General features: G+C 43.7%; 3 protein-coding genes across 5 annotated transcripts; all 3 read right to left on the bottom strand.

Moving 5' to 3' along the window:
- Window positions 1–18892: 18892 nt before the first annotated feature.
- Window positions 18893–20454, bottom strand: PTF1A (pancreas associated transcription factor 1a). The gene is made up of 2 exons (XM_075747153.1): window positions 19532–20454; window positions 18893–19421 (listed from the first exon to the last, which is right to left on the bottom strand). Exons 1-2 carry the CDS (start codon window positions 20154–20156, stop codon window positions 19219–19221), a joined length of 828 nt encoding a protein of 275 aa, XP_075603268.1. The 5' UTR covers window positions 20157–20454; the 3' UTR covers window positions 18893–19218.
- Window positions 20455–46404: 25950 nt separating this feature from the next.
- On the bottom strand, window positions 46405–55816 carry MSRB2 (methionine sulfoxide reductase B2). The gene is given in 6 exon segments (XM_075747152.1): window positions 46405–46512; window positions 49262–49385; window positions 53388–53464; window positions 54427–54483; window positions 54485–54534; window positions 55705–55816. Coding segments are annotated over 6 exon segments (528 nt in total).
- Window positions 55817–70475: 14659 nt separating this feature from the next.
- ARMC3 (armadillo repeat containing 3) lies at window positions 70476–133675 on the bottom strand. Of its 3 annotated transcripts, XM_075746356.1 has the most exons (19): window positions 133487–133675; window positions 128363–128406; window positions 124228–124276; window positions 115919–116036; window positions 113822–113947; window positions 111962–112030; window positions 111457–111632; window positions 109951–110145; window positions 108961–109144; window positions 103033–103185; window positions 102803–102908; window positions 88876–89125; window positions 87553–87689; window positions 83964–84132; window positions 82975–83075; window positions 81803–81898; window positions 76415–76612; window positions 73770–73932; window positions 70476–72259 (listed from the first exon to the last, which is right to left on the bottom strand). In XM_075746356.1, exons 3-19 carry the CDS (start codon window positions 124273–124275, stop codon window positions 72050–72052), a joined length of 2499 nt encoding a protein of 832 aa, XP_075602471.1. In that variant the 5' UTR covers window position 124276; window positions 128363–128406; window positions 133487–133675; the 3' UTR covers window positions 70476–72049. The 3 variants fall into 3 exon arrangements, with proteins under 3 accessions (XP_075602471.1, XP_075602470.1, XP_075602472.1); XM_075746355.1 differs by lacking the exon at window positions 111962–112030; XM_075746357.1 differs by lacking the exons at window positions 87553–87689; window positions 88876–89125.
- Window positions 133676–144179: the final 10504 nt, after the last annotated feature.

Here is a 144179-nt window from a genome sequence, read left to right as displayed (position 1 = left end):
CTGGAGCACAATTTCAGTGTCAGTCTCTGTAAAATGTTCCCCATGCAGAAGATCACGAAAAATTAAAGAGAATGGAGATGGTTACATTCAGAAGGACTTGGATCTATTACATTTGGCGACATTCGTGCCATCAGTGACTATTTTATGTGACCAAGAATTCAAGTGAAGGAGTCTTTGGGGAGCAGGGAAAAAGAGTTCCTCATTTCCAAATTTTAAGTTAAAGTATGGTTGTCTCTGAGACACAATTCTGTTATTCAGGACACAGAATCAGAAGGCTTGGAGGCAACCTCTAAGAGAACATTTTGTTTTAACTAGGTAAGTAGGGATGTTTGAGTATTTATGACTCATTGCAAATGAGGTGGTTTCTGTTCTTCATATGCAGATAAAAGTCTGATTGCTTCAGTGGCTGGAAGTTTCACACTAGTTTCCTTTACAAAGACTAACAAATGCATAAGCCTTGCAGATACCTACCAAGCAGGAATTTGTCCAACTAGGCACTAACATTTCTTGGTAATTGTCCATGTTTCTGGGAATTTGAGCCAAATGTTGTATCATCTTTTCTCAAAAGAAAAAAAAAAAAAAAAAAAAAAAAAAAAAAAAACCAGTTCATCTCTGTGAAAGAACTTCTGAACTGTCTTCCTTCCTTCTCTCCTTTCTTCAATCTCAAATGTATACAGCAAACTTCTACTCCTTTGAGACTGATCTGGAAAGTTTCCTGACTGGCCGTTACCTTCTTTCTACCACCATCACTGCAGTAATTTCCACCTGACTTTTTCATGGGTGATGAACAATGGAAAACCAGACATAACAGAGCCTGTGATTCTTTGGTTTTCCAAGTGCAATCTACAACTCCATCCCATATCTAGGTAACAAATGTTATTTAGCAATCTTCACAGTCTTCTTCTTACCAAAGTCTCAGGGGAAGAGGGAAGCTACAGGGCTTCAGACAAAGCATAGCAAAACATAAATGCAATTGTATTTCAATGTGATCAAGAACTCATGGAAAATCTTCTCCATTCCCTTTTAACAAGCCAGAAGCATGTTTCAGTTTACAGAATAGTAATATGGACTTGTTTTAATTCTTCAAACTTGTCACTCTTACTGAATATTGGCTGAAGGAATAAAAAATTTAGATTTTTTTTTTTTTTTTTTTGAGATACTGAAAGGTGGTCAGCTGAATTGTAACTGTTAAAGTAGAAAGAAACCACACTTTCAGTAACAAGGTTATTGGGTTTTGCTGGTGGTTTGAAAGAAGTGTGGCTAGTGTCAGTGGGGCAACATGGAGCACAAAGGAAAATAACGTGATTGAGAATATTCCTATTTCTGAAATACTTCAGCAATTGCTTCCTTAACAAGACCAGCTTGTCTGCTCATCCTGTTCTGATGATGCTCAATGTTTATATTATATGAAGCTATTTATAGCATTCATAGATACTTTGTAAATGCCTGGTCTAAGCTATTTTAGACCTCATAGGTACCAAGGTCCATTTAAGAGTTCAGGTTACTTTTGTAACTTGTTGGCGTAGACAAGGTGACCAACTGGGGTAGAGGATGAATTGATGCCACTGTTCACAGGACCCACCTCTGGCATCAGAGCAGTCTAGAACATAAGATGTTAGTATGCCTTGCTCTGATTTTTTAAAGAAGCAAACTATTTGTCACTAGGTAGTAGGGGGAAATGTTCCTGTAATCTGAATTATTTCACTGGAAAATGCTTCTAAGGTCTGAGAAACTTTGAGTTTCTACATGCCACCCCAGGGACTGGCTCTGGCTTTCTTTGATGCTGTACTGTGGGTTTTATTCAGAACTTCTGAAAGGGGGGGGGGGGGGGGGGGGGAAGGCATTAGCCAAACAAGAATATTCACTGCAGCATCGATTTTACTGAAAGGAAAATGTTCCCTGAACTAGAGAAAATTATTAGAAATAAAGTTCTTGATTAATTTCCTTTAAAGCAATCCTAACCCTGATACTTAAAAATGATTGAAAAATAGCTAGAATAAATTCATCGGTTCAGTTATGCAAAGGAGTATGTTGAACACTGGCACTCAATGGAAGACTCCTCCAAAGTATGGTGATGTTTTGTCTGCTGCATAGAGTTTGATATCTTTCTCATGAATAGTTGATTAGATTGTAGAATGTAATGTGTGCATGCGTAATTGAAGTTAAACTGTAATAATTGTTCTAATTACCAGCGCTATATAATGTCATTCCAGTTGTAGACCGGTACCGCTGGGTGATGGCTGCCCTAGAAGTTCCCCTCAAAGAGGATACGGGATATTCTGAAGGAATCCTTGATATTTTCAATGACTCTTCCACCCTGCGAAGTCTCTTCTTGACAACTGATAAACTCTGTGTTGAATATTCTGTTCTTACCAACCTCTTCCATGCTTCCTTATCCGAGTGAATTATTAGTCTATTTGGCCATATGGATTTTCTGGTTTGTACCCCTATACCCTCTCTTGTCATGGATACTGCTGCTGGTGGAATGAACAAGACACAAAAGGTACTAGGAAAATGAACAATTTTTAAAGAAGGAAGAAACCTCTCTCTCACCTCTTCCTGATTTTGAGTATTGACCTACCTAGCTTTAGTTGCAAGATACACTTGCAAAATGCTTTATCTTTCCTCTCTCATGGGATTATTGCCACAGGCTGGCTGTGAAGATTTTGAACATTCAGCTGTCATAGGATGTACGGGTAGAATGCAAGTGGTGTAAGTAAGTGGCTTCTTTGCAGAATGTCTCATTTCCACCTGTGTTATTGCTGAAGCATTGATACACAATGCTGCACGAGGGATGACAGTCCCAGAGTCCTTATTCAAAATTGACTGCATGAGCTTTCTCTGTGTATACGGAGGTGCACCGCTTGGAGTCACAAACCATATGAATGTATACATAAGCACACAGCAAAAGAAGAAACTAACTGTTTGTCTTCAGATTTATTTCTTTTGTGGGTATATGCAGGTCCTTATGGTCCAACCTGCTGTCCTACCTCACCGTCTGAAGTGAGCCGAGGATGAGGAAAGTGCTTCCCTACATTTCTAGTCTTGAGGTTTTGGGTTTGTATATCTACACTAATGTAGAGGCAGCCTATCTTAATGAACAATAGCAATAAATAAGTGTCATGTTTCACCCAGCAGGCAGCTAAAACAACCACACAGTCGTTCACTCCCTCCCTCCCGCCACAGTGGGATGGGGAAGAGAATCAAAAGGGGGGGGGGGGGGGGGGGGGGAAGGGTAAAACTCATGGGTTGAGATAAAGACAGCTTAATAGGACAGAAAAGGAAAAAAGTCAAATAATAATAATAAAAACATATCATAAATATCATAGAATATACAAAACAAGTGATGCACAACACAATTGCTCACCACTCGAAGCCAATGTGCAGCTAGTTTCTGAGTCGCCTTGCCTCCTGGCCAACCCCCTGTTATATACTGAGAATGACGTCATATGGTATGGAATATCCCTTTGGTCATAGGGGTCAGTTGTCCTGGCTGTGCTCTCCCAGTGTCTTGGGTGCCCCCCGCCTTCTCGTTGGCAGGGCAGTATGAGAAGCTGAAAAGTCCTTGACTGCTTGGCAACAATTAAAACGTCAGTGTGTTATCAACATTACTCTCATCCTAAATCCAAAACACAGCACTGTACCAGCTACCAGGAAGAAAATTAACTCTACCTCAGCCAAAACCAGTAAGTAGCAGTCAGAAAATAGAGATTATTGAAATAAGGGGGGGTTTAAACTATTAAACGCAGTAGATAGTCTGTCCAAAACTGGGCAAAGATTTACTCTTCAAATAATAGAATGAATTTGCTTGATTTGCTTCAAATCATCTGATCAGATGTGCAGAGAGAAAAAATCCATTAAGGTCCAACCTGGAAATAGTATGGTTGAGCTTTCCAAGGAAATATACCTGGAACACTGCTACCCCAGTTCAAGAAAGAAATGTCTATATGATCCAGATCTGACTGATTTTTAAAATATCAGCTTTATGTCAAAGTTAAGAAGGTAGAATTTCTTTTGAAGGTGCTGAAGCCCTTATCACTGGTGAAAACACAAAGAAATGCTTTGTATATGATTTCTATTTAAAATATCCTTGACTGATTTTATTGCAAGCTGTCAACTTAGAAAAAGATTATTGGCATCGGTTCATAAATTTTCACTCAGAGAAATGAATGTGAATTTCTTTTGTGAAATAGTGAAGTGCATCACTTTGATGATACTGGCAAACAGTATGGAAGTGACAACAGTTTCAGCACTCCACGTCAAAGCACCTGTGAAATCATCTCTTGGTTGTATCCACATACCTGCGGATAAATCCAGTGAATTGCATATACCGAAGTAGAGTTGCTTGCGGTAAATCTCAGGTGGGTTCATTTTTTTGGAAGTTTTTCAGCTTGAGAAATTGTTCTTGAAACCAGAAAATGACACAATGCTTTAACACATAGGTTTGGGGTTCTTTTTCTGTGAATAAGCTTTCTGACATTTAATGAAATAAATAACTTCTTAAGCAAAGAGGTGAAAAACAGGGACTTAAGAGTGTATGATATACATATACAAGTTTAATAATTCAGTAGAATGTATAGTACAAGTAATTGTCACTTTATTAGCTTCAATATGGGGCCTTTATTTCCATCCAAATATATTTTAATGTAAAATTTATGATGTCTAATGTTAAACCTTTTTAAAGGTAAAAGAGAAACACATCTTCCAGTTTAACCTCACGCAAAACAAAATATTTTACCAATGCTTAGGAGAAGTATTAAACCTCTTCATCCTAGACAGGTTCCGGCTCAAGCACCTACCTTCACCTTACCTATGTATTTTCTTTTTCAAACAGAAACTTGCCAATTCTTCTTCACCGTTTTCGGAAAGCGGTTGTAAGTGTATGTTGTGAGTACAGCCCATGTAAAGCTCTGCTGTGGAGGAGACTGCTTCAGGTTTGAGGGAAGTCATTGTTTGGTATCGTGCATGAAGAGAAAAAGCACCGTACACCTGAGTGGATGGCGAATGATGATAATACACAGCATAGTCAGGGAGGGTCAATTCAGGAGAATTATACGAGGTGTCAGCTGTAAAGCATCAGGCATAGACAGTTTCATGGACCGTGCTCGTTACCCACCTCCCTCCCCCCCCAAAAGTGAGCTGGCGCATCAGGAAAGATGCTGCTGGGGAAAACTGACCTCGTGTTGATTCCACCTACCTCTGCAGCTGAATTGCTCTTTCTACACGTGTAGCCGACAGTAAGGAAACGATGAGTTAGTGTAAACGTAAGATGTATCTGTGCACGTCATTAAAAGCGTGGTTTAGAGCGATCTGGGCATTTTCTCTGGAAACGATTGCTCCTAACCGGCTAGCGACACCCCTGTGAACCCCAGCCCACGCACGATCTCGGTCCCAGCCCCCAGCCCGCGGCCCTGGCCGCCGTTCGGCACCACGGACACGCTCCGGAGCGGCAGCGCCGGCTCGGCGGGACCCGCCGTGCTGTGGGCCGCGGGCAGGCCGCTGGCCTGGGCAGGGTTTGGGGTTGCGGCTTGGAAGCCATGGCCTGGTCCTTTCCCTCCGCTGGCCGCTGGCCACCTCGGCTAGGCGGCTGCACTGAGAGACGCCATCTCGGTCTCAAAGAGACATCACAGGAGAGGGTTCTGACCTGTGCTGACGTCGTTCTGCCTGAGGGCAGGATAGCATCCTGCAAAGGCTGCCTGAGGTCTTGGCAGTGGGAGATTATTTCGTGACTTTAAGCTATCTTTTCCTTTTAAAAATGCCTGATGAACAGACGTATTTTGCAGGCATGTGACAGGGTTGGCTAAATGCTTTTCCAAGCCTGTACCTCATTTGCTGCTTCTTGGCCGTGCCTGACTCTAAAAGGCGTGTGAGCGAGTGTCCAGTCCCCACGGCCATCAGCGACTGGGCCAGTCACCACCAGCAGCAAGTCCCGGTGCAGACATCAGAGTCCTCTTGCATAGTTCCCCACCGCAGACCTGCTGGTATCCGCAGGAACTTTTTGGAAATCCCTTTGCTTCTTGCCAAATTTCTAAGATGTTCCAAAATACTCCTTGGAGATATTTAAAACGGTGTTTTTCAAATTAACATTCGATTTTTTAAAAGTGGCACCATTCATCCAGCTGAGCACTTTGGCTTGCTCCTATCTAAGTGCCTTCCCCTGGGGACTGGGCTGGAGCTGAAGTTTTTCTCTGTTTTTTAACTTCAGTCCCTCTTTAATGTGTGAGTACAGAGGAATATTGGGAATGTACAACAAAAGAATATGCATATAATAACTTGGAAGCGTTAGAGCAGGAAATACCAAAAAATCTGCACCTAGAAGCATCTCTCAAGAACTGAAGGAACCTGTCCAGGGCCCAGGAACCCTCAGAGTCTTTTAATGAAGTGAAAGAGCTCCACTGGTTCATCCCTTTGTGGATCCCTAATGCATAAAAGTAGCTGTAAAGTCATCCCATCTAGGTCCACCATATGGTACGTAGACTGATAATTAGCACTGTAGTTACGGGTAGAAAACTCAGAACACTTGCAAACTATATGTCACTTAAACCACTCGCTAAATCTCCCATTCAGAAATGGTGATGCGTAGAGATCCACCTTTAGGAATGACGAAAGGAAGTGTGCAACACTGGAAGGTGAAGTTTTGCCACAATATTTACTCTCATCCTTGTTTAAAGATGATAAAACTGAACACCTGAAAACATCTATGCTTTCCATTGTATAGCATCCACTGCTGTTGATTTTTATGTACTCAGGGAGAGTTTTCTCACAGTCTGGTGTTTGCATCTATTGACTTTGTAATCTGTAGACAGACTCTTAATGAGCACAAAAGACAAGAATCTCAGAGATAAAACCTTGGAATAACAGTGAGCCTTTACAGCTTGTCAATAAGAGAAAGCTCAAACATAAATATCTGATTTACAGAAGTAAACCAACTTATTTTGATAGATTACATTGTTTCTGTTTCAAATTACTCTGTCAATCGAGGAAGAAGAGGTGAAGAGGTCATATTTTAAAAAAAAAATGCTTGAAAGGGCTCTTTCAAGGGATTTTTCATAAATTTCAACCCCATACATAATTACTTACTTGTGATGGTGCACAAGCTCTACTTTGCCTGTCAAAGATGCTGATTTTGTTTTACAAATCCCCTCAGATAGGCAGGAACGGGATCAACCGCCCTACAGGCGGACTGAAGTGTAGTGATTTGCCCCACACAGTAGCTCCTGACAGGTCTTCATCACATCTTCATTTCACGTTTGATCTTTTTTTCCCCGTTGGGCGAGGCTTTGTTGTTGTTTCGAGCCGCTTTACTTGAGAGCCTGGAGGATGCAGAAAATGACGTGGGCTTTTTAGGTAGAAGTGAGGTCAAGTTTGAGAGTCGTCTATATGGCAAGTTTTAAAACAGTGATTGCTCAACAAGAGGAGAAGGGTTAGGGCTTGAAATGTCGAGGCAAAAACGCCCTTGGCCACAGCGGTGCTTAACGTCACTCCTGAATATCGGCACGACCCCCCGCGTGAACTGAAGATGAACCCTTTTGATACTGAACCTTTTTGATACTGCAGATGAACCCTTTCGCTTCTCCCCCACCCTCTGTGTGCCGCTGCCCCCGCGGTGGCGTCCAGGGCAGGAGAGGACACCCGTCCCCCGGGTCACTCGTCACACGCGGGCACCCCGCCGGACCTCCCCGCCGCCCCCCCCGCCGCCACCCGGGGCCGGGGTGCCCTCCGTGGGGCTGCGGGAGGGCCCTGGTGAGCCCCTCCGGCCCCCACCCCCCCCACGCGTGCCGTGGCTCTGTCTGCCGGAGCCCCGGCGGGGCGCAGGTAGCGCGGAGGCGGCAGGGCGCCGGGAGGGCACCGAGGATTTCAGGGTGCGACTCCACCCGCGGCGTGGGCAGGGACGGGTGGACACGTCATATTCGACACCTCGTGCTTCAGGCGGGGGCGTCCGTGGGCCCGCGGGCGGTTTTGCCCAGAGAGGAGGCGCCGGAGAGCGGGGCGGGTGTTCACCATCAGCCTCGTCCGCCCCGTCCAGCGCAGACCGGGGAGGGGGGGAGCCGGGAGCTGCTCCGGCGGGGTCGCGCCGGGGCACGGCGGCGATAAGTTTATCAGCGGCGTGTGACACGCGGGGCCGGCGGAGCGGAGCGGAGCGTCCTCGCCGCCCGTGGGACGGCCAAGGCCTGCGAGGAGCGGCTGCTGGGCTGCGGAGCGCGGGCCGTGCCCGCTCCTGCCCGCGGTGTCTCCGCTTTTCCCCGGCAGCCGGCAACACGAATAAATTACAAACCCGCATTTAATGTTAGTGACTCTTTAAATGGAATTTTTCATTCAAACTTTGTCATTAAAATAGAAAGGCCTTTTGGTTGTGACCATACAAGCATAATAAATTGTATATGTTTGCGATACTGAATGAATCTTGCCCATATGCTGCACTGCAAGGCTACATGAATGAAGCATTTACCAAATCAGGCCCACCACATTAAACAGAAAAACAATCTTTATTCATGGTAACTTATCAGTTTCAATTAATCAACCTCAACAATAGAAATTCTGATGTGTTCAAGCAACTTGAAAGCAATAGGTCATCTCCAGGGCAGCCATGTTGTGTCTTTGTGCCTATGGTTTCAAACAAAGCAACATCTCCAATAAATGTACATCCCCACACACAGATGTGTGCCTATATGTGTATAAACATCTAGGCGCGCCGAGGGCCGTGGTATACACGTACGGCTGTACGCAGAAGTGTTTATCTTTTTGTCATACAAAAAGTAATTGTTTTCTAGGGGAGTTTTTTTTTTGGTTTTTTTGAGCTCTGCAAGTTTAAACAAAAGAAAAGAAATTTCCATTGGATGACCATCCTTTCAGTTTCTCTGCTGCTATGTGAATAGCATTGTGCAAACCATTCCAATGGTATTGAAAAGGGGTAACCATTGGTTTGATTTGGTTACACGGTTTCGTAAAGAGCTCCCTCCCACTGCCTTAGGGTCTGTGAAAGGTCCGTGACCTGTTTAGAACTGCCAAGTGAAATGTCATGTCGCCCCTCCCAAATGGGAGTATCTGCATTCATTTGATCAGTATAAAAAATGATTGGGGATGGCGAGATCAGGGCTTTTGAATTGCAATTTATAGCAGTTTACAAAAATGCACATTGTTGGAAAAGAAAACATGGAAGTGTTTCTTTCTAAATTGCATTACCTGTGAAATGTCATTAGTCTTCTTAGGATATCGCATCCTATTTTTTATGATCTCAGAGAGAGACTTAAATGGAGAAGTTGAGTGTTTGCTTGAGATATGAAAGCTACCTATAGCCGCGTACTAAGTTTTGCCGTCAGCTGCTGAAGGAAATGTTTCCCCATTCCTCTCCAGGTTGTGCGTATAGTTCCGCTGTCATCACTTGGCGGTGCCGTGTATTTCACGAGATCTCGTCACTTTAGTGAAATGACACGAGGCTGCTGCTTTCCGGGAGGGTGGTTTGTTCATGTCCAGGGCTCAGCATCCTCCCACCTCCCGCCGAGCGCTTTGACCACTGCCGCCTTGTCCGGGACGGATTCACTGAACGCTTAATTTGTTACTCTTGCAATTGTCCTTCGCCGCCGTGCACCTTAAAAAAAAAAAAAAACCCACCACCCAACAACCCACCGCGAGGGAACAGTTACACTTATTTCAAACCATCCACCCTTGAATTTGTCGTCTCTCGCACGCCATTTACCGTGGGGGGCCGCGTCCTTTACCCGCCCAGCCCCGTCCTCACGGGAGCGGGGTACCCGGGGTGCCCGGGTCCGGGTGAGCCCCGCCGCCCGCGGCTGCGCACCGGGCGGTCCCTCCGTGCCCCTTCCCCGCTCTGTGCCTGCCATTGGCCCCGCACCCCTCGGCACTGCTTTGGGAGTGTCGGCGTTGCCGGTCACCGGTGGCACCGACGGGACGAGGCGGGGGGCAGCGGTGTCCCGTCCCCCTCGTCCACCCTCTGAGAGCGATGCGGGACGGAGAAAAGCGCTGGGGAAGGAAGAGCCGGGGTGGGGCTGTGAGAGGGAAAAGCGAGGGGTGAGAGTCCCCCGGGTCTGCCCGGGACGGCGGGCGCCCTTGGCCGGGCCCGGGCCAGGCGCCGAGGTCGGGGGCCGGGCAGCGATGCTGGCGGCGGGGCCGGCAGACGGGGCGGGCGGCCCGGGGCTGCTCCTCCGCCTCCACCAGGTGCCAGGACGGAGGGCGAAGCCCCCCCCATTCATCACCTCTCCCCCTCACCTGCTGCCAGCAGCGCAAGAGGTGGCGGCTTGCTCTGAAAACAGCACCCCCCCCCCCCCCTCCGGCCTCGGCCCGGGGCCGCGTCTCCCTGGGACTCGCCTCCCGGGCCTAGACCGTGTCTTTAGGAGCCCTGATTTGCTCGCCTAAAGATGAAACCCCAATAAAATATACCCTCGCTGCACTGAGAGCTTCCGGAGCGGCACCGCGGCTACCGCGGGGCCCCTGGGCAGGTCCTCCCAAGCACGGGTGGGCTGCGAGAGCAGCGTGTGTCCCCGTGTCCCTGCTTGGGCTCATTCGGACCCCAGGAGCCAGCAGAGTTGAGGTGTCGCCATGTGAAAGTTGGATGCTATTTCCACAGCTGTGTTCACTGGGTCCCGGCAGAGATGCTCTTTGTAGCTGTCGCCCAAGGCTGAAACGTTTAAACGGAGCAGATAAATTATTAGGAGCAAAAGACTTGAGCGGCTTAATTGGGAAAAGCAGTCCTGGTTCCAACCAATGTCCGTACAATTGCACACTGCAGTCCACCATTATTCGAGCTTCATCTACTATGCACTATATACCACCGTCTCCAAAGGATTGTTGCCCTAGAAACTTGTTTTAAATCTCCAGCTATATATCAACACCTTGTTTTAGCAGTCCTTGGCTGAATTACAGTTACACAGTTTGGCGCTTCTTTCAAATTTCCTCCCATCAGTTTGGCCAAAGAAAGGAATTTTTCTCCTTTAGAAATGAATTGGCTTAATTAGTAAGTAGATTAATGGCAATTGCTGGTGAGTTGGTTTCCAGCAGAGTTTCACCAGAGAGGGTTAATCGGAGTCAGGTCTGGAATCTTTCCCAGAACTGGCTGCCAGCCATTTCCGTCAACCAATCAGCCCCGTAAACAAACGCGCCATCCGCCGAAATGGAGTTTATTTCTTACTGTCATCCCGCCGGAGTCATTTCCCCAAACAGCCGCCACCTCGCAGCGGGTTTGAAATGGATCGCCCTGAACTCGGGGCTGCTGATTTCCAGCTATTTCCCCAAATACTTGGAAGTGTTTCCCCGGCAAGAAAAGTTTTGTCGGGCGCATCGGCATTCAATAAACATGCAACCTGCTTTCAGCAGCCTCCGGCTGAGATTTTTCTCTTCTAAGTCCCTGATAATTCCAGGCAAAAACCGTTAACATGACAGGGCGATCCAAAACCCTTTTCCAAAGTCGCTGACTCAAACATGGGGCAAGCGACAAAAAATATCAGCATAGACTTTGACATCTTTTTTAGCCTTTCCACTTATTTTGTTCTATACCGATAAAACGCATTCATACTTCGACTTGCAGCTGCATTAGTCTTGCAAAAAAAAAAAAAAAAAAAAAAAAAAATCCCTGCTGAGAAATGCATATAATAGGAAAAACAGATCGGCTGGACAGCAGCGTAATTAATGCCAGAAAGGGCTGAGGCCGGTTTCATAGTTTGTCTTTTGAGGATATCAAGACGAGACCTGGTGAAAAATGACGCATGCTTTAACATTTCAGAAAGCTGGCAACTAGCAGCGCTCCCCCCCTCCGCCCCTCCTTTTTTTTTTTAACTTTATGCCTCTGAACAAAGGGGTCGGCAGAACTAGCTAGGTTGTAATGAGTTCTGTGTCCCTAGCACATTAAGTGCATCATGGAAACATATTGTATCGAAATAGTTTGGAGGAGAATACTGGGGATGAAAGAGAAAGGGTGCTTTGATCAGCTCCCTGGGGTCCTGAGTGCGCGCAGACCGACTTGCAAGGACTTATTCAGCTCCAGCGAGACACACTTACAACGCCATTCAAAGAAATTTGCATATCTGTAATTTATCACATTTGTCCCGAACATTTTTGCAAGGTAAATAAAAGTTGGCTGAATAAAAAATATCAATCATCACAGAGCGAGGGAGAGCGGGAGCGGGAGAAGGGCGAAGTGTTTGTTTAACCAGACTCCGTTTGGAAAACTTTTGCTGAACGCGGGGTAAAACCCACCCCGGAGCGTTTTGCAGAGTTTATTTCAAGCCGGCGACCGCGCGTGTGTCGCCGGCCGGAGCTCCGCGCCCCGCCAGGGCCCAGCACGGCCCAGCACGGCCCGGCCCCACGCCTGCCCTGCCAGGCCCGGGGCTCCGGCACTCCGCGCACCCCCCCCCATCCCAACCACCCCCCCCCCCCCCAGCACCGCTCAGCGCCCCGGCCCCTCGGTCCGCGGCCCGGCCCCCGCAGGCCGCCGCAGAAACGTCTGGCAAAGCCCAAGGAGAGAAGGGGAAGGGGGGGGACACGTTAAAATATAACGTCGGGGAGGGCCCCTCGCAGGGCCTTGTTCGGCATCAACCGGCGGCGGCCACACCGCCACCGGCATCTTCAACTTGACCTTGGCGAGGGGTCTGCGCCTTCGCCTCATCTGTCACCCGCGCCCGGTGACAGTGATGCATTTCGCGGCATTGTCGGGTTAGGGCACGGGGAGAGCCGTCGGGGACGGGACGGGACGGGCTGGCGGCGGAGTGGGCGCGGTGTCTCCGGGCGGTGGGGGGGAACAAAAGTCATAACGAGACGCCTGTGCGGCTAATTCTGTCAAAGGCGCGTCCCGGTCCCCCCCGCGGGAAGGTCAGTGTCGTGGGCTGCGCTCAGCCAAGGGGGGCCGCAGGGCTCCGGCAGCCCCGGCCCCGCCGACCGCGCCGCCGCTCCCCACGCCGGCGGGCACGGCCGCTCCTGACACGTCCCGAGGGCTCCGTGCTTTCCCCTTCATCCCAAAACTCCGCCGACCCGGCGGGCAGGCACCAGCGGGGATGTCCGAGCCGCGCCGGGACCGGCAAGGGAGCTCCCAGCGCGCCCTGTCTCGCCTCGGGCCGCTTCAGCAGCGAGGGGCAGCTCCCCGAGGCCTTGCCCAGGCGGGGGCCGGTGCCTTCGGGGCTGCCCGTCCCGCCCTGAGGGCGTCCCCGCCCGCCATCCGCGGAGAAGTCGTCCTTCCCGGGGCCGGGCGGCGGCTCTCGCCCGGGACATCGCTCTCCCCGGGGCCGGAGCGCGGGAGGCTGGGGCGGTGAACGGCCGCCCCGAAGCGGCCCCGGCCCCCAGCGCCCTCCCGGGAAGGGCGGCCGTCGGGGCGCCCGGCGGAGACATTTCTCAGAACGGGAAGCCGCCTCCGCCCGCCCAGCGGATGCGGAGCTCCGTCGCCGAGGGCTGCCCTCCGCCCGGCCCTCTCACCGCGCCCCGCGGCGGCAGAGGACTCGGGGCCCCGGCGGGGCGCGGGGCGATGGCGGCGGTATGCGCCCGCCGGTGCAACCCCCGCCGCGCTGCCTCTCCTCGGGGAGCGGGCAGCCTCCGACCGGCGGGGCAGCGGGCTCTGGCCGCGCCGCTCCAACCGGGCATAGCGGGGCGGCGAGGGTCGGGGGGGACCGGGGCGGCCGTGGCCCGTCCGAGATGGGCAGGGCAGGGCCGGCATAGGGCGGTCGGAGCCTCCCGCCGCCCCGGGGCTGCCCCGCGGGGCGCCCAGAGTGGGGCAGGCGCGGCGGGGCCGGGCTTCCCCTGCCCTCTCCAAGCCGCTCGGCGTTACAGGTTGCGCGGAGCAGGTGCACGGGGAAAGCGGGGGGCCGCGACGTGCCGGGGCGGCGAGCGGAGGCTGGGGGCGCGGGGGGCCGGGGCGGACGGGGGGGCGCGCACTCCCGCGGGCCCCCCCCGCCCCGGGGTCCGGCTCCGCGCCGCCCGGGCAGGCGCCGCGCCCGCGGCCGGAGAGCCGAGCGCCGCCTCCGGAGCCGGCGCCGCCCGCCCCAGGGGCCGCCCGGGGGGGAGCCCTGCTCCTCTCGCCGGGGCCGCCGCCAGACGCGGCCCGGCGGCCGCGGCGCGGCGGCTCCTCGCGGCGCCCCCCCCGGGGCCGCTCCCGGCGCGGCCGCCGCGCAGGGGCGGCCCCGCCGTCGTCCACGAGGGCGCCCGGCAGCCGGGCCCCCTCTTGGAGACCTCCATGCGCAACGCGGGCCGGCGGGCGGGAGAGCCCCGCCGCCGCCGCCCGTTGCCGCCCGCCGGGGCCTCGACGGCGGCGGGGCCGCGGCGGGGGCCGCGGCCGGGAGCCGCCCCCGGCGCGGGGCCGCCCCGCCCGCCTCCTCCCGGCTGCGGCGGCGGCGCGGGGAGCGGCGGGGAGCGGCGGGGCGCACGCGCGCCCGCGCGGGGTTCCGGCCCCGCGGCGGGGCGCGCGGCGGCGCGGGGCGCGGGGGCGGCGCGGGAGCGGAGCTCGCGCGGGTTGCGGGAGCGGCGCGGGGGGGGCGAGCGGCGGCCGGGGGCGGGGGCGGGGCGGGGGGCACGGACACCCCTCTGTGCCCGCCGGGGCGGCCCCCGGGCGCGGCGGCGGCGGCGGCGGCGGCGCGCTCGTCCCCGCCGGGCGGTCTCCGGCGAGGGCAGCGGCGGCCGGGCGCGCCTCGCCTGCAGCCGGAGCCATTCATCCCCCGCCCCTTTGTTCGCCCTGAGAGTAACGCTGTGAATTAAAAGAAATGACAATATTTCGTATCTGCTCGCCCGGCCAGGAGAAGGGCCCTTGAGCCTGGCAAAAATCAGGCGGATCATTCATCGTGCCACCCCGCACCTGTGGGCTTGGCATTGAAAACCCCGCGGACCTCTTCCTATTAAACTTAATTATTCCCCCAAGGCGCACAATGGTTGAAATGGAGCAGGTTGGAGTCTGTTTATTGGTCGTAAATGTTTTTCTGAAGATCTTCTGAATCTCATTGTTAGCTCGTTGTTTGAGGCTGCCCTCTTTCTTTCAGACGAGAGTAGCCTTGGACTTTTCAATTTTCAATCGTAACATCTGCTTAATCGTACGGATCAAAATATGGAGACACAAAACATATGTAATGGTTGATTTGTTAAATCCTGGTAATGAGTTATTAACAAGGGAAAACAATAGGGCAGGATGGTGAGAGCCTTATGGTAACAGAGTCACTTTATGTAACGCCTGACGTTTCCCTTCTTGATAAATGGAACTAAGGTCTGAGCGCCAGGTGATAGCAAGAAAATCAATGTCTTTAGGGGCCGGCACCGAGACTTTTTTTCTATGTGAAAAATTAGGAGACATAAAATTTAATTGGCTGATCAGGGGAAAGCAGTGGTCTTAAGTTTAATTGCCAGTAGGCTTAGCGAGGGAGACAAAACAAGATTTGGGCCTGTTTGTTTGCTTGCATCCCAGCGCCGAGTCCAAGTGTATCGTTGAAAATGTGTTTTATTATAACACATGTCATGCTTTACAGTTCCCATATTGTGTAAAGACAATAGTTAATGGTACATTAAAGACAAGCAAACCATGCCAACACGTCTTGGACACATTGTAAGGGCCTCTCTCTTTGCTCGCTTTAGGCAGCTGCAGTCCAGGACCCAGAAGCACAAAAAGAACAAGTTTGAAATACCAGGTGCATCCGAGAGAACCACGACAGGGATTGATATGTTATAGCCCAGGACATGAACCTAGCAATAAAGATATCATTGCGATTGTTTGCGGCTTCCACGCCATGTAAAGCCGGAGGCGCCGGAGCAGGCTGCTTTCTGGCAGCGGAGGCTCTGCCTCCCCGGGCTCCCCCGGCGCCCTCCGCCAAACCCGAGCACCTGTTGGCCAGACCCCGGCCCCGTCGTGGGAATCGCCTCCCGCCCACGCTTCCAGGTCTCGGCAGCGCGGTTTGTTGTGGAGTTATTTAGGACCATTCCCACCGGCTGCGGGATGCTTTGGAAAGCGGGAGGTTTACCAGGGGACACTCAACTGGTGTTTGTTCGACCTCGCAGCTGGTACTCGGTGCCAGCGAGAGATGCGTGAATGAAAGAGGGATGAGATCCCGGGCTGGGGAGGCTTCACGCCCCGCGCCTCGCCCGACTGCCGGCAGATGAGAGGCCCTGGGAACCGCGGCGGGACGGGTTCACAGTGCCCACGGCAGCCCCTGCCTGCGCACAGCGCTGCTCAGGAGGCACGCACGCCGTCCCATCCCCTGGCTGGCTGGGCAGGCGAGCGGACTGACGCCTCCAGTCTTTCGGGCTTGGGCGGGGGGGGGTGGGTGGTGTTGTTTTGAATGGGGGATCGTCCGTTTCGGACAATTAAATTGTCTTTTCACCTGGAGCATCACGAGTGACGCTGGTCCAGAGAGGACAGCATCAGCCCGCACACCCAGGACCCGCAACTCCTTCCTGGGAGCCCGCGGGGAGCGAGCCGCCTGCAAGTGCCCCTAACACCCCCCACCCCAAGCGGGGTTGGGGATTTCTCCCCCTTGGGTTCTCTCCTGCTCCACTTTGCAGCCCCCCAGCCCCCCCGCGGGGATGCGGGGCGGGGGGGGGGGGGGCCGGGGCGGGCCGCTCCCGGGGCCTGGGCGGGCCTCCCCCGTCCCCCCCGGGGCGCTGTCGGGGCAGTGCGGCCGCGGAGGGGCGGCCCCCTCGGGGGCCGGTGCGGGGTTTCAGGGGGGCGGCGGGGGCTCCGCGTGCGGGGCAGGGGCGCGGGGGAGGCGGGGAGCCGCCGTCCGGGACGCGCCGGGGGGCAGCGCTGGAAGGGGCAGCGATCACCCCAATCCCCCGGCTCCCGGCCGCGGGGAGGAGCGGGGGCAGGCGGCTGGGAACGGGGGCTGCGTGACTGTCAGTCACGCCTGCCCTGCGCCGGTCCTTACCGCGCCCAGCCGTGTTCCCCACCGGCAAAACCCCCCAAAGCTGCCGCAAAACCCGCGAGCCGGGCTTGCGGAAGCCGCCGGGTCCCGCCGGGTCCCTCCGGCCCGAGGGACCTGCACAAGCGCTTTCCTCCTGCCCTGTGCGGCAGGATTTTGTCGCAGGATCGCGGCGCTGGAGTGAATGGGTGATGAGTCAGTCAAAAGGAGCTGTCAGTCTCTTTGAAGATTGCGTTTAAAGGGGCTTGCCAAGTCAAGACGGGAGAGTGACAAGATAGAGACCCTGGTGTTTTACATGCGAAGGCCGGCTCTTCCGCTTCATCTGCACCATACTAAAGGATGTGTTGAAGCATTGAATCACAAAAAAAGTGGCACGCCAAAGAAAAGGTGCCACATAACAATGATTGTAGTGTTTTAATTGTGGGGGACCGCATCACCAAAGCCAATTGAGACGGACGGGGCTATACACAGAAGGAAACGGTGCAACACTTCCATAACTTATAATTAAGCTGAAGTCCGACTAACATTTGACTTTCTAATGAGTGTAATGAGATTACATGCCTGATGGAAGCATTTGTGCAAAAGCGACTTTCTGTGTTTAATGAGGTCCTAATACAGGACAAGATCGAATTATAGGTCTGCTCTTTTTCTCGCTCAAAGAGCCCCGTTTAAGTTCAATGACACCGGTGCCGCCCGCCTCCCGCCCGCTGCCGGACGGGGCGAGGCTCGCAGCCGGGCAGCCCCGGCCTCGCACAAAAAATGAGCAAATAAATAAGCAAAGACCCCCCCCCACACACCTCCCTCGGCCCAGTCTCGGCGCGTTTGTGTGGGTAAGTAGCTCCTCTAATTGCTATTGGAATAGATCCATGCCATCCGCGCTAGGGAACTAAATGTGTCTAACTAGGTTAATGCAATTAGCATGCATGCAACATATTGCTCCCACTTTGCGGCAGCTTTGAAAAAAAAAAAAAAAGAGGGGGGGGAAGAGATGTACAGTATATGATGAGTAATAATTATACGTTGGCTCACCCGGGCTGTTCCCATCCGCCTGGGCACCGCGCGGGGACAGCTCTGCTCCGGCCGTGGGCCGGGCCGGGCATCTGGGGCTCTCCCGGGGGCCGAGCCGCGGGGCTGAGCCGCGGGTGCCACGGGAAAATCAGCACCTGCGGCGCCGGGCCGAGCCCCCCGCCCCCGCCGGTAGCACTTGCAGCCCCCCCGGCCCGGACGGCCCCTGCAGCCCCCTCCCCTCGCCCCCGGGCAGGTGCAGTGCAGCCGCCAACACCACCCCCCCCCCCGCCCCCCCAGCAGCCGGGCACGCTGAGCTGAAGCTACCAGAGCGACTCTGCCACCAGTTGCACGCTGGCTTTGCCATCCCCCCCACACCCCACCCCCCCCATCCCAGCGGCATCCCCAGGGCCGAGTGCGGGGGCTGTTTCACAGGCACGGCGAGAGGGGGGCCCGCGGAAGGCTGGGGGGGCAGTCGGCAGAGCCTCAGCGTGGGGCCACGCACCCGCAGTGGCCAAGCCTGCCCGGTACCCAGCCTGCTCCCCCCTCCCCGGCACTTTTGGGAAGAGCTTTGTCCGGCTCCGGGTAGCGCGCCCATCTCCGCGGCGGCGGGGCCGGGGGTACAAGGCCGCGGCGGGGGACACACACCCTCGCAAGGTTGGTGTTTCGGGACTCGGGACTTCCAGCTGGAAACCACAAGCAGAGCAGAGGCACTGAAAGGAGGGGACCTCCTAGAGATAGACAAAGACATCAGTTGGAAGCACTTCAGGAGAGGACGTCAAAAGGGGTGGAGAGAAGGGGAAAGTGTCCCCCCCGGCCGTCCCCGTCTCCCCCCCTCCGGCTGTATAAGAGCAGCCCGAGCCGGCGACGGGGCAGAGCGGAGCCGGCATCTGGGCGGACGGTGCCGGCTGGGGCGTGCTCCGGCCCCGCGGGGCCCCGGGGCTCACCCCCTGCCTGCCCGGGGACCGGGCCGGGCGTTTACTGCAGGGCTTCCGCGGGATGCGGTGGGGCTATCGGCAGCCGCCTCCCACAAATATATCACTCCACAAGGTACAATCCGGGTTTATTATTAACAAACACAGGAAGAGTGCGCGTGCGGCAATAAATTATTTTCACAGGTTCTGGCATTATTTTATTCCCCCCCCCCCCCCAAAAAAGGTGCTGGTGGAATAAACCTATTGCATATCTTAAAAAAATCAGGATAAATTATATAAATTATATATTCAAAACAGACGATTCTACCTCATTGTCACTACTCCGTAATAAATAGATAAATAAAGTTGATTGCCCTTAGAGTCTGAATCTTAAATTACATTTACAATATAGGTCTCTAAATACAGCATGTACAGGGCGGGGCGGGGGCCACCCGCACGGCGCCTCACGCCACGAAGTCGAAGGGGGGCTCGTTCTCGATGTCGTTGAGAGAGGATTTGTTGTTCACCTTCCGCGGGTCCTCGGGGGTCCACACTTTGGCTGTCCGGATGATGTTTTGTTCCTTGAGTTGCTTTTCATCAGTCCACGACAGCGAGTGACCGGCCAGAGGGGGGAGTCCGTAGTCGGGGTCGCTCGGGGAGGGAGACCCTGGGGTAACAGGGAGGGGAGAAAGGCAGAGGGTTATTGCCAGGGCCGGCATTCCTGCGGAGCGCGGAGCCGGGCCGGGCCGTACCGAGCCGGGTCGAGCCGCCACTTACTTGTGCCGCGGTGGCAGATGATGATTTTCTTGGGCTGGCTGGGGCTCTCGCTGCTGGCGCTGCGCAGCGGCAGGTCGGACTGCACCAGCTCGCTGAGGAAGTTGATGTAGCCGATGGCCAGGCGCAGCGTGTCCACCTTGGAGAGCCGCTTCTCGTAGGGCAGGGTGGGGATGTGCGAGCGCAGCCCCTCGAAGGCGTCGTTGATGGACTGCATCCGCCGCCGCTCCCGCACGTTGGCGGCCTGCCGGAGCTGCTGCAGCTCCGCCTCGGAGCGCACCCGCCGCCGCCGCTTGGCCGAGCCCAGCGCCTGGAGCCGCCCCCCGGGGGACAGCAGAGCCGCGCCCGCCGCCCCGCAGCACTCGTAGGCGAAACCGGGCGAGGCGGGCGACGGCGGGAAGGTGGCGGCCGGCGCCGGGCAGCGGTAGCCGCCCTCGGGGTCGCCGCCGTCGCGGTAGTACTCCTGCAGCTGCCGGCTGAGGAAGTCTACGTCCGGCTCCAGCAGCCCGTCGGCGGCCAGCGCGTCCCGCGGGGGAGGCTCGGGGAAGAAGTCCTCCTCGTCGAAGTATGGGGGCGAGGAGAAGGAGTCCAGCCCCCCGGGGAAGTGCTCCAGCAGCACCGTCTCCATGCTGCGCCCGGCCCCGGCGGGGACGGGACTGGACGGGGCGGCACGGGGCGGGGGGGGGGGGGGCAGCCCCGCCGGGACGCGCCTGCAGCCGCTCCCGCCGGCCCGCTCGCCGAGCCGCCCCGGCGGCGGCGGGGCCCCCGCCCCTGCCCTGCCCTCCCCGCCCCTGGGTGGCCGGGAGGCCGGGCCGCTGCCGCCGCTCTCCGGGGAGGAGGCCGGAGCCGGCTGGCGCGGCGGGCCGGCACGCGAGGAGTCTTATAACGACATCCCCGGGCGCGTGCCGCTGACCGCCGCCGCCAGCCAATCAGCGGGCTCGGGGGGGGGCGGGGGGGGCCGGGCCCCCCCGTCGGGGGACACCGCGGCGCTCCCGCAGGCCAAGGGGCGGCGCCGCGGAGGGGACTGGGGGGGGGGGGGAAGCGGGCGGGCCCCGACGGTGCCCCCCGCCCGGCCCCGCCGCCCAGGGACGGGCGCGGAGGCCGCGGAGCCGCTCAGACCAGCGCTCGCCGCACGTCGGGCGAGCAGCCCCCGTCCGCCCCGGCACCCCTCCCCGCAAGCCGCTGAGCGAAGCGCTCGCGTTGGCAGCGAGCGGCTGAGGCTCCCTCCGGGCACCGGGAGCGGTCACCCCCGCGGATCTTCCCCCTGGCACTTGTCTCGCTCCCCCGGGACCGCCGGCCCCCGCCGCCAGCAGAGCCAGTCTCGGAGCGAGCATGGGGCGGATCGATGGCGCGGGGTTTCTCGCAGGGTTTGAAATGAAGCCGATTCTATCGTAACGTCAAAATAAATCGCGTCAGCTCCTTGCGCCCGGCCGTGCATCGATTTTGACCGCATCGGGCCCTGTTGCGTTTTTCCTTTTCCCACTCCCATTGCCCTCTCAGGACGAGCTCGTTTGGCGGAGGCTCTGTTAATAATTCCCTAACTGACTCTCACTGATTAAAGCCTTAAAAATTCTCACTGGGGTGAAATGGATTACTCGGCAGATTAGGGGGAGGATTATCTCTGTCATTAGCGCTGCAATAGTTTGTCCGGCAGAGTCTGTCGAGGTTTATCGAAAGTGACTTTCCAGTGTGCCACCAGCACGGGCAGAGATCAAACCCCGCGTGGAAACGGACCCCGCTCTATCAGCAGAGCAAGACAGGGCCAGCTCCGGGAAAGTAATAAATGACTCGACTTCAAAGCCGCTGACAACGCCGTGATAACGGCAGAGAAACGCGTGAGTCACGGGAGGGAACAAAGAGCTTTGCAAGAGTAACTCCTTGGAAACTCCTGCCTGCAGACGGACCGCGAGGGAAAAACGAGCAGGGGAGGAGGAAAGCCTCGCGCGAAGCCAGGAACGCGCCCGCGCGTGGTCGGGGGGCAGCTGCCAACGTCCCGGGACGGGGAAGCGGAGGGACTGTCCCCACCGAGGGGCGATGCGACGGCCAGCCGGGGAGCGGGGGACCGGGAACCTCGGGAGGGGGGCTGGGATGAGGGGGCGAGGCGGAGGGGCCCGGGGAGAGCTGGTCGGCCGGGATGGACGGGCGCCTCCAGCCACGGCTCCCTGCTGCGGGCATCACCGCCCGGTACCCTCCGCTCCCTCTGAGTGGGAGAGGGAACCCGGACTGGGAGAGACCTGAGGAGGCTCCAGTACTGGGGCAGCTGCGAGGCCGGAGCAGGTTGCTCAGGGCTTCATCCGGTCCGGTCCTGAAAAGCTCCACGGATGAAGCCCGCACAAACTCCCAGGGCAACCTGTGCTGCTGCTTCACCCTCCCTGGAGTTAAAGGAAGTGTCGTTCCCTTATGGATCTAAAGTTTGAACACCTCCTGTTTCTCATGGTGGAAAAGGGTTTCCGTGTGTTCAGTCTGCATTTCTCCTGTTCCAATTCACGCCCGCTGTCCCTCACCCTCGCACCACGCACCGCTGTAAACAGCCGGAGTTCCGAATGCCTCCCCGCGGGCTCTGGCAAGGTGCTGTGGGGTCCCGGTCTGAGCCCGGGCAGCTGCTCCGGCACCCACCTACTCAGCGGTTCTTCGCCCCTCATGAGTGCGTTTCCTGTACCGAGCGGCCCAAAACTGGCCGCAGTACTTAGATTAGATTAGATACGGTCTGACGAGTTCCGAGCGTGGGGAATAACCCTTCCCTCGGTCTGCTGGGCGGTGACCGTGTTCCTGCAGCCCAGAGATGCTGCCGGCATCTTGTGCGGCCAGGGCACACGGCAGGCTCCCGCCCAGCTCGCTGCCCACCGGCGTTCCCGGCCTTTCCAGCGCTGCTCGGAGCGCGGCGGGCGGGAGGCCCCTCGGTGTCCCCAGACGTAGCCTGGCAGAGGCATGGCTCGTCCTCGGACCGCTCCTCCCGAGCAGCCCCGTCCCGCCGAGCCGAGGGACCCACCTGAGAGAGCAAACGCAGCTCCGGCACCTGCGGACCGCGCACGGGAACGGCGGTGCTTCCCCGAGGAGGGGGCGTTGCCCCCTCACACCGCGGCCATCCCCTGTCCCCCCCTTGGCGCTCCCCAGTGCGGGGCGTATAGACGCGTGGCGGCTCCGCAGCAGCCGGGCGTGGGGTGCTGGTGGAAGGGCAGGGACCCGCCGTCCCCGACCCCTGAGGATGCTGGGGGGGAGGGAGGGACAGGGTAGCCCGGGGGAGCCCACGACCGCCCCCGCATCCCCAAGGCCCCCCAGGAGCCGCCAGCTCAGCCACAGCCGGTCCCACAGTCGCGCTGCGCAGTCGAGGCGCGGTCCCAGCGCCCCTGTTCCGTGTCACTCGCCAGCAGCCCGGCCCCCAGTCCTGTGCAGACCCCGGGGGACAGGAGCTGTGCCCGCGGTCCCTCTTGTCCCCGCGGGCACAGCTGGGGCACACCTGGACGCGTGCCCGGTCCTTCCCCACCGCTGCCCCGCGCACCCCGGCCGGAGGGACCGGGCACGCTGGGCCATGCCTGCGGTTGGAGAATCTCCTTTTCCGCTGGCAGATGAGCCAGCTCCTTCCCTCCCCGCCTGGCATGGCCTTATCATAGAACCATAGAATGGTTTGGGTTGGAAGGGACCTCAAAGATGATCTAGTTCCAACCCTCCTGCCATGGGCAGGGACACCGGGATGAGCGCAGCCAGGGAATGAATGATGCGCCTGAAGACGTCATGTCTGGAAACACATGTATACATCTTGCAGGTATCGTACATTAAATCCTCTCGGATCCATGCCACTCTTACCCCGAAACACGCGGAAAAAGAAGAAAGCAAAGCTCTAAATCTTAACAGCGCTGAGGTGATTTCGGGGGAATTTCCTGGCCACAGAGCTGGCTCTGTTCCCTCTTCTGCATGCCCAAGGAGTCATCACCCATGGGATGGCGAGTCCTCGCTCCTGCCACACTCCGGCTGGAGCCGGGGAGTTCAAAGCCGACGAGCAAATCACGTTGAGTGGCCCCTGTCACCACCGCACCCGTACGAGACACACACACACACTCACACACACACACACACACACACTCACACACACTCTTATGCTGACCCACGGCCCGCCTCGCAGCATTTCCCCTAGGTCAGACAGACCAAGCGCCGCCAGATCCGGAGGGGGAGCAACCTCCCGAAACAGGCTCTTTTGCCCCAAAACCTCTACCACCATCAGCCTTCTCCCAGCGCAGCTGTTTCACCACGGTCTGTCCCTGTCCCTGAGAGCGAGACAAGCGCCAGGGCATCTCTCATTAACGTGGTGGTGAAGCACCTTTCCCATGGCCAAGTCTGAAGGTTGTAGGTGGTGATGGGGAAGGAGAAGCAGGATTTCTGCTGTTGCTCCAAGGACCGTCTGTGCCCAGAGACGCTGGGGGAGCCCAGCCCATTTACCATGCCCGGAGTCCTTCCCCTTTCCCCAGGGCCGGCGGTGCCCGCTTTGCTCTGGCACAGGTTGGTACCGCACAGCCGGGGTGAGCCCTGCCGCGCTGGGCAGTGGATGTCACCCTGTGGAGGTGGCACGACACCAGCGGGCCACAAAACTCAGGCAGGTGGTCTGGGAAGCCAGTCTGTGCATTCTGTCCGTCCCTGCGAGGGAGCTCCGTCAGGAACGACGGGCATTTCCCCTGTGCCGTTGGGGCCATGGGCCTCCCGCAGCCCCCCGGCAGCCCCCAGCGCGCTGCTAGGGGGGGAGCAGAAGGATATTTTGGGAACCCACTGTTTCCAAACTGTTGGGACCTGGGAGCCTGTCTTGAAGCCGTTCAGACCTAGCAGTTCTTTGGAAAGTTTGCGACCAGTGCCCCAGAGGAGGTAAGCGATGCGTGGGTCTGGTCTCGTACAGCCCTTCTCCCCCTCGCCGGGCACGGCTGGTGCTCTGCGTGTGCGCTGGGGTGCGGAGGCCACGAAACACCGCTCCGCCAGCTCAGTGTCCGGTGCGACGCCCGGCTCAGGGGCAGAATCAGTTCCCTCACTGTGCCGAGCTCAGCCTCGCCCCTGCGGCAATGATGGCTTTAAAGATGAACAATTCCAGTTTTGTACATCTGCCTTTGAGAAACGAGTATGGACCGTGCCCCAAGGGACTGCCTGAGGCGCGGGAAGGCTCCTCTAGGGTTGCCTAAGACGTTACGAAAAGGACACTTGAGAAAACCAGGAGCGGGGACCAGCGCAGCCCGGGCCACGGCAACGCACCTGGGCCAGCACCGCCTGTGTCCCAAATGCCCTTCTCTCAATATTTGTCCTGGCCAGGTGTCTCACCCGGCCCCCTCTTGCCCGTCGGGAGGGATAGCGGCGTGCTTACGGGAACGACACGACACCTCCCCGCACCGCTCTTCAACAAAGAAAATGTATCACTAGAGCCTGACACTTCGTTATTTCAGTTCCCCGAGGGCAGGAACCCGTGGGGGGCACCGCAAGGGGCACACAGCCTTCCCTCCAGAGTCAAGGGGCACACGACAAGCCACCTTCACGGGGACCAGGAGTCGCTAAAGGTCCAGAGATGTGGCAGGACGTGCGGCCAGGGGCAGGGCTGCATGCGGGATCTGGCCCACCGGCCCCCACTCCCGACGCTCCGTGGCTCACGCAATGCTACCCCGGGGGAATAAGGAGAGGACGCGCCCCCTGCACCGAGGACGCCCGGAGCACCCGGGCTTGCCAGGTCCTCCGGCCCTGCCGCTGCCGGGGTGCTCGGCGCTGAACACGCCCCTACCCGAGGAGACCGAGCCTTCAGCGAGGGATGGGGCCCGACCGTGCCTCGGGAAGGCGGTAAAGATCTCCTCCGTAGGCGAGGTGGAGCGGGACAGCTAGGAATCCACAGCGGCTCTGTTCCTCTAGGGCAAGAAGAGCGCCCGGCCCGTCGGCGCCTATCCCTTCCCGTTGACAGGATTAATCTCAGGGTCCCTCCGGGCCGGAGCGGGACCGGGCAGCAGGAGCAGGCCCTCGCCCTGGCGGGGCTGCAAAGCGCGCACGGCACCCGGCGATGCTCTGCGCGGAGCGCGGAAAGATCGCAGTGCCGGCTTGCTGACTGCCCCAACGCCCGCGGCGCTGAGCACGGCAGGCCATGCTCTAGGGATCGGGCCCCGGCGGGCTTCGCACGTCCCAGTCTGCCCCGACTCCCACAAACACATTTTTTAATCCGCACACTCATGCGCCTGGCTGTCTTAGCGGCGGGCGGGGGCAGCGGCGAGCGGCTCCCTCCGGGCAGTCACGCAGGAACAAGGGACGGCGCGCTGCTCCCCAGCCCCTCCGCCGGGGTATGAGCCCCGCCGTGAGGAGCAGCAGTGCTCGTCCTCGCTGAGTCTCCGCGCCCCCGGAGCCCCTCGGGGATGCTGTGTGGGGAGCGCGGCCCCGCGTTGGCCCTTAGCGGGAAGAGGCAGCCGGGCCGCCCCCCCCCCGCTGCCCCCGAGCTACCCCGCCGCCGCCTCCAACGCCCCCCAGCCGTACGTGCCCCGGCTTCTTCTTTCAGCTACGTTTTGCCCTGAACAGATAGGGGACGGGAAACGGATAAAAGGCGGAGTTAAGTGAGCAGCAGTGAGGTCCGAGGTGGAAAGGAACCACAGGTGATGGGGGCGAGGTCCAAACCCGCACGCTGCCTTTCGGTTCTGAAACAGCTCCAAACTCATGGGAGTTATTCCAGAGTAACGAAACCTGTTAGCTAAAGTTAAGGTAAAACCCCAGGCCCTCTAAGGTCCCCAAGTCTGTTGGGTTTCCCATCCAGGCCTAAAAGTCAAGCTCTTGCTCTTACATTACCTGCGTATTTTTGCTAACTCCTATTGCTGACCCAATGCCATGAAGCCACAGGCATGGAAAGCCAAGCCGGGAGAGCTCCCTCTTCCTCCATGCAGACACTACCCAATATTCTTCTCAAATCTTCATCTCCAGCCTGTCAGTGTTTGGTTAGACTAAAGGTCTTGGGTCCATAAAGCCTCAGGGCGGCAAATACCGAGTATGGCCATTTTTTCCTCAAGATTATAAAACTCACCAGCTCATCTATTGGGATTCCTTGGTGTGCTGCTCTCTTTCAGGATGCAATGTTTGCTGCAGCAAGGAAGCAGAAGGCTTTTGAAAGACGAGACCAGAGTTGGTCCAATAGCTATGTAAACGATATTTCACCAGGAAAAGATTAAAAAAATCAAACCCTATTGCAATTCCTGATTTCAAATGGCATCTTATTTGATTATTGAAAAATACAGCATCTTCTCAGTTCTTTTTACCATTGAAATCATAATTTAAACTAAGTTTTGCTCAGTGCAACCTTGGGGGGGTTGTGTGTTTCCTGGTAGTAAACTTTTATACAACTTGCCTGCTCTGAAGGCAAGGGGAGGAGACCCGCACGCCTCGCTGGGGGCGTCAGGGTGTCCCACCGCACGTCTGACACCAGGCAGGTCTGCGCGCTGCCAGACACCGGAGGACGAAACCAGCTTTGCAGAGATGCCTGTGGGAGCTTTTCTGCTTCCCGCCGGCCAGCAAAGCCCCACCAGCCCTCACCGCCTCCGGGCTGGGCGCCACAGCACCCCCTGGCCATGTAGCCCAAGCAGCCCCGGCCCCCCGACGCAGATGCCCGAGACCCGTGCGGGCCCGCGGGCGGCTCCCCCGGGGGAGGCAGGGACAGGCCCGGGGGTGTGCGGAGGGAGCGGAGCCGGCCGCCGACGCTGGGCCGCGGCGAGCCCGCCCCCTCCCCCGCCGCCACGTGAGGCCCATAAATAAGGCGGGGAGAACCGCTCCCCCCTCGGCGCCGCTACCGGGGCGAGCGCGGCGCGGCGGGGCGGCGGTCCCACAAAGGCGGCGGGGCGGCCCCGGGCCCTCGCACGCCCGGCAGAGGGGGAGGCACCTGCAGCCGGGGTCGGCCCGGCTGCGCGCCCTCCCCTCCGAGCTGGTACCTGGGCGCTGGGCTAGTAATGCACCGTAAAGAGCCTCCTTTCAGGCTCTTTCAAGCCGAGATCGCGGAGGTCACCGTGCCTACAAACCCCCCTCTGTCGGCCGCTCGGGCCGGGGTGCCAGCACGGCAAGCTGGAGAGCAGGCACAGCCCATGGGAATCCCAACACTTGTGCCGCCGGCTCCCCCGGCCCGCCCTTCTCCCCCGCTCCCCCGCCCCGAGGAGCCGCTGAATGTAACAAATGAGCGGCAATCGATCTGCGGGCACGGGGGAAAATCAAATTATATGGTGCGGCTTGGCGGCCGCGGCTGGCAAAAGGTGCGGGCGAGCGGCGGTCGGGCTGCCGGGTTCCCTCCGCCGGAGCGCTCTCCGGGAGCGCAGTGGCCGCCAGCCTCAGCCCCGCTCCCACTGATCTCAGGCCCGCTCGGCTTCGCCTCCCGCTCCGTGGAGGGGTCTGAACTGCACCGGCCGTGCCAAGGAAGGAGGCTGCCGGCTACGAGGGGCTCACCCCGCTAAACGCGGCTCCGCCGTCCGGTGCCTCCCTGCCCCGGCCTCGCTGCCGGCCTTGCGCGCAGGTTGCGCGGTGTGCGGAGGCGGGACCAGCAACTGCAAAGCACCTGGAGAGGGAGGGGATGGAGCGGGGGGGGGGGGGGGGAAGGGTAGGACTCCATCAAGGTCGTGCCAGCAAAGATCTTTCCTCCCTTTGCTGGTGCGCTTTCAGGTCTCCTCCCCGAGCTCCCCGCCCGGGTCTGGGGCTGGCAAAGGGAACCAGCCCCCTTCCCGGCATCGGTGCCGTCGGGCCCGTCCCGCACCTGCGGAGCCCGGGGCTCGTCGCCCAGCGGGCGCCTCAGCAAGAAGAAAGCCGGCCACCCGCCAGTCTGGACGCGCAGCACCGGCCGAAGCCGCGGGCTGTGAGCAGAGGGGGTTCAGACAGAGAGCCCGTACCTGAGCCCTTTTCTCGCCCCCCAGACGTGCGTGTGGGGACGGCTCCGCTTGGGAAAACCCCCGCGCAAGGCCGGCGGTTGTCTGCGGGTCCATGGGAATCTGGCCACTTGTGCCGGCCGCAGCCGGGAGGGGGCTGTGCTTCCTTTACAAAAAGAGACACAATTAAGCAAAATGCTCAATGAACATTATAAATGATGTGCAATCGCCTCGCAGATTGCTTAGCAAATCAAATTATATGGTTGCTCACGGATGATTTCCATGTGCTTTAAAACGCAAACAGGTACTTTCTGATTTTGGGGGTGTGTTTTGTTGGTGTTTTTTTTCCCAAACAAAACAAAACAAAACAAAAAGCGCAGCGCTTTAAACATTGCGAAGCAATGCCACACGCTGAAAGGCGGCTGTGTGAATATTCACGTTCTCCTTTGTTCGCCCCTGAATTTCACAATAGCCCGGGGAGGGCACGTCCACTGCACTCTTGTAAATTTACCAATCTTTGACTAAAACCGCCAGGCACCTGCTTGGCAGAGCACAAAGCTGCCTACGTTTCCACCAACAATTTACTGTTTCATCAGCTTCTAAATTGGCCCAACAATAGAAGGGCTCAAAGCTAATATCATTTAAATCAACGGAGATGGCCGAGTTCAAGGCTCCGCCGACGGCGGAAGCAGCAGGGCCGCGGCTGCCGCCCGGCTCCTCCTGCGGGAGCCGTTCAGGTGCGAGCGGGGCGGGCCATGCCCTGCCTGCGGGGCCAGCCGAGGCTGCCCGGCCAGGCCCGGAGCGAGGTGAGGTCGGAAGAAAAGGCAGCCACGGTGCGGGGTGGGGGATGCCGAGCGGATACCGGTTTAGCTGGACGGGGAGGGCGCAGGGCATGGCAGCGGAACGAAACGGTAAGAAACCCAACCGGGGCCCGCAGGGAACAGGCTCCCAAGCGGGCTGTGACCGCCCCAGAAGGTGCGGGCAGCCTGGGAGCGGGGAGCAGGGGCTGGCTTCCCCGGGCTGCCCGGAGCCCCAGGCGGCATCCCGCGGGCGCAGCCGCGGCGAGCCCTGCCCAGCGCCGCCGGCCGCCGCCGTACCGGCCGCGGGGTGTCCCTCCCCGCTCCCCCGAGGGGGATTTGTGAGCAAGGCCACTGGAAGAAAGCAGTACGTAAGAAGCACGTTTTGATAAGGAGTCTTTTATTTTCCAATACACAAAACCACGCATGGGGAGGGGGAATGGTTCCCCGAGACCAGGTCCTCGCAGCACTTTGATCCAGAGGACCGCTCATTTGAAAAATGATACAGGATTGCCATCCTAACTGCAGAAGGGTTAGTTGAAACAAAGCAAAGCAGGTGACTGCTGATGAAATGCTGGCGGCATGCTGTACAGTTTTAAAAGGGAAATAAGGCTCCCTAACACCAGCTGGCAGGAGGCGCTGTGACTTGGTTTACATTTTTCTAGTCCTGACAACTTCTGACAACTAAGATCCCTATCCCAATGGATAACAGGGCACTTTTCATTCTGGCAAACAACCGTGTTACACCATCTCTTCGATAAATACATCCAGCTCTAGATTATATAGAAATAACTTTTTCCAGTCTGTGCTCCTCTTTGTGGGTCAAGCGAGTCCTTCTGTTTTCTAACTTCCTCCCTTGATTTCTTCCTCCCTGGTTTATGCCCATTTGCTCTTGTGTGAGCATGAGTTCCCATGAAAAATCTACCTCCACAGGATTTTCCCTTAGCTTTATATACAGTTGCTACATTCCTTCCCAGCTCTCATTTTGCCAGGGCAAGCAAAGCAACCTCAGGATTAGACTCTCTGTTTCTTTATCACCCAAATCACCTTTCCCTGCCCTTTTCTCTATATGAGTTAATCTGCTGGGACAACCAGAACTGTAACTGTACGATGTCATCCAAGAGAGTCCTCACAGCTCCTTGGGGAATGCCGTCAGCATTTGCCTTTCTGCCAAAAACTCTCACTTCGTACTGCAAGGGTTATATTTACCCTTTTCATGGCCATGTTCCTTCAGCGGCTCATAACTACTTTGTCATTAACTAGTGCCCCAAGGTCTTTTTCCTCCTCTATCTGGCAAGGACTACTGAGACCACAGCCATAGCACACGTTCTTACAATACGTCCCAAATGCGTGACCTCTTAATACTGGATTTCATTCCTTCTTTGCCACTCTGGTAACTCACAGTCCTAGGCTTCCTCCTGGTGACTTTTCAAGCCTCTTCCATGCTGGGATGCCCTTTCCGCTCTACAACTTTGTCAGATGTTGTTAGCAGAGTCCTTCTTTTTGTTCTAAAACTGTTCATGAAAATTTTTCATTGAGTCCCTAAGAGCAAAAAGATGACTATCCCAGGCCATGGCATAGGCCCACTCAGTTCCCTCACCTGCCTGTGACAAGGCTAAGAGCTCAGGGACTTCTTTTGCCAGAAATTGTTTCTGTGTGTCTAAGAGCAATTGATACATTCGCCTCTCTCTCTTGTGTGAACTTCTCTAATGGGTTTTAGAACTCAAGCAGCAAGTTGTTTTATTAAACTTGGGAGATACTAGCAGAGCTTAGCTTTAAATGAATGATTCCTGTCTTGGAAACAGATGCAAGATTTAGAGATGCAGGTCAAAACAGAGGCCTAAAAGCATCTTAGGGGTCAACGTTCCTCAAGGATCTCTCCTCAGCTACCATCTAACCCTACAAGTTTCTGCCCTGAGGAGGCAATCCTACATAGTTGGTGTTTTCTTTAATAGTCTTGGCTGTAATGCCATGTGAAAACTACCCTTATGATTTTTAGCTAGGAAGAGCTGACTTGTCATGGTTGTTCAGTTCCAGGAGAGGATTTCCAGTGGAGGTCCCTCAACCCTCACTTCTAAGCGCAGTTCGTTTTTTCTCCAGCCCAGAGTTAGACATCTTACATTTGTTGGCTCCTTGCTGAGCCCACTGGCTCACTCTTGCATTCTTTGTTGGTCACCCGCCTCTCATCATACCAGGAGCCTTGGGGCTGGGTGCCCAGCACCTATAATTTAGGCATTGCAAAACCACATCTCTGCATCCATTTAGCCCTGAGGTTTTTATCTTTGTGGCGAATTATTAACCAAGTCAGGGACATGAAACACATCTACACAAGGAGATGCTGCATTTTCTTTGGAAGTTGTCCACACCTGAATAGTGCTGTTCTACCTAGCCGGGTAGCTCTTCTCCTATGGTCACCTTCCAGTAGCCAGGGGAGAACATTGCTCATTCCGCTCTGTGAGAAACTTCTCATAATGAGGATTGTTATCATGTCTCCTCTCAATGACCTCTTCCTGAGACTGAACAAATCTATTTCCCCTCAGTGTGCGCTTTTTAAACATCTTTACATTTTTGCTGTTCTCTGATAATTTCCCTATAGCTTTTCTTCAAGTGTAATGTCCAAAACCAGGCACTGTACTTAGGCTAAGCTTCACCACTGCCAAGTAGAGCAGAATAATTACCTCAGTGTTTTACCCAAAACACTGTTGCTAATATATCCCCAAATGACATTTGGTTTTCTGCATAGGTTTTATCCCACTTTACCTGGTTTACACAGTTCACAACAGCCAGTCGATCCATCCCTGCACTATTGCTGTCTTATCAGTTATTCCTCATTTCACAAACCATGCATTTGATCTGTCTTTTGTCCCAAGACTGCATTTTGTACTTGCCTTTATCACAGTGCAGCTTATTGATTTCGGGCAAGCTTTCCAATCTGTGAAGATCAATGTGAGTCCTGATCCTATTCTCCAAATCAACCTCTCCCAGCCAGTGCTCTCAGGAGTTGAATCAAGTACTTTCTTTTCCAGCAGCCAATTTATTGTTGAAAACATTGGGGCCACAACAGACAGCAGCAGACACCCCACTTGGCACGACCAGCTTTAGCAGTGAACCCCGAATGTGTGCTTTGGTATGATTCAAACATTATGTGCTCGTTCTAATGCTGATTTCATTTAGATCTCATTACACAGTTTTGTTTATAAGACAAGTAAGGCTTTTGACATTAACAAAGTCGACATATATCACATCTATCCCTTTACACATTTGGCTAGTTAGTCCTTCAAATAAGGACACTGAATTAATTTGAAGTGATATGTTCTTGATTAATCCATGTTGATATGTTCTACTGCCTTCTTATCACTTCTGTGCTTACAAATTGATTAATAATTGACTCTCATTATCATGGTTACGCTGATGGATTAGTACTTCCCAGGATCCTCTTCTTTGCTCTTTTTTGGGCATGTAAACACATGCCTCTGGCATCAATGTCCTCAAGCAAGTCACTTAGGGCATGAGTCATTGTTGCCTCTAACTTCAGCCTGTCAAAAGCTGGACACTAATTAGGAAAGGGATTCAGTTTCTTACACACAGGAGTATGACACGCATAGTCTAGTATCATGCTAAGTACTACACAGTATCCAAGACATTTATTGGGGCTCACAGATAAGACACAGGACCCATAGGAGATGTTTCTGGAAGCTCAACTGGAGCTTCCATGCAGACTATCCATGTGGGATACCTGAGAGCATCTAGCATGGGATAGGGCATCTGTATCTATGTTAAAGTAGCTGCATCCCTACGTATCAGGTGTTCATTAATATTCAAAGCAAAAAGATGGGTGTAACAAACCATCCTCAGGAGGGAACTTTCTTAAGATGGAGTCTGCTGGCCTTTGGAGACGCCACTCCCGTTTCACTGGCAATAGAAGGAACCAACAAATTTTAGCTCCAAGGTACAGGACTACATGTTTTTCAAGGCATTCTGACATTTAAATGGTCCAAATGCCTAGCAAGTGTTTTGAAGCGCCTGGCTCCCAGACTGGCCCATGCTTATTCTGGCTGATTTTCAGCACTACCAAAGGCACACAATGTACGAAGCTAACTACTCCAAAGCCTCCTAAAATCTGGAGTGCCCTCTTTACATGCTCATAGCTTTCTAACAATTACCAAGAGGACCTGCACTGATTAAACCTTAACTTGGGTGGTTTTGTGGGTCAAGAGGAATCCAGGGGTTTATATCTCAGCCCTATCTATTAAGTGCCGAAAACAGCCTTTCACAGGGCGTTGTGAGGATAACCACATGAAAGCTTGCAGGGCTCCCTGATCTGTGGTAACAGAGCCATATGCACCCAAGGCAGAAAGTCTTGATGCACCATGTAGTACAGACTGCAATACTGGAAATTCACCTGAGCTGCCCACAGCCCTGAACTGTGTTAAGACCTTCCTCCAGATCTAGACAGGACACTGATGGCAGGACATGTCTAATCCAACAACAAATGCAGTAAATTAAGAAAACATCAAAGATCACATCAGATTACAGTTGCTTCTTTTTTGTTATCAAAATGCCCAAGACCAGTTCTGGACATAGTGAGTCCCAAAGGTACACGAGCATTGCAAATCTACAGGTTGAGCTGCATGCATACACTCCTGCTTATCTGACGTACAAGATCTTTATGATCAATTATAGCTGAATGAATGAATGACATACAGTACTGGTGAGGAAGAGGTAGGTGGAGAAAGCAGCATTTCCCTCATCTATGCCATTATTTGCAAGCTGTCAGAAATTTGAAGGAATAATTCCACTGCCAGTAACATACATGCTGTTTGAGTTAATCCATGCCTCCATCAGCTTCCCCATCAACACAGCCCACAAGGAGTTATCATATAATAGTTCAGATCCAAATGAGCTGCTGCTGTTTCCCGCTCCAGCATGAGGATTGAACCCAAATTACCCTAGGCCACCTGTCCCTGCTCACCACTGCAATGTACAGTAGAGGGATTTAGCCCTTATTTATAATCTTTTGTCTGCAGCCTTGTTGTTTGGGTGGGGCTGCACCTGTTTGTGGCGAGTGGGAATCCCTTAATTACGGCTGCAGGGCTGGGCAGCGAGACCTGGCATAGAAAGGCTTAGGGGAATGCGTGTGAATTCAGTGCCCTCTTTATGCCATGCCAACATTCATTGCAAATCCTCTGCAGGTCTTCACGGCTCAGCTCCTGCATTCCCAGGGCTTCTGCCTGGTATTTCACACACCGGATTGTCCTTTCTTTAGAGGGCAGAGAAGCTGCCTCCCTGTGTTTTGGATTCTTGGGGTCTGAAATTTTTTAGGGATAGCACTTGAGGGACAATAATGCATTTTAAGGTGGACTTTTGGCTACAGCATCTCCAGTTCTTTCCTGTTATCACATGCAAATTGAGTTTATTTGGTGGAACATAACGACATTGCTTTAAAGTGTCATGTTAGTAACGATAGCTTGAGTCACAAAGGCATCCAGGTTCTACACTCAGGGATGATGCGACCTCAATCTCTTCCCCCATTAATCCCAGTTACCTGCTGAAGCCCCTGCCCACTTCAGTGAGTGCCTTATTCCCTCCCTCCCCTGCCCTAGACTCCCCTCTGCCCTTGACAGAGTGGAGTCACCATCTTTTGCTCCCTCTTCTCTCTCCCTACCCAAACTTTGCCCCTCTGTATTTCAAGCCAAATGTCACTGTCTCCCACAAAAATGCCAGAAGGCACAGGTAGCATGGCCTCCATCTCTGAACTCCAGAGGCCAATCCCACAGAGAGACCTTTCAAGACTACAAATAAATTTGTGCCTAGACCTTGCAATCCCTGGCTGAAGTGTGACCTGCTCCTAAGGAAACTATGGTGCGCCAAGCTTCAGTTGAGCGTGAACACAGACATCCCCAAAACTCGCAAAACAACGGTTTAATCCACCCTTTCCCACGCCAGTTTCTACCAGTATTGGTGATAACTCACGGGAAAAGCCGGCCGGGTAGGGGAAAGACGTAAGGGTCCAGCTTCAGGGCTCTGCCGCCATCTTGTGACGCCCCGCGGAACGGCGCTGACAGGGAACGGCCCTGTCATGGCGCTCCCGCCGGTTGCCCGGTCGAGGCCTGGGGGCCTTCGTGCTCGCCACGCCGCCAAAACCCACACTCGGGACTGGGCGGCCGGTAGCCGGGCTTCTCGGTGAGCCCCCGACCTGCCATGGCCACCCCTTACCTTTCCACAGCACTGCACACCAAAACAGATTAAACCCTGTCCAAAAAAACCACCCCAAAAACTGGACTCACCAAGGCACAGCAATGCCTGAAACATTTCGATATGACTAAACCAGCCCTGAAAACGGTTCAAATTTGCTTTCACGCTAATTCTTGCTAAGAACGGCGCTTCCCATTTGCTGTGCTGCTGCCTCAGTGGTTTGTGGGTTCCTGGCTGCGGATGTTCTTCAGCCCACGTTGATTCAGCATGAATCTGATGAGCAAGCTGGTACCAGATAACAAACACCGAGTCCCACTGTGAACGACTTCTGTGAGGAGAACGAAAAGGGGGCTTTGCTGGTGCCCCCTTCATCTCATCACTGTGGAGGACACCCCTCTCCTCCCCTTGCTCCTTGTCAGCCTGCGGATGAGGATCCGACATCCATACCTTCTTTGAACCTGTCATAATAGCCGTGAGGATAACCAGGGTTGAGAGCCAGCTGTTGTTGAATTTATGTGACAAATGAGAGATTCAGATGTAAGATTGATAGCAATTAGATTGCCACCTGCTATCGCTTTAATCCGTATCCCGGATTTTTAATTGTTAAGAGGGGGGTGCTGTTGGCACATGAATACATAAGGAGTATCTTAAAAGGCACAAAGCATTAGGATTGCATCCCAGTCATCACAAGTAGGACTGCCCATTTTTTTAGTTTTAGCCTCTACTGCAAATTTTGGTATATTTTTTTAAGTTTCATCCTGAGCTTTCTCAGACTTCTGTAGTCTATACTTCCATCCATGATTTTATTTATTTGTTTTAGCAAATGCGGACAATTTCATTGTAGGCTTGGCCAGCTCTTTCCAGTTTGGCTTCCTGACAGCCTTCTGATGTCAACTGGCCTGCATTCATTTGCATTGTGCCTGATTTTCAGCAGGTCCCTATCTGAGGGCTGTTCCTTCCGGCTGTTAGCCAGGTGAGCAGTCCTACTGCAGTCAGAGTGAGAATAGCCGTCAGTAATTGGTACTTCCACAGGTTTGCAGGGTCAGGGCTTGCTTCTTCCTCTCCTTTGGATAGCGCTAATCTGCTTTCAAGTCACACTTCATCAGAAAAAGAGAACGCCAAGAATTTTGAAAGGTTTGCCATCAGGTTCCACAAAGGGATATGCGTGGGAGAAACATGTTGATTTTGTTGGAGACACACACAAAATAGACTACAATTTGCATAAGGAGCTACTGAGAGAGAGGAACTGAATGACAGGTCAAGGGAAGGGTTCTCATTGACTTCAAAGAGTATTGGATCAGATCCATGCGGAGCATCTGCAACTTCCTTTGATGCACCAGCAAACTGGAGATAACAATCCTCTCTTCTCCATACATGCCCTACCTAAGGCATTATGTGGAGAAAGACTTTGAAACTGGCAATGGCACAAGCGAGTCTTAGAAGAGAAAGTAGGTCTGTATAATCTATTTGGGAGAAGCTGATTTTTCCAGGGGATCTAAGGTTGCAGCATGCTCGAAAGCAAATGTACCCTAGAGGTCACTACAGAGCAGCCATTTGAGCCGCTCTGTGTTCTGAGGGGAAATTGTCAAAATATTCTGGAATACTAGTTTGTTTGGTTTTTTTTTTTTAATGTATTTTGAGGTGACTCTGAGTAGTCACTGTCCATCACTCTCCAAAAACACTCAACCATATACCATACCTCCACAGAGCAGGGCCCCAAAACTGTACCCTGTTACCTTTCTCAGACGGAATGTCACCTCGTTCATGCTACACCCTCCACCTCATATTCCCACCTGCTCCCTATACCGCACTTCACGCCGTGACATCTTCCTGCCCAACCTCATCACCTTGCCTGCATCACATCTCCACCTACAAGCTGGCCCCCCACCACAGTCCCAGCAAATGATCTTGTTTGTCCTTCTCCAGCCAGAAGAACAGTTCTGATAGCAGATAGGTACCTGTAGCCACTGCTGTGGTTGCTGCAGGCTGGGAAGTCATCACAAGCACAGCTGAACACCTCTGATCAGCTGTAGTTATCTGTGGGGAGGTGCTTAATGGGCTTAGTTATGGCACGGGCAGAGTGGAAGAGTTTTGCTGTGTCTCTTTGGAGCAGTTCATCTGCCATCTCTGGTTTAGGCAATGTTTGTTTGGGGTTTTTTTTATTGGCAATTTCTGCCTCTACTTGAGGCAGGTGTAGAGCAAGAAGGTGAAATCTTGCAGAAAAGAAGATAAATTGGCATAGGGGCAGTAGAAATAAGAATAGCAACAGGACCAAAATAATAAGCCATGATAAGCATTTCTACAGCTCTTTTCATCTGTGGATGTCAAATAATTTGCAAGAGCTAAAAAAATTAAGCCTCTCAGCAGTGCTCATATGTCAGAAACACGCAGCTTCTTTCACCTATTGCTTTAACTGCTGTCACCCCTGAATTAGGACAGAGAAGCTGTTCATTGCTCAAGGCAACGACGCCGTGCAATTTAGGGTGTGAGAGGCTAACTCAAACTGTAAGACAAGGCAGCATTTAGAGTCTAGAGTTGGCCAGGCCACTGCCTTACAAAAAGAGCCATGGATCTTTAACACCAAGTGGTCAGGCCCTCAGTTTGACGTCTCAGCTGATAAAACAGGAAAGGTGAAAGCAGGGGCAGAACCAATCTTTTAACAGCTGGCTGTAGGAGAAGACAAATTTGTAAACTGAAAGAGGGACAAAGGAAAAACATTTACCCCCCGCTTTTAATAGAGATTCATTCATAAAAGTAAAGCAAAGGCTACAAGGTCATAGAAAGTTACATGTGATCCAGTTTTGGAAAATACCCTTCTTACAGACCAAGCCCAGAGGCAGAGGCTGTTTGGGCTATTGCCAAGGAGAAGTGTCATGGAGGCCCTTTTTTTCCTTCTCTGAGGGCCTAAGGAAACTCCAGCTAGACATATTGTACATGACAGGGTTTAATGACCTTTGCTCATAATGGACCCAAGCGTGAATACCCAAGTGCATTCAGGAGAGGCCCAGGACTAAGAGGTAATGTAAAGCCTGAAATAGGGAGGGAACATTTTCTGGATTGGGAATAGGGTCATTTCTGGGGCAGTGAATGTGTGAGGGTTCATTTTGCACCTGGTATTCTGATTAACAGTGCGGTCAATCTCCTGAACTTCCCAAGCATGAACACCTGCTTCTAGCTCTGCTCAGATCCTAGCCCCTCACAAGGCTTTCTCCTTCAGTAATCCAAGAAAATGCACAGGCATCCCATGGCTCTGTCAGAACTGCCCCTGAGAGACTGTCGCACCAGGGAGGATTGATCTCGGTTCCCCCATTCCTGAGATCTCACAGTCAGGTCTTTAGCTGCCATTCTCCACATGCTTTCAGGCCACCAGCTGTGTCCTCATCCTTCAGCACTGACTCCTGGACAGGAAAACACAAATTCTCGTCGTCTCTCTTTCACTTCCAGCACCTTCCTCCATGTTGCCTTTGCCTCTTTCCTAACAGTTGTGCAAAATACTTTGCTATCCTTTCCTGTTCCTTCTTCCTATCATAAAATGCCTGGAGCCATCTTCTGATCTTCCAAAAATGACACCTGAGCAAAGATGACCTGGCTGTGGTCCACATTTGTACATCCCATACATCAGTAATATGGCAAGGCAACACAGTCTCTGTTTCCAGAACGAAGCAGGCTACTTGAGGACCCCAGATGACGTTTTAATTTTCTTTTTCCTCATTTCTGTGGCAGCTACTCTGTCCCTGACAAGTTTTTCTGGAAGTCACTTTGTAAACGCTGTCAAACGGTGTGCACAAAGGAGGTGAGCTGGATGAGCACAGCTGATGCCTGCTCTGCCAACCTCCCCAGAGCCTGTGGGCCAGATCCCCACGGCCACCTCCCGCATGTGCAGATAGCTGCTGACTCAGATGTGGGTGCACGTCTGGACTGCGTGTTTGATCATCTCTCTGGCTCCAAGGCAAGCGAACTGAGTGTAAGGAACTAGGAGGGTTCAGGCACAAGGTGAGGGTGAGTGCAATCAAGAAAGCCAGAGCCAGGGGTATATTACAAAGGGATTTCTGAGGAGGAGAGAGGAAGGATACCACAGAGCAAAGAAGGGAAAAAAATCCAACAAACAAAAGAGAAGACAGTAAAAGGGAGCGTAGTAATGGGCATGAGTTTGTCTTTCTTCTGTTCCATGGCAAGCTGCCAATCCCTTCCACACACATTCCTCAGCGCTACTAAAACCAGTCCCCATGGACACACCTGCCTTGAGACAAATTCTTTTAGTCTTGAAAAAATCTGGGCACTTCTTCAATAAAGAGTTTTGCTTTTAAACTACTTTGCCTTTGTGAATTTTGGCAGCAGCTCACACTTGGAGAGCTTTTGAGAACCCTTTCTGTAATCAGATTTCCTTGCCCTACTCCAGGGGACTGTGGGCGAGTCACTTCCCACAGCTGTCCCTCAGCTTCCTATTCTGTGACATGTGGCTCACCACTACCTCAAAGGGCTGGGGCTAGGCATCATTTATGTGTAAAGAGCTGTGAAATCCGTGAGGTTGATGGGGTGCTGAGCGTTACATGGCATGCTGTGAGGGTAGTGTTACCGCAGCTCATCACTTGAGTATAGCAGGAGGTGGGACAGGCACAGGAATATGGTTTTAAAACACTTTGCTCCCAGCGCGAAAAGTCATTAAGTGAATGGAAGAGGAGGCAGTTCAGTTGTGCTGTGGCAGGACACATTTCTTTTGCACAGCAGGGCCAAGGCTGAAGACCAGAAAATACGCACACTTATGAGTACTACCTAAGACATCACCATCTAGCTCAAAACCAGAAAAAAAGGAAAACCCAAACTGAGACTTTTTCAGTTCCTTCTCATGCAGGCTGCCTCCTGAGCCACCTCATACTGGAGATGTTCTGGGGCAGCAAAATCCTATTTTTGGTCTGAGAAAAGTTTCTCTTCTTCTCTTGTTCAGGTCAGAATCAGAGTAAGTTGTCAACAAGGTTAAAAGAGAATCCAAGTGAGTTGCAGCGTGGTGCAAGAGAAAAGAGCATCACTACAGTTCTGTGGATACATGGCTAAAATAACGGGCATTACAATTTCTGATGAAAGGAGGGTGAAGCTGTTAGTAATACAGGAGTAACCTGCTCCTTCTTTCCCATCTTCTCTCTGTGCTCACAAAAAAGCTGTGCTGCCTCCGAAGCAAAGAAGTTACTGTTAGCAAGCTGCCTTGCCTCATTTCTACCCAAAGCTGTCATGGAATGAAGAACATCATTGGTTCATTTTAGACTGCGTGGCAATACGCAGCACAGCTGGAGAATACAGCTGCTTAATTCCTAAGCAAGCCCGTACCACCTTTGCTCTGAGAAAGAGGTCAAGTATTGCTCTTTATGTGACAAAGTTGCCCTAGTTCGCTTAGCTTTGGTTTTAATACCATAACTGGAAAAACATGTGTTAATTTTACTGCCTCTCTTTTGATAATTCACCCCCCAAACAATTAAGTACCAAAACAAGTTTTAGAAAAAGCAGGGTTTGAAGATCTGGATGCTGTTAGGAGCCATGCAGAGTCTAATTCTGGCTTGGCTGCAAATTTAATTTGTAGTCTTGAATAAGTCAATTAAATTCTTCTCATCCAGTTTTCCCTCGGTAAAATTACTTGCCTTGTAGAGATGCTGCAAAGACTAAGAAAGTCTTGAAATAGTTTATTTAAGACGTTAAAATCTCCTAAGAATTATGTAGAAACCTCAATTAGGATTTATAAAAAGGTTATTTAAAACCACAATGGGATAAAAAGTATCATCATTGAAACTAATTAATGAAATAACAACATTGAAAAACTTCTCAGATGTGGAGGATGGAACATAAATCTGCAGTTGCCTGGCAGAGTATATTCAGCTCAGAGAAGCAACTGCAAAGTCTGTGCAGATACATAAGGAAATACTTGTAGCCTATGATACTCTTTAATAGTGTCTTCCATCATTATCGGTCTTTATTATTCATGATCTTATAACATGCTGGGCCTGTAGCTGGGATCCGTCCTGGTGTGACTGGTTCCACAGACACAGAAGATAATGAAGTTTCCTGCCCCAAATAGCTTATGGCCAGAGGTCCTGAATGTCCAGCGGTTTACATCACACAGGGATGAGACCATAAATGTCAACAGCTCTGTTTATGGACATAAAATTAGTTCATGTAAACCCATCATCATGGGAGATAAGCTCGAAACATGGTAAGAAATGTCACATGGATTCCCCTGGCAGATGCATGAAGCACGAGGTAACAGTGGCATCATTATGGTTGATGTGCTCTATGAGCATACTGAGAGATGCAAATTTCAGGGAGGAGGCCAGGAAGAGGCCTGGTAACCAAGTGGCCTTGCAGAGCCTTAGATGGATCTCCTCTGGTTTTGGCAGCCCAAGATAAAGCACAAACGTATTTGAAGAAAACTTGACCTTAAATTTCCAATTTATATTTCTGGCAGAGCACTGGCCTGTACCATCAGCATGTATAAGAAAAGCACAAGATGGGACTGTGCTGTGATAGATCTTAAGAGTGAAAAATAGAAGTTTGAGCTGATATATAGAGAATAAAAAGCCAGCAGAGGGAACAATAAAACCAAAGACACAGATAGTTTGCAGTTTTATACATGCAGAACTTGGCACATCCTCAAAATTATTTGTTAAAACAACAACAACAACAACAATAATAATAAAAAATAATATTCTGCTCAAGGAACAATTATCTTGTACTCAAATGAACACAGTCCTTCTCCCCCATCTTGTACTGTAGGACAAATAATAGAAATCAATGCTATCAAATTTGTCATTTTATAAAGGACCACTGAGGAGTAACCCATTTGATCCATACAATTTTTTCACAAGTGATAATGTAATAAAAAGATAAATCAGGTAAGAAACCCCTGGCTTATCCCCACCACACTACTAGAGGTTGCTGTGCAACCAGTTCCAGATATAGCAGAGAATGTAAGAGAGTCAGATATTGCCAAAAACTACCCCCAAGCATCAGAAGAGCTAATTCAAGAAGTTCATACCCATTTTCTCCACTCCTTCTTCCCTTATCTACCCCCTCCATTTTCCTCTGCCCAATCCTGCATCATTAATTTGTATGGCTGTCTTTTAATAGAAGAGGTGCAAACTGCCCGCAGTGGGGAGGGCTGGGAGTGATAAGATGGCTGCTGTTGATGTTGGAGTTTATTCCAAATTGATTACTGGCCATGCTTGCAAAGGAGAACTATTTCCCGTGTTCCCCTGCTGGTATATACACATGGGTACATACGGACATCTAAACACTTTCAGTGTCACAGTGGAGTGTAAGGGGTGGGATGTGCAAGTACTTCTTGTTGTAGCTACTCCAAACTGCAGGATACACAGCCACACTGAAAGGTGATGGGCCCATTACTCTGATTTTACACGTGGTGAAAATCAAACCTTCCTCTTTTCCCCATTTTCATTTGAATAAGCAGAACAAGGTTGCTTAGCTCAGTGGCTGGTTTCTCTGGGGCAGTAGAGTGGCGCTTTACGCTGTTTGCTTGCTGACACATCAGCGTAGTGCAGGTCAGGTGCTGTCCTTGAAGATATGGGTCTGTTCATTGCATATCTGTAATTAACACTGCATAAGCTAAACCAGGCCATTAACAGGACTCTTTCCTCAGGTCATCCTGCTGTATGAGTGAGGAGGCACCAGCTGCTGCTTAGCCAAAATCTCCAGTTACATACAAGGATGTTTATAGGTGTAAAATAAATGCTCTCTCTGCCCAGGCAAGCTTCCTGTCAGGAACAGTTACCAACTTCAGTTGGCCAGTTCACTAAGAGCTGATCTCTGCCAACCATGTCTGTGCCAGGGACTGAACTGAGCGCTGTTTGCACACAAGTCTGCGTGTGGAGACTTGTTTTGTCAGCCCCATGGTCTATTCTGTTTGTACGGCATTCAGTCTCACCCGCAGAAGGTGTCAGTGAGATGTGGTAAGAAACAGGTATTTTGCCAGTTATCTTCCTACTTTCTGCCATTTGCAGAAACGAGGAGCATTTCAATTTGGTATCCCAGCCAAAAGTCACTGTACTCAGGGAGGTGCTGGCTTCTCCACCAGCACCTGGCCAAACACAGGAGTCCAGCCGGGGACACCTTCAGGTCACGCTCCTTTCTGAGACAGCCCTCTCCTGATGGGAAAGGTGAGGAGAGGGAAGAGGGCTGCCTGACTAAAGAATGCCTATCAATCAGGCCCAAACTCCCTTTCCAGTAGCTGTGCAATAGATTTTAAGGAAAAAAAGCAAACAAGCAATCGGTGAATGAAAGTATATCACGATGAGGGGGTACATGCATTCAGAGCATGCGAGGATGGAGATTTCTGTACAACCTTGTTTTGGGTTTGTGTGGCAAGGTTAGGTTTTGGTAGTGGTGGGGCTACAGGCTGGCTTCTGCGAGAAGCTGCTAGAAGCTTCCCCTAGGTCCAACAGAGTGAATGCCAGCTGGCTCCAAGATGGACCCACCGCTGGCCAAGGCCAAGCCAATCAACGACAGTGGTAGTGCCTCTGTGATAATGTATTTAAGAAGGAAAAAAAAAAAATAGCAGTAGCTTTTGCAGCCAGAGAGAGGAGTGAGAAGATGTAAGAAACTCTGCAGACACCAAGGTCAGCGCAGAAGGAGGGGCAGGAGGTGCTCCAGGCGCCGGAGCAGAGATCCCCCTGCAGCCCGTGGTGAAGACCATGGTGAGGCAGGCTGTCCCCCTGCAGCCCATGGAGGAAGGATGAGGAGGTGTAGAGATTCCACCTGCAGCCCGTGGAGGACCCCATGCCGGAGCAGGTGGATGCACTCAAAGGATGCTGTGACCCCGTGGACAGCCCACGCTGGAGCAGGCTCCTGGCAGGACCTGTAGAACCAGAGAGAGAGAGGAGCCCAGGCTGGAGCAGGTTTGCTGACAGGACTTGTGACCCCATGGGGGACCCACGCTGGAGCAGTCTGGTCCTGAAGGTCTGCACCCCATGGAAGGGACCCACGCTGGAGCAGTTGGTGAAGAACTGCAGCCCGTGGGAAGGACTTACGTTGGAGAAGGTGATGGAGGACTGTCTCCCGTGGGAGGGACCCCACGCTGGAGCAGGGGAGGAGTGTGAGGAGTCGCAGAGCAGCAGAGACAACGTGTGATGAACTGACCACAACCCCCGTTCCCCATCCTCCTGTGCTGCTGGAGGGGAGGAGGTGGAGAATTCAGGAGTGGAGTTGAGCCCGGGAAGAAGGGAGTGGTGGGGGGAGGTGTTTTAAGATTTAGGTTTATTTCTCATTACTCCACTCTGTTTTGCTTGGTAATAAATTAGATGAATTTTTTCTAAGTCAAGTCTGTTTAGCCCGTGACAGTAGCTGGTGAGTGATCTCTCCCTGTTCTTATCTCGACCCAGGAGCCTTTCGTTATATTTTCTCTCCCCTGTCCAGTTAAGAAGGGGGAGTGACAGAGCAGCTTTGGTGGGCACCTGGCCTCCAGCAAAGCCTTTTGAGAGCAGAGACGATAGCGATAGGTGATGCGAGGGCATCTCTGCGTGGCAGAGCATGATGCAGCACAGACACAGCAAGCAGCATGCTGCTGCTGCTAACAGACACCTCTGATGACAACATGGCTGTCACCATCTATGACACCACATAAAACCAGTAGCAGCAAATGTCTGCTTCATTCATGCTGCTTCACACTGCTGGTGGCCTTTGTGCTGTTCTGGTTTTGGTTGGCTGTAGCGATCACCGTCTCTGTATGATGTTTTTAAAAATCTATGAAATTGTAGAGTTCTCCTGTAGAAAGTACAGGAGAATGAAAAAACTGCAGAGCTCCAAGACAGAAGGAGCAAAAGTAAATTCAGTGCAATAGAGGTCCATTTTCTGAAGACATTAAACAGTTTTAAGACTACACTAGTAAATGAACACACCCTTTTGATTACTGAGGCAACCAAAGCGGGGAGAATGGAAACAGCCTGTTATAGGTAAAGCCAAATGAGATGTTGCCTAGTAACTCTCAGCAGGGAAGCATTTAAACCTAGCCAGTTTAGTGGAGCTAGTGTTCTGACTCAGAGATTATTTTCTCTGGAAAAAATCTGAAAGCAGGAAAGCTCAATTTAACAAATATACAATTTATTTTCCTGTTACAGCAAACCACGGTGACAATGCTTGGGAGAATACAGAAGTATTTACAAACTTGTACAAGGGAGAACAGATGAGGCATGTTTTCAATAAAAGCGTCACTTCACTGAACATGTTTTTTGATGCTGATTTTTTTTCCCCCAAATACAGTAAATTTCACATTTTTTTTTTCGATTCTGAAATACACAAGTGATAACAGAAGTCTGGAGGTATTAAACAGACCATTACATTATTATTGTATTGATTCTGTAAGAGGAAATTCCTGGAGCAAACCCTACTTCAGCTCTGCTATTGGACACAGAATCAAAGTCATTGATTTAAAAGAAGAAAGACTCTGTGTCTCCACTGGTTCCGTTGCCTGGAATAGTTTTAATTAGGCCCTTCTTCAGGACTTTGCTTTTATGGGTTCACAGAAAAGGCACTTGGCTTGGCTAAAAGTCTCTCACATCAGGGGAAAAAAACCAAAACAAACTCAAACCTTATTTGGAATTTCATGTTATTTTTGCTTCCCGGTAGAAGGATATGATGATTTTACAGAAGTAAAAGCTCTGGCATGATCGGCCATGTACATCTGTATTCCTGGGTGCCACAACCACTGTTCGGCATAGGCAAAGTCAGGTTCAGAAGAGCACTTCATTTCTGCAGCCTCAGTACAGTTAATGATGATATGAATTATGAATGTGAACTATTGCATGGATTTTTTTTAAATTAAAAAAATAGAATAAACAGATCAACACTTACGTCACCCTAACCATGAAAAGGCAGACTGCCAAAGAGTTACCACAAAAATATGTATTTTATCAACACTAATAATAGCTGGAAGGCAAAGGGGCAATAGCCTAAGTACTAAAATTTGAGTTCCAAATTAAAAGTGCAAGAGTTTTTCACAAGCCTGTTGTACAAGCAGTGAAAGGGTGTTTTGGAAGCCATAGAGATCCACTTCTCATTGACCAGAGCCTGGTTTGAAGTTTAATGAAACACTGTTGATACAAAACCTCTGCCCAGAAGGTGTGGGACGATCATCAAACACGTGGCCTAGATGGGCATCACACTGCAACAGAAATGATGTACCGTTATGTAGTGGGTCGACCCTGGCTGGGGGCCAGGTGCCCACCAGAGCCGCTCTATCACTCCCCTCCTTCTCTAGACAGGGGAGAAAAGGTATAACTGAAAAAAAACTTATGGGTCAAGATAAGGACAGGGAGAGATCATTCTCTAATTATCATCACGAGCAAAACAGACCGAACTTAGAGAGGGAATTCATCTTATTTATTACTAAGCAAAACAGAGTAGAGGAATGAGATATAAAACCAAATCTTAAAAACACCTCCCCCCACCCCTCCCATCTTGCTGGGCTCAACTTCACTCCCGGCTTCAACCTCTGGCCCCCTCAGTGGCACAGGGGGACGGGGAGTGGGGGTTACGGTCAGTTCATCACACAGTGTTTCTGCCGCTTCTTCATCCTCAGGGGGAGGACTCCTCTCATCGTTCCCCCGCTCCAGCGTGGGGTCCCTCTCACGGGAGACAGTCCTTCACGTCCAATGTGAGTCTCTCCCACAGGCTACAGTCCTTCACCAACTGCTCCAGTGTGGGTCTCTCCCACGGGGTGCAGACCTTCAGGAGCAAACTGCTCCAGCGTGGGTCCCCCACGGGGTCACAAGTCCTGTCAGCAAACCTGCTCTGGTGTGGGCTCCTCTCTCCACGGGGCCACAGGTCCTGCCAGGAGCTTGCTCCAGCGCGGGCTTCCCGCGGGGTCACAGCCTCCTTCAGGTGCCTCCACCTGCTCCGGCGTGGGGTCCTCCACGGGCTGCAGGTGGAATCTCTACACCCCCTCATCCTTCCTCCATGGGCTGCAGGGGGACAGCCTGCTTCACCATGGTCTTCACCACGGGCTGCAGGGGGATCTTGCTCCGGCGCGTGGAGCACCTCCTGCCCCTCCTTCTGCACTGACCTGGGTGTCTGCAGAGTTTCTTACATCTTCTCACTCCTCTCTCCGGCTGCAAAAGCTCTCTCTAACTGTTTTTCTTAAATATGTTATCACAGAGGCGCTGATTGGCTTGGCCTTGGCCAGCGGCGGGTCCGTCTTGGAGCCGGCTGGCATTGGCTCTATCAGACACAGGGGAAGCTTCTAGCAGCTTCTCACAGAAGCCACCCCTGTAGCCCCCCCGCTACCAAAACCTTGCCACGCAAAACTGACACACGTTATTACCATTGCAATTATGGACCAATGTCATGCTGGTACCTACTGTGCTATCCTGAATTAAGAAACTTGTATCATGAATTCACTGTTGAGTTGTGTGGGTGGAAGAGTCTTGGGGAGACACTAGAAAAACAGCCTGGAGTAATTGCCTCTGTCCAGTGGATGAGTATATGCCCCCTAACAAGCAGATCCCAGAAGAAGAAGTCAAGAGGTACTAATGCCAGAAAGTGTAGGAAATAAATGGGAGGATCTAGACATCTCGATATAAAATGAAAATTTCAAGTTAATTGAGGCAGTCACTGTAGGTCTTTCTCATGAGTCAACAGGATTTCCCCCCTCAGAATTACTGATGGGAAAAAATTAGACTCAGAGTAGCTATCAGTGGCTCATTATAAAACTGGAAGGTTGTCTTCAGCTGTGGTTCTTGAAAGGTGATTGCTGGATATTACTGCAAACATGAACTCTGCCATGATAATGGACTGCAGCAAATGCTTGTTATCTTTGCAGATATTTCCTAGTCTTGCTAGAAGAGGCTGCAAGCATGCTGGAGGACAGTATTAACAATCTTAACAGTTTGGAAAAACAGACACAAATCTCCCCCCCCAAAAAAAACCAAACCTAAGATGCAATTCATTAAACTCCATTGCATACTTTTAAACCTTAAGCAAAGTAATTTTTCCAGTACCTGAAGGGGGCCTACAGGAAAGCTGGAGAGGGGCTGTTTGCAAGGGTATGTAGTGACAGGACAAGAGGTAATGGCCTTATGCTGAAGGAGGGGAGTTTTAGATTAGATACAAGGGAAAAATTCTTCACGATGAGGGTGGTGAGGCACTGGAACAGGTTGTCCAGAGAGGTTGTGGAGGCCCCATCCCTGGAAGTGTTCAAGGCCAGGTTGGATGGGGCTTTGGGCAACCTGGTCTAGTGGAGGGTGTCCCTGCCCATGGCAGGGGGGTTGGAACTAGATGATCTTTAAGGTCCTTTCCAACCCAAACAATTCTATGATTCTATGAATAAACAGCACAGATAGGGTTGGGAAGAAAAGGCTAGAAGTGGCAGTTCATTAGAAAAGGACCTGGGCATTACAGCAGGTCCCAAAGCAAGGATGGATCATGGGCTGTGGAAAGGAAAAGGTGTAAGGACAGAAACACTATTACCTAGTAAGGCTGTGGAGTCTCCATCACTGCATATTTTAAGAACAGCTTCAGCAAATATTTAACAGGACTGAATTAGCAAGAACTGCCTCAGTAATAGGGCAAATGCATGGACTAAATCTCCCTTCTAGAAGTCCCTTCTACTGTCTGTTTTTACATCCTGCGGTTCACCTCAGGTCATCTGAATAAATTTCTGCCTAAACTCCAGCCCTTGGCTATACTTACACAACTAGTCTTCCCAGTCACATCATTTTCTTCACCCCAAATGGACTGCCCGTATTTGATACTTTGAACTCTACTCATGTGTTTCATACCAAGAAGGGAGACAGAATGGTTCCAGTGATACCGTAATTCTCACTGCTGTATTTAGGTAGATTCATTCATGGGCACAAAGAAAACTTACTCATTAAGATTTGGGTCTTTGGGTATCACCTCCAAAATAAACATACCTGTTTGCAGACGACTTCAGTTCTAGTTGATCCCAATGAGTTATCTCAGATATCTCTGCCACAACTATCATAAGCCTCAGAAAACAACAGCCATCCAGTCCCAGAATTGTACTTCTTTTCTGACCTATAGTGGAAACCAGATTTTCTTGTTAATTAATAACAGAGATGTTACAAAAAAGTCTGGTTTTAATAAGAACATTGGCTTTTTTTCCTCATCCCTGTCTTGTACTACTATTAATAATACTTGGCACAGTAGAAGTTTTCTCACTGGCATCAAACTGTGCTGGAAGCTCTTTTCCAAAGGGAATTCTCAGTCAGCCCACGACAGGAGCTTTTGCCTCACCGTTTCTACTTCACTGACAGGCTGGCATTTTATAAATCTTGAATAAAGGTTTTCCCAATAACTGAGCTCATTGTTTAGCTGAATTACACCTGCAAAGTTGCACTTTGAAGCCTGGCCCAATACAGCACACTCTCAGAGAAGAGAGCTTACAAGAAGAAACCAAGTATGGAAAATAGCTGGTTTGGCCCACCGGACCAGGCTCACGTCCGATGATGGCTTCGGCTTGCAGTCATCCATCAAACCCATTTGGAACATCAAATAGAGCCTTGCTCAAACCATCAATCAGCCAATGACAAATCCTCACAGAACAAAAATCTGCTTTTCCCAAGAGATAATCGCAGCCATCAGAAACAGTACTACAGACTGTCAACTTGTGGGTGCCTCCTGTTAACATCCAGGATTACCAACCCTGTTTAGTTGCATATTAAAACCTAGAGCGTATTGGAAAATACGATCAGAAAATATTTTTGGGATTTAGCATACAGAAATGAGATAATCCATCCTGTTTAAAGTTGTCCAAGCTTTGATAGCAATAAGTACTTTCTCCTAGCGAAGAGTGACCTAGTGTGAGCGAGAAACGAAGACGGACTCACATACTACTAGGATAAGTGGTGTGGAGACCCACCACAAGCATGTCTTCCCGATTTCCCATGCTTTATCCCAGTTTCACAAACCCAATGCTCTTACTGGCATCTAGTGGTGGATGGAGACACCAACACCAGCAGCAGCTTTTCGGTGATCAAGGGGATTGTCCATTAGTCAATACAGAATTTAAAGCAAAATAACTAGTATATATCGCATATATTTTGGTGGGATATTAATGCAGTGAAGAAAAATCTGAAAATCTTACTTGCAGTGCCTTTTAGGAAGACAAGATAAACAAGCTGGGCAAAAAGCTTAAAAAAATCCAACCCAAAGAACAGTGCTTGCTTCAGCGTGCATTTTATAATTAACTGTACAGGGCTGTCTTTGAGCAATGCAACTGTGGAAATAAAAGTATTTGCAAACACATAATGACCAAAGGCTAGTTTTTGTGCGGGGTGTTGCTCAATCCTTTACATCAGACCGCAAAGACCCATGAGAAATGCTCTCCTACTTCATAAAACGGGGGAGAAATAGGACACAGCACTGAAGCAGGCTGCACCAAAGCAAATGCAGTTCGCAGACACTGCATTTGTACGAGAAGGTATTTTGGGCTCCAGGCCTATTTCTTTCCAGCCAAAGAGGGCTCCTTGCCTTCCCTGCTACAAAACCACACAAGCACTGTGCCTATCAGCCAGAGTCCCCCAGAGTAACCTGGGGGGACACAAATGTTCGTACGTGACTTCCGAGTTTCCCTGACATATACCTGTGCTGTTTCTTTTTCATTGTCAAAATATTTCAATCAGAACTCTTCATTTTTTTGACACAAGGATCCTTCTGCTTATTTATACATAGATAGGAGGGTCCTCTCTGAAACCCTGTAGAGTCAAGGAAGGTCTTTAATGCTACGTGGGTTTTGCATCTGACCCCGACTGACTCCGTCCCTTACATGCCACTCACAATACTTAAGTTTATTGTAGATGTTTTCCACTGCTAAAGGATCAATCTTTTGAGCTGTTAAACTAGCTTTCAACAGAAATGGTCTCTGTGTGGTTTTACTAACAGTAATATCACTTAGATTCCCTAATAGAAACATTTTAGTACCCAAAAATATTGCTGTTCAAGATCATATTTGTCCTTTGAAGTATTTCACCACTTAATTTATGGATAAATGGACTTTCCCTAAACATATGCATTAGATTAGCCTTCGACACACCATTCCTCCAGCACATGTCATTTACTTTGATCCTTATTTCAGTTGTCCTGGATGGAATCCAGATAATTCTAAAAAGTGCTTTTTGCTGTATGAATATCAGCTGTAGGTTTATGGTTTGCTGAAGGTTTGAGATTTCATTAAAGCACCACAATTTGCTATCTATAAAGGTTAGGGGTTTGTTCCATGTATTTCCAACTCTTTCAAATGAACATTTGGTAGCAGAAGGTAATAAATTCTGGTATAAATGTATACATACATGTATACTTTGAAAGAAAGGAGGAAATGCTTCATGTTTACCGGCAACTAGTGATCTAATGCATTTGAAAAAGAAAGGACATTTTTAATGCACTAGGAAATAAACATGATGAATGAATCTTTTATCAAATACCATTTTTTCCCCTCATTGTTAGTGTCCTCCACAACATAATGCATTCATGGAAAAAATATTTTCAGACTATTTTGCACATTTAATCTTTTTCAATTTTCTTAAAAGGTTTTTTTCTGTAAGGTATTATTATTATTATTATTATTATTATTATTATTATTATTATTATTATTATTATTTCCCTGTATCAGTCTGTAAGGCTCAGCATTATTTTATGCTTTAAACAAAAGTACCTATATTCTCTGAGAGCTGGGTACTGCAAAAAGCAGCATGACTGTTATATTGTTGTTTTGTTATTAGTTTAGCAGCAGAAGCAATTCCCTCCAGTGCTCATCTCTCTTCATGTTGCCCTGTCAATATCTATTGTCTAATATAAAGGACCCCTAAATTGAAGGAACATTTGAAGGAATTGAAGGAGCTCTTCCACAGCTTAGTAATTTAAAAATTCTCTAATTTATCTGAATTTTCCAGAGGTACTTTTAGGTTTTGTATTTGTCTCTAGAATATTCTTCAATGCTGCATAGGCTTCTGAAATAAATTTATTTAAAAGTGTTTATTAGCAAACCTCTACAGAAAAAGATATATTTAAGCAAATGTTTGTTTGCATAACAATAGTTTTCTGTACTTGGCCAAAGGAAAGCTAACAGTTCACAATTATCAGCCTCCAATTTTACCATTTAATTGCTTAGCTTAGGTATTTTTGACACAGCTGTCACATTTTTCCCCCCTTCTTACTATCCAAATCTCATGTTCCTCAGCTTCCCATCTGAAGTTCTGATCTGAGATGCATCCTTTAAAGTCATAATAACAATGGGCATGTCAGCTGTATTCCATTGAACTCGCAGTTGGGAATATATAAAGGCTATTTTCTAGATCAAAAATATGAGGAACTGTCTTTTCTGGTTCAGTTACAGAGAACAGAACACCCTCCACGCATCCTACTCCGAGGCACTCTATTTCCTTTTACTTGGACTTTAATGAAGTTGCAAAATATATAGTATTGTAAAGAGCACAGAGGTTAATAGCACAGGCATTCGTAGCCAGGTTTTAAAAAGTAGATGTAACCAAAAAGGCAAAAATAGTGGAATTTAATTTAGGGAACAAGAAGGGGGTGGGGGTGAAGAAGAGGTCTTGGCTCTGGTACGAGGGACCAGCAGGAAGAACGTAGCAGCAGACTAAGGCAGACCAAAGGTCTCTCTGGCCCGTAGATGACTGTGGAAGAACACAAGAACAGAGTGAACATACAGTGATGCTCACACATAAACACACATATTTTGTGGCAACTTGTGGCTTAGGGACCTCTTAAATGGGGAATTATTATCAGCCAGAAAGGAGACTCTGTGTGGCAGGAGAAAAAGGCAGACCCTAAGGTAGCAACTACTGTCTGCTGGCCACTGGAGACCCTTATTCGCTCAAGAAAAGGGCACACCATGTACCTGTATCACCACAGGAATCCTGGAAATCTTATACACAGCACTCTGGCATCAAAGGATTGTTCTTCTGACCCCACTAAGCTTTCCGTTCCTCTCGTGAAAAGACGCTGCCCCTCCTGCCGCAGTTATGGCATTTTAAGGACACCATGAAACGTAAAGGATGTTACCTGAATAGTGGGGCATTGCAGCACACGCAGTAGTATATTCCTGATTCTGTGTTATTCAGATAGATCCCACTAAGTGGCTTTTTAAAAAGGAAGAAAAAAAGAGAAGTTAATAATGCAGGTCTTTAAAAGCTCACCATCTGGAACAAGCATGTAGGAATCAGATTCAAAACAGGAGAAAAACCATAAAAAGAAGGCTTCACAGGGGGGCTTTGAAGAACAAACATTAGCAGCCTAAAGAAATGAAGGGGAGGATGCCTTTGGATTAATAGCGAAGACTACCCCCTGCCCCCAGAAACTTCGAGACCAGTCAGATGCATAAATCATCCAGGTACCAGGGATGGAGTCGTGACCTCCGAGGAACTTGTGAAATGTGCAGGATCCCAAAGACCAGGGCTCTGCTATGGAGTGCCACAACTTCAAAGTGGCTCTACAAAGGGACCTTCCTCCACCCTGCATGCTCTGGAATTAGGATCCTTCTTTTACAGATAAGGATTTGGGCAGAGTTCGCATGATTTAATCCCACAGTACATGCTCCACGCGTGCAGAAGCCCTGGCTCTGGGCTAGGGATGCTGGTGCTCCACCCACAGTGCTACACGGTCTTCATCACGAAAGGAAGCAAAGCGTGGGGACAAGGTGGGTGTGTGATTTGGCCCACGAGGTGTAACTGGCTGTTGAATATTGCATGGCCTAATCTACATATAGTCAAAAAAAGGAGACTACAGGGCAAAAATACGATCTTCTTCCTCCCCTCTGGAAAGGTCTCCATTACTGCCACACAGACAGCTGAGCTGGCAGTAAACTATCCCAGAAAAAAAACCCAAAATATGAAAAGAATGCAGAATGTTTTTTCATCTGCAAACCAGACTGGGTCAGAACAAAACCCACCCAGTTCAGTATGCTGAATCTAACTTTCATCCACAGAGGGCAGAGGAAAACCTGCGAAGGAAGTGAGTGGTGACAGTGCCCCAAAGCAGGTTTCTCTGCCCAGCAGGCAGAGGAGGTGCCTTAACCTTGGCCAGCATTAGCACCTTTGCTTACTGGTTTGGTTCCTTTTTCTCTTGGAACATAGAATTGCTCTGGAGTCAATTTTTTTTTTCCAGTCTGTAGCACCAGTTGCTTCAGCTTGTTTAGTCAGAGAGCCCATGTCTTCAATTAGATATAGAAAGATTATTTCTATTATTTTTAACACCATTTTAACTTAGACTCTGTTGATGCTTTCCATCATCACCTCAGTTCTAAAGTTTCTATGGGTAAAGACAGAGCGCAGGAGAGCACTTCAGGGACATAAGAGCTGGGGCGAGTGCAGGACGTTGCATCAGCTTTCCATGCTGCGTGCTGCATTTGGAGAGCAGCCCCAGCACACCACTTGGGAAGGCTCTGAATGAAACGGGCAGCTACGACCCAAGGGTCCATCTGCTCTCCCAGCTCTGCCCTCTATTCTGGATGCCCCTTCCATGGAAGTGTTCAAGGCCACGTTGGATGGGGCTTTGGGCAACCTGGTCTAGTGGAGGGTGTCCCTGCCCATGGCAGGGGGGTTGGAGCTAGATGATCTTTGAGGTGTCTTCCAACCCAAACCATTCTGTGATTCTATTCTGGCTTGGGATAACTGCTGGTTTGCTGGTGCTCCTTCCTCATCCCTGGGTATCGCTGAAAGGTTTAGCAGTTTGCCTCTTGGAAACCCTCAGAAACCAGAACTAACACTCATTTATGGGCACCAAAGATTGGCAACTTCCACAGGCATCAGTGAAAAGTGGTGCTAAGAAGAAGCACAGGAAGAAAACAACACCTACAGCCCAAGAGAAATGGGGCCATAGATAAGTGAGGGACCCACAACAGGAAAACAGAAGTTACCCATCATGGCGCAACCCTCTGGCAATGCCTCCTAGGACTCTGTACACACCATGCAGAGTGTTTATGGTGGTATGGGATTGGCAAATAATTAATAGATTGGCTTAAAAACAAAGAGTAAAATAGTTTAATTCCTTCCTAACCAAAATGTACGAAGTGGGGAACCAGCTCCATGCTTATCTCCCATCAGCATAGAAAAAAAAAAATCAGCTCCTGAGTGATGAACACTTGCCTGGACTCATCTCATACAATGCAGAGATGATATGGGGGGGGGGAAGAATTTGAAAACTACAGTTTAACTATAAAAACTATAGTTTGGCCTGCCAAACAGTTCAAGAGAAATACCTACAGCAGGCTGACTTAGCCCTCTCCAGCCAGCTAGAGGACACCAGGAATGGGGATGCCCTCCCCTTGCAGGACGGTTCCATCCCTTTCCCTCCCATTCCCCACGCTCCAGGTGGAGGGTACCTGTGCCACCATGGGCAGTACAGGAGCAGCCGCTGCTGGAGCTCCATGGTGGGGAATGGAGGAGGAAGAGGAGGCAGCTGCTGAGTATCCTCCAGAGCAGATGAGTCGCCATATCAGCGGGGCGGGACGGGGGGGAGACTGGGGGGAGACTGGCCGCGGCCGGCGTCTCCCCCCGTCCCGCCCCACTGGGTTGTACATTTAGTCCATGCATTCAACCTATATACTTGCACCTTATAAAAGCACCCGCTTAAATACCCACACAGCATTTGCAGGTAAAGGTTTCAATCACTTCTTACCGAGAGGCAAAGAAATCGGCTTAAAAATTGCCTCCTGTAGAGGCATTTGCTTGAAGCCATTGCAGGTTGCTTTTAAGGACAACAAGTCTGGTATTTGCATGCAAAAGTGCTGTCAAATGCATGTTATAGGTATTGCTCTTAGTTGTATTGATCAAGTAATTGCAAAGGCAATGTGCTAAGTGGGTACTAGTTTATGTGGTGTGATTTGCAGTCACAGCTGCTTTGACTTGCCCTACAAATATACCTGTAATAGGACCCATATTTTAATTTGACCTGTCCTTAAAAGGTAGACCTAAACACAAGTCAGTTTGCCAGGTTAAGCCTTAATGCTGTTATCTGTTTGGGTTTTTTTTCCAATAGCTCCATTTCTGATTTGGAATTAGTTCATCATTACTGAATGACATGGAAAGAACTGTTTTGATTGCATCAGATAACAAAGCTAATAATGGTGTTTAAGACAAAATGTTATTATAGTCTAATTCTTCTAGCCTAATTTTTAAATCAAAGCTAAAAAATTGTGTTGTGTGATCAGTCTTGTGTAAACACACCTTTTTTATTGAACCATCCTCGTGTCTAAGATGGTGAGTTCAACGGCAGCCGAGGACATCCAACACAGCATATGATTGGTACCATGGCTGTAATCAAATCCTCTGCTCAGATCCATGAAGCCACGCACCAAAAGACGGATTGCAGCAAGGCTCGTAGATGATCGCATTCACTGTCTGCAGCAGGAAGGGAGAGGGGGACACACAGTTGATTAATGGCTTTGTCCTATATAATAACACATAGTGGAGTGAAGCCGGAGTACCTTGATAAAAATCATAGAATCACAGAACCATAGAATGGTTTGGGTTGGAAAAGACCTCAAAGACCATCTAGTTCCAACCCCCCTGCCATGGGCAGGGACACCCTCCACTAGACCAGGTTGCCTGAAGCCCCATCCAACCTGGCCTCGAACACTGCCAGGGATCCTGGAGATGTGATGCTTGTGAATCCTTAGGACCATGATCCAGGATGATAGGAGGGCAGCGCTGCTGGGCATGGAGGAGAAGGCTTCGCCAGGGCTCGCGGTGCTGGCAGAGGGCAGCATCTATGCTGTAGGCAGGACAACATTTTCCCATGTGCAGCCATTTTGGGAGGTGAAGATCAAAGAAAGATCTTTCCAAATCCCATCTAGCTTATCCCTATGGCATCTTCTACCAGTCATTTGGGCACGGTTTAGGAGGGAACTGGAACATGTTAGGGAGCCTTTGGATGTGAGAGACCCAATTTGACAGTCCCCCAGTTCTGGCAAACGGCTTAGGGCTGGGACGTGCTGGCAGGCAGTGCGGTTGCTCAGGGCTCAGCGCCGCTGTCCCCAGTTAAACTGTGGCAGAGAGGCATTCTCCTCCCATTCCTGGCCTTGGTCTCAGGCAAGGTGAGGAGGACAGGTAATCAATGGAGTTCTCCCTGAAGTATCTGGGAAGTGAAAGACGGTGAGATAAAGTGATCAGTCTTGAAACTTGCATGTTTTAATGTAATTGACATTGATTTAACTGGTGCTTTTTTTAAAGACAAAATTCAATAAAAAAATGAACCGTCAATATCTTCCTTGCAGCTCTCTGTTACTGATACTATCCCAAAATGCAGCAATTTTGAGGCAGTGGGAACTGAACCAGCACAGGTCCCTTGCTGTGCCATCTTCCTTGGGCTCTGGAGGAGAGGAGCGGGCGCCTGGGCTCTGCACCCCAGGGAGCCACGGGAGCAGAAAGCATTAGGCTCCTCCGCCCTAGCCTCCTCATCCTCTCTGTTATCCAGTTTATTGCAAGCCGCTTCTTGATTAAAATGAGCGCAGTGGTGGACGAGGCAGATCCCCTTCATGCCAACACCCACGATCCATGTTTGAGGTGGTCCACCGGCAGGGCAGATCCTCCATTTTCCCCTGCATAACAGGTCTTCCTCAAGTGGAAAACAACCCCCCTGGCTGGAGGTATTTCATTTTTCAGATCTCCAGTGCTGAAGAACCAAATCATTGTCCTGTCATGCCTGTAATATTGCCTCCCATGGTTACAGCACATACCAAGCTTCGTAGCTAGGCAGAAAACAGGCCTGGGTTTCTCCCCATAGACTGTTAGAAAAGCCAATTAGGCTGTTACTTAATTTTCCTCCTTTTTTTCTCCTTTATGCACAAGGGGAAGCAGTTAAAAGTCTCCCTTAGCTCCATTATGTAAATTTTCAAGTAAATTCTCCCTGAATTGTAATTCAGCAGGTTTATTGTTAAAAATGTCGCCTGACCAGCACATACAGAAGCTGCATCCAGGGAAGGGTCACTCATCAAAAGCACAATGTCTCATTAGATGTGTGTAGATGGGGGAGAAGCTCCTCAGCTCCTCCTGTAGCGTTCCTCTGTGCCGAGGCAGCAGCAGCAGCATGTGTGTAGGCGGGTGAAGGCGAGAGTAGGAGGGAAGCGGTCACAGTCCAGACTATCCTGCTAAAACTTCTTTGGGTCCTAACCATTTCCCAGCCCAGGCTCTGTCTTGACTGACAGCTTTGGGGACAAGCAGAGCATCACATAATGCCTACGCTGGCAGATACCGAGCAGTCAGCCAGGAAGCGGCGAGGTGCGGAAATCAAATGAACCATGTTCAAATTCAAACCTCTGCTTAAGCGGCTTTTGTTAATAAAGCCTCTTGATGTTACTATGTACAGAAGAAAACACTGAAATAGTGGTATTTTTGGTTTATATGCATTTGTATGCAATTAGTTTCCCTCTGCTTATTTTGTCATACCTAACGTATGTCCTCTCCTATGGGGCATTCCTGTTGACACGTACGGGAGCTCAGCATACAAGAATTTGGCTTGGACCTGTCATATGTCTTGGTACTGTGTGCCCAGGTCCTCGGAGAATGAAGAAAGGGGACCGGCACGACCACTTTGGTGGGTAGGTTGTATCTGTGGCAGGCTCCATTTTCCCTGCAGAAATCCTCATTGCTTTTGTAGGAGATGATTGCAGGACGATTCCTTCCTCAGCAGAGTCTTCCCTCTCCTCTAACAGACTTGATACAACTCCACAGCTAGCTTCTAGCCGCGCAGATGTGATGGAACTGAGCTCCTGGCATATGGAGATACTGTTTCCACGTGGAAATGCTATCCAAAGATATGTGGTAATTCTCCAGAGCTGAATCCCAATGATGGAAAGAGATTTCAGCAAAAATTATTAGTGGGAGAAGTGCCAAAGCATCTTGGAAAAGGGTATTGCTGGTTTCCAGAGGCTGAGAGAGACTGAACGCAGATCTGAACCTCCCTGAAGCTGATCCACAGATTCTGCTGAGATTCATTTGTAGAGTAGCCTGATGTGATTCGGGTCAAAGACATTGTCAGAAATAATAAATACACAACTTCTAGCCCTGTTTGCTTTATGGTTTTATATCTCTTTTTGCTAATCATAAGCTGTAGGATACCTAATTATTCTGATTTCTGTTAGAAAAAAAGAGGTCATATTTGTGGACTAGCTTAAGCAAGAGCCTTCTGCTGGAGTCTAAGGATGGAATTTGAATAGAATAGAATAGAATAGAATAGAATAGAATAGAATAGAATAGAATAGAATAGAATAGTTCCAGTTGGAAGGGACTTACAGGTTTGGTCCACTGTGACCAATGCTTTGAATTGGACTAGACCAAATGCCCTCCATCGGTCCTGTCCAACATAAATTATTCTAGGATTCTAAACGCTTTGAGAAATTTCTTGCAAAATGAATGAAGACATGAATTCAAAGCGAAATGGATATTTTGCAATTGCTCCTTGATATAAAACTACTCAGCAATCAGGCCACCTGTTCAGCTAAATTTCATCCATTCTGGGGGGGAGTGAGTGTATCTGCAGGGGCAGCTGTTGGGAAGCAACAACTCCAGGCTATTTCCCTGGATTCCCCCGTGCATCCCCTATATCATACCATCCAAGTTTCTTGAGCCACATAGACAGTAGTAATACATTCCCCAAACTCGTATGTGATTTCCTATCCCCTGTACCTCAAGGTAATGGAGAACTGGGATGGTTCTTCTTCCATCCAGTACCCAAAGCCTGAACAAAGCATTGAATGAACAGTTCTTTGGCAGCAACCACTGTAACAGCAGCTTTCTGTAGGTTATCTTAATGGATTTATCACCCTGAACTAAGCCCTGACCATCTGTTCTATGCTCTAATTACAAATGCAGAAAAAGCTAATTCACAATTGCATCATAAAAAAGTAAAATATAAATGATTTAAGAGTAGGGTATGTCATGCTTCACACTCCGATTGGGGGAAATTGCTCTCCCTTCAATAGGCTGACTTCCCTGATAGCAGGGTTTGCCTCTTTCCCAGCAAATGGGAATTCCTGAGGAGCAGGCTCACCACAACAGGTTTTATTCCCGCTCATTCATCTTAGATGTATTTTTAAATTTGGGATTCACATAAGGACAGTTATAAACCTTCTGTCCTTCTCTCTTACATGAAGCCCCAAAAGATTTATTTTTAATGCATTTTCTAATCAGGGGAAGCACAAAATCATGCTCCTTAAAATCCCCGCCCCCCCAAACTCTGCATTTCCTCCATCTGAATTTGCTGTGATGCAGGCGTGTCTGGTAGCATTGCCCGCTGGTTTTGTGCTGGAAACTCGTCTTCACTGCAATGCTCTTGCTTTAGAAGCTAGGCAGAAAGCAGGGGGCTGAGTGTGTGCGCCCTGCTTCCTACGAAGAAACTTAAGTTCTTTTGTACTGCCACTGTCCGAGCCAGCAGCGGTGGCAATGGTTTAGCTGGGAGTTCAAGTCCCGACTCACTCGTGTTGTGTGGGTGAGGACTCCTGGCAGCGTCCATCCTCTGGAAGTCTTATACTAGAAAATGGATGCAACTGAACAAGTTAAGTTAAAGGGCTAAGAAGTAGTATCTTGGTCCTCCGTATTTTTATGGGGTACATCCTCCTGCCACCAGCACCTCTTCCCAGCGTGCAGCGTTGTGCCCTGGGTCTGCAGCAGCTCTGGCAGAGCTTTCGGCAGCCCTAAGGGCTGAGACCCGGCTTGCGGGGGAGTTTGATGGGGCACTCAAACACGCGGCTGCCTGCAAGAGATACCTGCCTCGTGGCTGGACAGGGAGGCTGGACTCGCCTGGGTTTCACGTGGGGAAGGATTACAGAGTAATGAACAGGACTGTTGGCAAAGTGGGTGGATAGTGGAGGGGGGAAATATCTCAAAATGAATTTGGCATCTGGGTTTTTGGAGGCTTTGGGGGGGGTGTTGGTTTTTTTTTCTCCAGTTATCTAAAAGCAGATAGTGATTTTCTCAAATGCATATGTTCTTTGAGAATTAAGAAACGTGTAATAAGGTGAAAGCAGTGCAAAAGACCACTTTAATTCAAAAAAATTGCCTGAGGGATTCACAGGCTTATAGTATGCAGTTCTGCTCTGCCTCTTGTGATTTGCCTGCCTTAAACTCATTCCTTCAGCAGTACTTCAAGATTTGGTTATAATCCCTGGTCTCCAGCACGCTCACCAGTTACCTGTTGGAAAAATTAGCATTCTGTCCTCAAGACATGAGCTGGTTTTCCATTTCATGAAAATGGAGTGCCCGGTGGGGGTCTGGCCCCGCACTCCCCACTCCCACAGGAACAGGAGTTGGGGGTTCCTGTCCAGGGCCCATCTCACCAACTCTGGGCTGAGCAAAAACTTCTACTCCAGCCTCAGGTGATAGCAGGACCGGCCAGATCTGCAGGGACAACTACCTCTGTGGGAACTTTAGGTTAGGAGCCTTTTAAAAGACAGAGTGTACCGAGCCGATGCTGCTGCTGTAAGCGTTTTGATCCATATTTGCTGTGGAGGAAGAGGGTAGAAAGGGTCAGAGTAGGCTCTAGGTTTTACACAGACCTCTTGTTTCCACACCATACTGCCATTTATCTAGCAGGGGAAAACACTGGTAGTTCAGGCATTGCTAGCATGTTCATTAGCATGGATTGCTTTAATTTTTGAGTGGCAAGCAAAGATACCTTCCCAGCATACCGAATGTTCAGCGGCATTTCAGTACCAAAACCGAGCACAGACCTGACTGAACTCTGCGCTCCTGTTTGCTACTGTATTTCTGTAGTTCAGCAAATACACGGCAAGTGGCAACAACACACTAAATCGGTGGTGGCCCCTTTCTTATCCCTCCTTTATCCCATGATAACAAAAGCTACAGACTAATCCTTGTGTAAATAACTGCAGATTTCTGACCAGGCGTTTTGCTCTGAAGGCAGCACCCCGACCGACGGAGCAGCGTGCTCCTTGGCACACGTAACACTGCATCCTGAACTCACCCTGCATTGCACGTTATTTCTATTTTAGAAGCATACCACGTGCTACGCAGCGCTTGGCTTGCAGAAACTGCCGTGAGGTGCTCACACCCAACACAACAATTGGCGCAGTGCTGCAAAGTCCCGGTCCCTGTTAATTTCTGATACTTAGCTGTCTTGTCGTTGGGAATTCCTGAAGGAATTTAATACCTGAATAGCTCTAAGCTCATCCAATGTTTGGTCTTCTGGCCCCTGACTTTTTTTCGTATATTTATACCTAAGGGCCAGCCTTTATCACCTAGCTCTTGTTTTGGTACTGCAGCTCCTGTTAATAGCAGGTGGATCTAGGATTAAACTCACTTACATTAGAAGTCTACAGCAAATATAGTGCAATGAAAAGGAATTGGCACTCACAGCACATGATTTGTCTGTATGATCTACCACAGATAAACTGTGTCTTAAGAGTGCCCATTTGTCAGAGAATACTCTAATTTTCCAACTTTGGAAATCAGATACCTTTACCAAAATCTCTCACATCTTAGGACACTGAGCAGACCTCCACCCTTTCATAATTTGTTTCCTAATGCCAATTAAAACTACTGATGTGACATTTTGAAAAGCCTTTTGACACTTGAATATCTTTTTGACACCTGGCCTTAAGGAATCTTCTTTCAAAGTGTCACTAAAAGCATCTTGTTTAGAGAAGTTTATATTAGAAAGGAATTAAAACCATGCTGTGGTGTGGGGTTTTTTTCCAAATCCTTCTTACAACTAGGAAGCACTGCTGATCTGTAGAAGGTTGTAGGTTAGAAAACACAAGAGATGAATATCAGAAACAGTGACAATCTCCTGGAAACAGCAAGAGAGGACAATAACAAAGAAACGGGGAACACTGTCGTAATTTAGATGTGGGACCAGCGTGTGCTGAGGTGTCTGGTTGGGTGGTTTCACCTTTCTTACAACAGAAGGGTGAACTGGTTTTGGAGCGGTTTCTGGTCCACAAGAAGTCAGCATCATGTTTTAAAGCAAACTTACACAACGCTGGCACAGAAGGGAAAGATGTTACACACTATGGAGTCCACGGAGGAGTTTGTTATTTTTGGCAGTTTTATGCAGCGTGGATGAGGGAGTGAGAAACAGCAGTGAACAGCTCTAAAGCTTTATGTAGACTGGAAAAGGTTTGCTCACAAGTAGACCTCCACGCAAAACTTAATGGTGCTGCACTTTCTGGAAGAGTCTTTCACTGAAGAGCCTTTTTTGTCTCTCAGTCTAAAACAGGCAAGGTCATCTTGCACAGACCAAGCGTTAGGCTTGCTAGAAGACAGGGTCAAAGAAACCCTCTGCTGTGCTCACTTGGTAGGTGGGACTAGAATGAGGAGAGCTGGTTGTAAACAGCGGGTAAGTCTGTGAGTATAGCCTGGGCAAAGGGCCGCACGAGTGACAGGATCTGCTGCCTGCTTTGGTATGACTGGGTTTCTCATCTTGCTATATTTCCCCCAACATTCATCCAACTTCAGGCAAGAGCTGGCTTCAATTATGCTTTGCACATGGTTTCCATAGATGACATCTCAGCATGCCAGCGAAACATCAATGAGCTGGAAGAACAAGCTGGTTCATTAGCATGCAAATAAGCTCACTCCTTAATGAGAGAAAAGCTTTTACTAGCTCATTGTGTCTCCAATACACTCATTTCTTCCATGTCCTACAAATAACATTTTTATAGGTCGAAGACACATATGGGCATATGTCTCTCCCTCTGTGTTTCTGTTATTCCTGCACGTACTCTACTCATACCTGAAATATAAATTCTGTCCAGGTGATAGTGGACAAGAAAGGCCGGATAAGGTCATTCCAATATTTCAGTGTCAGAGCCAGTGTTTGTATAATAGAAGAATAATTAGCTTATTAAGAGGGCTAAAGAGCTGTTAATTTATCTGCAAAGTTCTGCTGCAATAGCTGTACTGGTAAAGGGTGTGAACAAATCATGCCCCAAATCCACACAGCTGCACTGCAAAGCCCGGGGCCAAATGCTGGAGCGGAATCCTTTGGTCGTTTCCCTCCGTGCCATCTGGGGAGAGGTGCAGCTGCCTGGGAGGAGAGGAGATACCTCGGCACAGCTGTGGTGGTAGAGGGTTTGCTTGCTGGGTGTGCCAGCAGGTGTTGGTCCATGCGTTGTCTGTGCTGTATTACATCTTTTCATCTCTGTGTAGTGCTTCGTGGTGTTTTGGATGTGTTGATCAGCACTCAGGAGTTTTAACATCTTTTAGCTGACCACTGATTCCCACCTCTGCCATCCCTCCGCAGGCACAGTCCTGCCGCCGAGCTCACTGCATGGCCAGCCCCACTTCTCAGCGTTTGGGCGGCATCCCTCTGGCCCGCAGGGCTGCAGATGTCCAGTGCCTCATGTAGATCCAATGTACGGCGTTGAAAGAGCTCTTTTTTAGCTTCCGTAGCTCAGGGAAGTAGTTCACATGGGCAAAAAAGATGAGTTTTGTCAAGGTATGGTAAGGGTTTTCCCACTGCTGCACTACCAGCAAAGTTTGTTGAGGAGAGACTGGCCACAGATTTGGGGATTTTTTCCTGCAAAGCAACGCCTGTGGTTCATAACCACCCTAGCCCACAACCAAACTGATGTTTATCAGTGTGTTTTCTTCCCTGTGGCAAAAAGATGAAACCACTTTGCAAGTGACTTCGTTCTGCTCCAGAGCAGCCAAATCCCAGCAACGGCAGCACGGATGCCTTCCCCGTCCAGCAGCCCGGAGCCTGAGCACCCGCCCTCACCTCCCCGCACGGCAGCGGGTCCATGCAGCAGGAGGTCGGTCTGAGTTCAGCCTCGCAACCCTGAGCAGCGCCCGCGTGCCCCGCACGCTATCCCAGTGCTGGTAGTGGATCACCTGGCTGCTCCAGGGCAGGGGGCTGGCCTGGGGGCGTTTCATTTCGGCCCTGGAGCAGCTCCCAGCATCCCCAGACACGTCCCCCCCCAGTATGGCTTGTTGGACAGACGTGCCTTAACGTGTAGACCACAAACATGCAGGAACACGGGGTGAACACACCTCCAGCCAACGCAGGTCTTTCAGGTCACGTGCGCTGATGTGCGCTGCTACGCTTGTGCTTCTGCGTGTGGAAAAGTCCTTGAGAGAAGATGCAAAGAGAAAGTAGAAACGGAAAGGAGGGAATGTGAAGGAAAGGATGTACAGAGCAGGTTGACAGCAAGACGATGCTGTTACACAGGCAAGGATCATGTATAGCTTGCTGGTCATCTTCAATGGCGCTTTTATTCTATCAATAATAACTTTTTGAATGCATCTTGATTGTCTCAGAACTATGGTTTTCAGCAAGCGTTGTGCTTTCCTGGGTCCCTGCTGGCCTGGTTGCAGTGGCTGGACTGAGCTGCAGCAGGTGCCTGGGTGTCGGGCTGCACCGGCACCTGCGGGGGGGGGGGGGGCTGCACTGCCCAGTGTTTCGGGACGGGACACCCCAGCTCTTACCAGTCAGCAGTGTTTTGGGTTGTTTTTTTTTAAGGATAAAGGATACCAAATCTTTTCACTAGTTCAACTCAATTGTCAAAAAGACCCACCCCATGACATGAGAGGTCATTATTAAGATGATGAGGATAAATACTAATGGGCACACAGACTGGATGCGAGCGTGGTTCTTCCTGTTACGTGTGGTTGACACAAGTAACATTTCGCCCTCCGCAGAGGCTGTCATTTCGATTTGCGCCTTGTTCCTCTGGGACGGCTGTCACCGAACAGGCTGCGCTGTTACTTGTTTGTACCCTGCATCGCCAGGGCAGGGGCTGGTGGCCCTGAGGCTGGCCTGAAACAGGCAGGGGTGGTGGGGGTGGTCCCAGGCAAGGTGGGTCAGGGACATTGAGGCCTGTTGCTTCACTTGGGGCCCTGACAATTGATCGTTATAACAGGAATTTTTAGCCAACGTCTCATGCTCCAGTACCAAATAGCCCAGGGGCCCAAACGTGAACCGTCACCTCCCTGCTGGCTGTAGCTGTCCCGTGGTGGTACCTTGTTATGGGGAAAAAATGGCTTATGAAGAATGAAAACCTTTGTAGTACAAAATCAATTGATCTGAATGACTAAATCAATAAACGTGACTCTACTGACTGCTCATTTTCATATATCAACGAAACTTGAGTTTTTAGACAGAGCTGCCACTAAACCTCTGTCCTGCCACTCGAAGCTCTGTAGCACCAACAACTCCGGCACAGGATTAGAAACCCACTTTTCACAACCAACTTCTGAGGGCAGAGAAGGAATAGTAACTGGCGAACACCTTCGGGAGCTTGTGGCACCCTATAAACCAAGATTACTGTGACAGGCTCTTTTTCCCATTCTGGCTAGGTAGTTAGTCCTCACACCATGGGAATGAAAACATGGGAATGAAGGAGTGAAACTTGGAGAATGTATTCTTCTAGTTAATCAAGGAAGATACCAGAGGTATAAGAGCTGTGTATTTATTATTATTTCCTAAGTCATGAACTCTGGACTTGTCTTTATTGGATACATCCTGTTCTTCTGACTCTTTCTCTGGTGTGTCTTCCTTTGTCTTCCTCTAAGATCAGAAGTAACAGAGCATACTCAGGAAATGGGCGAAGTCCATGGAGTCAAAAAGGCACCTCCTGGAAATTTGGACCTTCTACCTAGTGAAGCATAAGAGCTGTCAGTTACTGTTGCGTTTAGCAACTCAGGATGGCACAAAAGCATAATGGCCAAATCCTTCATTGCATAAGGAAATTGTGTATTTTGAAGGTCTGGAGGATGAACCGCTATGTCATACTGAGCATACACTTTCCAGAGACAACCTTCTTCTTTTTTTTCCATGGTGATGAGTCAATTTGGTATCTCCTGCTTGTTCACCTATTGCACGGCAGTGGAGTTATCTGTCATGGAATCATAAGGAAACCTTGACTGATGTTAGGGTTCAGGAAGACCACGGAGCTATACAGAGCTATGCAGAGCATCCTGAGATCTACGATATCAATACAGGTTAGGCTTCCCACTGTAACCACTGACTTTGCAGCTAATCTGCAGAACTTTAAAGACACCTTATTAGACTTTGCACAGTAAGATTCTCGAAATGAGCTACACTTCCTCCTCCACATCACTTCGTTCTAGGAAATCATGTAGCTAAGTGTTCAGTAATTGTCAATTGTAAATGGATATTAGGAGCTATTAGGGGAAAAAAAAAAAGAATACATCACAAATTCTTTGATATTGTATGGACATCTCACCTCTAAAAATGCAGTAAAACTAAAAGAGAGACAAGTAAGGAACAGGACAATGACCAAAGGTATGGGTGGGAGGCCACACAAGAAGTGATTAAATATACCCTGCATGTAAGTATACTTAGGGAAGAGTTTACTGAGAGAAGATAGGATGGAGACCCATAAGAACACAAGCCTTATAGCGAAGCAAAGTAGGAAATGAATGTGCACTGTCTCTTCTACTACAAAAACTAGGAGATATATGTATTCTGGAAATGTAGAAATGTATTTCTGCCATGTTCTTCACCTTTTCTACATCAACCACTGCTGGAGATGGGCTACTTGTTTGGACAGACTCTTTGCTTGACCCTGGACATCCATCCTTATGCTTTCTTCTACTTCACTGGGATGGCATATGCTGTCTTCAGGCTTTGAATTATACAGGGATTTTTTTTTTTTTTTTTGCTTAATTTCAGCCATCTGAAGGAAAAGAGGTACTGCCAATGAGTTGTTGGGGAGAAGACTCTTGTATAAACCAGCAAGAGAGCTATGAATATAATAAATGTATTAATGCACTCTTCTATCTTAACTAAGTTGGCACGTTAGCCAGGAAATGTCTACTGCCTCTGCATAGTCTCCATTTTGACACTAGGTGTTGTTAATGAGCTGGATTTATGGAGAAATGAATCACGTGGTAGAAGAGATGCAGATTCACGTGAAGAGGCTATGGATGAAATAATATGTCACCATTCAAAACTTGTATTTACTAACAAAATAATTTTTGGGTTTTTTTTTGCCTAAAGCCAAGTTTGATATCAAAAATAACAGAATAAAAGTTCCTCTTGGATCTGAAAAGAACACCTATTTTGCTCTAACAGTCTTGATTTCTTCTCAAGATCCAGGGTTAATCAGCAACAGAGATTTACTGGAGGAAGAGTTCATTTCAGTTTCTACTATTGAAGGGAGTACACAGTTTGAGGGGTGACGTTCGGCCATTGCTGCAGTTTAGCACTGAGTAATCAGAAACTATTTGAAATCCGTTAATTCTATCCACTACACAGCAGTTGTTCCCTGCCAGCATAACAATAAAACAAGTGTAAGTTAACCTCAGTGCTCCTACTCAGGGATCAAGGGCCACAGAAGGGAAGCATGGAAGTGCTGGTACCGCTGCTGCCAGCAATCCGTACTGCCTCTGCACCTGCTTGGGGAAAACCAGAAGAATCCATTTCTGCAGCAAGGTGTTAACCAGAAGCACCCCTCGGAACTGAGTCTCTGCCAAAAACTGGTCTGAAAAGCCTGGAATTATCCACTTAGAATCCCCTTAGCCACAATGGTCCCGGCACACACAGAACAAGCAAAGACAGAGAAGTGTGCAGGGTCAAAGCGTTAGACTCTCATACCCAAATCTCTAGTGCAACTTGAACCCACATTGACAGCGCCACCAATTTTGGTCTGCTGCTTTGCTGGTTCACACTCATTAGAAAAAGCAGAAATCATGCCTGACCTTTCATCAACACAGTCCAATTTTGTGTTTCTTGATATGCAGATGTGCTATATACCAAGCATTGTGTTTTTCAAAGCCAAATCAAAACCAAAATCCTTTTTTATGAAAATGAATGGCAGGGGCGGGTGGGTACGCATGCATGCGCAGTGTGTCGGTCCCAGATGCCTTGGAACAGACCCTGCAGGAAGCAGCAAGCTGAGCAGGGCACTGCCTAAGTTCAGCACAGTCAGTAGGAAGTTGGGTGGTTCCAGCAAACAGGAGGAACCAAGACCTACAGTGCCTCCATGCTCGCTTCTCTCAGAAGCACAGTAAGTAAGGATGACTTAGACGTGTTTCTTTCAAATCAGGATCTACAGTCCGCATCGCTGTCCTGGGATAATCACCTACATACCCTGTCTTTCAAGAAGCTGAGCACATCTCATTTAGTTTTCATTCTGCACAGCTACTGGCCACCATGCCTACTTTTGTGTAACTGCCCAGTGGTTACAGCTCCGGAGGAATGAACCTCGTTTCAGTTCCTCTCTTTTCTTAAGAGGGCTTTTCGCCTTGCAGGAGAGCACCTATCTAGGAGGGTGTTGTTCTACGTAGGGTACGGTTTCTACATCTTACAGCAGACACTCAGTAAACTAGAAGAACATGTCTGGCAATGGGCACTGGACACCCAGACTCTTTTCCCAAAGGAAAAACCTAATTGTTCCCCCAATCTTAGGCTGAAGATGTTGCTCAACTTTTCAGTTTTTATAGCCTATTAATCATGCGTTCTTTTCTACATGATAGCAGACTTTCAAAAAGAGGCATGAAGAGCAGTTAGTGCCTAGAATACATCCTAGCATTAGGTAGCTGCAGAGTGTTTTGCTCATGTTTAGTCATCAAGCCTGACTCCTATGTCCAGACTGACTGATCTAATCTGCCCACTGAACTATTACGTAAAAGGAAACAGGAGGTACTTCCCCATCTGCTTTTTAAAAGAAGGTAGGAGATGACTTCACTCAGGCATGGCCCAAGCCAAATGGTACGTGCTGGGCATGTCCTGGGAATTTTTACCCAGCTGAGCCTGAAGAAACTTTTGAACATTTTGTTTTCTGATTCAGATCTGGAACAAATGTGAGCAGGGCTGCTCTTAGCAAGGCTGGGGGGAATTCTTAACTTAAAAGCGTGGCATCTCTTGACTGACTTGACAACTGAACTGCAGATTTCAAAATGCAATTTGGGATTTAAGTGTTTATATTCCACTTAGATCTCATTTCTGACACCCAAGTGCATTACAATTTTGAAGTGACAGAACTCAGCTAACACAAAGCTAACAATTGTGAAGGACGTAAAACAACCTCTATCCAACATTTTTGTTTCATCAAAGTCTGCATTATACAAGTGCAGTATTTTTTTCATTTGTTTAGCTAATCATTTTATGTAAAGTAACCTTTTATGTCTAGAATAGAAGTTTCCCAAATTTTGTTTTTAAAAACTTACATTTTGTTGTTTTTTTATATATTTACTTTTATTAGAAACAACAGAAATTACTTTTTTTTCAAGACCTTCTCAAACAGACTAAGTGACACTTTAACATTATGGTTCCAATACAAAATAGTGAAATTCTAATGTAGGAAAACTATACAAAATGTAACTAGAAGAAATTAATTTTTATTTTACTTCCATTTGGTACACTTTCAAAGTTGCAGGATCTACATCCAGTCATTCCTGTCAGTGACAGCATATCACTTGTCATCAGTCCCCTGCCTGCTCCATAGCATGATAAGAAACATTCTCACCTTCCGCTCAGTTCTGCCAGTGTATCATGCATTTTGTTTCCAGAGTTCTTTTTCATTCTGATGGCTAGAGTACTGCTGAACATAAGGTAAAAAAATGAACATGAGGCCATATAAGTGAATTTACAACAGAAAGATAAAGTGTTCCCCAAAGGGCTACCAGAAAATCATGCTGCATGTCAGAGGAGGAAGGAGGGGGAGTGGTGGGATCCTGCTCATGAGCAGTAATGAATACAAAAGATATAAACGTCCTCAAACCAAAGCAGACTAAAACTAAAAGAAAACAGGTCCCAAATTTCTTTATCACATTTCTGGTGGGCAGGAAGTAAATGCCCTGTTGGCGTTCTGGTCTTATGAAATTCAGTTTTACACCATGTTGTCTGCATTGGCCTAAGTTCTGTACAGGACTTTTGCTCAGTTTTCTACAATAAGCTCACTTGATAGTGATGCTCCCTGAAATCTTCTGCTTCAGTACATTCCTGAAAGTGTTTATTAGAGAGTGTTCTAGCCAGTGTTTTATCTGTCTTACATGCACCACCACACTTCAGCAGCACTACGCTACCAAAGGCTGCAAGAAATACAAATTCCCTGTCTAAAACTGCTGCCTTCTCAGAGTCCATTTTATCTTCCAGTGAAAAATGAAAAATTTAAAGGGAGATTGCAAGCAATAACTTATCAATCATCTGTCTTCTCTGTGCCAGGACAAACAGTATTTACTTTCATCCAGAGTATGTTATTATCCATAATTATTAACTCTGCCAAGTTCCAAGAAATATAAATGGGATGTTTTCTACAGAGGCTGGCAGTATACTGTTATCGTAGTTCTTTTAACTTTCAGTTCTTGGGTTATTTCACACAAGAAATTGTGCTGTTGTTTTTAGGGGACATGTTATTTCACCAGATGTTATATTTTCTCGTTTAATGGAGATATAATTCCTATAAATGTGCATGGGAGTTGAAGGAACATAAGAAAAAAAGATTATACTGTATTTTGGAAATAATTTAAACCTATTTAATAAGCATTATAATGTTAACATGTACCAAATATTCTTGATCTACCAAATTTCAATCTGTAGTTTTACAGTTTAGTCTTAAAACAGTAACAAAAAAATTAACAAAGTTTCTAAGCATTGAAGTTGGATACCTAAAATATGTTTAAGACAACATACCAGATATATGTTTCTTTTTGATAGCTGGACCTGAAACCCCTTATGTCTTATAAATATTAGCACTGCAAACATCTTTAAAATAGTTATTTTGGCGAAATTTGTCAAGATGATTAAATGCGTTTGTACCAATCTGCCTCTGCACTTCCCTGTTTCATCAAGAAGCCTGGCTCAAACATTAGATCTACAATATACTCCTGAGGAGGGAGCAGAAGCCCAGCTATTCCTTGAGGAGACTCATCAACCAGTTTAACTTCATTCCAAGCTCTGTTATACTCGCCACGAACTAAGCTGCAGCCAATGCCAATTCTGTCTGCTATCACCTGAAAAGGAAAGGAAAAGGAGTTAATCATCACAGTTAATACAAGTAGCTTGTGCAATGCACAGCAAGGCCAAGAGACACTTGAAAACAAATACGTGAAAGGCCAAGAGCTTTCTTGAAACAGACTTTGTAAATCTCTAAAGTGTTCCAAACTCCCAATCTTTATTGTTGGTTCTGCTTAGAAAGTGTAGGGTTTAAAATGTTATTCTACCATATTCTACGCACATCATGAAAAAATACTCATTTTACCTCTTTTCAGACACTGATAGATTTGTTTATCAGCCAGTCCTTCAGATCTCAAATGAAGTGCAACACCCACAGTACCCAGCAATGTTTTTTTCTAGTTGGAAGACTTATTTCTGAATAACATTTTGAAGAACTGTCTATGCAAGCAATGAGGTGTAGGTACGTTGCACACATATAGCTAGTATGAAATATTAACTGTAAAAATGTAATATTTTTATCAGTGTAAGTTTAGGACTGCTGCTTCACTCCAAAGCACACTCCTTGCTTTTCAGCCCCGCGAATGTGGGAAGCAATGAAATGCGAGGCAAGCATCTGCTAGATGAAACACCTGCCTCTCCTCTCTGCTGCACTATCACTGACAGACCTGTAATGGTTTCCAGCTACAAAACTGCTTTCTCAGAATGCATCTGCTGTGAAGGAATGAAATCAGGAAAGATTTCTAACTTGTTACAAACGGACAAGGATACCCATTGCTTAGGCTGCTGTGGCTTTAAAAGAGATGAGCCATCCCTACAAAGGTTTCCTAGGACAGGGGAGGGTAAGAAAACATCAGTGCTGCTTCAGCACAATTAATTCATGCCCTTAGACCTCCACAAAATGCGACAGGAACTTTCTTTCCCCATGGACACCATAAATTTAGGATTGTGTTCTTTCTCCTTTGTACTGTTTCCTAGGTCCTTCTCGCTCAATGTGCTCGGCCCTCGCTTCTCTTTTCCTTTCCATCCAAGAAGGAGAAAAGTTCAGCTCCTCAACAGGCAAGGAAAAAGGACAGGACAGATAAGCAGGCTGCACCAGTACATCTTCACATAAAGACAGAAGAAATTAATTTTCCCAGTCTAAGAAACTAGAACATAAAAGCTGTTATATCCTGTCACAGAATACTGGATAGATACCAAGTAAAAATTGTCCCAACAAGTTTACATTTGCAGCATGGAAAAAAAAAAGGAAACTGCATAATTCAATATTTTGCAGTTTACGGAAAATATAAAATGTTTTGACTCCCAATCAAATATTTTGGCTTTTTGCCATTTATCAAGTATTCTGCTGATATCACCTAAGACAATTTAATGACAACAAAAATGTTTACAGGAAGATGCGATGTTGGCTTTCATTCACTGGGAAATCAACTTTGCCAGTGAAAAATTACTTAAGTGTATAAAAAGATTTTACATGAATATAAATATCATACTGATGCAAGTATAATTTAGTTTATAATATCCAATTAACATCAATGATGTTATGTTGTAAAATAAACGTTAATGTACCTTGAAAAGTAATGCCCTGTGGTAGAACGTCCCTTTTTTTACTTTCCCGATAGGCACAACGTTGCATTTCAGTTCAAATTCTATTTCACTTATGTGAAGTTCCCAGCTGAAGTCATGTAGTTTGTCTCTTTCAATTGGGCCACCCATCTTGTCTGCAACAAACCTGTTCCAATTTATACCGGGATCAATTACATCTATAATTCCTTTTGTATTTATCACAAAAATATAGCAAAATGAAATGTATACAAGTAATAAGTGAATTACACATAAGACTTTAATACTCTCACTATGTTTGCTTTAGTTATTTTATTTAGTAACTTGTAGTTTAAATATGCTCACTGTTAAATACAGGTAACCATAACACAGGTCATTCACATTTGTCACAGACCTAAACCAAGGTGCAACAGCTGGCAGCAGAGATTCGGGAGAGGTCTGGTATAGGCACAAAGTCCTCAGGAAAAAACCCCAGTAGCAGTTACTTACTGAGGAAGTAGTTCAGAAGCTAGTGTTCACCTTTACAGCTAAGAGATGACGTGAGCTAAGTATTACAATCCCTAGCCCTTTCATTTGTTTCAAATAGTAATAAAGGTGTGAGAATACATATGACAGAAATAAAGCCACAGGCAACGATCCCAACACAGGAAAGCAATAATACCCAGAAAGGGTACTTCAACTTCTACGTGTGCTTGCTGATATTGAAGCCAGCATTTGGGGGGTGAGGGGCATGTGTTTATCCGTTAACAAGAATGGCTCAGCCAAAGAAACAGAAGATCAGAACTCACAATCTGTGCAAACACTGCCAAAAGCATGTCTTTTGGGTGACTGTGCACACACAGGATCAAGCTCTGATTTGTAAGTCCCTACCTCCTCGTTCACACACCTTCACCTCCCCTGTGCGCGGCCCCCACATGTGAAGACCCTTCTTCCCCAAAAGCGTCCTCAGTCACAGGCGCAAGTGTTATCGAGGGCCCTCGCTCTGGACAAGGTGTTGCAGAGCTGACGTGGGAATCACAAGCCACTGCTTCAGACAGGGAGCAAAACTCTGCATCACCTCCTCTGCAGTAAGTGTGAACAGGTTCTGTGCTCACAGTGAGTGCAAGGCAACCGCTGAGGCCGCATTTCTCCAAACCTGGGGCCTGAGGAGGGACTGCTTGCAGGAGCATGGGCGCAGGGGTTAGCACTGCGCAGGCTAGATGTGGTATCTTGAAGTTGGGAATTAGTGGGTGAACCTGAAGAACTGGGGGGCTCCAGGCAGTCACTAATGCTGCTTGTACCTACAGCCAGCCCTCCATAAAGAGAGCAAAGCTTCTTGAGCTTACACGCGTGCCACTCTCGCGTGCGCACAAAGGCGTGCTGCGTTTGTTTAAGAGGAGACGGCCAGCAGTACTGCGTGCTCCCTCACCCACGCCGGCTCCCTCCCCGGTGAGCACAGCGGGAATTCTGCTCAAGCTGCCGGGCTGCCCAGGGCTGCTGCAGCTGCCTCCTCCTCCTCTTCCTATTCAACACACGCTATTCAGGCAGCCGCTTAAAATGGAACGTACACATAAAAATCCCCACAGAAAACATTCTCCTCAAATTTCCCGTGATTGTTTCACTGGGTTGTGTGTCTGCAAGTATTTCATTGGTGTGTTTGAAGAACGGATTTGAAAGAGCATTTTATGGATTCCACCTTGAGGAAGGCAGCGTGATTTATACACAGCTGGATAGTTTAAGGATGAATATCTGTCCTGTCAAATTTTGCAAGCAACAGAAAAGTCATTCCTCATATGACATTAGACCACTTCATTAAAAATGAGAGTTAGTAGAAGAAACAAATTTTGTGAGACTCAGCGGGATCTGACGCCAAACTCTCCGGATTCAGGAGGTAGCCAGGAAACTGCTCAGATGATAGAAAAGGTTAAACTAAGGAGAAGATGAAAGCAGACACACTGCTTGGAGATGACAGTGATTGGTGCCCAGGCTGAGTAGTCAGTGTAACTAATGAATCACACATTGAAAACAACAGTCTGTACATGCACCATTGCAATATTCTGGCACTTATTAAATCATCAGGATGTTAATTACAGTAGCATCTAAAAATCACACTAGAAAAACGTCTCGTGCTTTTGGATCTACAGGAAAACAAAATACAAGAGAGTTTATGTCCTAAGGGGTTTCCAAACCAACTAGGCAAGAGAGATTGTACGAGAAACAGCAGACGTGATGCATATAAATTGCAACAGTCTCAGTATTAGGCTAGGGTTTTACCCTGTGCTTTTAGGCTCTGCAGCACCTGGGTCTCTCCTGTTCCATGATGATATAGATGCCATATGCAGCTGATGTGTTCATTGGAAAGGACCAGTACAGATATACAAATGTGAAAAAAAATGAAATTGTCCATATGAATATTTTCAAAACGAGAAATTTGTACTCTTTTGTTGCAAGTGATATTTTATTTTAAAAAAATAAACTAATTACAACAAAATTAGAAACAAGAAGCTTAAAAATCTAAAATTATGTCAAAATTCTGGACCAAAGCTGATTTGGATTCAAATTAAGGGTGGGAAAAATAAAAAATTTGGAAAAGTGGTCCTTAGATGAGAAAACTGTTATTTTACCAATTCCACTTATTTGCATTATTTATGGAAATACAATTTGGTACTCACTGTGCAAGAGCCACAACCTGTTCCCGAGTAGTAGTCAGTGGTAGAATTGTTTTGGTAGCATCATTAATGTAATCCAGTAAAATGAAGTCAGGTGGTGGTAGCCAATGTGTCTTTTCTAGGTTTATTTCATTCTGGACTTTAGACATAATCTCAGTAACTTCTTTCATTTTTTCCTCTTCTTTTTTCGCCTTCCCTTTTCTTACACAGAAAACAATATACACTTATTTAGAATACTGTAATGTCTAAAGTCCAAATTCTAATACAGTAGTTCTCCAACAGGACATATTAGACAAACTGATTTTAGGAGAAATCTTTTCTCTTGATAATGAATAGTCCAAAATCTACAAAGCAGTAGAGAATTTTTGTGGAACATGCCCTCAGAAGATGGTTAGGAACCAAATGACACTAGCTCCATATTAATATTCCTGTAAATTCTCATTTTGTCTGTGGCTCTGATATGCTTTTCCCACACATGAAGACACTTACCTACGTACAGCTACATAATAATAACAAGTTTTTAGAGAGTATATAGGAAACACTTTTAGACTGTTACAGGTTGGTTGCATTTGGTCACGCATGAAATATCAAGAACTCCCATGAGTTTTCACTCAATAGAGATCTGGACTTCAAATAAAGGAACAAATGGTATCAAGAGCATGGCTGAAATCCTGACAGGACATGCCAGGCGGTAGTCTCTGTAGTTGCAAATCCACATACTTCAAGCATTATACAAACTAGAGCAGGGTTTGTCAGATGAAGATTTTACAAGAGATCTGGTTTTGCTGACTTTTTTCATTGTACATGCTACATTTTTCACTAATGTTCAGAATCTGAAAAGTGACTGTGATCCTGAACAGGCATCATCATAAGCATCTAGCAGAGGTACAAATGAAATGTTTGTTCTGTTTAGCTAGAATACTGCGCATTTCGCAAGTTATGCAGCAACTATAAAATCAGTATCTTACCAGAAGTATCGTTAAGAACTATACAATCAGAGAGTTTAGGCTTTTTCATTTGTGGGAGCACATGGAACTTGTGTTTTGTAAGCATTATGTCTTTTTTCAGCATAGGACCTGAACAATTTTAATGTGAAATATGACAAAATGTCTTTCCTTTGTTTAACAGTTCTGGCTTATTTGTTAAAATCCATAATACTTCTGCTATTCTTGGAAGGAAAAAAAAAAGAAATAAAGGACCACTAGAGTACATGGCTCCAGGGCACGCTATCATTATTGTATGCTTTTCAAATTATTCTTAAATTTTTACAATGAACAGCACTCTTAAGATGGAAGGCATTGGACAAAGCAGAAGGGCATATATTATTATCAGTTCTAATTCAAGCAATTTGTCTTCAGACTACTTTGCAAACTTTTACCTATTGAGATTTATCATATTCACAAAAAGCCCTTTTCATAGATTTCATAAAGCACATTTTTTTTAGAAGGATAACCAATTAAGATTTAATCTTCAAATTATAGAAAATTCACCACCCTCTTAAATAAACTGTTCTGGTTATTAATTACACTTATACTTGGAAAAAGCAGACAAACAATTTTCTTTATCTAATGTGATTCTATTTTACTATAGCCAGAGGACCTTACAAAGCTAGATTAAACAGCTACCTACTTTTCCATTTATACACTTATGATTATGGTTAAGAATACCCTATTTAAAAAAACCCTGAATTAGTCCCACCTTCCTGGTATCTGACTTAGCAGGTTTTCAAAACAATAATTTCTACAAATGGTATAATTCTTGTTCCTTGACCATTTTCTCCCTTGGTCCCCTGCTCTTCCCTTCTATTCTCCCAGTACTTTCTTTTCCCTATACAAAGTGCACAGCTAAATTATAGCACTACAGAAGGAGAATTTGTTCCCTATTCCCATCTACTCAAATGACTCTTGAATTACTCTTATTCTCCATCTTTCCAGTTTTCAGGAAGAAAAGACCTGAGAGGGATGGGTTTGAACAATGGTTTGTTTGCTGCTTCTTATTTCTCTGAGGTATGACGATGTTCGGTCCCTTGGTGGAATGACTAATATAAGATTGTCTCCCACACCCGTCTCTACGCTACTCCTCAACTCTTCAGTTCACTGTATCTGGCTAATATTTATCTCATAAGGAACTGTGGAGTTGCTGTCTTACAGCTCGGTGCTATAAAACAATCAGTAACCACTGCAGTAAACTTCTGCTATCTTTTTTCCTGTCCTCTTTTGTACCTCCCTTTTATTTACCAGTGGGAATTATGACATTAGAAAAAAATCACTCCCCTCTCCCAAAGCTGTATTACTACTTGTGAGACATACTTGCTGCAAATGCAGAGGACCATTGCAAAGGAGAACTCATGGCAGTTAATAGTCTCCAAGCTGTTTCTGATTCCTGTTGCAACTTCAGTGGGTCACCAGAGAGTCAGTGTGAGGAGGAAGGCAGCCAATACACTATCCTACCACCAAATGACAGCCATGACATCTATTTTCTTTTCTTTTTTGCATAGCTTAATGCCTTGGTTGTCTTTAGGAAAAGAGTAAGTGAACATTGGAAAGTATTTCCTTAAATGCTGTACTGGAACACAGCATGGAATAAATGCACGTTTATCAGTCTACAATAAATATTATCTTTTAGTCCAGTCAATGTGTAGATCAGATATACAACTGTTTGATCAAAAATGTTGCTATCTGTCCATGCATATGTATGGCAAACTATCAACCAGGCACTTCCTCTACATCTAATTCAAACATTTCCAGCAGACAATTACAACTGCCCTTTCTCTTAGCTTTCAACTATGGTTTATATAAAGTAGTATCACTTTTTCAAAACAATGGCTTTAAACTGTGTTCAATAGTACTTTGTAAAATAATGATGAACAGAAACATATGATCAAAGGAAAAAATATGTAGGAAAATGTCTAAGCATGTTTGAGACTTGGAGTCAGATACTGACCTTCAAGTAACTCCCATATATCTCACAAATTAATAATAATAATGATGTATGAATTATGGATTCAGAATGAATGACAATGGGGTTATAAATCATACAATTTGATCATGACATTCAAAAGCAATTATTTCATACTTGAAGAAAGAAGTCTTTGTATCCCTGCAAGTTTACTATGGGAAATTGAGACAGGTATTTGTTTTGTCCTAAAGAATTTTTTTGCTTTCCAAAGGTGTTATGGTTGCTAACAGAGCAGTCATTTACTGTGCAATTGACAAAATTACACTAAAAAGCAACTGTCCAAGGGTATCCTCATCTCATGCTGTAATAAACTAACGTTATCTTGTCAGAACAGATCTCTCAGCTCTGCACAGCTGCTTGAGACTATGCAACGTGGTCTGTGACTCTAGAGCATCTTCTGAGATGAAGGAATCCCCCACTGGTGCAGAGCAAACATAACTGGGGCTCACTATCGCCCCTTGCCTCCTGCTCCCTTTGAGTAAACTGGCATATGCACGGTGGGTATGACCAGATCCTGCTGGGCATCAGCAGGGCCTGGTAAATGAGCAGAAGCTAGAATAGGCCTGGTAAGACACTCAAGATGCAGTATCTACTCTTCTGCATCCTGAAACAGGAACCTTCCACAATGCAATTCATATAATCCATTTCAGGTATCTACTATAAAATGATTTAAACTGAATTCCAGAAGTGCTTGCAGTCCAAATAACTAGTCAAATGTAAATGTCTGCCTTGTAAGTCGATAAGTTTTGGATAGACTTATCTCACAATTTGGGTCCTGATTCAAGTCGGAACATCAGCCCTTCACAGTGGCTATTACCTGTCAAACAATTTGCATTCAGTTCTAAACAAACTGATACACATGTAATCCAATTAAGCCTTTTTCTCTAGCGCTGCTTTTGCTCGGTGAAGATCGCTGTCCAGATAACCCCTGCTTTTCCTCCACTGGAGACGATACTGTTGAACTATTGATATCACAAAGCAGGTTCCAATGTTCTCTTGATTTCATCTCTCAAGCACACACAGATACATACCCACATACACAGAAATATATAAGCAGTCTAAGAAATCAACCGTTATCTCTATCAATACTGCCTGTACAGACAGTTGCGTATCATAGTTCATGGATGAGCTCTGAGCTAAAAATTGCAAAGATAGTACCTCAGTTCCTACAACAGACACTCCATCTCTCCCTTTTTTTCAAACCCTGCAGCACTTAGTATTTTGTAATGCCCAACACCGACTAGAATTAACAGCCATGAGGCATGGCCAAGGCCCCCTATACCATAAAATAAGGAAAATAAGGGGACTGAGACCCACAAAAAACGGATAATAAGTGGTCAGCTCACTGATTTAGCTAACAGAAAAGCCGAGGAGTGTTGTAGGTTACATCACATTCCTATCAAGGACTAGACACCATCCCACTGATGACAAGGAGGCTCTGTTTGGACTGGTTTTGGAATCTGGAACTGGCATTAGGCATGTACACCTGCCCTCTCTGTGGTCCTGACTATGCTGCTTCTTTATATAGAGTTACCAGTTCACTTGGGAGGTCACGGTTCATTTTTTTGCCACAGGAACAAACTAAGGGTTAAGCATTTTATATTAAAAATCATCAAGACAAGGACTAGAACTTTGGTCTCGACTCTCTCAGATAGGTGCCCTAACAGCTGAAGTAGAAAGCTCTGTTCATTATGCCTCTTCGTTAGTGAACAGCTACAATGAACCAGAACGAGTGTGCTAAACCCCAAATATTGTGTGATCAGCTACCTGCAGGTGGGAGGGGCAGGCTCATATCCTCTTTCTATAAAAGAAGGAAATTAATTTCCCACAACAAGATTAGAGATTCTGACCTATTTGGTGTGATCAGACATGCCCACCAGATAGTTCCACAGAAAAGACTGCAGGACTGTACCTGGTGTATGGTATGGATCAGAGGGAGCCCTGCAAGAGTGAGGCATCTTTAGGTTTGTTGCTGTCAAAACTGGGACAGTTCTGAGCACACCCATCTCCGCTTTTTGTCATCTACGGAAGACATTTAATCTAGAAATAGGGATGCGTGTAGGCAGCGTAGGAATTTTTCGTGGATCTAGGTTCTAAATTGCGAAAGAACTTCTACCTGAATCTCCCTGTGTCTTGGTTGTAAAGCTGTAAAGCATTTCACTGCCTCCTAGGGATTTTGAAAGGAAAAACAGCCAAATAAATGGGAGATGTTCAAATACAGCATGAGGAAGGAGGACGAATAATTACTAAGATAGACAAAGGAAGATTACTGCAATTAGGAAGTGAAAGGAAGACTCTGAAAACATATTTAACATTGTATTTGAGCATTTGTACTCTGTTAGGAAACTTTCTATAACAGTTTTCAATCAGAATTCTGTTTCTAATGTTGGAGAGCAATAACAGAACATTGACAAGTAAATCTTAAGACCGTACCTTGCTTTTTCTCTACTGCTCTTTCTTGTAATAGAAGGTGACAAGATAGTCTGTTCATAAGATGAATCTTGTGCCTTTTCCTCTACTGCAAGGACACTGAAACTGAACAAGATATTTTTGCATATTATTTACAGAGATAGTATTTGCATGTTAAGCTATGAAAATGGAGTTCTGATTCTAAAGGACAGTAAATACATTCATAGGAAGTACATAAGTGGAAGAAATAACATAACCACTAATAAACCGGATACTGATTCAGGGATCAAAAATGAAGTATGGTGTACCAAATGATGGGCACAAGAATAACTGGGGAGTAAGACTGCTGCCAAGGTGCAAAGGCAAGAAGCTGTATCAAAGTCAAAGAAAGAAAACCTGATAGTTAAAGACAACTCTAGGGATCAACAAAGACCACAGAAGATTAATTTGTCATAGATATTCTCAGACATCTTTATGGTGTCATATACAAGCTTAAAAGGGAAGCTAATGATACTGTAAACCAAATATATGATGTGTTGACAGAGAAGAAGGTTTTGGACTTGCAAAATATTGGTAGAGCATTCTTTGATCTGTGAGACTGTTTACAGGAAATGACTCCCAGTTAAACAAGCACAATACCAACTTCCTGCATTCAAATCTAAGAAGATTTGTTAGGCTGGCTTCAACTTAAACAGAGAAGAAATGGACACAGGTTCTTTATCAAGCCTGAAAGCTTGATGCTTGGCTTTGTCCTGCCTCTTGGGATGCTGTGCTTAAAATGCCATGCATTTGTCTGTACATGAAGATCATCAAATCATAGTTTTCATTGTTGCATGTTGACATTTAGCTTAGATGACATAATTATTACGGCAGATGACAAGCTTTGTTATAACTAATAGAACACTAGGTGTCCCACCATCAGGAAGGGTGTTAAATGAAAGAGTTTTAAGGCTAAGTTAAAAAAAAAGCAACTCAACTGAATAAATATCTTCTGCCTAGAGGGGGAAAAAATACTTACTTTATAAAATACAAATCTCTTGTCTTCTAGGACATGAAGCACTATGCTTCTCTATTTTATATATGTGTGTGTATATATATATACAGACACACGCTATGCAGTTTGTACTGGAAACAGTAGAAACAACAGAAAAGATGAGCTATTGCAATAAATGTTGGTAGATACAAACACGACTCACTCTTCTTGTGGTTTAGCATTAATGAAGATTATGGCCCGATGGTCAGTAAGCTCCTGCATACTCAGTTCCTCCAAAGATAAAAATTTCACTCCAGGTTTTATCTACAAAAAAACCAGAATAAAAGATAAGGTGTTCTTTTCAGTTAAAGATGAAGAGAAAAAAAATATTTAAAAGATACCTAAAGAGTACTTTCTAATCTTTAACAGAAGACTTACAGTAAAAACTTATAAAGCCATTCAAAATATGTGAAATTAGTTTCTTCTTCATTTGCATTTTCTTCATCGATTTTCTTAGAAAAGATTGCTTATAAATAATTTAAGTTGTAATTATTGTTACTATGTCATTCCAAACAGTTCTAGAATATGGCAGTTCCTGCCTCTGCAGGCTTTACAATATAGGATAGAATTTTCAAAAGCAACCAAGTTTTAGGAGCAGCTATTTCACTGATTTGCAGCAAGACTGGTATTTCTAATTCATTTGGGCATTTTGAAAAGTCTTTCTCAGAGTTAAACTGAACACAGCACTAAGCAGCGATACATAGTGGAGTCATTCTTTATATATAAACAGTGCTTTGTGAGAGAAAGGGTCATGACCAAGGTGAAAACATGAACTCTCTCCTTCTTTACGTAAAACTAAACAAACAAAAAGTCCATAGGCCATTCAGTGTCAGGTTAGTATTAAGTATACTGCAGGGAAAGAGACCAGAAGAAATAAGGTCTGAGAAAGGATCTGGAAAGGAACCAGGAACTGCACAGCTTACATAGGACTTGGAAGAAGATTCTAACTGGGGGATAGCATGAAGACAATGAGATTTCATCCATGAAGAAAGATAATCAAAAGAAATTAGTATAAAAGCTGGGAAACTTCAGGACAAGAAAACAAAGTATTTTCCATAGCCAGATTCTGGCTTTTGCTATAGTACTCTTAATTTTTCTAAATCAAGAAGAAAATTTTACTCTAAGTAGAGCTAGTTATTTAAAGTAGCTTACCTGACCACAGTCATAAAATCCATCAGTAATGATGTTACTTGATGATAAATATCCCATCCGGCTGTACTTTCGCGAAAGATTGTTATCAAGTAGCTTTTCCAGAGCAGCTTCGCTAAAGTTATTTTTGCGCCCTGTTGATAGATTAATTTCTTCTAGGATGTCTAAAGCACTGTTAAACACAATACAAAGGCTAATTAATCATTAAATGCCAATTAATTGTTGTTATACAATTCAGAGTTAGTTTTCAGCATTGCCAAGGCCAAGCCAGATTCATTTCCAAGCACTAGCCTGGTGCCCCCTGGGCCAGCAAGGAGCTGGCTGTGCTGCACAGAGTTCTTTCTCTAGGGGAGGAAAATGCCTTACAGTGCTTAAAAGCAAAAAAGCATTTCCTTTAGGCAGTTAAACAGTTACATAAAGAAATGCTGACGGCATGCCACAACCTTTTACCAGAAGGATGTTAGGTACCACAGAGAACTTGAGAAAAAGGAGGATGTAAAAGCAGAATAAAAGGAATAACGTTCAGAGCTGACCACATGATACAGTTTGGGGATTCTCTCTCTCTCTCCAACTTGCCATGCAATTTGTAGATTCCATTACTCAATGTGTGAATCCTTTTGGTTTAGGGCTGTTACTGTGTTTGGGGAGGGATAGTTGGCAGAGATTTGCAAAACATACATAAGCATGGAAACACGAGCATCACCAGGTGCAGGATTTTTGCAGCATGGAGGTAGAAACAAATAACCATGTGGGGACACAGGAGGACAGGAATTCATTCCTTAAATTGGTTTTGGTGCTGATAACTTCCGACCTGAGAAGATTAGGAAAAGGTCACCAAGAAGAAAAAGGAAGCTGAATCAGGAGAACATAACATAGTGCAGTTTTGGAACTTTTTAGGAATGAAAACAGGAGGAAAAAAGAGGGAGATGCATTCATATGTGTGTGTATGTGTATATTCAAGTTTATATCTGTGTGTGTACAGACACACATGCAGGCATTCTTCATATTCAAAGGAATCAATTTTTTATATATATATAATGAACTCCACATTTAGACTGCCCATTTCTCTCTGTGAACTACACAGGGAGTCTCAGCTGTGGACATTTACAATGTAGACTTCTGAAGGTATGTCAGATGGATTCCAGAGAACAAGTTTTTCAGCCAAGGCAAATGACAACTTTCTCATTTAGAAGAGAGCAATGGGAGAAAATAATGGGACAGCAATACAGGCTGTTTGTCACACAGCACACTGCAACAAAGTCAGGTAACCAGCAAGTAACGCAGGGAAGAATTTTAAAGGGGAAAATGAGTAAGAAAAGCCTAACGAGTACAGCAGTATTGAAGACAAATGACATTACGGCCACAATGGCACATTATCCTCATATGGAGGAAAGACAAGCCAAAAAGGGGCAAACATGGCTGCACTAAAAATTCTGTGAAGACCCAAAAGCCAAAAAAGGACTTGTACAGAAATGGAAACACTGACACTTCCAACAGGGGAAAAAAAAGGAAGGGAAAAAACCAAAAGACCCTCGGGCAAAGTGAGATACAACTATTCAGGGACTGAAACAAATGTTTCATATGCTGCAAGTCAGAGAGGAAAATGTAGGCCTATTACTCAATGTGGGAAGAAAACTCCTAACAGATGGCAAAGAAAAGACTGGAGTGTCTGATGCCTTTTTTTGCTTCTATTTTTATAAAAAAGGTTGCAAGCAGATGCCTGGCAGTAATATTAACAAGGAGGTGGAAACAGTAGGCTTAACATGTCTAGAATAAGTTTGGAGAGACAGTCTTTCCTGCCTCTCTCCTCTGCGTGAGGAGACTTACCTGGTACTACTCTATGAGTTGGCAAAAGCAACCTCTGAACTATTTATAATTATATTTGAAAATTCAAGGAGGACAGGCCAGGTGCCAGGAGAGTAGAAAAGGGAAAAGATAGCATCTAGATTTTAAAAAGGAAGAACAAGGAAATAATAGAGATTGTTCAGCCAAATTTCAGTGTCCAAAGGACACCATAGCAAATTATTAAACAATCAGTTTGGAAGCAACAAGAGATAAGATGGTAAGAAATAGCCATTCTGTATTTGTCAAGAATAAATCATGTAAAGCCAATCTAATCCTTTCTGTGATATGGTAACTGACTTAATGTATAGGCAGAAGAAGTAGATGTGAGATATGAATTGACTTTGAGATATGTTTTGACTTTAGTAAGTTTTTTCACATATTCCTACTTGAATACTCATAAGCAAGTCAGGGAAGTATGATCTACATGAAAATAACATGAAGTAGTACCTGACTGGTTGAAAAACTATGCTTAATGTATTATTATCAATAATATGATGTCAAACTGGAAGGACACATTAATTAGACTCCAACTCCAATACTGTCACAAAGAAGGGATTAAATAAGAACAGTACTATATGCAAGATATAGAAAATAATTACTGAGCTTTATTTGATGGTGGTATGACCTCAGCTGAAGCACTTCATCCAGGCTGGGAGACGGCACTTCAAAATGACGTAAATAGAGAAATTTAGAGAGGTGTGACAAAATGATACAAGATTTCGAAACAAAAAGAAGTTTAACATTTTTACTTTGTCATGAAAAGGAAACTGAGAGGACCATGGAACATGAGAAAATTCAGTAAGTCAAACTCAAATTGCCGTAAGAAGGTGCTTATTCAGTCCCACCGACAGTAGGACAACATGTAGTTGAAATGATTTGCTGTAAGGGATATTAGAACCCAGAACCCCCTTCTAATCGTAAGGATACTTCAACACTGGCACAGGTTATCTCAGAAAGTAGTGAAACCCCCTCAGTATTGGTATTTACACTTAACAAGCAAAAATATGTCAGTGTACCTGATTCAGTCTTACAGTGGGCAGATGGATAACATCACCTTTGAGGGCCCCTCCAGACCTAAATTTCTGAGAGTCTCACTCTGCAGAATCCCCTCACAGATGGATTTTAAGTATCATCTGTGCAGTAATCAGAGAAATGTCCAGCAGAGGGAGCAGGGCAATTACATATATTTTAATTTAACAATAACTAAAAGGTTCACCCCATATAAGGAACCCTGTGCCGTAATTTTTGTAACCTAAACCAGCTTTTGTAATTCAGATATTAATATATGGGACTTGGAAGTTTCTAAGAAGGAATACAATAGAGTCTCTTTCACATGACACTTCAGCACACCTGCAGTTAACCAGAGTTTGTAAACCAAATCTAGCCTGTGTGTAACAAGTACAATTTACTGTATATTGAACTTAGCCTGAAACCTTAATTTCAGTAGTCCCTAATTTTGACTGATATAATCACATCTTCAATATAAAGCCTAATTCACTCACAGAAACAATAAATGTTTTTATAATTCCAGATAGTTCTCTTTTCAGGCTTGCATTTTTTTCTTAAGATTTCTGTTACTTAAAATCAATAACATTTCATCTGCAACATCTGTGGTGCAAAAGTAGTTTCTGCTTACCAGAAAGTATAGCTTAACTTTGTTATTCTGCTCTAAATATGTAGAGATCAACTTAATAAGAGTTCTCTCATCAAAATCTTCCCTCTGTCCCTTGATATTATTTCTACTCACCCTAGCCTGCATAGTTCAACAGCAGTTAGTTCATCACTTGCACAGACCGTAACAGCCCAACAGACATTTCTTCTGACTTCTTCATTCTTAGAATGCAGCAATTCAACGAGTGGTCGCAGTCCACCTGCATTTCTTAACTAAAAAAATAAATGAAGACATTGCCACTTACATATTTCATCTGTCCCAGCAAGAACAGTCTGTAAAATTCACCTTCCAAAACACTCAAGCATTGTGGAAAAGCTACGCTGGGCTGGTAGAAAGGCCATTTGTGGGGATTTTCTGCTGCTGTGAACCCTGCATAGGCTAGAGCTGAAGTGAGCGTCAGAGTGGTTCAAGGCACACGTCCCTTCTGGCTCTGGCTTGCTTTTCAGTTATTAGATTGCAGTGTGGAAACTGAAGAGACCATGCAATCCAACACTGCCACGGAGAGTTACACAGCTTTTTCTCTGTTCTGTTGCCTCCTAGCAACTAATTTACATCACAATATCTTTGAATTTGTATTGTATTGTATGTATGACAATCTTATTAACATCCTATTCTCTTGTGTGCTACAGTATCTTTCCTATACACACTGGAGGAAATATTGCTTATTTGGATTTTTGAAGAGAAAGACATTTTAAGGACACTGAAAGAAGTAGATTAATTATCTATGCCCCTTATTCATGTCCTAATTAACAGCCTTGACCCATGAGAAAACCCCAGCTCATGATCTACGAATGCACATAGCATCATCCTTATTTATGAAAAGAAAATAATACGACCATTGATAAACAGCGCAAAGTTCAACTTGCTGGATGCCACCGATCAAGGGACTAATTATATTTTATTTGAATTACATTTACTCCATGCACATCCAGTATCTTACAAATCAAGATCGGACATCGCTGTTCAGGCCTTGAAAGTGGGCAATAGAACAACACTGAGTGAGAGCAAAGAGGACAGAACTTCTGTCCTCTTTTGACACCTTCAAAATACAGCTGACAGTTGCAGCTGAGAGAAACCTTAATGTCTAATGCTCATAAACATGGGGATTAAGATATAGCCCTGGTTGAAGCCACTGGAAAGCTGTAAAATACTAACTTGGTGCAAGCAAATACATCAGTAAAAATACAAATTAAAGAAAACCCTTTCCCAGTTCTCATAACAAATGGAGCTAAATTCATCTGAACAAGCCCATGATGAAAGTGAAAAATGAGTTACTATCTAGAAACCCCAGGACTTTTGGGACAGACATACAAAATGCAAAGATCCTAGGTAAGTATAACACCAATCTCAGGATTTAGAAATGTTACAAATAACTGCAACCTCGAAGAAGTGTTTTACCTCAGCTCTTGCATCAGCATCACAACCAAACGCAGCCACAGCGAATGCTGCTTTGCTTTGCACTTGGGTGTTGGTCGAGTGCAACGGTTCCGCAAGCGCACTCATAATACCGCAGCTCTGGATATTTACACGGAATGGCTCCTGCATGGACAGATTCGTTAGCACCGTGGCAGCATTAGCAATGGCTCCATCTCTCTGAGCGTTCAAGGTATTTACTAATGGTTCAATTCCTTCAGCCTCAGCAACAGCGCTAGCAAAATGAAGGAGAAAAAAAGAAATCTTTTTTTATTTTAGGACCACTTTTTCTCCTTAGTGTGGTCTATTTATCAACTAAATTAGTATTACTTTTCAAGAATATAAAATATTGCTTACCTGCAATAAACTGCAAGACTGATGTTTATATTCTAAATTATGTTATAGTATGAAATTGGAATTAAACATTGAACTGTGACATCCCTCCTTCTGATGCCTTACCTACATTTGACTCAGTGTGAAGCTCAAGAGGCACAAGCTAAGCAGACAAACCACGTCACAAACTTCCGGATTCTTTAACTTATCCGGACATGGATTCTTTCTGACGTTTCGAACAAGTGAATGAAATCTTGCATCTTTTCAAAGATGCAGAATTTCTGTATCTTTAGTTCCAGACAAATGCCTCCACAGAGTTCTATCACCTCTCCTCACAATCATTCTAGCACTGTTTCTAGAGAATTATAGTGCACGGAATATCATGTTGTTGTTCTTTGTGCGGTTTCCGTACATTTTTGCAATCGGATAAACATAGTACAGCAAGCTTCTGCCATTCTTACAGAGTAGGTGCACATGGTGCAGTTCAGTGCAATGTAGAAATTACTCTGCTGGCTTTATACAAGCAGATATAGACAGCAGGAGTACAACATACAGCATAAAGTTCAGGGCTGGCTCTGGCTGTGGTTCCACATCAACTAGGCTATCAGCAACAGATCCAGTCTAAATATTCCCTCTGCTCCCAGATGATCATTGCAGCCATGGCTAAAGGGTGCTGCCCCTCAGCAGTGCTGTGACATATGTTGGAGTGACCAAGTTCTAAGCTAGACCTGCAAAAAAACCTGTTTGCAAATAAAATTGGGGAAGATTGTTGAGATTTTTTTAAGGATCACTTCATAGATTTAGGTTGGAGAACAGCCAAGAAAAAACAGTTGAAGAAGCACTACTAAGGAAATAGTAACTTCAGGTAGGAGACAGCAGAAGGTGCAGGCAGCTGCGCTATTAAGAGGACAGAGAAGCTGTGGATGCCCCCTCCCTGGCAGTGTTCAAGGCCAGGTTGGATGGGGCTTTGGGCAACCTGGGCTAGTGGAGGGTGTCCCTGCCCATGGCAGGGGGGTTGGAACTAGATGATCTTTAAGGTCCCTTCCAACCCAAACCATTCTATGATTTATGACATATTTGCAAATGACTTAAATCTGATGTGCTGAAAAACTAATAGTCACATGGGCCTACATCTCAGTCACAGCAGAAGGAACTTTGTCTTAACACTGCATTTCTGCTTCCAGCCCTCACCAGGACAGCGACTTTTAAAAGAAAAAAAAAATAGTCAACTTTAATATCTGGGATAAAGAATATATTTGAAAGCATCTGGTGACATGGCTTATAATGATAGTAAACTCTTGCCTACAACCGATACAGACCCTGAAGAAAGAACCTGGCCTGGCTGAGGGGAAACAACCATGCTCTAACAATTCTGAAAAGGCAAACATTTCTGGGTTACCACCCCATTACATATTCTTTGGTTTCTTTGCCCTAGGCAAAAAAGACTACTGATACAAATGTAGTTTATATCCTTCAAATTCCATAACTTAAGATTTCTGTTGACCTTCTCGCCAAAACTTTGCTTTCTACTAAACAACGGGAACTTCTTTCTTTGTCTGTATCATCTTACGTTCATTTCAGTGGTATTTTTTCCACTGTCATTACAAACCAGCACACTATAAAAATGGAATTGTCTTCCTTCTGAGTTTGTATATAAAATTTGATCAAATGATTTGAGGCATATGTCCAATTTACTATCTGCTCTTAGTAATTTTACATTAGGCTCATCTGTTTGTTAAACAAAAGTTGGCAATATTGTTAGCAATGGAAACGCGCAGATGGCAATTTGAATTTTCATTGCAACTGCTTTTTATATCCTCTTTTAGTACATTTTGTCTATATCAAAACCATAACAAACTCTCCCACCTCTATACAAGCATATCTAAGCACTTCAACAACAGAAGAGTGCACATTTTTTAAAAGTTTAGCTAAATTTCTGTCAACACATTAATAAGAGAAATCTGGATGTGAAAATCTCACTTTTACTGAACTTTTACTTACTAAAAATCTAACTAACCTTTGGGTAACTTTCATAGTTACAAAATGAACACAAGCTTAGACGTATTACATATACAAGAAAGAGTTATGCTATCAAAGACTGTCAAGGAATTGATAAAACCAAAAATAATCTCAGGAATGTTGATGGTCATGCTCTTCTGAAAATAGAAAGCAGAATACACGCCAACCTGTGCTATATAATCCCATTCCAGGGGCAACATGACATAGATCTTACTTTGAACTGATCTTAGTGCTAGTATCTCCAAACCACACTTTCAGAGAGGGAGATGCAGATACCACTGAGCATACCTAGAGTGAATCAGCAGAGGCCGACAGGATTTGTTCCCCTGATCCCTGCCTCAGCTCTGAGGTGATGGCAGCTCACAGGCGGTGCTGGAACATGGGTGTAAGGAAGGCTGGCAGGCAGGCCGGAGCCCCCACTTTGGAAAAACAGGGAAAAGGCAGCAATCCAGGGACTGAAGGTCAGTAGGGTTATTAGTTTGGGTGCAGCATAAAGGTACAGGGCCAGTTTGGTGCTGGCTAATTAATCCTCCTGGAGCACCAGTAACTAATGCAAACAATTCCGTCTCTGTTTAGAAGTGAATCCCATGTTTTCAAATGTCCTGCACTGCACTCCTCAGAGTCTTCAATTAGCTGGATTTCCCCTTATCGGGGTACCTCCTCCCCTTCCCTCCTTGGCCAGATAAAGAAGAGCTGAAAATGGTTTGTTTGGTTGGTTTTGGGGGACGTGGTTTGTTTTTACTTAGGTAGGGCCACTGTATTTCTAGGTTCTCTGGTTAATACTGTCTTTCCTTCCACCTGAAAATTTTATCCAGATTTTCAGCTTCAGGAGTGCTGTAGCTCTATTCAGGCTGCTGTATATGAAGAAATCCTGCAGATGTAAGGATCAGCTATACACTACACATACCACAAGTTTTCTGGAAAACATCACATTCATAGCATGTGTAACAATGACATGATGTACCTGCTAGCAAAGTGTGGGAGAGACTCCGAATACACACACACAGCCATGCACAGTAAGGCATGTCCGTCAGCTATCAGATTTACAGCGTTATACAGCATATACACACATACCTTATCCAGGAAAAAAAAAAACAAACCCAACCCCAAAATCAATGAGTTTTGCCTGTACAATGAATACACAGAAATGCCAGGATTTATGGGACAGATCCACTGCTCATGAAATACATCACTGCATTTCACAGGTGTAGTATATCCAATACTTCTGCAGTAAGTATAGAACTTACTATTCCTATACTACACCAAATAACACATGTATTCTCCCGTAGGAAATCCTAATAAACATATAGTCCCTAACAGACTGATTTCAGGATGATACATGGAACTGAATGATGTAGCCAATCACATTATAAGCAGATTTACTATAATTTCCATAAAGGCAGCAAGTACACAAGTACTTAACGAAAGAGCAAGGTGACAGCTCCTTCTGTGTTCAGAGCTGACCTCAGCGAGGTACAGAGCACAGCCAATTTTCTCAAGTGCCACTCAACTTCAAAAAGGTTGAGAACCACTGATTTAGAAGATCATACATATTTATTTCAATCCTGCGTTCTACTTCTGCGCAGATTCATTTTGAATCACAGTTTCATGAGTATAGTTTAATTAAGTAGCGCAATGGATCACAAGGCAAAAAGAATTCATGTTAGAAGTAACAACAGCAGGTAATGAGAGTTGAAGGTACCCAATACCTTTGAGAATTAGATTTTAAGAGGGCACGACCACCTGAGGGCAACGCTGTGCCCTGATAACAGATGTGTACAGAAGAGGTTATGAGGGGAGAAGAAAGAATGAGGAATCCACAGTTCAACTCACTCCTGCCGCAGAGCCCTCCAGAGACACAGAAATAGCTCTGTCACCCTGGGCCACGGAGCCCCAGCTGCTAAAGAGACAGCAGTGCCTGACCTCAAAAGGGAGCTGAAAAAATGAATATGCTTAAGTCTTTAAGGTGCTGAAATACTGCAACATTAAGTATGGAGTCCTGGTTCCTTTCCATCTTGGGCAGAGATATGCACTGTGTAGGTTTTTTTATTACAAGGAAACAGAAGTCAGAGGAAGAACCTTTTACCAGCACTCTCTGCCTAACGCAGATTCACGTAGAGCCTCTCTCCCTGCCTCCGGAACACACTCTGCTTCAGACACATCCTACTGAGATGGTGCACTTTATCAGTGCTCCCACTATAGGACTACATCCTCAAGGAATAAGGGAGCCGTGGTTTAGCTGAAAAAAAGTATATCCTTTTTGATGTAGGAAAGGAGTAAATTATATAAATCCACAGCTCTTTTTCCATGTTGTGTAAAGATTCAAAATACATCAACTTCCCTAATCATGAAGAGGTTAGGGAAAAGGAAAGAAGACAATGACGGGGGGGACGGGGTGGGGGGGAAGGATGTTGCATTTGCAGTATCACCATGTTTTTTTGAAAAGTGGTAGCTGACTATCTGAATCACAAACAAACAAGAAAAAACAGACAAGATAGGTGTAGAAATTACACAGCTCAAATTAAAGTTAATTCAAATGTTACGATTTATAAGCATGTGGTTATGATCATTAGTTTGCCTAACCTAATAGGGTTAGGTATTGACCTTAGCCAGGGTATACACGGTTCAGGTACCCTAATGATGTTACCATGCCCTGTACTGAAACAGTAAAATTCTGATTACAGTTGAATTCAAATTACTGTATTTAAGAATAGCTAAAATACTTTTCTCAATTGACATTGGAAAGGCAAACATTAAAAGGTCAGGTAATAAATAATTTACATTATTAATTTTAAATACACATTGTAATCACTTATTAAGAGATTTCTTGAAAATTCTCTAACATATCACTCAGGACTCAAAAAATAAATGCAGAGAGTTTGGGAGAAACAAATGTTTTCTGTACCGTTCTTACTGCAAAAATAAATTAAAAGTTGACAAAATAATTACCGAAAGTTTCACAATACAAACTTCTTCTTAAACAGTTACTTTGGAGATGCAAATGAATTTCACTGAACTGAATATTTAGTTGCTTCAGTTATCTGGCGTGCAATAGGAAAGCTCAGACATTGGTAGAGTGTTGTGAAAGTAATCATCAGTAAAAATTGGACCAAATCTCTGTGGTGTTTATTTTTTTTTTAATTTTATTTTTAGGAATGTAAGCTCTCTGGGGCAAGGACCACCTCTTTGTTGGCATCACATCAAGCATGATAGCTCTGGTCCCCGACCAAGCCTCCGAGCCACGGCAAGAAAGATAACAGATTATTTAGTTCCTTAGTGCACAGGGAACGGTCCAGCCAGCTTTTCCTCCTGCAGAGAAGGTTCAGCAGAATGCTGAAAGCAACTATCAGTGTTCAAAGAGCTGACAGAAACCACCGAGCCTGCCCTCAAACCCCTTACCTAAGCAACCTAAGCATGGAGGGGAGATAGAGGGGAAGGGCAGTGGTGCAACTTCACACCACTGTTTACTCTGGATTGTGCTTAATTTACACTACTGAGATTGACACTTCATAAAAATGGTAAAGTATGTTTGGTTTTGCTTCTTCTACCACAACTGAACATAAACTGGTTTATATTAAATTATATTTTTATTCACATCTATGATGTTTACTTCCTCCCTTCTGACTGAGGATTTAACGCAATTTCTGCCCAGAAAAAATTAAAATTTTTCTTCCTCACAAAGGCCACTGGACTCCTTATGGACTTCATTTTCCACATGTATTTGCAACTGCATGTTTAATTTCTGTGCAAAATTACTGTGATTGTGTGTGAGGTGCTTAGCTAGCCATTTATGCCTGTGCATATCTCATTTTCATACATAATTGCATGTAAATTATGCATAAGAATTATGCATCTAATTACACACATTTTTTAAAATCAACTCTATCTGTGTTAAATCGTATGACTTCTTTTTCACACAAGGCATTTTTGACCCAGCTCTATTACGTAATTTCAGACTGAAAACCAAAAGTTTGAAAACTCTCAAGAAATATATTCCTTTTTATCCCTTAGTCTTAGTATCCTTTATTTGCCATGTTATGCCATCAGAATAATCACATCCTCTGCATTTACCAAAAATTTTACTTTCATTATTTTCAAAAGCAATTGACTGCTGTATACAGTCACTCGTATTTTATTTAAAGACTAATATTACTTTCGTTCTCTTCACTATACAAGGGAAATTAATGTCAGTATTTTTATTCTGAGCAAGAGAATCTAGCACTCTGATCTACAATTTGGGGTTCCTTTGTGCTACAATAAAAATATTGATGATATCAACAAACCATATTCATTCAACTGAACCCTCTATTCCTAATTTTTCAATGACAAGTACCTTGTTAAAACATCAACAAACCCAAAACTCAATAAACCTCATGGTCTGGAAGCAATAAAACCGTCTGGGTTAGCAGAGACTGTAATACCTGACTCTCATTTAGAGAATCACAGAGATTTTCTAATGTCCATCATTGAACTCATCTGACAGAGTTACAAAGCTCTCAGTTCTAAAACTGTAGTATACCTAATTTAAAATATTACAGGGGCATTGGTAATGAACTAACCATGATATTTGATCCTTTCAATTATAATATTAATCTGCAACCTTTATGAAAAATTTTATGACGCTTTCGCCATCAGGAGAAAGACTTGAAATTCAGCAATAGAAAGCCTTTTTGCCCCTTAAAGATCCCATGTAGCTTCAGCCAGGATAAGCTGATGAAAAAGACACTTGTCCTCCTCTCTCTTTTTTCTGGTCCAAGAAGCAGGGAATGCAAAAATCAGTAACTCAGCATAGAGTTCAGAGTCTGGAATCCACATTGTTACAAAGGCAAAATAACAGGGAACATTCAGGAGTTGCCAGAGCAGCCTTCATGGAGGGGAAGGAAAGAGCGAACCAAAGCAGGGTCCCCACAACAACTCATCTGAACACAGGGACTGAGGAGATAACGGCTCCTCTTCATCTTTGGATGCACCAGCTCAGGAAGCTAAAAAAAAAGCTGTGCCAAGTCAGTCTCTCCACAAACAGCACTCTGACTGTGAAACTGGACCCCGTCTTTCACTTCTGGGTAAGTCTTTTCGGGACAACTGTGAACTTTTCTCTACTGGCAGCAATCTGTTCTGCCTTGCTAAAGGTTCAAGCTCTTATGATGATTCAGAGTGGAGAAACATATGGCTTTATTTTTCTCTCTTAAAATTAAATCTCTAACAAAGTACACATACACTACTATGTTAAGATAAAATTACTGAGGTTGCAAGTCAAAAGGTTTAAAGTTATTTGTGAAAGCTTATTTTTACCCCGTTGTGTGTATGACAGTCCAATTAGACAACATGCCACAGTCAGTGCACAGGTTAAATTCACAGCAGGGCAGAATTAAGTTTGCATGATCTGCAACTCCCTTATATACACTGAAAATAAATAATTTCATGCTGTACTAAAGTAAGTTAAAACATATACTTAAATAATTTGCATTTAATTTAGAAATATGGTACAAAGAAAATGTGCATGTAAAAGGACAGTATATTTGTCTGAAATTTACTCAAATATAAAATAATTCTTGCTACTTTTAATTCATAAAATGTGTAATGCATCTCAGTGCATATCACTGAATGTCATTGTAGGGATACACACTCAAGCGAAATCATTATACTTGTGCCACTATATAAACCACAGTTTTCTCTCCCAGGCTTAGGAGTCTCCATCCAGGAGGAAAAAAGTCTGACTTGATCCCTCAGAAATCTACCCTGGGAAGTTACAGGTGACAAGACACGTGCTCTGAGTGAAATTCCAGCCTTCCACAGGTAAGATAAATAGTGATCATACCGCAAGGCTTTGAAGGTAGGAGTGTACAATCAGCTCAAAAGATTTTGCTATAAGGGTAGAACTTCTATATAGTTACTGTTAGCACAATTTAGAGGTGTTCTGTTTTCTGTCTGAAATTTTTTAGGATATCCTTAGGTTCTCATGCACTTTAGGATGCTGTGACATGAGACTTGTGTTAGAGAGAGAGAAATGCTCTATATTGGTCTCTGTATTCCATATAACTCCTGATAGGCAACAGAGTTTAAAAAAACCAACAAACAGGGAAATACACAACAAAATGTTTTTTGAAAGAGCAGCTGTACTGGGAACAAAATGCAGTTACGGTGTCTGAGTCTACAGAGGGACTTTTCCATTGCCACATCTTCAGAAACTTAAGAGAGAAAACCAACAGCTGGCTGAATGAAACATTTTGCACCTGCCAGTGGGGGCTGATTTAGGGTACTATCCATGGGCTGTGTATCAGCCATCTGATGTGACGTCAAAGTCATAGCGCGAACCCATTTCTGAACAACATCCCGGCACTGGGCCTCGATTCAGCTTTTCTGCCAAGGGAGAAATTTACCATAAAATATTCTGCAGTTTTCAATGGAAGTCAGTATGTTACTTGTAAGGAAAAGCTTGTGAGGTCTTGGGTAATGACCATGTTGTCTTTTTTCTTTAGAAAGCACTCTTCACACGATGGATATACAGTAAGAGAAAGTCAAAGCAGGAATCTGTTCATGGCACAAGTTAACTGTATTTGTATAGGGCTCAGTAGAAGGGGCGCTGATGTAAAAAATAACAATGCAAACCACAAAACCCAACAAAATCCCTTTACCTTGCAGCACAGTAGCTCAAAAATATAATTCTGTCACTAGGGGTCAGTATTAAAACATATTACCTTTACACAATACAGCTAGTGGCATTCTATTGTTGATTCCCTCCTTCAGAAACACAAACTTACGTTATAAAGAAGAATTATTAAACTATAAAGAAGACAAAACCTATACAACACATTATTACCTATTTCTGGGTTTAAGTGTAGCTCTCATGTACTCAAAATTTTTGTTCCTGTTCTCATAAATTAACACATATATTCATGCAAATGTATTATCTTACATAATACTGACACTTCAATATTGATCCATCTATGTGAATTAGGTTCCATCTACAGTCTTGAAAGTGAAAAGCTATGATTAAGTTTCCCATTTTCTAATGGGGAAGATTACTAGCTAGTGATACTACTACCTAATGGTAACAATCATTATTTCCTAATGATAATAGCAAAATTTGAAATGTAAAAAAACCTGGAGATTCTTGAAATTTATTCCCTGATGGCCATACACATCTTAAAAACAATAAAAATCTGTTGTGGATACTGAAAAGGTCCATTTAGGAAGGTGAGAGACTTTCACTACCAGTGAGCATTATCCAAACGGAACAGACTGAGGATCTATTTTTTGGTCATTAGATCAGTATATGAATTGCAGTTTGGAATAGATGCAAGATCCACTGAAGTCAAGGGAACAACTCACTTTCTCCTCACTGGGCACTGCCCATAACCAATGAGTTCCCAAACTACCTTCCTATCCCCAATCTACTCCCAAATTTTGAAAATTTTGATACATATGAGAAAGGACACATACAGACGCTGTGATAATGTCTGTAACTACCTATATGGACAGAATTTTAATAATGTAAATAGGTCCACTGATTCTTGTGAAGAATTCAAGAATTAGACAATTAAATAACATCAAGCTTGCTGACTTTGCAATTTTTGGGATGACATTTTACTATCTTGAATCTAGACAGAATACTTGGAAATATGTAACATGACACTAATTATAAACCCCAGGAGAAATATTCTGCCAGATCATAAGTCTGTCATGTACTACAATTTCCTGCAGCCCTTAGTACAGCTGAACAAAAACCATCCCTTTCCTTCTTCCCCGAGACCAAACTCTAACTGAATGCTATAAATTTTGTACTTAAAATAAACAATTTAAGACAAATATTATTGAGGCTGTTAATTAGTTTTCATGTCCAGTACAAAGCTCTAAATTTCACAGCACATGTTTTTCTTTAGTGGTAACTCCATTAGGTGCCCAGAATTCAGACATTGCCAGATTTATGAAGACAGCTATTAGAAATGGCATTTGCACTACAACAATACTGAAGAAAAGAGCTGGTCAAATTAATGTCTGACTAAACAGTACATTTGAGATCTTATTTCTATGTGTTACTTCTAACCAATATCATATTTATGTTTAACACGACTAGCTTATCCTAAATACATGAAAAGTGAAAATAATTGATTATACTTTAAATGGAAAAAAATAGGCAGAGGCTGAAGTAAAACGTTTGTTCTGCAGTTAGTTGCATAGTACAGAATAATTTATTTTTCTGTCCAATAGATGGCACTGCTGTTTCTTTGTTTGTGTGTAATTTTGCAATTTGTGCATAATATACATTACTGAAGTGACTGTGCCTACATTTCCCGATGCTTGAACACATCAAAAATAGACAGATTTCACAGATTCTTTAAAATGGCATTCTGCTGTCCAAATAACTGTATACAATTTTCAATAAAGCAAGTTAGCGTTCTGGATTAAAAAATGTGAAGTGGATGCAAATACCAGTTGAACATAATTCTCTTCTTCCCAGCAGCAGACTCACAGAAACAAATTCTGACACATGTGTCAAGGATGGCATCAGAGCTATACACATAGCAATATTGAAAAATAATTAATTTATTGTATGTTAGAATAAGTACATGGGATTTTAGATTGCAGTATACTTTGCAATTTTATTTTTATTTAGCCTAATTATTAACAAGTTTACAAAGAATTTATGATCAATACACAGCAGTATTAAAATTCTGTCATTACTTTATGATAAAATTCTGATAAAAGCATCATCTGGGGGTGTCAATCTGTAAACTAATGAGGCATTTGACCACCGTACTTTTTTCTATGTGCTACTGAAACATGACACAACATCAGCTCTGCAGCAAAAGCTTAAATATTTTAAAAGTTATTTATAGTAATTTTTATGTGTTCTTGTAGAGATCACATTGTAAACCCATGTTTTCCAGTAAACCTGAAAACTCAAACCGTCAGTATAGGACTCATGTTCTCTTCTGCTCTAGACCTTTGGTTAAAATACTGCAGGGGCCAGAGTCATTCATTCATTCATTTATTTTTGCCAAATCGTGGTTGCTTGGGGACTTGTGTGAAATGACAAGCTGGTCTCTGTCCTGTTCATCATGAACAGGTGTTCTAATTACAAAACCTCCACCATATTTGACACCTTTATTAGCTGTCTCAGTTGAGAAACAAAGGATTGATTGGGTAGGGGTATAGAACTAGCCTTTCATTGCTGTGGGGAAGCACCTAAAGGTCAAGGTTAATATACATTAGTGGGGGGTAGTATTGCCCATTGCCTATGCTGTTCTTGTGTTATTAATCAATGGAAGACTTTATCCTTACGAGCTAGCTATTGTGGAAGCATTAATTACACAATTTGTTTTAACTTGTATTTTTCCCCGTATTACATGAAAAGCAGACTGCATTTCTTGACCAAATATTCCTAACAAGAACAACAAATCTCCAGCAAAAATAGCAGTGTCTTGTACTCTGTTTACATTCTCTAATACACACTGTACAAAATGAAAGGGCAAGGTACACATTCTTCAACCAATATAATACATGCAAAAATGCTCTTGAAATGAAATATGGCAGAACACATGGAGATGAGTTCAACAAGATTGAATTTTTGGCTGGCCGGTAAAAAGTGAAAACATTTATAGTGAATAGTCTTCCCCTTTACTGTAGCCATTTTGTTCTTGCCACATAAGGTCTACCTGCTACTACTAGCTTTATGATTTAATATTCTTGGTGGGTTTATAACAAGAATCTAATATATATCCAATAAAAGGGCACTAGTTTCATTAGTCTCATTTGGGACCAGAATACTGTCAACATAATTACACAGCAAAGTCACATCATTATAAAAGTATATCAGCATCTTCATTACATATACACTTATTTTCAGTGGTTTACAAGACACACACACAAAATATTCCAGAATGAAATTTGATTATGGTAACTCAATCTGGAATGCATTTTCTCCAAACCATTTTTTTTCCTATTATGTGAATGTAAAATAAATGTGGGCCAGAAACTCAGTGAGCTGGAACTATACCAATTTGTATCAGCTGAGGGTTCAACTCTATATATTCATTTATAGATCCTAGTCACACTTGGACTCTTCTATGACTTATTAATGGTTTTGATTTAGAAATGAAGCTTTGAAGTAATTATATAGTCACATGGCATTCATCCAATATACATATTTAATGTAAATTATTGCTTCCTGATTTTCACAGAAGACCTGTGATTAGATTACCTGGTGCTTCCATATTGTACTTGGAGCTGATTTGCAAGGAGAGGGAAGTCTCTGCCCAGCAAGAAACAAATACAGACTCCATTATAATGCGGAGGAACAGACAGCTATTTCCCAGCCTGAGGTCTCAGAGAATTGTTCTAGCAGTTGAGCTAAACAACATCCTGACTATCTCCTTGGCAAAAAAACCCCCAAACCTGAATGAGCTGGCATAAGCTGCTATACCAACTCAAAGCTCTCCAGAGATTCCCTTTTCACAATGTGAAACCTCAAAGGGCTGCACTACGAAAACCAGCTGTAGCAGAGCTGAAGTTTGACCCCCAGACTCCAGTACTGTGCTCTTTCTATGTGTATGACTCCCACTGACACCAACTGAAGAGTCATGCACATGAGGAGAGCAGAGTATCAGACAAAAAAAAAATCTACTATGTGAATCTGAGAACAGAATATTATTCTCTTGTGTCAAATTATGGCTCCATCTGGTAACATTAAGCGAATAGTGGTGACTATTAGAGCTGAATCAATAAATTGAAACAAATAATTTATTTGGTGAGTTATTTTACTTGTTCACTTCAAAGAATGCCTGTGAATGGATTACAACTTCCTTGAGTGTATTCCAGGAAACTTTTAAGGAATTTTATTTTATGGTTTGTTACATGTGATTGCTCATATACGTCAGACCGCTCTGTTTCTTTTCCCTGAACAGAACTTTTAGTAGAGTTGGGGTAACAGAACTCTGCAACTGACAGTAGAATTCAGTTGATACAATTATTTTGGAACTTGCAGTCAGCTATCCATCCTTTGTTAGTTATTTTGGATACTGAAGTTACACTTCTTTTCTTTTAGAGAATGCACTACGAGCATTCTCTATTACTTGGGAAACAATAAAAAAAGAAAGAGAAGGACAATGACAATATTCAGAATATCTGAGTGCTATCTCCCTCAAAGACTGGGTTTAAATCAGTCAAAAAAGTTGCATGAAGCATCAGATTTTAAAGGATACCTTACTGATTTTGAATTTTCAAAACATACCCCACATCGAATGTCTTAGGTTACAAGGCATATTTTCTTCATATGTTCCCCTCAAAACATGATTTATATCTCTGCTTTCATTACATCTGCTTCATACCTTTCCTTGATAAAGCAAATGTTAGTAGAGATAGCATAACTCCTGTAACACTGATGAGAACCAACCTATTCCAGATGACTCATAAGCACCAAAAAGAGCCTTACAGTCAAATTCAAACAGATCTGCCTTGTAGGATTAAGGACAAGATGACGCTCTCTTTAAAAATAAAAATATTATCACTTGTGTTCAGATTAGTGTTTTAAATAGTAGTTCAATGACTGCAGACTCACCTTGCATTGCTAGGACTGCCTGCTGTCAAATTAGCTAATGCTGTCACTGCAGCTTCTTTTACTTCTTCATTGTCACTGCTTAGCAACTGTACTAGCTGGGGAATCCCTTTGAAAAAAATAATTGTATACATGAACCTTTAAATAAATCATGGCAATCTGAAAAGTTATAATACGTTCCTTATAAAAGGAAAAGCACAGATTCTCAGTTCATCCCTTCCCACCTTACTTACCCTGAAGTCCAAACACACGTTTGCTAGCTAAATTCTCACACATGGCAGAAATTGCTTGGGAAGCAGCAACTTTAACTCCATCATTATCAATTTCCAAAAGGTTTATAAGACACTTCTCAACCTCTTCCTCATTTAAGATGTTTCTATTTTCAGCTTTAAACGAAAAAGAACAATGGCATTAAACCACATTCATTTTTCAAATCAGTGAAAGAACACAAATTGGATTTCATACAGTTGTTTCCAACATAACACTTGCTTTTGATACCATGGAAATAGAAATATTTTGGTAATAGAGGCACCAGCAATAAAGAAATGTGCACAAAGGACCTGATCCAAAACCCGTTAGACCTCAGTGAATTCTGAATCAAGCCCAAAAGATGACTACAGCTTTAAACATAAATAGCCCAACAGAATGCAAAGTTTCTTCTCTGTAAGACTTAAACCCGCAGAATGCATACAGGCTTGATGAAAACAGCTTTTCCAATTCAAGAGATCATACTCACTCAGGATCATACTCACTTCAGTTTATGCTAATGAAGTCCAAATGCATAAAATTGAAGAACATTCTAGTAAATGTACAATTGAACTTGGCAGAGTACCAGTAAACTTACCACAATAGCAAAAAAAAAAAAAAAAAAAAAGGCAAGAGGTGTTAAAATTTGAAATTTTAAGAGTTTTAAATTCTGCACAGCTTGGTGTTCTTCATTAGTGCACACTATGCAGGGAATTTCAATTTCGTATTTTAGCCTGGTGACACAGGGTTCACTGCAATGATCTGCAGCAGCTAAGGAAGGACATAGATGTTCCTTTCCTGTACGCAAGTAACAAAGTTATGAAGTATCTACAGACATCTGACAATTATACTTATAAACTCACTCATCCCAAAATGGATGAGATCAGAAGTGCAGGTGTTTGTTACAAAGAGCCCCAAGTGAACCTTTCTCAGCCAGAAAGGCACTGGACAGCACAAAAGCTCTACAGTTATGAGGGTCAATAAACATTTAACCATATGCATAATTTACAGTGGATTAATTACATGCTTGAAGTTATATCTACATGGTAAAATTTTTAAATGTATCAAAGAAATTCAGGAAACGAGAAGTCAGTAGGGACTTCGGCACATTTGGAAATTTTACCAGTGCTTACTAATGCTTTGAGGGATCATTCCCTTATTTCAACTGTTGTCTCACAAATAAAAAATTTAAAAAGGAAAGAAAAATATCAGAAGTATTCTTTTAAACAAAACTGAATCTGTAGTGAATAAAAGTAAACAAACAGAAGTTCACAAAGCCAATGAAAAGAAAGTTTGATTGAAAATCTAGTTACAGGAGAAATGACTCAATGCACATACATGACATGGCTAGCCATGTTCTCCTCTCTAGCCCAATTTTAAATATTTTTAGTATCCTCAGAGATACTGTTGTGCTTTAACCTGGCAGGCAGCTAAAACAACCAACAGCCTTTTGGATGGGGGAGAGAATCGAAAAAAAGTAAAACTCATGGGTTGAGATAAAACCAGTTCAATAGGACAGAAGAGAATAATAGTAATATGAATATTAATGATAATATACAAAACAGGAGATCCACAGTACAATTACTCACCAACTGCTGACCGATGCCCAGCTAGTTCCCGAGTCACAGTCCCCCCGGCCAACTACCCCCAGCTTATATACTAAGCATGACATATGCTCAGTATATGCTCATGGTATGGAATATCTCTTTGGCCAGTTTGGGTCAGCTGTCCTGGCCATGTCCCCTCCCAGATTCTTGTCACCTCCTGTGGAAGGCTCATGCCTCCTCACTGGCAGGGCCTGGGAAGCTGAAAAGTCCTTGACTTAGTTGTAAACACTGCTTAGCAACACTAAACATCAATGTGTTATCAACATTTTTCTCATCCTAAATCCAAACCACAGCACTAGACCAGCTGCTAGGAAGAAAATTAACTCTATCCCAGCCAAAACCAGGACAGATACACAATTGAAATCACAAAGCAAAAGATGCAACAAATAAAACAGGGAGGATTTTAAGCGTCAGCAGAACCTTGGCCACAACCTTGATGCATATCAGCCAGTTCTCAAAAGAAGGCCTTAATTGGGATTACAGATCGTTTTGACAAATAATCAAGTATGCTGCTGGCCTGTTGCTTGCCATAGTCCGTAATCCCTAATAATGATCTCTAGAGGTTCTTCATGCCTCAGTAATTTGGTACTTGTACAGCAAGTTACTTATTACTATACAGACTTTCTTAAAAAATATTCTTGCTTTTAAAGGCAGTTATGATGATGGGTAAGCATTTAATTTTAAAGATAATTTATGCCTATGTGAAATAACAAGAATAATTCATTTGAATGAGTGAAAATAGTGATTTAAAGTATTTTAAACAGAATAAAGACTTTTTCAATAATGTGGAAAAACAGACTGTGGATTTGAATTTACGGTAAACAGTATGCATCTATATTTAGCTAGCTAGACAGCTGAAAATTATTAATATTTTAAGATCCCTGTTTAAGGGATGATTATTTTCTGCTGGTCTCTGTTTGTATGAGTTGTTTCCTTTGGCTTTTAATATAGAAAAGAGAAAACATACAATTGAAAAGCATCCTTTGTACTTAAGCACTTCTCATGTCAGTGCCAACACGGTATTTACAGTGACGAATTTCTTGACCCCTAAGTAATTTGAATACATTGATTCAACATGAAATAGAATACTCAGGCACGCTCAACTAAAAAAGTCTGGAGTACTAACACTCCTTGTCCAGTTTTTCATGCATTGACTCCATCATGAGCCAACCTTTGTTTTTCAATATATTTTCCTATTTCCCCTTCTTACCCCAAAATCATGGTCAGAGTTCTACTGACTACCTGTTCAGCTCACTGTCATCACCTTATGGAATTATTTATACCAATTTCAAATGAAAAAAAGTTAATTAATATCATGACCTCTCACTGATCCTGAATTGAGATAACCCAGATAAATAAAAACCTGTATTATGAAAAAGCATATGTTAATCAGTCTACAGAGCATGTTTAGTATGCTCCCTTTTGAAAGGATTTGCATTTAGATACATATAAAGAACAGGGAGAGTTTCAAACCAGAAGTCTGGCAGAGTGAGGCCAAACTCAAGTGAGCATGATTATAACTTTCTCCATACACACTTCACTGCATTTTGTTGTTGCCTGTGTGCCTGGCATCATCAGGGGAAAGTCAGGCCCTCCTTAATCAACAGTTCAGATAATCCACTCATAGATATTCAATAATTTATAGCATTAAATTCTATTTTGCATTCTGAAATGACTGCACTATTTGCTAGGCAAGGAGGGAAGCACAGCAAAATTCACCACTGTAATTCTGAGCATACAAAATAAAACCACTGATAAATTAATATATTAAATTCAAATTATGTTACAGAACAAAATAAATTTTCAGGGGCAAAAGGATGATTACGTATAGATATATGATAAATTTTAATTTACCTAAACAGAGCAGCATCCTGAAGATGCTATTTAAAATTGAATATATTTGTACCATGCAATTCATTCTGAGATTGAGAATAGCTCTTAAGGGATACATCTGCCTTATAACAACAACAAAAAGTTACAGGAGTCCCTTTCCAAAGGGCTGAAAGGGGTATAAACCAAAACTGTTTGCTATGATCACATCTATCAGAAAAAAAAACCCCAAACCAAATTCCATCTGTCAATAATAATTTCAAAACCAGATACTGCTGTATACTCAGATGCCAGGATTAAAAAAAACAACAGATAGATACAAGTTCTATCATAGCAGAAGTAAGGTTTTAATTTCAATGAAAAGTGGTATCTCTTTTCCTCAAGTATGCAGGAAATGTTTGTAAAATGCAACCACGATTATCAAACCTGAAGAATGTGGGCTACTGTATGGCTATTGCAAATTTAATGAAAAAAATCATAAAAGAACTTAAATCTGTGTTGTATTATATTGGATTTACATCAAAGCAAGTATTAGTAGAGAATACGTTAGTGTTGCAGATGGGATAGGCTCTTTAGTATATTTACAACCAGGATCCAAACAAACAAACAAGAACTGCAAAAATTTGTTTTCTTATTCACTTGGATTACTTCTTATAATGGCCCCAATGTCACTTTTCTTTTCATGGGAAGGCTACCTTTAGACCAATAGCTCCATGTATCTGAAAAAAATTCAATACTTCTGGGGGGTACGCTGAGCAGCAAGTTTACTGGACTGTGTTTTCCACTGCTCCAGTACAACGTGTTGCCCTTTGTCTAACTGGTTGTCACCAAAATTCTACAGCTTGAAAGCAAATATTTTAAATCTTCTTTTGATCTATTTTCCCAGCTTGCTACATCCATACCAACTGTCACAGGCTGAAGAAGAGAGCAAACCTTTATAATGAAACCACATTGACTCCATTTGTAAAGAAGCATGACAAGAAGATGCATCTTCACTGACGGTAACATCCCATGATATAAGATCATAGGCAGTACTGTAATATATTATGTGTAGCTCTCGCTACCGTGTTTTAAAAATGTTGTGTTCAGACATGCTTCTACTAACAACTGCTAAAATATTAGGCCACAAAAACTGAAAAAGGTGTGAAAGAGGAAAAGAAGACTATGCTGCTTTGAAAATAAATATGAAAAAGGAGTAAGATGCAGTAGAAGGTAGCAGGAGCAAATATAAATCTGCTTAGCATACTACTTACAAGCCTGTCACAGGACTATAAAAATGATACTGACAGTCCTAAGTAGCATAATAAAATAACAATACAGGAAAACACACAAAGAAAATACTGGCATAAGAAAGCCCCTTTCTATCTTTGATACCTGAACATTAATTAAAATAATTTTCAGTGACTTGCAAAGCTTCCAAAAGATAATGATAAAAGCACACCGAAACCCACAGAACGCTAAGAAAGGTAGATTTCACTCTTTTCATGTATGATTTGCAATCCAAATAATTACAAATATTCAGAACGTCAAACTAAGGAAGGTGAGAAAAGAATTGGAAAGATAAGATGGGGAGAGAAGAAAGGAGGTCTGAAACGCTGTAGAAAGGAGAGATTATTTTAGCCATGTATTAAATTAGGCAACATATTTGTAAAAAAAATACACATACATTAAAGCCATGATTCAACCATGAGATGACAGAAATATGAATTAAATATTTAAACTCTACTGTCATAGTTAGTCATCAAAATCCTGTGACAGAATTAAAAGCTATAGACAGAAGTATGCTCTTTCTTACATTGCATTTTGGTATATAGCACTATTAGGTATATGTTGCAACTCAGAAACCAATGTATGGAAGGAATTTCAAATGTAGATTTATTTAAAGAGCATCCTAATTCAGCCTAATTCAGAATTCCTTGGTGAATTAAAGAAAAGCATACGAAAAAGAACTATAAGATGAATAATTATAAGAAGATGACAATGAAACTATTTAACTCCACTGGGAATATTAATCTGCAAGCCATTTGTGAGGCTTTTTTTTATGTCCTTGTTAAAGGAATTTCTATTTGAAATTGCCTGACATTTAGACGAGCAAAAGGAAGTAAGCTTGCGATTAAGTCTTAACTGGTACTGATGAGAAATAGTGCCAGCAGAGGTGACTTAAGATGGCAGTTACCTGGCCTTACTAAAGATAAAGACGGTCTTTTCAGAGCTCCATTTTCCTTTTTGAGGACAGCATTTTGCAAGAATATATTACGTTTAAAAATAAATCAAGGCAAAATCTTAACATTTGCATATGTATATACAACCAGCATCCAATTGTTGCTTTGATTGCCAAGATTCATCACTGTAATTCATTCTTGCCAGTGTTTTCCTCAGCACAAGTACTACCCTCAACCAGGTAAGACAGCCTCATTCTGGATGAAAATTTACTTCATAATGAAATTCATGTGCATGGATTTTTAAAAAGTCACATACAGTCATAAGCTGCTTTGGTAATTGCCTTTGCTGCATTCTTCTGAATATCGGGAACAGTAGAGACTCCTACAAATGAAAGGAGCTTTTTAAGGCCTCCTGTCTGCTGAATCAGTTGCAGAGTATGCACATCTTCCAGACAATTTCCCAACACAGCAAGAGCTTCCACATGTAGATCACTGAATTCCTAATAGGAAAAAAAACCCCAAACAAATAACCTTCAAATCAGGATTAAAGTATCTTTGGCTTTTAACCTTGTAGGATAATTGTCATAACTTTCTTTTGCATAGTTTATTTATACTGCAAAGTACATCTTTTTATATTCATGTATTTTGTATAATATCTTTGATGTGCCTCAGGATGCAACACAATTTATCAAAAACAGTAAAACCCCTAAAAGTCTCTCACTGATACCCAAGTGGGCTAGGCAAGTATTCAGAAAGGACCTGTCATCTTAACATTTCAAAAATTTCACAAATTTCTCTGTGCATTACATTTCCCATGTTGACATCTCAACTCAAGAAGCATTAAAATGAGTCTCATAAAAACATAAACAATGAAATTTCCAAGGTAGGAAATTGTATTTTAAGGCCATTGATATCAAAGTAAATTCAGAAAAAAAGATCATTCTTCAAACTAGAAACCAGCACCAGAGTTCAGCACATAATCAAAAATTTTGGGAAAACATGACATAAAAAGCTATATGGTGAATTTTTCTGATATTTACAACAGTTTGAGAAATTGGCAGTAAATGCAAAACAGTACTACTAATAGTAATAAAGCAATAAAACAAAAGGAAAACATTTTGGGGAATCCCTTTGTTCCCTTTCTTAGTAAGCTAGGTATCCTAGCTTATCCTATTTCTATCACAGTTAGCTCCAAGTAAGGAGCTCTTTCTTCTTTTATCTTCCACAATATGAATAGTATTTCTCACCAGTCATACAAACAATAGCAGCAAGAACAAAAAAAACTTTTAAGGCAAGTAAACTGTACATTGTTTTCCAGTATCTTCAGAACACAATCTAATCCTTTATTTTCTCCCAGTATTATCCTGGTTTCTCCATCTTTGCTAATTACTTCTAAGGTTTTAAGGGCTAACAATTGAATAACTGGGTATTCAGATCTCAGTAGTTCCAGCAAGGGTGGAATTACATTCAATGCACGAACTGCAGCACGGCTTTGAAAATCCTGCAGTAAAATATTCAACAAAGAATGTTAGTAACAGAGAATATAACAATACCTCAATTCCTGACTTTACAGAAAGAACACCAAAAATCTGATTTCAAACATATAGAAAAGAGTCAATATTCCAGGACTTCCAGCTCTGAAGATTTCTTTCTTTCCAGCTGAGAATCAAACTGAATATAATCAAGCCCCACTAGCCTTAAATTCCAATTTTTTTTTGCATGACTGAAGTACAAACTACAGAATCTAATCCTGTCTAAGGAAGCCTATTTACTCTTGATTTTGCCATGTTCATCTCAACATACATGTTTCTCTGAGAAAGTTTTTTAAATCTAGTTTCATCATTTTTATTTACCTCAGTGGGCGAAAATAGTTTTCGCACTCTACTGTGGTTGCCTGGTTTTATCTTCTTTTGTTTTAGTAATTATAAAATGACAATTTAAAATTTCAACTTTAAACAGTGTATATGCAGCTTAATAAAAAGTCAGTAGTAGATTATATTAAAATAGAAAATAAATAAATAAATTACAATTTGCTTTTAAATAGCTTATTGCACATGTGCAGCATGTAATTATCCTTATCAATATAAGCAAGCACCAGGTGCAGTTATCCAGATATACCCTGCAACAAAGACAGCGAGATAGTAAAAAAGGAGAAAGAGTAAAATGCGATTCTGAATAGACATGCTCTGATGCCCCAAAAGAGATAGAGTTATAAACTGAATTCATTATTGAATTGATTCGCTTAAGCCATGGAAGAGAACTGCCATACAAATGCACCATTCTTTTGCTAAGCAGCATATGGATGACATTAGTGCTAAGTGTGAAAGTAGCCAATAACAAATCTATTCCTCCCAGCATGGAAAGTAGCCGTTGACAGCATTCACCTATCATTAAAAAGATGTTAAAAATTGTGACTATGGACTTGCTGCCCAAAACAAGGCACAATGCAATTGCTAGTTTTTTTAATTTAGAGGATTACTCCAATCTTTTGGATAGACAGGTTATAACTCTCATTACTGAGATTAACATTTTCCAACTAAGAAAACAAATTCATATTTAATTAAAAAAAAATTGAATTTGTTTCTGATCTCACATTGCTGTACAGCATGGATAATTGCATTAAGTTCAACAGAATTAGTGTCAAATCAGCTATATTCATAACTAATATAACAACCAAAGACTTGGGTGTAATGTTTTCAAATACATTGATGAACACTGAAGAGAGAGTAAAGGAACCAAATATTTTTAAATTATTAACCCCCCAGAGTGCTTATCTGCCTCTCTAATTTAAAACAACAGCAACAAACTTTACCTGCACCAGGAGGTAGATACATTCAACTGAATTCTTCTTAACATCAGGATCAGGGCTACCTAGCAGTCTGATAAGTGGTTCTAATCCACCTTGCTCAAATATTTGTACTTTAGTAGTATATTCAACAGCCATGTGTGCTAGACACAGAGTAGCAAATTCATGGATAACTACATCTTCTATGGGGGAAAAAAGAAATATTTTGATCAAGTTTTATTCAGCACAGTATATGTTCACTAATCCAGTGATTTAAATTATTATTTGAAGTCAATAAACAATAGCTGCTAATCATACCTGACATCTCCATAAACATGTTGCTCCATCTGTACAACATAAAACACTACTCAGTAAGTAACAGAGCTACTCCTATAAAGCAATTACCTATTTAATGTGTAGTATGACAAATCATAAGTTACAAGGAAGATTTTTATCAAATTGTCCAATCAAATGGCAATCATAAATTATTTCTGAGTGTATTTTTGCACAAGGAATGAATACTGCAAGCTACCTTCTGGCGCCAGCTGTGATATAAGTGAATTTGTGACATCCAGTTCCCTCAGTAACTTCTTGACATCATCTACAATGAAATACATATGAATATGAAGTCTTTTATTTGGCAATTTTGGCTGAGTAGAGAAACAGATTCTGTTCCAAGGGAAATGTACTTATGGTTACTCCCTGAGTGACAAAAAGATCTGACTGAGAATGACACACAACTGAAGTTATACAAAGATTATAATGGACCCAGAAAACCTACAGGAGATTTTCCAGTACCAGACAACACTCTTTAACTTTTGATATATACAAAGTTCCTCAATACTTCATTGAAATTTTATTCAAAATACTTGCATCTAGCAGGTTCTGATTAAATCTTTCACAATTTTAGTTGTCAAAGAAGTCATACCCCAGTAGTTAAAATTATTTGTGGTTAAAATTATCAAACTAAAAGCAATCCTTTCGTTATTTAATTTTCAAGCCATTGCTTTCTAATTTTATGCTAACACAGCCCACATTGCAAATTGAAAAGATGAATTATAAAGGTCATATTAAAATCACTCTAAATACTCTCAGAATGCATTTTTATTGTTGTCAATGGCAAACTAGCAAAACCACAACCACTGGATAGAATAACCAAAAAAGATTCTTGGGGACAGACTTCATATGATCTTACAGGGCTGTGTTGTTACTATCAACACTTACAGTGTTGATACATACAACTTACAGTAGTGGTACATATCAACTTACAGTGTTGATATGTAAGAAAAAAAAAGTATGAATTGAATATACTTTTAAAGAAAAAAGAAATTAAGATGTGATATAAATGGAAGATCTTCAGTCATTCAAATCCATGTTTGTGCAGCAGTGCTGGCAGCCAAGGTCTGAAGGAAATGACTATAAGCTAATGCTGAGTTGAAAGTAAGGTGAAGAGCATAAGGTCTGATGCAACACGAAAAGCGGGTAGCAGTTGATGAAAAGACTTAAACAGTGCTTAGGATATCACCATGGAAGACAACTGGGTAGAACATCTATCAAAGTAAGACCTGATTAATTATATTAATTAGATGTAGGCTTATAATGCAATGTAAAAATAACAGCCACTGAAACTCAACCTTACGTCATCTACTCTTTCATCTTCAGGTGTGGCTACATACCACTCACTGCGGCTTGAGCATTTGGCACTCAGGCACCCAGCATGGATGCAATACATTCATTCTCACCTTAAAAAAACGTAGAAGAAAATCTGCACATACTGTGGTTAAATCATTTAATAATGGTATGGCTACAGTAGATACACTATCTTGCCATGAATTCAATGTCTCTGAGAGATACTCAAGACCACTTGCATTTCACTAGCTCAGATACAGATAACAAAACATTTACAGCAGTACTGATCTGCCAAAGCAGCTGGGTAAATATGTATGCCAGTGCTTGACTGTTAAGGGCTTTTTTTGCCATCAATACTTGAGTTAGCTACTTTAATTTAACATATTTTGTCCCTTATCACTGTAGTTACACTAATGCCTCATGTAACAGTTGATACTTAACTACAGCATTTTCTGTAGATGACATAAATACTACTTTATCCTTCTCTTCCAACTTTTGTAAAAGAAAAGAGTGTGTTATGTCCACATTGGTGGGCATCTTATGTAGTCAGGTTTTCCCTGATAGACATAATTCCAGTATTAAACTGTTTCAGTTTGGCCCCATCAAAACAAAAATAAGGGTTGGAGTAAAATTAACTTCTCTTGTAATTTTTTTTCAAAGTCAGTGGAGTTTACTCTAGCTGAATTTGTTCCATTATTCTGGAACATTAATATTGCTTTGATGACCACACTCATAGACTTCATTAAAAAATGGAGACTCTTACGATTAGAAGCCATGATGCCAAATACCATGATGGCATTTCTGCGTACAATTGGATCTTCATGTGAGATGAGTTTATACAGATGTTCCACTGCTCCAAGACCAAGAAGTGTCACTTTGTTTTCATCACCTGAAGAGTAATTAGGTTAAAAGTCTGTAAAAATGCAACAAGCTTGTAGTTCTAAAGTAACAAATGAAAACAGCTACCAATCTTTTATTGGACTGTAGACTCAAAGAACAAAGGCCTGGATAGGACCTTGGGAGATTGTCTAATCTATAACTCAAATAAACATGTGTCAAATATTATCAAGGATTAATAGTATCAAGGATTAAGTCACATTTGTAAAGCAAAGGATGCTTCTGTCTATTGGACACCCAACTCATTTGCTGGAGATTGCAGTGGTAGTACAAAGGACAGCTTTCTATTTAGTGAAGTTCAGATGAATGATATAATTAAAAACCTCATTTTATTTTCTTCATTTCTTGCCTCCCAATTTTATTTTCTTCTAAATAACAGTTAATTCATTATGTGGATCTGCATTACCTCTCAAGTGAAACAAGTACCAGCATCTGCATCATCAATTCCCACCTGAGATTTCTACCACCTGAGAATGGAGCACTTTGTATCTGACTAGGCTTTGGCCATGCAAAGAACAGAAGCATTTTGTATGATTACAGACTTCCATTCTTGCTCACTCAAAAAACACCCAAAACCCAAGAAACAAAATCCAAAACTTACTCCTCTTCTCAGTTCCCATAACAGCATTATAATTCATTTTCTAACGAGCCATGCCTGTCCTTTCTGGCTACAAGTTAGCAATGTGAGAAGAAACTGGGGAACTATGCTCATTCTCAGGCCAAAACACAATTAAAATACAAGAATTATTTTTTATTGAGAATGGGACTTAAATTACTAGCAAAGTTCAAGAAAAAAATTAACTGCAAAGTGAAAACAACTCCTTTTGTGTCACACTGCAGAGTTACAGTCTAGTCTTCTGGGAGACTGCAGGAATATCTACATTAAGAATTTAAAGGATTATTCACTTAGTAGAAACAGAAAAATTAAGTATCTGTCCTCTTGCAGTGTGCCATATGTTACTGTGGACAGCAGGGAAGGAGCCAACAAGACTTTATGGTGTGCAGCTCATAGCTGTCTCTGAACAGTCCAAATTCTCTCTTCACATATTCAAAATTTGGTTGCATGCCCCCAGCTGAGTTGCCATATTAAGCTGAACTTAAACGTCTTTCAGAACCCAATGATCCTATGCCAACTGTCAAAGCCTTCAGCTCTTCTCTCACAACTTCAGCAGGGATAATAATTGCCATCAGTACAACAATCAGCATATAAAACTATAATTTTTAAAGAAAGCATAAATTAAAAGGAAATTAATATTAAAACAGATTAATTATACCAAGAATGCTACCAGTGTATACCAATTTGAGTGGCTGTAATGGAATGAGTAGGAGGCAACTTAGGAAATTATGTGCTACATAATTTTGAGCCTTTGTTACACAGTTGTCTTCTGAGTACCTGGAACACGACACTTAGCTAAAGATAACACAGGAACCTTTGGAATATTTGGAATCTCGAAGGCTGGTTACATTCCCAACACATACAGAAATAATCTTGATAAAGGAGGCTGAGTGGTCTCCAATAAATCATCTGTAACAGAAGTACTGACACAAGAGAGATATGCAAAAATAATAGAAACAGGCTAAAAAGGAATTTTCATTGAAAACCAAACCTTAAAATAACTACACTAGTACAGAAGTTTCAAACTAAAACATAAAAAAGAGAATTCTTTCCCAGATGGAGGTGTGTTGCTCATAACAAAACAAATATAGGTTATATCTAAACCAAGCTCTATTAAACAGAGAATATAAAATTCTACCAAAAAAATGATAAAAATTTCCTTCACACAAACTACAGGACTTCTTTATAACTGCAAATACAGGTTTGACAGATATTTCAGAAAACCCTCAAAGCTTGACAGAGACCTTTGAGATGAAATGAAAAGTTTTGTGCTAGGAAACTAAAAAATTGTGAACTACTACCAAAATCTAAGCAACACAAAGGAAAGCTTATTGCAAAAAGACTAACCTTTTGATGCAAATTTATATAGAGCATCACATGCTTTGGCCAAAACTTCCTCTTCAGGAGAATTAAGCATTAGCACAACCGTTGCTGCTGTTTTGCTTTCAATCAATAAAGGATCAAACTACAAAGAAAAAAAAAAGGAAATAGTTTGATTTATACTGAGCCTTCCTGTGTGTTGCAGTAGACTCCCACATTTGATTAAAAAAAATCTGGTTTGAGATCTACAGTGAGTTAGAAATATTAACATGAGTTGGTATTTACCTAGAGAAATTAATTTTTTTAACAACAATTGGAGACATCGTTGAAAAATAAAAAAGAATAATTAATTTCAAAGTATAATCATGATTTCATCCTGTATGAAGATTTTTGAAAGCCCATGACACTTCCCTGTACATCTAGGAAGTCCTGAAGGCAACAGACTATGTAATTCAGTTACATGCATAAAAGCAACCTGGAGCTTCGGAACCAAACATGTGCACAGAGCCTATGAACTTAGGTGGCGTACCAGGAAGAGGATTTGGTTACTCTGTGGCGTTAACACTTTATGGTTGCTTTAAAAAAAAAAAAAAAAGGACCCCTCTAGAAGTGATACGAAGTGTTCATTTCCATTTCTGACCTCTCTCATAAAGAAAAAAATCTTCCAACAAATCTGGCAGTTTTCAACGTCTTAATAGGCTCTTTGGGACTAACATCACCGGAAAAAGGGAATCTTCTAAAAAAAGCCTTTCACTGTTTAACCAGACTCAATGATTTCTGAAAATTCTACCCATTAAAAAGTTTTAAGCTTATTTGGATTTAAAATAATTTTTAGTATGGAAAAACTGTCTTCTGTCCTCATACTTCAGGCCTATAGAGTATCTGCATTACATACAGAAACTACTATATACTGGAGTCATGCAGTCTCTCAATATCAATGTATTTATATTTAAAATACAGCAGATTAATAATTTAAGATAGCAATAAAATTTATTTAAAATATTATTACAATGTATATTTATACCATATATATTTTAAAATGTGTATTATGTGTTTTACTTCATTAAAAAACCCTCTAATAGCTACATCAGAGGCCCAGGTTGCTGAACAAGGGCATGAAGATACATACAAGTCAGTTGTCAAGTAAGCAAATTATTTGGGGCAAATCTTCAAAAAAGTTATGAGTATGCTAGTGGGAAATGAAGGAAGAAGAGGCTTTTTTTCTTCTCCCTCCTCTGACTTGTTAAAAAATGAGGCAAAATATGATACTAGTACCCAGACTTCTAAATTCATGGTTTTGGTAGGTTTTTAAATCTGAATAATTTCATCATCTTCCATGATGCATATCACACGATTTAACAATCTGCAAGATCAAGATCCAAGTTTCATTAACAGTGAAGAAGTTGCCAGGCTAATATGCTTAATTGTTCTCCCCAGCTTCAAGCAGGTCTGAAAACCTGGAGACATTGTCCAACTTCATCCTTGCTGCGACAAGCTAGCAACATAGGACAAGTCATGGAACAAAGCTCCTTTTTAAAGAAAATATAATCAGCTTACTGTACTGTAAGTAATTTCGCTTAATAATGACTCAGCAACAAGAATTAAACCAAATAGTGGCACAGTGGTTTAAGTTACGTCTTAATGATGGGCCTAAAATGATGGAATTCTTTATGGGAATTTTCTTTTTAGATGGTAAAGAGGCAAAAAATTCAGCTTATCACAGCAACATAGAATTAAGGGATAACCGAAAGTCTCTTTAGCCACCTTCACACTTGTCCACTTTTGCACATTTGTGTCCTTGCATGGACAGAACTTGATCCTCTAGGTAAGTGCTATGATTTAAGCACAGACATATCTCCTGAGTCTGGCCAAATACTTGGTGATGGGATAAAACCGTAATTTTTAGTAAAGGCTGTTAGTCCTCCAGAGAAAAATAAACACAAAGATTGATCTCAGATAAAATTTAATAAGAAATTAAATATAAGAGTTTTAAATCTTAGTTATTTTTTTATGAAAGACGCTATTATGTTGCTCCACTTTAGTTTCCTCTTGTGTTCACAAATAATCATATAAACTACAATTCAACGATAATTCCTAGAATTTAACGACAGGTTGGCACTTGAGCAGAGCGAAATTGGTAGACATTAGAGTGAATTTTGTGTAGACATTAGATTCACTACTACTGTCTGAAATATTCAATAGGCACTTTCCTATCAGAAGCAGTTTTGTGCTGAAAACACAGTAAGAAGAGTCACTGAAATCAATGTATGTTTAAGAAGTCAGAGGCCTGAACAGGTCAGTGATTTACTGGGAAGTAACACTGTTCATCAAAACTATCATAGAACTGGATGTGACTTTTGCTTATCATAGTGCCACCATAGCTGGAGTTCCTCCCTCTCTTTTTTTTTTTTTTTTTTTTTTAAATAATCAAGGCTTGCTCCTAAATCTTCATACATGATTACCAGACTCTTCCCTTAATGGCACATACAGGACAGATTACGTGCTAGAATAATATGCTTGAAGTTACACACTATCTTGAATTAAACACCGGAATTACTGGTTTATAAGCAAAAACATTTCTGACATTCAGTTTGTATTAAGAAAAAAAGCAAGTTAAATGAAAAAGCTGTAATTCAAAAACTCCTGTATGTCTTTGATCATGATTTTTGTGTACATTTGACTTCAAAGCCAGTAGAAACTGCAGAGTATTTGGGGTTTTTCCATCAACTTAACTTTAAAATTTGAAGGTAATAGAAAATATGTTTCCAGTCAGAACAAAGATCCATCTAGCCCAGCATCCTGTCTCCAACAAAGGCTGCTAACAGGTGTGGGGGCAAGCAGACTATTAAACTTTGCTTATATTCCCTCCCAGGCTCCAGCACTCTGCAACCTAGAGAACTGGTGAGCTAGCGATTTTACCTCTGTGTTCAAAAAGTTCAAGAAAAATTTTCCTCCAGTTAATTTGGTAAATAATTTTTGAAGCCATCTGTATTTTAGCCACCCTTAATATTCTGAGACACAAGTATCACAGTTTAACAGTCATGAAAGTATCCATGAAAGTGCCATTTTAATGAAAGCATCTACATAAATTCTGATAGACTGGATGACACAAGTTGCAGAATAAAACCCCATGAAATTCCACTGGCAACCTCTCTCCGTTATGAAACCCAAGCAGTAAGTTGTTTTCTCACCTTTGCTTTCTATTTTATAACCAGACATTATTCCCAGGAGAGGAATTTCTTTTTACCTGTTAGTGTTTATACGAGTGAAGAGCTTGGTTTAAAAACTTTTGTAAAAGTTAAATAACCAGATCAACATTACCCACTTGCTTACTAACTCCTCTGAAGAATTCAAACAGACTTCAGAGATCAAACTTGCCTCTACATAAGCAATACTCATTCTCCCCCCATTACTATCATATTTATCCATGCTTTTTTTTTTTTTTCTTCTTTTGGTAACTATTTCTACCAATTAACACAGCATGGACAACAAACTTTCTGGCCTGTAATTATTGATGTATTTCTTTTTGGAAATGAAATATTCTACCCTCCATCCCTCTAGTACAAAAAGTATACACTAAATACCATAAGTAACACTAGCACAATTTCAGATTTTAGCTATTTTTAGTTAGAACAATACCTGGGCAAGTATAATTTATGCATATTAGGGCAATTTTTTCACATTTGTTTTAGTGATTTCCTACATAGCTTTGTCTTTTGACACAAAAATACATAATTTTGCTTTTCTTTTATGACCTTAATCACCTAATAGTGTCCTTCCAAGAAGCTTCCTGCTTCTAGTCAGTTTGGAAAAGCTTTATTGCTAGTTTTTGTATCCTTGCTAGTTCTCTCCCAAAATGTTTTGGTGCATTGCGACATTGTGCTTTTATTTTTCATTTGTGAGTGCAAGGGTTTGGGTTTTTTTCCCCCCATTTAGATGTAAATCCCACCTTTTGAAGGATGCATTTATCTGCTATTATTCTGCTGTTTAATCATGCTGTCTTTTATTTTATTTTTTTTAAATCCTTTAAACTTGAATTAACTGACTACAGGTCTGCTCTACCCTTGTACCTTTTGTGGACTCTTTAGAAGCATTACTGATATCTTTGATATTCTTAACCCCTTTTCCTTTACCCAGAAAAATAGTTAATATATACCTGGCCATGTTAATTGTTTCAGTTTTGTCATTGTCTGATCCCCTATATTAACAATATAAACCCAGGGTATTCCACTGAATAACAGTTGATGTTGGAAGGCGCCTCTGGAGATGATGTGGTCCAACTGCGCTGTTCAGAGCAGGGTCAGCGGGAGCTCAGGGACGGTGCATGGTCCAATTTTGAGTATCTCCAAGGATGGAGACTACATAACCTCTCTGGGCAACCCATGCCATGTTCCATCATTCTTACAGTAAAAGAGGATTTTTTTTTTCTTATGTTTAAATGGAACCTACTAGGTTTTATTTTGTGCCAATTGCCTCTCATCTTTTCACTGGGCACCACTGAGAAGAGCCTGGCCTGACTTCTTTACTCCCTCCTATTACCTATTTATACACATTGACACACTGACACCCCTCCAAGCCTTCTCTCAAGGCTGAACAGTTCCAAGTCTCAGTCTCTCCTCATATGACAAATGGTCCAAGCCTTTGGCAGACTTGTCCCAGTAAGTCCATGTCTCTCTTGTACTGGGGAATCCAGAACTGGATATGGCACTCCAGATGCTGTCTCATCAACATTGAGTGGAAGACAACAGTCCACTCCCTCAAGCTGCTGGCAACACTCTGGCTAATGCACCCCAGAATTTTGTTGGCTTTCTTTGTCCACTAGAATCACCAGGTCCTTTCTAGCTGGTCATCACCCAGTCTATTCTGGTTATTCCTCCTCCATGTTCAGTATTTGGCATTTGCTTTTATTGAACTTAATGAAATTCCTGTTTTCCCATTTTTCTAGTTTGTTCAGGTCTGTCTGAATGGCTGCACAACCATACAGTCTATCACTCACTTCTCTCAATTTCCTATCTTCTGCAAACTTGCTGAGGGTGCACTCTGTCCCATCATTCAGATCACTAATGAAGAGGTTAAACAGTACCAGCCCCTGGGGCACAACGCTAGTGACTGACCTCCAGCTGGACCTCATGCTGCTGTTCACAACCCTTTGAGCCTGGCAGTTCAGCTAGTTTTCAATACATTTACCATGTCCATTTATCTTGTCTGTACTTCATCTGTTTGTCTATTAGGATGTTGAGAGAGACAGTGTTGGAAGTCTTACTAAAGTCAAGTCAAATTAATATTTAGAATCACAGAATCATAGAATGGTTTGGATTGGAAGGGACCTTAAAGATCATCTAGTTCCAACCCCCCTGCCATGGGCAGGGACACCCTCCACTAGACCAGGTTGCCCAAAGCCCCATCCAACCTGGCCTTGAACACTGCCAAGGATGGGGCATCCAGAACTCTGGGCAATCTGTTCCAGTGCCTCACCACCCTCACAGTGAAGAATTTCTTCCTAATATCTAATCTAAATCTCCTCTCCTTCAGCTCAAGGCCATTACCCCTTGTCCTATCACTACATGCCATTGTAAACAGTCCCTCTCCAGCTTTCCTGTAGACCCCTTTAGGTACTGCAAGGCTGCTATAAGATCTCCCTGGAGCCTTCCCTTCCCCAGGCTGAACAAGCCCAACTCTCTCAGCCTGTCCTCATAGGAGAGGTGCTCCAGCCCTCTGATCATCTTTGTGGCTCCCCTCTGGACTTGCTCCAACAGCTCCATGTCTCTCCTGTACTGGGGCCCCCAGAGCTGGACGCAGTACTCCAGGTGGGGTCTCAATTTAGGCATAAATTGCTCAAAAGAAGGTGTTTCTATGGAGACTGAACTTCAGGACAGTGCCACTCCATATATTCTACCTCCTTAACATCAGTGTTGTGAATGATGCTGTTTTCAAAAATATTTGGGTACCTATAGCCTTCTTTCAGTGATAATACCTCAGTATTTTCTCTTGTGGTAATCTTAGGCCACCTTTTTAATGTCTATGCCCTAGTGATGATCAAATAGTAATATTGTCTAGATCAAACTTAATTAAGATATCATATGAAAAGTTCTTACCAATCTTTGTCAAAACTAGCATATTTTACCTGCCTGAATTACTGTCTAAGGTCATCCATATAGAGATAGAGGCTCAAAGCAGTATTTTTCCTGGAGAAGCCCAATTCTCATAACAGAAAAGAATAAAAGACAAACTATGAAAGGCAGGGAAAATAGAGTCCTCAGGAATACTTTCTGAAACATTTAAGAGATGTGTTTTCCACCTGTTCCTAGAAATCTATAAAAATTAGTGGTCACCTGCATTACCATATATTCTCAGAGCATTCCACATGCACAAAGGCCCTCTTTTATAAGTCTGTCCACATTATCTCATGGCTTCTTTTCTTGGACTTGACATTTTCATAAGCAGATTATCAATCACAAGATAATAGCTAACACATCTTTTATTTTGTCTGCATCTCATTTCCTGCCATCTCAAATATCCAGGTGAAATTTAAAGTTTTGAGATTTGATTTTACCTGATCACTATTAACAATATTCTCATAGCTAGAAGATTTTCTTGGCTGATAGTTACAACTTATCAATGATCTATTTTCATATTTAATACTGTTTTGCTATGCAACATTCAGTTGTTTTTTTTTTCTCCTGATAGGACTGCTACAAGAGATATGCTAGCCTGAAGTACAATAAGGGTAAAAACTAAGCCAAAAACTGCACATGCCATCTGGACTTCACTCTTTCCAACTCCTTCCTTTTTAATAGTTTTATTGACCTTTTCCGTAAGTTTAATTTTTTCAATTATTGAATATATTTTCTAACATTATTCACAGTTTATTGTAGTAGTTAGTAGGCTGTACCATACTTTTCTCCAGAAACTCTAATGGTGTCTTTCGGATCCAGAAACTGTGGTGCTGCTTCTACTGACTTTCCAGATATTTACCAAAAAAGACAACTGTTATTACTTTGGAGGGAGTTAGCTCACCTGTATGCCTTAGATCTACTGCCATGCCTTTTATTTTTTTTTTCTTAGACTGCAAAGATACTTTAGTTTTAATTCTTCAGGCCTGCTTTAATTAGTCCTATCCACATACACCTTCTTTGTGTCTCCTTATTGGGAAGAGACACAGAAAAGGCTTTAGATCTGTTTATCCTCTCATGTTGAAGTTTTATGTCAAATCTTCTTTCATAAGGATTTATTATTGATTGGGGTGTATGAATTACTTTCGTAATATTCATGTTACCACAGAACAGTTGAGGAAAACCTGATATCAATTGCTATGCCTCAGTGACACCATGACTATTGGACATTACTGTCTCAGTCAAAATTATTTATGCTTATTTAATATTGAAATTGTGATGCAGTTTTTGCTGATCACGTTTTCTATGACCTTTGAAAAACCTCTTGCAGTACCATCACTCTTTACAAACCCACTATTTTTTTAAAACAGTGTACTGAACTTTGCATTTAGTTTCATGCTCCTCTGTGGGACTCGTTGAGGTCCTGATTTTCATTAACTTAGTTATCTGGCACAGAATTTATATTATATTCTTTTCAGTGTTTCTGTCTTATTTCCTCTACTTCGTTCTGAATATGCCAATTAAACTTTAAAAATACCTATATTTTGAGCCTCTATCTTTTTGGGGGTCTCTTTGTACCTCGTGAATTTATAGAAACTCTTGAAAAGTGTGCTAATGCCAGACTGTTGATCGCTACCTTTTGAGTTAATTACCACTATTATTGCATATTTCACTTCAGGTCTTGTACCTCTCACTGTGGCACTTCCAATGATACCAGAAAAAACCTGAACTGCTGCTAAAGACTGTATGTCTTTGCAAAAGATCCAGAATACGCAGTACTGCCATTCAAAATATCTGTAAAATTTTGTATTCAGTAAAAAACTGCAGATCCATCCAGGCTCTTAACTCTTTCATCCTTAAAGAAAGGGAATGCCTCCAAAGTTAAAAAGACATGCAGACTTCAGGTTGCTCTTCTTCTTTCTCTTTTGATTTTCACAAATGGAAAGCTAATACTGTTCTTCAAATAAAAAGAAACCTAGATTGTTTCATACATTACTATTTGCAAAGCCTGCCAAAGACAACAATCTCCACAAAGAACTACACATGCCCAGTCACTCTGGTTTGTATGCTGTCCAAGAAAAGCAGAAACAGAATCATCTTTAAAAGACATTTTTAGAATAATGTGGGTAAGCTAGGAGAGTAAGGAACTATGTAAGGATGGCAGAGCTGGGCCTATAATTGTGTAATGTTTATTTTATAGCACATAGCAGTTTATAAACTTACCACATCCTTGGGTGGAGGCTCTACTTCCTTCTTTACTTTTTTACCCATTCTAAAACCAAAAACAAACAAAAAATAAAAGCAGACAAACAAACTCCCTTCTGTGTTTTAGGAGTCAGTTTACCAGGGATTTAGGAAAGCTTGTAAGACAGACTTTCTCATTCATTCGACCCACATAATCAGTTTGAAGATTTCTTTGACATAGTAATTTCTATGCAGAAAGTTGTCCCTTATAAACAAAACAAACTTTCTAACACTTGAACACATTTGGTAAAATACATCTGTCAACCAAATACACAACTAAAAAGAAAGATGTGAGACTTCACAGGCTCAAGTTGTAATGTGGTACAAATACATAGGACATGCTTTTCTCAATGTTAGTTTTATCTGCACCTATAAATCATATATGAACTTGAAGGTCCTATTACGGTATTTCCCCATGTTTGTCTACACATTCTATGTTGGCAAACATTCTATACAACTGCATAACATCCAAATAAGTTCTACCCTGAACATGTGGTTCAAATTCAATTTGAATTCTCTATTCATGTTTCACAGAAGAAAAAAAATCAGGTCTACAGGTATTAAAAAACAATTCTGCACGGTACAAATTCCACTGATTTAAAGACGTTACATCTATTTACACCGAGTCCAGCTTCTGTCTTCTGCTTTTTTTGTATTAGCACATGTGCACATGAACCGGGAAGACCTTCTCAGCCACATCTAATAGTAGCTTCTGAAGCATATGGATGTAAATACCTCACGTGGACCTAATTTCATGTGACTTGCAAAACTTCAACAGAGCCTTCTAGCTAACCTACAGGCAAAAGTAAAGAGCAACAGGACCCACTAACACTAGCTATGCGTAGAATATAACCCAAGTTATGCCAAACTTAGGTTTGTTTTAACACTGTGTAAAAGTGAAATGTGCACTGTTAGTACCCCTTAGTAACTCCTCGGTTAGTTGTCAAAGGAAAACCACACATTCACCCTCAGCCAGGACTATCCTGACAGCTTGCCTGTGGTATAAGAGATTATTTTCTAGTACTATATCAGCCATAGCCTGGTTACAGAAGTCAGGACTATTGTTTGTTGTGTTCAACAAAAATTTGGAGCTCTTCTTGAATCCTCTCATTTTTTTTTCAGGTATTGTTCCTCTGCTGGCCTCTCAAACTGTAACACAGCAGTAGTGAAACCAGTTGATAAGCAATCCTAAAAATGGATCTGAAATTTAAAATTTAATAGGCAGGTCACTAATTATAATTTTGAGAGAAAGACCCATACAATCAAAGATTCTTCAGCTCCACTCTGCTTTACCCTTCTGCATATATACACACACTTATGAACACATACACACATGCTAGAATTCAGTGTTTCAGAACTAGGGCCAAGTTAATTTATATAAGAGAAAGCAAAAGGACAAATTACTGACAGTATATTCAACAAAAATTATGGACATACTACCTTCTGATTTATGCAATCACTGTAGAAAGTAAGCATCATGCACACACACACAAGATTCAGATTTACAAGGACATTCAGGAAATCTGGATTATTTAAATTGTGTTAAATCCTAGTATGGAGATATGGACACTTATTTAGAGTTATTCAGTTCAGCTCAATTCATTTCAGATACAAATTAATCTAGGTCATAAAAAGCAATTTTAATTCTGAATGAGTTTAATTAGGTTTAAACCAACCACTTAAAAAAGTTAATTCATGTAAAAGAATTTATAATGTTGAACAATTAATGTTCACAGATTCAAGTAATTATACATATCCCAAGCCTGTGAATAACTAAAGCCTTTAATTGTAAATATTTCCTCACGCTGTATAAATACATCCAACTTCTGAGAATATTTTCAAGAAACTTACAGATTTTTCTACATGTTCAGAAATATCTGCTTCCTTGGTAATATTAAAAAAAGCAGTATGATCTGTAGCAACGAACACAGAGACAGGACAATTACTTTATTGTGGATTGCTCCCCTCAGCCTGTTTCTCTGCTGCAGTTACTATTCTGGATTTTGGTGCATTCTGCCATCAAATGTTGGTGTTAGCTTTGTTCCCATAAAGCTCTCTGTATTCAGTGGTCATTCTCTGACTTGAGGCAATGATGCACATGGAATACTTTGGCTTACTGATAATTAAAAATGTGTCTTCTGCATTGAATTTTAATTATCACAGACAATCAATGTGTACAGGTATTGAAAAGGGTACTGACCCATGAAAGAACTTCTCATTCAAATCTCTTTCTCTCCATAACAGCATGTTGTCTTTTTGCCCGTAGGTTTACAGTACGCATATCTTTGATTCTCATTTACTATTCTAAATATTTAGAATTCAGAACAAATTTGAAGCAGGATTTAGATTTTTAAATGTGATTAAATCCTGGCTCTATGTAACCTGAAAAGCTTCTTTTAAAAAACTAAAACTCTATTCACTAGTAATTAAGTGTAATTAATTAAATCTTAAAGACAAAATAAAGAATATTCTCATTTGAGTAATATTCTCTACTTCATGTTCTGTAGGTTTCTAGAATCACAGGAGCATATTTTTTCCACATATTTTTTTGAGATTAAAGGGATGATTGTTTTAAATCATGCAGAGCTAGAGGTAATAAAGGACTTTGACATAACAGATGTAGCCAATGCATAGTCAGGCAATCTATGAAGTTATCATTCTATGCTACTTCCTGTCCTTCACCTGGAATTTACTGCCTTCAGTGGAAGACAAACAAGCCTGCTTTACTTTGCTCCTACTCAGTTTCAGTGCAGTGGTCTAATCAGGTGTTGTCTCTCAGCCAGTGGGACAGTCATTACGTCTAACTAAATCCCCACTCCAAAATTACAATCCCCAACGCTCTCCCTCAGCTCTTGCTATTCTTGGTGCCTAAGCTTGGCAAGCACTTCTCTGTTTCACTCTGAACTTCATTAGGGCCTCCAGCTTTCCCACAGGACCAGAACCACCCCGATGTGAGTATCTTCATTTGAACCAGTATCCAGAAACTATGAACAGTGTCCACTAAAGTAAATTAGGCATCAGTACTTAAGTTACTCGCGGTCCTTGATAATCCAAGAAGATCTAGTCAACATATTCAATAGCTCTTAGGCAAATTCATCCTAAAGTAGGTATCTAAAATTTAATTGCACCTTAAAAACAACTACTTTTTCCTCAGACCAAAACCGGAGTCTAGAGCTGCTAGCTCACGTATTGACATTTATACTGATATCTAAGTTAGAGAGATAAACTTATTACTCTGTTTCTCCACATGAATCCACATGCCAGGCTAGATGTGGCAGATATTATCACAAAAGACTGAACATTAACAGAACTAGGCATATGACAAAACACAGCCACCGTGTCTTTTTAAAAGTGGCTGAAGGAATAGGCCCATCTCCAGTAACATCTGTGTGACTACAACATTTTGCCCATAAATAGATAATGATTTTGAGTAAGGTCACAAATGTGGACTTTTTAGTTCAAAAGTAGAACGAACCCTCTAACCTCTTGGCTATTATATCATGAACTGGCATCTCTGCCATGTCAAATAAAATAAGGAAAATTTATTTAGTTTTTGAAAGATTTGTTGCAGATGCCTGCCCAGAAGAGCAGATTCTAAGTACTAGAATTAGTATGGCTATAATCCCTGTACTTGCTTCACCTTATTGGCTTGCTCTAGGAACCTCGCTCAGTGAGAATAGTTTATTAGATTGCAAATCTGAGATATCTACTCATTTCTAGTCACTATACTTTTTTTTTTTAAAATACGAGATGATGGATAGCAAGTGAGCTTTAACAAAAAAAAGTCTACAAGTCATACTTTGAAATACGAGGAAAGTCTTACAGTGGTTTCTTCGTTCAAAATACTGAAATTTTATAAACACTTCCTTTTCACTATGGAGTGTATAGCTATACTATCAGAGTCCTTTTGCATACACTTAAAGGCCATAATATTTTGTGGTGTTAAGTCAGACCATACATTTAGAAAACACTACCTGTCCTATTTGCATCTTCTCTTTTCTAAAACATTAAATAACTGACACAACAACCTAAGACCCTTCACAGGCTGAATGTTAGCGAGACATGAGGCAAAAAAAAGGAATAAGTCAAAGACACAGCCAGCTGTGGAACTTACCTCTTAATTAAGGAATCAAAGGCCTCTTCTGAGAGGAATTTCTCCTATGGAAAAACAGTGCAAAGAGAAGGATTCAAGAATAGCTTCTAACCAGTTATTTGTTACATGGTGCACACTGCGAATTAACTGTCCCATGCTTTAAGGCAGTCTGAAGTTGTGTTACTACAACCTGGCCATGACTTTCAGGTTCTTCCCAAAAATGATGCATGAGTCTTTTTTTGCCTTTCAAGTGATAATTACATAATGTCAATTTAATCTAGCTAGTTTAAGTGAAGTCTTGCTGTTTCTTCTTGTCTCGCAGAAATTGAAATTTTTTTTCTGTGATAACAGTGAAAACTGTCTATAAATTGATCATCTTCATTATCAATTAATTTCTGTATGGATACTCTAGTTCTGCTGCCTTCCAATGGAATCAAAAGGAAGATACTAAAATTATAATCACAGCATTAGCAGACAATCTCACTCCTTTCTTGAGTGCATAAACTACTACGTCCTTTGTATGCCAGCTTAAATACTCTCCTCATCATTCTCAGGTAGCTTTGTCATAATTAAGAGAATAATGTGGAATAATCTTGAAACTCCCTTCTTTCTCCCAAATACTTCTTCAGGCTTATCTTCTGTCCTACTCCTTAAATGTGGATCAACAGACTCCCCTTGTGCAGTGTTCTAATGCCAGTGCAAGCATTAATACATTATAAAAAACTTGGCTTCATAAGAGAGAGTTAAAAATTCAGTTCCTGAAGATATATGCTGTATGAAAACAATACATTACATGAGAGACCAATTAAGTCAAGACCTTTGCCCACTGTTTTATCTGTGCCCATGTGTATATTAAGCAAAAAATATCAGGATTAAGTAAAGAATTCGCTACAGTGCAACAGATGTTAACTAATAAAATTTAATTAGAATCTGTTCCTAGACATAATATTTTCTATTTTGACTCAAATGGACAAAGTTAATCCCACTGCAAACAAACAAACAAAAAGACTAAATACAGTCTGATCATTCTGAGAGTTCATTTAAAGATTCCTTTTTTTTCAAATGATCTGTGTGTTTATAAATTATACACACACAACACAAAAGAATCACTAAAAAAGGAGAGATGCAGAGTACTCTGCAGACATACCCTTAAAACCAAAACAAGTTTGTAGTTACATGCCAGATTGAGGAAACAGCCATGACAGCAAAAGTGGGGATTTTAGGTGAGCTAAAAACAATACAATTATTTATTTAAAATCTCGGAACTTTTAAGATACATTGATAGTTTTTATTTGCATTCTGGTATCACATTAACATTCAGCTGAGTGTTACTTTCCAAAGCCCAAGGGTAGATGCTGAGATTTTAAACAACCCCCAAGATCCTCAGGTATTTGATTCCACAACCTGATGCTGTGAAAATACGCAAGATTTGCAATAAAATTTTGACTCATGCACAGCCTCTGGTTGATAGTAGTGCCTTTTTTCATACTGTCCAAGGACCATACCTCACTGTTTTCTGAAGTGAAACAGTTTGGTACACCTAGTAAGAGGTGTACTAAGTCAGGAGTGTTTCAGTCACGTTAAGATCCTAAGCTATAGGGGCAGAATGTATTTTCTAATTTGTACAATGTCAAAGATGGTGTATGAATGTTAATAAAATGAAGTAATGGGAATTAAAGAACATGATAGCATTCTTTCCAAATCTCAGAACAACGAAGAGGCCTCAGCACAAAAAACCTCCTTCAATGAATAAGAACAGTCTTCCACGGCAGATCAGTATCCTGCCTCCAGAGCAGTAAGAGCCAAATGCTTCTGATAAATGCATGAAAGCAATCCCAAAAGTCAGACTTCCCCCATCTGTTACAGGTTTTTTATTTCCCTGAAGTACAAAGGTTTAGCTCTCCTGAAGTTTTTACATTCTTTCTAACAATAGTAGCTATTTTTACTGTCCACTTAAATGGTCAATCCTTTTACTCTTCATTCTTAGTCTGACATGCTACAGCACAGGTCCAATTGTCAAGTGTACTGTATAGAGAACTACTCCTTAGATTTAAAAAATACGTAAACAGTTTTAAATGTGTTATTCAATTTAACATAACATCCCCTTGTTCTTGTATTACAACTTCAGTTAAAAGATGCCCTGACTTGATCTTTTCCACTTTCTTTTATAACTCCCTGTACATACTGATTTATCACCTTTCTAAGCTGCCTTAATTATTTTTTCCATATAGCTTTTCCAGACATATATGTTTCTTTTCTGAGAGTCCCTCTGTGACTGTTAAATCTGTCTCAGATATGATGAGCTTAACCTGAAATACCATAATCAATTCTAGAACACTACTGATTTATTCCAGTGACATTATAACTTTTTGGGTATTAATTTTTACCCAATTTCTTCAGTGAAGATTTTCACTAAGCTATCCACATATGGTAAACCGGTCATTTTCCCAGCTGATCACAATTAATTTAGGTTCGCTACTGAAGAGTATATTGTTCCAAATACTCCCAACAGTGTAAATTGCATTGCTTTCATCAACAATGAATTTTATCTGTCACGGTGTTACCAGTTCACCTCACTGCAGAAGAGCTCTCAGATGTTTTTAGCCATCATCTTTAGTCTTAATATAAATTATTTTATCTCATCAGAAAATTTTTATTTCTCTATGTTATTGCTCATTTCCAAATTATAATGAACATATTAAATAACATCAGACCTAGGATCTATCCTTGGAGAATCCAAGCTGTAACAACCTGAATGAAGGAGATTTTTAGAAGTTATGTGTGTGATTTTAAATGTCTCGCTGAGATGCATAGTGAAATCCCTCATCCCATGAGAAAGAGACTAAAGAAAAATTGACTTAATCTAAAACAAATGAGAGAAAGTAGTTACCCAACCACTGTCTGAGCAATAATAGCAGGGCACTTTTCAGACAGAAGTAAAAAATGGCCTGCCTTAGGAAGAAAAACATTTTAAAGACTAGTAAAAAATTAAAGATGCTCCTAAGTTTTTAGCCAGCTGAGCCAAGCTACATGTCTTAAAATGGATGCCTCCTTCTGCCAGTTTCACAGGGACACTGGGTGAAAGGGAGATTCTGAATGATCAGATTCATTCCCCTCCCTTGTCACAGCCACTGCATCACGTTAATCCCACCAGATACCTATCATGCTTTACCTTAAAAACTGTTAGGTATTTCGTTCCCACTTCCCTTGTTAAAAAGCCATTCTACAAGCCGATTGCTCAGACAGCCAGGGACCTTTTTTAATTTTTAGTCTACATTTATTCATGACCAGTTTACTGTATTCACGTCATGTTCGAACCTTTGTCAATTACTTTCTTTGCTGGCATGATTAAAATATATTATTTATACTAAATATTTATACTTTACAATATATATTTCATATATTCCATACATACTATGTAGTATATTATATATACTATATATATTTATATTTGTAGAATCAGAATATATTTGAAGATAACAAACATATCCCTACTCATTTTCATTTTGTTAAAGAACTCTTCTCATTTCCTAAAAAAACCTACTCTTCATTCCCCACATCACCCTCACAGGCCTTTTTTAAGTTAACCTCTTGAAAACATGGATGACCACAGCTGAACACAGCACCTCAGATGAAGCCTCTCCTGCCTTGTTCAAACTCATACTTCTCTGTCAACACTGGAAATACCCCAGATGTGTTACTATCACATTGATGACTTTCATGGTTATGTCAAACTGCAATGGTAGCCCTATCATTTAATTTTAACTGCTCATGTACCAGTCTTTAATATGTTAATAATTTTTTTAAAAAAAGGACAAAACCCCCCATTTGTTACAGTTTACGACAAAAATACAAGTAGCAGGTTTGCAAACAAAAGAAGGAACTATAGGACATGTAAGGTCATCTTAGTGTTCATCGTGTTAGCAGAATATTAGATAATCAGAAAATGGCAGCATGATAAAAATCACAAAAATGAAATAAAAAAAAAAAAATTGCTCCCATGAAGAAAGGTGAGAAAGTGAGCTTGCTCACAGTCAATGAACAACAGAAAGCAGATATGTTTGTCTTGCATAGGTTAAGATAATACAATATCAGACTACCTTATATAGATGATAATTTCAGATTAGCAATAAGATTATAAAAGAAGAGTTCTGTTCTACAGATGATGCTCCTCTGCCAGCAAATCCATACTTTGTTTTGAAATTCCTGTCTGCAGATGCCCAAAAACCTTTGGAACATCAATAAGTTAGGTGAGATTTCCTCCCTAACAGCTTAACCACCTGTTAGTGTTCTTTAGGATAAAAGTTCTGTATTTAAACTTTTATTCTTTTTCTTCTTTTTTTTTTTTCCTTCTCATCTATTATCCATACAATTTTAGGTGTCATATCTTTCATGTTACTGTCACACATAAATTCTACATATCTCATCCGTAACATACTGTTCTTTGTTCATATTACCTATCCAATTTTTAAAATAAAATTCCTTTTCTCTACCATATGAGTTTCCTTTTCTTGCTTCCCAGTTCATCTGAAAATACTGGTCACAGTCATCCTCTGCCGAAGCAGCCCACCCAGGCCTCTCCCTGCCTTTGCTGACACCAGTTCCTAAGCTCCCAGCTACTAACAGGTAACAGTGTCAGGAGCCACGAAGTGCAGGGTTTGCTCTGCCGGGTTTTAAATTTTATTTATGTTCATTTTGATATACTTCAGCTGTTATTAAATCTTACAATTTTATTATAAAGCTTGCAATTATCGCTGCTTTTCTTGAAGGTGTAGATGCTGTTAGCAAGCAGTTTTTAGGGTTTTCTTGGTTGTGGCTGGAGGAAACTTCAACATATGCCTTTAAAAATAGTAAGAATAAAATTTAAAAAAAACACTATTCTTTTTTAACTCTGACTCACGACTTCTGAAAGACAGGCGGGCTCAGGTCACTGACAAAGCGGTAAGGGACCAAACCCGTCAGGGGCGAGGCGCGAACCGGGCCCCCCAACCAGGGGGCAGCGGACTCGAACGGCCACCGCGCCTAACGCCGCGCCGGCACCGCCACTGCCCTACCGCGTTCGCAGCGTTAGGACTCCAACCGATGACCGGGCTTTTTCACCTCACTTGGAGCTGACAGCGCCCAAGCCCTCCGCCCTCGCGGTACCTGCCCCCTTCGCCTGCCTTTCCTCAGGCGCCGCCGCTGCCCTCCGCCACAGGCTCGCCGCGGAGACCTCCTTGACCCACCGTCCGGCTCCGGGTCTGTCGCCGGACAGCCGGGCCGCGAGCAGCCCCCACTCACCCGCCGCGGCCGGGCACAACGCGCCGCCCGGGGGCGATCACGCAGCAGCTGCCCGCGCCGTTGTTTCTCCAGTTGCTAAGAGACGCCTGCGGCGCATGCGCTGGCCGCCGCGCGGGGGAGCGGGCGGGAAGGTGGGGCAGGCGACGGGCAGGGCCGGGCCCGTCTGAGGGGAGTCTGAGGGGAGAGCGGAGCCGTCGGTGCTCCCTTCGCTCCCGTCCGCTTTCCCAGTTGTCTCTGGGAAGCGGCTTCAAGAGTGTTCGTTTAGTGTGAGTTTTCAGAATCCTTGGAGAGTGATTTCACCATGAGACGTGCATTAATTGAATTTCTTCACAATTTATCCCAACTCCAAAGTGCTGGTAACACATCTTTGAGGGAAGCATTAAGTCGTTAATACTGATGGGCTGGGGCAGCGATGAAAAAATAAGTCAGTTATTTCTCAAAATTAAAGGAAAAGGCAACTTTCTCACCCAAAGAATACTTGAGTATTTCTGAAAATTATTAAACGTGAACAGTCTAAGAATTAAAAATTGCCATGTTCACGCCTTCCTCTTTTTTTCCTCTTGTTCCTGTTTCACTATCTATTTTCAGTGCATCCATGAAAAAAAGAAAAAGCCATCTGTTCTCGGGAGCAAGCGGATAAAACAGCTACGCAACTCAGAGCAAGGCGCAGGCAAACCTCTGCCAGAGCATCACCTGGTGTGGCCCCGCCGGTAAGACATCCCACAGAGCTTTGTCAGAGGGCCAGAAGAGTCGTCTCCTTTCTATTATCAGCTCTGGGTTGATGATGGAGAAAGCCATGCTGCACAGATAATTGCGCTATTCTCAGAATAATAATTCATTGTAGTATTCTCTTTTGCAATCCAGGGCTATTTTGGAAGGAATACTAAGCCAAATTCTGAAATTAAATAACATTTTCTAGCTTGAAATACAGCTTAATTGCTATCAGTAACTGCAGAAGTGACAGGAAACAGACAAATATAATAATTTTTGGGCCTCAAAGTCAGGTAGTAATAGGTAAAGAAATTACAGCTATCAGCTCTCTCCGTGGATGCCTTTTAATCACAAAACTCATTGCTTTCTCCCCAGATTTCTTATAATGTTGCACTGCAACTATGAATTTAGTTTATTTTTATAAGCCATATCAATCTGTTGAGATCATAGCACAAACAGATCCTGGCCTTACACTATGATAAATGTGTACTGTCATAACAGAAAAGTTGGTGAGTCATTTTTAGGTGTAAGCAAGCCACATGTGTGAAGGTGTCTCGTTCCACTTTTAATGTCACCTTTCCCATAGAAAATTTATAGAGATTTACAATCACCTTCACTGGAAAACAACTGTGATGACAAGTCAAGAAGCATTCATACTGACCAGTATCTCAGCAGACAGGAGAAATCAGACTGAATTTTTAAGGCCTGTTTATGACTGACACTCCATAAAGTCTGGCTGATGGATCTCTCATTCTTACAATGGGTAGTAGAGGCTCACACTGGCAGGGAAGAAAGGGAAAAATTTTGCAGTAGCTTGGTAGAGGCATGTAATCTGCTTCACAAACTTCTTTGTGGATCTTTATTTCTCTAAACAGACTCAGGCACTGCAGTAGAAATGTAGGAGATGAATGTAGATAGTGAAGGCAAAGATTTGGTTTTAACTCTGTACTGGGTCTGGCTGGGATGGAGTTAGTTTTCTTCATAGCAGCTTGTATGTTGCTGTGTTGTAGATTTGTGACCAAAACAGTGTTAATAACACAGCAATGTTTTAACTATTGCTAAGCATTGCTTGCACAATGTCAAGGCCGCCTGTTTCTCATGCTGCCCTGCAAGGGAGTAGTCTGGGGGTGGGCAAGAGGCTGGGAGGGGACATTTTATGCTGGGACAGAGTCATTTTATGCCATATAGCATCAGGCTCAACAATAAAGCTGGGAGTTGTCTTTCCAAGGTAGCTGTTGCTTGGGGACTGGCTAGGCATTGGTCTCTTTGTGGGAGGTGGTGAGTGATTACCGTTGCATCACTTGGGTTTTTTTAAAAACTTTTTCTTCATTTATTAAGCAATCTTTGTCTTGACCCACTTGTTTTTCCTTACTTTTGCTTTTCTAATTCTTTTTCCCATCCTGTTGTGGGTGTGTGTGGGGTAGCAAGCGAGCGGCTGGTGGGTGCTTAGTTGCTGGTTGGAATCTACTCACCCTGAACCAAATGATTTTCATGATTGAGAAAGCTTTTCTTTTTCTTGTTTTCAACAATGGTAGTTCTTATGGCTATTTCAAACATATTCTGGTTGGTTAGGTCGTTGTTTCATATTAATGGTCACATAAAAGATATGTGACAGTGCAGAATCCATGTGAAAGAAGAAGGACTTGGTAATTAGGCGCATGATCACCGCGTGTTTCAATACACTCCTGGAACAATGGGCTCAGTTATCCTTGACTACAGTGTCTCATGCAGATGGGACACAAGTGGGTGGTCTCAAACTCATAACCGGCACCTTCTCATGGATTTTGTGAAAAGTATGCATCTGTACTGTGAAGCAGACAGACAGAAGGGAAGAAAGACAACAGCAGATGACCAGGAGAAAGACGAGCATGCTCTTCCCTCCCCAGCTCTGTTATTCATGCCACATTCACATGTCTAACCTTCAGGACCCAGAAGCACCTCCAGGTGTGTGCTTTTGTGGCATTTTGACTCCGTGACAGGTTTGAGCATATCTCTTCTGTGCTCCCTAATCCCATGTTATCTTCTATTCGGTTGTGTGCCTGGGAGTTAAGGATCACGAGCACATTGCGGGCACCTACCTACTCCACAGACTAAGTAAATGTGGTGTTATCATTCGATGGAAATGAATTCTGCAGAGATTATTCTTTCTGTCATTATTTTTATCTGTTTGCCATGGGTAGAGGCAATCCACCACTGTGTGACAGACATATAATTGCAGGGTTTTTTATTATGTTTTGGCACAATCATGCAAACATATATAATTTTTTTTAAATTTAATTTTGTGAAAATATTCTGAGGGCGTCATTAGGTAACAACATGCTAATAAGAGATCAAAGGAAGAAGACTAATGAGGAGAACAGTTACAAAATGTCATGAGAATTCACAACTGACAAATATTCACAAATGACAGAAATATTTTATTGAAATATAATTTATTCTAACACTAAAAAATACACAAACTAGAGTAATACAAATTGTATTAAAGATGGGAGATTATGAAATTAAAGAGCTTTTTAGAGACTAAATACCCAATAAAGTGAATAAGGACTTTATTAACTACACATTTTAATGAAATTTCATGACTTAGCTTTTAATAAAGCTTGTATAGAATTTGTGTGCTTTTCTATGAAGGAACAGAGCCAAACATCCTATCAATTTGATTAAATTAAAGCTTCTGCAAAAAGAAATCAAGTATGGATTAAAAACATTTGAAAGAATATTGTGGAACAACATTTCAAATATTTAATTTCAAAAGGGATTTAAATGCATAAGCTACTGCTAAATCAAAGTATTTGTTGAATTTAAGTGTTGGAAATTTGCATGTTGAGGTGTTTGAAATTATCTTTCTAGTGTTACTGAAAGCACCACTGGGGGAGTCATTTCTCATTTCCTGAAACATCAGAAGTGGAATTACTATTTGCTGGATTGCTTGTCTGAAATAATTCTTTTTTCCATTAAAAAAAATAAAAATCAGTCAGAATTTATGCTTTAAGAAATACCTGATGACATACAATACAAACAGTCTTGTCATATAATGTGTTTTATTTCAGTCTCAAAAGACACTTAAAAGGGACTTTCCTTTTCTGACAAGAAGCAGCTGGCTTAGGGAGTGATGAATTTACAACATATCATCTTGGCATTTCAGTTTGCTGTATTACTTCACACATTAAAATACTCAATATCAATGTAAATGGGCCTCTTTCTCTAGGAAAAAAAAAAAGGGAAATCAAAACAAAGAACAAGCCTTTCATTCTTTTGGCTTGCAAGTGTGATTTGTAAGTCTTCATTTTTCGCAGGCACCCTGCCTTCACCAAGAGTATGGTGTGGGAGTATTGAAAAATGCCCTTCCAGTGTAGTTGTATTCTCTAGTTGGTTTTTCTTCTATGCGACATTAAAACTAAATTAATGGATGATTATTTTTAGTGAATGCATTAATCATAGTTCGTAAATGGCAAATTGTGTAGCACTATCATTTAGAAACTGATGACTTGCAGCCACAGCTTGTACCTAGATGTGCAGCCTAGATCTCTGACTGCTGGTAGTAGTATATATAACATCGGTGCATGTGTGCGTGTGTACTTAATAGCTTCAGGGACACTCAGAAGCGGACAGGTGGTTCAGCAGTGAAAGTTTTAAGCCAGGAGTTGAGATCATAGACCTCCTGTATAATCCTGAATAAGCTACATAAAATGAAACCAATTAGGTTGTTTAATTGGAATGAAAAAAATACCTTAGTATTTCCATACTTGAATTTCTGTCTATAAAACCAGACACCTCTGAAGTCCTCATCATACACAGTGGTTTGAGTTGAAGTTCATTAAGGTCCCCAAATATTGTTGCTGGAGCATATAAGCATTACAAAATTAGGAAGGGTATGCTTAAGTGGTATCTGGTAAATCAATAGGTGGCACACTTGTTTCTTAGGGCATGTGTATCCTAAGAAAATGAGATTATGTTTGAAGTCACCACAACTATCACATTTTTTTGTTCTTAAAAACCAGTAGGTTAGGAGTGACCATAGTCAGCTAACATAAATGAATATATACAAGTGTGGGTTTTATCTAAAGTGGTATTTGAAAACTGTAGTTGTTATCAGGGATGTTAACAGATGACTGTAAGGAATGACTGAAAGAAGGGCTAACTGAAGAAACCACCTTTTTGACCTTACATCTAACACAGATCAGATAAGTCTGCCTAAATATTTTCACAGTCTCTTAGATTTAAAACATCCCTTGTTTTCCTAAGATGTAGATCCTTTTTAAGGCTAAACAGAGACAATTCTCAGTGTCATCTTGGACATGCTAAGTTTGAAATCAGGTATTCTCAGAGGCCATAATCTCTTGTGCTGATGAAGGAATACACAGATTGTGTTTTTAAAAAAGGACAGTTTTCTTGCTCAAATTTCAATTTACAACTTCAGTCTTCAAAGATTAAATGTTCTGTAGCATCCTCAGGACAAATTCTGCTCTATCATTTCCATTCTTATAACAGCATTGATCCTGGGAAGCCTTGCCAAAGGCTGTATTTCAACAAGGAATGACAACTCTGTTCTTATCTTGGATTTGAAGGCTAGAGTCACAAAATATAGAATATAGTTTAATGAATATTTTTAAGTTGTTTCAATACTGTAGCATTCAAAATGGAAATTTTTCTTTGTCAGAGGCTTTGCTCTTTTAATTATAGATTTACAATTCTCAGAATTTGAGGTTTCAGTCCATTTCTTTTCCTCACTATGTTTCTTTCTGGTTTGGAGGGGAAATTGAGCAATTTTTTCACTTTTCTTCAGTTCCTCTTCATTAATCTACTCTATAATTTACATAACTCTCTCAATTCAGAAAACAGTACAGAATTACAGTTTCCTTTTTCCGTTTGCATACTGTGTAACTTTTAAAAACTTGAGGCAAAATAGGTCTGCAGCTGAGAGAGAAGAAATCCTCCATGTAGGGATTTTTCTTTTAGTTTTTTAGTTTGGAAATCAGAAAAGAAACAAACATTTTTAAGTTTGAAATTATGCACACAAGTCCTACAAATAAATTTTTCTGAGAAAGGTACTAGTTTGGATGAAAGCCCATTTATTGCTATAGAGTTTTTTTAAACTGAAAATGCCCTTTACATCTAGAAAATGGGTTCAGAGATGAGAAATTGTATGTAAAAGTTATTTAAACTTTTAAAGCTTTGCACACTGAAGAGGAAACACCTGTCACATCAGGAAAGATGCTGGAGCTGAGTAAGGCAGCCTGATCTGCCTCCCGTATAACAACCAGCACAACTAAGAAAAGGCAACGGGTGACAATAGTAGGCGATTCTCTTCTGAGAGGTATGGAGGCACCCATTTGTCGACCTGTTGCACTCTAGAGAGGGGTGCTGCTTACCGGGGGCTTGTTTCAGAAATGTCACCAAGAAACTACCAAGCTTTGTACAGTCCACTGACTATTATCTGCTGCTGTTGTTACTCATGGGCACCAGTGATACAGCCAGATGCAGTCTGAGGAGTATCAAGAAGGTTTACATGGCCCGGGGAGCAGCAGTAAGGGACTCTGGAGCACAGGCAGTTTTTTTGTCAGTCCTCCCAGTCAAAGGGAAGGGGGTTGAAAGGACCAGTTGAATCTGGTGAATCAACAAATGGTTACATGACTGCTGCCACAGCCAGAGGTTCAGCTACTTAGACCATGGGAGTCTCTTTGAGAGACCTGGTCTACTGAGGGCTTATGGGGTCCATCTGTCAGAGAAGGGGAAGAGCATCTTCCACCAGAGGCTTGCCAAGCTGGTGAAGAGGGCTCTAACCCAAAGTTGCCGGGGGAGGGAAACTTCAATCCATCCCACTCCTATCAGTTTGATGCCAGTGCCAGTGATAGATGCCCAGAGCAGGGGGAAGGATCACAGGTCAGTGAAAGAGCACGTGAAGTGCAGCACAAGGGAATTCCAGGCACTCCAGCCAGTAAATCAGCTTCACTGGGGCCCAAGCTATGTGATACGGTTGACATGCTGGAGGGAAGAGAGGGACTTTGACAGGCTTGAGAGGTGGGCCTGTGTGAACCTCATGAAGTTCAACAAGGCCAAGTGCAAGGTCCTGCACATGGGTTGGTGCAATCCCAAACACAACTACAGGCTGCGTGGAGAATGGATTGAAAGCAGCCCTGAGGAGAAGGAAAGCTGGAGAGAGACTGTTTGCAAGGGCATGTAGTGGTGGAACAAGGGGTAATGGCCTTGAGCTGAAGGGTAGATATAGATTGGATATTAGGAGAAAGTTCTTTATGATGAGGGTGGTGAGGCACTAGAACAGGTTGCCCAGAGAAGCTGTGGATGCCCCATCCCTGGCAGTGTTCAAGGCCAGGTTGGATGGGGCTTTGGGCAACCTGGTCTAGTGGAGGGTGTCCCTGCCCATGGCAGGGGGGTTGGAATGATGATCTTTGAGGTCCCTTCCAACCCAAACCCTTCTATGATTCTGTAAACTATCAGTCTATGTATTGCTTTTAAATATTGTTTATCACATTCCTTAATCTTAGCCGGGATAAGATTAACAGCTTTCTGATGTTTAGCGAAAGAGTATGTAAATAGCCTGTTATTACTGAAATATTTTAAAGACAGATAGATACATTTATTTAGGGATACCTAAGTGTCTTCAAACTGTTTTCCTCTCTTTCCTCCTCATAGTCAGGGGAATTTTTGTAAAAATCAGAGCATCTATTTATTCCCATACCCCACTAAGTTTTAAGGAAACACTTGTTTTGGAGTGCTTTTGCCAGACTCAGACCAGATATGAGAATCCAGCATCTTGCTGGCCAACCACTTAATGAGCCCATGGGTAACTTAAAAGACGCCAGCACTGCTGTCTCTGAAGCCTGTTTGTGGTGCCAGGCCTTATTGTTAGAATAGTGTAATTCACAGCTTGAAAATAGATCTAGATATAGAACTAGACCTATCAGCCAAGCTCTTCTTATATTTTTGCTCCTATTAAAGCGAGACAAAGTGGAAGAAAAACTAAATGCAAGATGAGCTGTGCTTTAGGTCAGTGACCTTGAAACTGCATGACAATGAATGAGGCTCTTGTTCTAACTTGAAATTATTTTTTAATTTCACACATGTTTCCTAGCTTGATTACTATCCAACTCTTTTTTTGGCATTATTTGTATTGAAAATTACCTTGGCATATTGTCAGCCTACCAAAATGTTACCTATTTCTGGATATTAAGAAATTGGTCATCAGCCCGGTCATTTTAGGCGTTTGGCAGAGTTCATTCAGCCATGCTTGGTGGGGCATCTGCACAGAATTGTTTCAGGGCTGTGTTTAGTTCAGGATGCTGAATGAGATGCTAACATGTTCTGCAACACAGCCCTCCTTTGTCTTCCGCTTTGCTTATGTTCAGTTAGGGGTTGTTGGATCTTGCACTCCCTTTTGACTCTAGAAGACATATACTTTTTGTACTTGCCCCATCCTGATTTCTGAATAGATACATACTAACATACATTTTGCTGCGCTTAAATCAGAATGGGACTAAATGTTGTATGGTTTTGCAAAATCACTGTTGTCCAGAACAGCAATAATTTGAGTTCAGTTGCCGTACACGGTTCATTGATAGATAATATGAACACAGCAAAACCTTTCCAAGCAGTCTGGAAAGTCTGTGACCTGAGGGTGTGGTTTCCAATGCAGAGGGTAATGGTATTGAAGAAGGCTTTTAGAGCATGTAATTGTGTTCTGGTTACCTTCCTTCTAATTAGGTAGACATGCAAATGACTGTACCTGGAAGGAACAGGGGCTGTCTTTGCAGTACCTTGGGATCTTGTTCTTTTCACTGTTTGGATTCAGGTGCCATCTTGCAGAAACCAAAGCAGAGGGTGAAGAGGGGAAAGATGCAAGCTGGAGAGTTCACAGGTTTTAGTCCCTGACACGGGACATACAGCTGAGCACACTCAAACCAGGGAGCTCAGAAGCACTCCTGGGCCCCTGGTTTAAGCTAATACCGGTTTGGTTCTGTACTTCTGTTCTTGGGAGTCTGATGTTGTGCAGCATTCTTTTATTGTGATGTAGATTGGGATCTGAAATGTTATCTACTAACTGCATGTCTCTGTGTTTTGGTGATCATTTAAATTTATTTCTTTATATGACATGTACTCTTAATAGATCAGCTTTCACAGAAAATGTGTTGCAGCTCACAGCATTGCATCTCAACCTGTAAACTTTTGCAAATGATCTGAGATGAACTAAAAAGATAAATGCAGCAGTTGTGTCTATTTCCATAATATGCACCTCATGTCTTCAGTAACCAATCCAGGAAGCCACTAGCAGGCAAAGCAATTCTGTATCTAAAAGTTGTTTTTAGGCCAGGTGGTCCTGTCTCCTTTTCCATTGTGGTTACCTTTAAGTAAGAGATGCCATCACAGCCAATGTAGAATTACTAGCTAGTGTTTAAATACTGCTGGTTTGTGTATTTTCTATATTGTTTCCCTGTGACATGTGCAATTGGTTAACATTCAGGGTCAGTATGCTAGAATCAAAATAGACACACTTTTAAGATGTAATCTTGTGTTTCGAGGCAGTTCCTCTTTCCACAACAGCAGAAGTTTCTTTGCTCATAGTGCCAAGCCTCTCTCCAACACAGCACGCTCCCAAAAACATTTGTTCTTGGCCTACATTACTACTTGCTACATGTTGGTTTTTCTGCTACTCTCTGAACTTGCTTTGATCCTCGATCTACCTCTCCACTTAATAATCTCTAGTATTAGTACCTACATCTAGGTCCCAGTGCCTGGTATGCCCGTAGCTCAGTTGTTGGTATGATCTAGCTGTGCCCTATATTTTGGGCAATGGCTTTTAATGTTTCTTAGTTTTGGAAAGTCTGTTACTCCAAAAAGGGACTTGGTGAGTTCTTACATGTGTGACGACTGTATGGCATCTGTCATGCTCATGTACTTACATGAGTGAGTTTTAACAAGCTCTCTTCATAATGTGTCAGCTTCTTCAGTGATTTATAGTTTATTTACAGGGTTTTTAACAGTGTAACTTCAAGGTAATAAGAGCTAAAGTTAATGGTTGGAGACTTAGAATAGCTCAAGCAAGAGGATAGAAAATAAGTGCTAAACAACAACAATAATAATAGCAGAATAAGCTAAGTAAATAACATTGGATTTAGCAAGTGGAATTTGGCCCTCTGCTTAGGACCACATGATGCAGCATGCTGTTCTGTGTAGTTGCACCAATCTATCTCTCTACAGACAGTATCTGCATTGGCCTCGATAATATGGAGTCTTTTAAATGCTGGGATTTACTTGACAATCTGCATGGCAGTTCAGTGTTGCACTGCCATTCCATTGTAGCTGTGAACTGCTGCAAGCCCTACTAAAACAGGAGCACATGAAGTACCAGATAGAGAAATAGGATAAGTTGGGGTTTTACTGGAGTTATTTGTAGGCTCTCCTAACTTAGCTGAGTGAAGGAGCCAGCACTGATTCTGAAATAAATACTTGTGTTACAAATGCAACTATTTTTCATCTCTCTCTGAATTACATTCTTTCATTTTTAGTGTGCACTGGTACCTCAGAAAGCATTGCTTGTGTATAATTTTACTGTTGATAATCAGGCTGGTGTGATGTGTTTAACAGACTTATATCTTACAGTTCTATCTAATTTGTGCTTACAGGAAGTCATTTGGGTGATTGGTTGGTTGGGGTTTTTTTGCCTTTTTTTTTTTTCCATTCACTGTGCCAGGATTTAAGAAGTAGCAGCTAGACCCACACTTTATGCTGAGCCCTTTTTATAAAGATGCTGATTTGAAGATGTGCTGGATTTGTGATTATTTACTTTCTAAATGTTTAAATCTATGCACTGGAACTGTGTTTTTTGTTG

This window comes from Balearica regulorum, chromosome 2, assembly GCF_011004875.1.
Source record: "Balearica regulorum gibbericeps isolate bBalReg1 chromosome 2, bBalReg1.pri, whole genome shotgun sequence".
NCBI lineage: Eukaryota > Metazoa > Chordata > Aves > Gruiformes > Gruidae > Balearica > Balearica regulorum.
Note: the sequence above shows the minus strand (reverse complement) of the source record. Positions and strands in the feature narration are given on the sequence as shown.

Coding starts and splice junctions, on each gene's coding strand:
- ARMC3 (XM_075746356.1), bottom strand. CDS start 124,275: ATGGGTAAAAAAGTAAAGAAGGAAGTAGAGCCTCCACCCAAGGATGTG. Junction 83,076..83,963: donor GATTTTATGACTGTGGTCAG/GTAAGCTACTTT, acceptor GTTTTTTTGTAG/ATAAAACCTGGAGTGAAATT. Junction 72,260..73,769: donor ACAGGGCATTACTTTTCAAG/GTACATTAACGT, acceptor TTTCCTTTTCAG/GTGATAGCAGACAGAATTGG.
- PTF1A (XM_075747153.1), bottom strand. CDS start 20,156: ATGGAGACGGTGCTGCTGGAGCACTTCCCCGGGGGGCTGGACTCCTTC. Junction 19,422..19,531: donor CATCTGCCACCGCGGCACAA/GTAAGTGGCGGC, acceptor CTGTTACCCCAG/GGTCTCCCTCCCCGAGCGAC.